Genomic DNA, 144,179 nt, shown 5'->3' on the forward strand with positions numbered 1-144,179 from the left:
GAAGCCTAAGCTGAGTCCAGTCAATGCCAAGTTGCGTGCTTACACTAAGGAACTCATTCCAGTGATTGGCAGTGCAGTAGTCAAGGTGTTATATGACGATGTGGTTCAAGATCTACCATTATGGATTGTCCCAGGTAATGGTCCAATGCTGTTCAGCAGAAATTAGCTCATGAAAATCAAGTGGATCTGGAATGATGTCAAAGCATTGTCCTCAATGGATGACACTTCATATGCTCAAGTGTTGAAGAAGTTTCCTTCTTTGTTTGAACCGGGCATTGATAATTTTACTGGCACAAAGGTGCTGATTCAACTGAATTCTGATGCAAAGCCTGTCTATCATAAAGCTCATAGAAACATAAAAACATAGAAAATAGGTGCAGGAGTAGGTCATTCGGCCCTTTGAGCCTGCACCACCATTCAATAAGATCATGGCTGATCATTCCCTCAGTACCCCTTTCCTGCTTTCTCTCCATACCCATTGATCCCTTTAGCCGTAAGGTCCATATCCAACTCCCTCTTGAATATATCTAACGAACTAACATCAAGAACTCTCTGTGGAAGAGAATTCCACAGTTTGACAACTCTATGAGTGAAGAAGTTTCTCTTCATCTCGGTCCTATCAGCCATCTCTGTCAACGATGCGGTTTATGTACTGAACAATGGTCAAGGTCCAAAGTGGATTGCTGGCACTGTTACAGCCAAGGAGGGTAACAGAGTGTTTATTGTCGTGTTCAAGAATGGGCAAAAATGCTGATCAGGTAAAACTGCGGCACTCGGATGAACTGGAACCGTTTGAGGAAGATGCAGTCAGTGACCAACCAACCAATGTTCATTCATCAGAGGACTCTGCTGTCATTGCTGAACCTGGACCTTCAATCTCTGATGTGGTCATTACCACTCCCATCAGATCGGTTACTCAGCCCTCAGTCACAACTGACTCAGAACGCTCGCCCAGAACTGAGACGATCAACTCATGAGCGGAAAGTCCCAGACCGTCTTAATTTGTAAAGAGTCTGATATTAAGATCTTGAAAGGGGGATGTTGTTATGTATTGATGCTTGGGGTCACCAGAGACCAGAGGGCGCCACTGTCGGAGGTCATCAGGCTGTACATGTGTGTGCGTGGTCACGGGTATATAAGCGCGGGTACCTTGTCATGCGGGTACTTTGAGCGCGAATAAAGTTGGATCAGGTTTACACCTGAGGCCGTTTACAGTTACAAGACTCTTGAGTCATTACCGAAAGCAAGCGCAGGCAGTGGAAGGAGCGTGCGGCAAACCAGACTCCCCACCCACCCTTTCCTTCAACCACTCTGTCCCAACTGTGACAGAGACTGTAATTCCCATATTGGACTGTTCAGTCACCTGAGAACTTATTTTTAGAGTGAAAGCAAGTCTTCCTCGATTTCGAGGGTCTGTCTATGATGACTGTATACAGTTCTGATCTCCTTATCCCAGCTTTAAAACTCCACTCTAATCGAGTAGTCAGAATCATATTCACAAACGTTATCCTAACCCTAACATGCAAGTCACAAAGTCTGATCCTAACCTTGACAGCAAATCCTAATCCTGACTTCAAACCGCAACCCAAAGTGCCCCTTATCCTCACCCACCGAGCCACATGTGGAGATATGAGCAGGGATCCAACAGCCTGGTCAAAGGGGTCGGTTTTAAGGAGCGTCTTAAAGGAGGAAAGAGAGAGAGAGACGGAGAGGTTTAGGGAGGGAGTTCCAGAGCTTAGGGACAGAGTTTTTTCCCGCTTACTGCAGTCGATTTATAATCACTGAAGTAAAGGACTAACTCTCGGAGCGACTGCTTTAAGAATCAGCCCACTCCGCTGGCATCAAATTGTATCTGAATACAGGCAACTCGCGATTATCCGTACACGGATCTAACGGAGAACCCGCTGCAAAGGCATTTGTAAAAACAGTGATTCTGTCCGGTGTACAGCTGCACACCACCCTTAAACCAGTCCTGCGCTGACACACAGCATTATCACTACACACAGAGGAAGGGCTTTATTTTATAATAAAGTTTAATGCTGTCTCGACCTTAAAGGAATCCTTGGAGAGCAATCAAATTAACTCGGACCTGGAGTCTGTCCGCTCAGACTGCGACCCACCCTCACGCTCCCAACCCCGCTCTTTTAGGGCACTGTCCCGATCATCACGCTGGAAGCAAGTTCAGAGGGGCAAAAGATTTATCCAACTCTTTCTCCCTTCCCTCACTGAGGGTGCCGCCCGGCCTCGGGGGAAGTAAAGCCGAGTCTCATTCCACCTCCAGCGGTTGAAGTCTTTAGACTGGCCATTTTAAGAAAAAGTAGCACAGTATAACATGGGTCTCTTCACTTTATATTAAAATGAATAGGTGGCCAATCCCATCCTGGAATGCACATAACAAAAAAGTAGCTAAATATAAATTTGGGACCCAAACATTCTCGGCAAGTACATGCACTCGCCCTAGTGGCAAACCCGCTCCCCGGATAATCGAGAGTTGCCTGTATAATGTTCAAAGCAATCCTGGACAGAAGGGGTGGGGCTTAATATTAGTTCCCAATCCAGCAACATTCTCGGGGAATGCGCAGAGGAAAGGTGTGCCCCTGCCAGGCAGTTAAATGCTGCTCCAGTGATCCTCAGGCCACTGGCTGCTGTCCTGCAAATGGACCGCTTGTTCTTCTGCTCTGTGTTGGTGGTGAAGTTATTGCTCCGAGATTGTGTGGGTAAGCTACACGTTTATTCCACGATCAGTATTCAGCCAGTACAGTAATTCGGGGACGTTTAGTTCAATGATAATCTGTGCGCGACAATCTGTTTGAATTAAATAGGGCAATGCCATTGAATATGATATTTCTTCAAGTGGAATGAGAATAAATGTTGCTGTTCCAGAGACCTCACCTCCCCATTTAGAAATATTACTTACAATTATTATACTCTTGCATAAACTCTTTGCAATGAATATAGCTTTTATATTGTTCAAGTTAGAAAGTTAATATCCTGTAAAATTCTATGTGAGGTATATATATAAAGTGTGTATAAAATTCAGTGAGTTTAATGTGGGGTAAATATAAAAGACAGCAAGACTTGCATTTATATAGCGCCTTTAACGATCACCGCATGTCTCAAAGCGCTTTACAGCCAATGAAGTATTTTTTGGAGTGTAGTCACTGTTGGAATGTAGGAAACTCGGCAGCCAATTTGCGCAGAGCAAGATCCCACAAACAGCAATGTGATAATGACCAGATAATCTGATTTATCATATTGATTGAGGAACAAATATGGGGCTGGGACACCCCTGCTCCCCTACTCTTCTGCAAAATAGTGTCATGGGATCTTTTACTTCCACCTGAGAGAGCAGACGGGACCTCGGTTTAACGTCTCATCCGAAAGACAGCACTTCTGACAGTGCAGCACTCCCTCAGTACTGCCCCTCCGACAGTACGCCACTCCCTCAGCACTGCCCCTCCACCAGTGCGCCGCTCCCTCAGCACTGCCCCTCCGACAGTGCGGCGCTCCCTCAGCACTGCCCCTCCGACAGTGTGGCGCTCCCTCAGTACTACCCCTCCGACATGTGGCGCGCCCTCAGTACTGCCCCTCCGACAGTGCGGCACTCCCTCAGCACTGTCCCTCTGACAGTGCGGCACTTCCTCAGCACTGCCCCTCCGACAGTGCGGCGCTCCCCCAGCACTGCCCCTCTGACAGTGCAGCACTCTCTCAGCACTGCACTGGGAGTGTCAGCCTAGATTTTTGTGCTCAAGTCTCTGGAGTGGGACTTGAACCCACAACCTTCTGACTCAGAGGCGAGAGTGCTACCCACTGAGCCACAGCTGACACTGGTTTGAAATAAAACTATAAGTTCTCTGTAAAACTTATCAAAGGTGATCAGCATTGGAGATGGGCCATGAAAATGATTCAATTCCATTTTCAACTTAACATCAGCTGCCTCTCTGTCCAGGAATGTACAATTGTCAGCAGCTGTGCAATAGATAATACTCGCACCTGCAGAAAATATACATTGAAGCACAATTTCAATATCTCGCCACAGCACCGCTTCTTCAAATTGAAAGGAGATCCAGGCTCTGGAACGGGGGTGGGGGGGCAAGTTGTCCATCATTCCTGTGTTTTAAAGAATAAACAAACTAATTGTGGTGAGGGTTTGGTGCAGATTCAATGAGCTGCCAGTTAGAAAGGAGTTAGAAAGTGGGAGGAATGAGTTGTGTTTAAGTGAGAATGTTCACGGTCCAGAGCATGTAGTCGAATTCTGTGATGCAGCTGAAAAGACAACACATATCTTTCCTCTCCCTTCGTTGGGTCGTAAACGTCCTTCAAAAAGGAATAATATTTTTGCAGTTGGATGGAGACAGTCCTGTAGTTCAAGGCAGACCTTTAGAAAGTGTGTTGGTTGTTAATGCCAGAGAGCCCAGCCAGCGATTGAGAAATGCAGAGTGACTTTGTGAAGGAGAGAGAGCAGCTTGTGACTGCAGCAAGTTAACTTGTGCTTTGCGATTTATACCAAAGGCTGCAAGTTGGGTTTCCTGAACCAAGCCACTGCAGGAAATGAGGGGGTCAGAGACACACTCTGACCCAGCCCACATCACAAGGGAAATCATGTTTAAATATTGTCATCAGGGCCACCTTAATTACCATGGCAACATCCTGCTCCACACCAACATTTACACTGCACCTTAATTATCCAGAGTCACTGTGTTTTGCTCTACACTGTTCCATCAAACACTCCCAGGGCAGGTACAGCACAGGGTTAGATACAGAGGAAAGCTCCCTCTACACTGTCCCATCAAACACTCCCAGGGCAGGTACAGCATGGGTTAGATACAGAGTAAAGCTCCCTCTACACTGTCCCATCAAACACTCCCAGGGCAGGTACAGGGGGTTAGATACAGAGTAAAGCTCCCTCTACACTGTCCCATCAAACACTCCCAGGGCAGGTACAGGGGGTTAGATACAGAGGAAAGCTCCCTCTATACTGTCCCATCAAACACTCCCAGGGCAGGTACAGCACGGGTTAGATACAGAGTAAAGCTCCCTCTACACTGTCCCATCAAACACTCCCAGGGCAGGTACAGCATGGGTTAGATACAGAGTAAAGCTCCCTCTACACTGTCCCATCAAACACTCCCAGGGTAGGTACAGGGGGTTAGATACAGAGTAAAGCTCCCTCTACACTGTCCCATCAAACACTCCCAGGGCAGGTACAGCACGGGTTAGATACAGAGTAAAGCTCCCTCTACACTGTCCCATCAAACACTCCCAGGGCAGGTACAGCACGGGGTCAGGTACAGAGTAAAGCTCCCTCTGCAGAATGGACAAAATTAAACTCCTGCCTCATTAATCCAGATAGCGACACAATTATTGGATGTTTGAGTCCCAATGAGTGGAGTTGAACGCCATGATGTCGGGACAGCACATGGTGGAACCATTCAGTGTAAGGATCACAAGCATTGGGGAAGTAGTGATGATCTGCCTCGTTCTGCTCCAGGTGGAAATAAAGAAGGAAGAGTCTGCAAGTCATTCGCAAAGTCTGAGAACCAAAGTCTTGCCCCCAGTAATAAGACGGTGACGTGTCGAAGTAGCGACTATTGCTTTGGGATCTGGAAACAAGCGAGTGATGGGGCTTTGCATCCTGATAAACAAGGTGAGGCAGCTATTCTCTCGGGCAATAGGCCTGACTGTATCCACAACAACCCTAACGCAAATCCTAACCCCAACCCCAACCCCAACCCAAACCCAAAACCTAACCCCAACCCCAACCCCAACCCCAACACTAACCCCAACCCTAACCCTAACACTAACCACAACCCTAACACCAACCCTAACCCTAACCCCAACCCCAACCCTAACCCTAACCCCAAACCCATCCCCCTGCCATATTAGTTTAACCTCTCCCCAACAGCACTAGCAAACACTCCCGCGAGGACATTGGTTCCGGTCCTGCCCAGGTGCAGACCGTCCGGTTTGTACAGGCCCCACCTCCCCTAGAACCGGTTCCAATGTCCCAGGAATTTGAATCCTTCCCTTCTGCACCACTCCTCAAGCCACGTATTCATAAGAACATAAGAATTAGGAACAGGAGTAGGCCATCTAGCCCCTCGAGCCTGCTCCACCATTCAATAAGATCATGGCTGATCTGGCCGTGGACTCAGCTCCACTTACCCTCCCGCTCCCCGTAACCCTTAATTCCCTTATTGGTTAAAAATCTATCTGTGACTTGAATACATTCAATGAGCTAGCCTCAACTGCTTCCTTGGGCAGAGAATTCCACAGATTCACAACCCTCTGGGAGAAGAAATTCCTTCTCAACTCTGTTTTAAATTGGCTCCCCCGTATTTTGAGGCTGTGCCCCCTAGTTCTAGTCTCCCCGACCAGTGGAAACAACCTCTCTGCCTCTATCTTGTCTATCCCTTTCATTATTTTAAATGTTTCTATAAGATCACTCCTCATCCTTCTGAACTCCATGAGTAAAGACTCAGTCTACTCAATCTATCATCATAAGGTAACCCCCTCATCTCCGGAATCAGCCTAGTGAATCGTCTCTGTAGCCCCTCCAAAGCCAGTATATCCTTCCTTAAGTAAGGTGACCAAAACTGCACGCAGTACTCCAGGTGCGGCCTCACCAATACCCTATACTGTTGCAGCAGAACCTCCCTCCTTTTGTACTCCATCCCTCTCGCAATGAAGGCCAACATTCCATTCGCCTTCCTGATTACATGCTGCATCTACAAACTAACTTTTTGGGATTCATGCACAAGGACCCCCCGGTCCCGCTGCACCTCAGCATGTTGTAATTTCTCCCCATTCAAATAATATTCTCTTTAACTGTTTTTTTTCCCCAAGGTGGATGACCTCAAACTTTCCGACATTGTATTTCATCTGCCAAACCTTAGCCCATTCGTTTAACCTATCCAAATCTCTTTGCAGCCTCTCTGTGTCCTCTACACAACCCGCTTTCCCACTAATCTTAGTGTCATCTGCAAATTTTGTTACACTACACTCTGTCCCCTCTTCCAGGTCATCTATGTATATTGTAAACAGTTGTGGTCCCAGCACCGATCCCTGTGGCACACCACTAACCACCGATTTCCAACCCGAAAAGGACCCATTTATCCCGACTCTCTGCTTTCTGTTCGCCAGCCAATTCTCTATCCATGCTAATACATTTCCTCTGACTCCGCGTACCTCTATCTTCTGCAGTAACCTTTTGTGTGGCACCTTATCGAATGCCTTTTGGAAATCTAAATACACCACATTCATAGGTACACCTCTATCCACCATGCTCGTTATATTCTCAAAGAATTCCACTATATTAGTTAAACATGATTTCCTCTTCATGAATCCATGCTGCGTCTGCTTGATTGCACTATTCCTCTCTAGATGTCCCGCTATTTCTTCCTTAATGATAGTTTCAAGCATTTTCCCCACTACAGATGTCAAACTAACCGGCCTATAGTTACCTGCCTTTTGTCTGCCCCCTTTTTTTTAACAGAGGTGTTACATTAGCTGCTTTCCAATCCGCTGGTACCTCCCCAGAGTCCAGAGAATTTTGGTAGATTATAACGAATGCATCTGCTATAACTTCCGCCATCTCTTTTAATACCCTGGGATGCATTTCATCAGGACCAGGGGACTTGTCTACCTTGAGTCCCATTAGCCTGTCCAGCACTACCCCCCTAGTGATAGTGATTGTCTCAAGGTCCTCCCTTCCCACATTCCTATGACCAGGAATTTTTGGCATGGTTTTTGTGTCTTCAACTGTGAAGATCGAAGCAAAATAATTGTTTAAGGTCTCAGCTATTTCCACATTTCCCATTATTAAATCCCTCTTCTCATCTTCTAAGGAACCAACATTTACTTTAGTCACTCTTTTCCGTTTTATATATTTGTAAAAGCTTTTACTATCTGTTTTTATGTTTTGCGCAAGTTTACCTTCGTAATCTATCTTTCCTTTCTTTATATCTTTTTTAGTCATTCTTTGCTGTTGTTTAAAATTTTCCCAATCTTGTAGTTTCCCACTAACCTTGGCCATCTTATACGCATTAGTCTTTGATTTGATACTCTCATTTATTTCCTTGGTTATCCACGGCTGGTTATCCCTTCTCTTACCACTCTTCTTTTTCACTGGAATATATTTTTGTTGAGCACTATGAAAGAGCTCCTTAAAAGTCCTCCACTGTTCCTCAATTGTGCCACCGTTTAGTCTGTGTTTCCAGTCTACTTGAGCCAACTCTGCCCTCATCCCACTGTAGTCCCCTTTGTTTAAGCATAGTACGCTCGTTTCTGACACAACTTCCTCACCCTCAATCTGTATTACAAATTCAACCATACTGTGATCACTCATTCCAAGAGGATCTTTTACTGGGAGATCATTTATTTTTCGTGTCTCATTACACAGGACCAGATCTAAGATAGCTTGCTCCCTTGTCAGTTCTGTAACATACTGTTCTAAGAAACAATCCCGTATGCATTCTATGAATTCCTCCTCCAGGCTACCCCGTGCGATTTGAGTTGACCAATCGATATGTAGGTTAAAATCCCCCATAACTACTGCCGTTCCTTTTTCACATGCTTCCATTATTGCCTTGATTATTGCCCACCCCACCGTGAAGTTATTATTTGGGGGCCTATAAACTACACCCATCAGTGACTTTTTCCCCTTACTATCTCTAATCTCCACCCACAATGATTCAACATTTTGTTCATTAGAGCCAATATCATCTCTCACAACTGCCCTGAAATCATCCTTCAATAACAGAGCTACCCCACCTCCTTTCCCTTTTTGTCTATCTTTCCGAATCGTCAGATACCCCTGTATGTTTAATTCCCGGTCTTGGCCACCCTGCAACTGTGTTTCTGTAATGGCCACCAAATCATACCCATTTGTAATGATTTGTGCCGTCAACTCATTTACTTTTTTTCGAATGCTGCGTGCGTTTAGGTAGAGTGTTTTAATCCTAGTTTTTAAATCATGATTTCTAGTTTTGACCCCTCCCGCAGCCCCTTTATACTCAGTGGCCCTTTTTGTTTTTTGCCTTGGGTTTCTCTGCCCTCCACTTTTACACATCTCCTTTCTGTCTTTTGCTTTTGTCTCCTTTTTGTTTCCCTCTGTCTCCCTGCATTGGTTCCCATCCCCCTGCCATATTAGTTTAACTCCTCCCCAACAGCACTAGCAAACACTCCCCCGAGGACATTGGTTCCAGTCCTGCCCAGGTACAGACCGTCCGGTTTGTACTCGTCCCACCTCCCCCAGAACCTGTTCCAATGCCCCAGGAATTTGAATCCCTCCCTGCTGCACCATTGCTCAAGCCACATATTCATCTGCGCTATCCTGCGATTCCTATTCTGACTAGCACGTGGCACTGGTAGCAATCCCGAGATTACTACTTTTGAGGTCCTACTTTTTAATTTAGCTCCTAGCTCCTTAAATTCGTTTAGTAGGAACTCATCCCTTTTTTTACCTATGTCGTTGGTACCAATGTGCACCACGACAACTGGCTGTTCTCCCTCCCTTTTTAGAATGTCCTGCACCCGCTCCGAGACATCCTTGACCCTTGCACCAGGGAGGCAACATACCATCCTGGAGTCTTGGTTGCGGCCGCAGAAACGCCTATCTATTCCCCTTACAATTGAATCCCCTATCACTATCGCTCTCCCACTCTTTTTCCTGCCCTCTTGTGCAACAGAGCCAGCCACGGTGCCATGAACTTGGCTGCTGCTGCCCTCCCCTGATGAGTCATTCCCCTCAACAGTACTCAAAGCAGTATATCTGTTTTGCAGGGGGATGACCGCAGGGGACCCCTGCACTACCTTCCTTGCACCACTCTTCCTGCTGGTCTTCCATTCCCTAGCTGGCTGTGGACCCTTCACCTGCGGTACGACCAACTCGCTACACGTTCTACTCACGTCGTTCTCAGCATTGTGGAGGCTCCAAAGTGAATCCACCCTCAGCTCCAAATCCGCAACGCGTTCTGTCAGGAGCTGGAGGCGGATACACTTCCCGCACACGTAGTCGTCAGTGACACCGGAAGTGTCCCTGAGTTCCCACATGGTACAGGAGGAGCATATCACGTGACCGAGCTCTCCTGCCATGATTTAACCCTTAGATTAACTTAAATTGGCAACAATGTTAACAGGTTACTTATTGATATAAAAAAGTAAAAGAAAAGCTACTCACCAATCACCAGCCAATCACTTACCCCCTTGGCTGTGACGTCACCTTTTGATTTCATTCTACTTCTTTTTGCCTTCTCTCCCCGCTGAAGCTGCACAACCTGGGCCTTTATAGGCCGCTCCGACACCACGCACTCCCACCTCTCAGACTGCCGCCGCCTCTCCACGCACCTGGGCCTTTATAGGCCGCTCCGACACCACGCACTCCCGCCTCTCGGACTGCCGCCGCCTCTCCACGGACCTGGGCTATTCATCTGCGCTATCCTGTGATTCCTACTCTGACTAGAATGTGGCACTGGTAGCAATCCTGAGATTACTACTTTTGAGGTCCTACTTTTTAAGTTAGCTCCTAGCTCCCTAAATTCATCTTGTAGGTCCTCATCCCGTTTTTTACCTATATCGTTGGTACCTATACGCATCACGACCACTGGCTGTTCACCCTTCCTTTTCAGAATGTCCTGCATCCGCTCCGAGACATCCTTGACCCTTGCACCAGGGAGGCAACATACCATTCTGGAGTCTCGGTTGCGGCCGCAGAAACATCTATCTATTCCCCTTACAATAGAATCCCCTATCACTTTCGCTCTCCCACTCTTTTTCCTGTCCTCCTGTGCAGCAGAGCCACCCACGGTGCCATGAACTTGGCTGCTGCTGCCCTCCCCTGGTGAGTCATCCCCCTCAACAGTACCCAAAGTGGTGTATCTGTTTTGCAGGGGGATGACCGCAGGAGACCCCTGCACCACCTTCCTTCCACTGCTCTTCCTGTTGGTTATCCATTCCCTATCTGCCTGAGTAACCTTTTCCTGCAGTAAGACCAACTCACTAAACGGGCTATTCACGTCATTCTCAGCATCGTGTATGCTCCAGAGTGAATCCACCCGCAGCTCCAGTGCCGCAATGCGGGGATCCCTTGGACTCCATCAGGTGGGCCCTCTAGTGGTCAGGTGTGATGCAGGTTACAAGGGGTTAAATACATAACATTACTCCCCCGTGAAGTCAACAGTACACTTATTTACAAGGTGAGATGATCTGGGGCTTTACGCTCCCTTGTCGATCGTCTCGGGTGTGGGTGGGATGGTCAGTTCTTCTCTGGCCTTGCCGGGTTGCTGGGGATGATGAGTTCAGCTTCGTGGTCAACCATGATGTCAGTTGCCACTTGTGTGTGTGTTGGAGGGTCAAAGTTGGTGGTGTCTTCTTCGGGTTGTTAGTAGCTGTTGGTGAACCACAATTTGATTTGGTCCAAATGTTTTCAGTGCATTTGTCCATTGGCCAATTTGACCTGAAACACCCTACTCCCCTCTTTGGCTGTGACCGTGCCAGTGAACCATTTGGGACCATGTCCATAACTGAGCACAAACACAGGACCATTGATCTCAATATCGCGTGATAAATTTGCGCGGTCATGATACACACTTTGTTGATGCCGCTTGCCCTCCACGTGATCATGGAGATCAGGATGGACAAGAGAGAGCTTTGTTTTAAGCACCCTTTTCATGAGCAGCTCGGCTGGAGAACCCCGGTGAGTGAGTGGGGTCTGATGAGGTAGCTGAGCAGCACTCGGGACAACCGGGTCTGCAGGGAACCTTCCAACATGCTTGATGGTCTGAACTGCCTGTTCTTTCTACCTGGCCGTTGGATGCGAGCTTGAACGAGGCAGATGTGACGTGTTTGATCCCGTTGCGGGTCATGAATTCCTTGAATTCAGCACTGATGAAGCACGGCGCATTGTCGCTGACTAGGACATCAGGCAAGCTGTACGTGGCAAACATGGCTCGTAGGCTTTCAATAGTGGCCGTGGATGTGCTTACAGACATTATTGCACATTCAATCCATTTTGAGTAAGCGTCCACTACAACCAAAAACATTTTGCCTAGAAATGGGCCTGCATAGTCTATGTGGATCCTCGACCACGGTTTGGAGGGCCACGACCACAAACTTAGCGGTGCCTCTCTGGGTGCATTGCTCAGTTGCGAGCAAGTGTTGCATTGGCGCACGCATGACTCTAAATCCGAGTCAATGCTGGGCCACCACACATGGGATCTGGCTATGGCTTTCATCACTATGATGCCTGGGTGGGTGCTGTGCAGTTCAGATATGAATGTATATCTCTGCCTTTCTTGGGCAAGATCACGTGATTGCCCCACAATAGACATAGAAACATAGAAACATAGAAAATAGGTGCAGGAGTAGGCCATTCGGCCCTTCTAGCCTGCACCGCCATTCAATGAGTTCATGGCTGAACATGCAACTTCAGTACCCCATTCCTGCTTTCTCACCATACCCCTTGATATCCCTATTAGTAAGGACGTCATCTAACTCCTTTTTGAATATATTTAGTGAATTGGCCTCAACAACTTTCTGTGGTAGAGAATTCCACAGGTTCACCACTCTCTGGGTGAAGAAATTCCTCCTCATCTCGGTCCTAAATGGCTTACCCCTTATCCTTAGACTGTGTCCCCTGGTTCTGGACTTCCCCAACATTGGGAACATTCTTCCTGCATCTAACCTGTCTAACCCTGTCAGAATTTTAAATGTTTCTATGAGGTCCCCTCTCATTCTTCTGAACTCCAGTGAATACAAGCCCAGTTGATCCAGTCTTTCTTGATAGGTCAGTCCCGCCATCCCTGGAATCAGTCTGGTGAACCTTCGCTGCACTTCCTCAATAGCAAGAATGTCCTTCCTCAGGTTAGGAGACCAAAATTGTACACAATACTCCAGGTGTGGCCTCACCAAGGCCCTGTACAACTGTAGCAACACCTCCCTGCCCCTGTACTCAAATCCCCTTGCTATGAAGGCCAACATGCCATTTGCTTTCTTAACCGCCTGCTGTACCTGCATGCCAACCTTCAATGACTGATGTACCATGACACCCAGGTCTCGTTGCACCTCCCCTTTTCCTAATCTGTCACCATTCAGATAATAGTCTGTCTCTCTGTTTTTACCACCAAAGTGGATAACCTCACATTTATCCACATTATACTTCATCTGCCATGCATTTGCCCACTCACCTAACCTATCCAAGTCGCTCTGCAGCCTCATAGCATCCTCCTCGCAGCTCACACTGCCACCCAACTTAGTGTCATCCGCAAATTTGGAGATACTACATTTAATCCCCTCGTCTAAATCATTAATATACAGTGTAAACAGCTGGGGCCCCAGCACAGAACCTTGCGGTACCCCACTAGTCACTGCCTGCCATTCTGAAAAGTCCCCATTTACTCCGACTCTTTGCTTCCTGTCTGACAACCAGTTCTCAATCCATGTCAGCACACTACCCCCAATCCCATGTGCTTTAACTTTGCACATTAATCTCTTGTGTGGGACCTTGTCGAAAGCCTTCTGAAAGTCCAAATATACCACATCAACTGGTTCTCCCTTGTCCACTCTACTGGAAACATCCTCAAAAAATTCCAGAAGATTTGTCAAGCATGATTTCCCTTTCACAAATCCATGCTGACTTGGACCTATCATATCACCTCTTTCCAAATGAGCTTCTATGACATCCTTAATAATCGATTCCATCATTTTACCCACTACCGATGTCAGGCTGACCAGTCTATAATTCCCTGTTATCTCTCTCCCTCCTTTTTTAAAAAGTGGGGTTACATTGGCTACCCTCCACTCCATAGGAACTGATCCAGAATCAATGGAATGTTGGAAAATGACTGTCAATGCATCCACTATTTCCAAGTCCACCTCCTTAAGTACTCTGGGATGCAGTCCATCAGGCCCTGGGGATTTATCGGCCTTCAATCCCATCAATTTCCCCAACACAATTTCCCGACTAATAAGGATTTCCCTCAGTTCCTCCTCCTTACTAGACCCTCCGACCCCTTTTATATCCGGAAGGTTGTTTGTGTCCTCCTCAGTGAATACCGAACCAAAGTCCTTGTTCAATTGGTCCGCCATTTCTTTGTTCCCCGTTATGACTTCCCCTGATTCTGACTGCAGGGGACCTACGTTTGTCTTTACTAACCTTTTTCTCTTTACATATCTATAGAAACTTTTGCAATCCGTCTTAATGTTCCTTGCAAGCTTCTTCTCGTACTCTATTTTCCCTGCCCTAATCAAACCCTTTGTCCTCCTCTGCTGAGTTCTAAATTTCTCCCAGTCCCCGGGTTCGCTGCTATTTCTGGCCAATTTGTATGCCACTTCCTTGGCTTTAATACTATCCCTGATTTCCCTTGATAGCCACGGTTGAGCCACCTTTCCTTTTTTATTTTTACGCCAGACAGGAATGTACAATTGTTGTAGTTCATCCATGCGGTCTCTAAATGTCTGCCATTGCCCATCCACTGTCAACCCCTTAAGTATCATTCGCCAATCTATCCTAGCCAATTCACGCCTCATACCTTCAAAGTTACCCTTCTTTAAGTTCTGGACCATGGTCTCTGAATTAACTGTTTCATTCTCCATCCTAATGCAGAATTCCACCATATTATGGTCACTCTTCCCCAAGGGGTCTTGCACAACGAGATTGCTAATTAATCCTCTCTCATTATACAACATCCAGTCTAAGATGGCCTCCCCCCTAGTTGGTTCCCCGACATATTGGTCTAAAAATCCATCCCTTATGCACTCCAGGAAATCCTCCTCCACCGTATTGCTTCCAGTTTGGTTAACCCAATCTATGTGCATATTAAAGTCATCCATTATAACTGCTGCACCTTTATTGCACGCACCCCTAATTTCATGTTTGATGCCCTTCCCAACATCATTACTACTGTTTGGAGGTCTGTACATAACTCCCACTAACATTTTTTGCCCTTTGGTATTCTGCAGCTCTACCCATATAGATTCCACATCATCCAAGCTAATGTCCTTCCGAACTATTGCCTTAATTTCCTCCTTAACCAGCAATGCTACCCCACCTCCTTTTCCTTTTATTCTATTTTTCCTGAATGTTGAATACCCCTGGACATTGAGTTCCCAGCCCTGATCATCCTGGAGCCACGTCTCCGTAATCCCAATCACATCATATTTGTTAACATCTATTTGCACAGTTAATTCATCCACCTTATTGTGGATACTCCTTGCATTAAGACACAAAGCCTTCAGGCTTGTTTTTTTAACACCCTTTGTCCTTTTAGAATTTTGCTGTACAGTGGCCCTTTTTGTTCTTTGCCTTGGGTTTCTCTGCCCTCCACTTTTCCTCATCTCCTTTCTGTCTTTTGCTTTTGCCTCCTTTTTGTTTCCCTCTGTCTCCCTGCATTGGTTCCCATCCCCCTGCCATATTAGTTTAAATCATCCCCAACAGCACTAGCAAACACTCCCCCTAGGACATTGATTCCGGTCCTGCCCAGGTGCAGACCATCCGGTTTGTACTGGTCCCACCTCCCCCAGAACCGGTTCCAATGCCCCAGGAATTTGAATCCCTCCCTGCTGCACCACTGCTCAAGCCACGTATTCATCTGCGCTATCCTGCGATTTCTACTCTGACTATCACGTGGCACTGGTAGCAATCCAGAGATTACTACTTTTGAGGTCCTACTTTTTAATTTAGCTCCTAGCTCCTTAAATTCGTTTAGTAGGACCTCATCCCTTTTTTTACCTATGTCGTTGGTACCAATGTGCACCACAACAACTGGCTGATCTCCCTCCCTTTTTAGAATGTCCTGCACCCGCTCCGAGACATCCTTGACCCTTGCACCAGGGAGGCAACATACAATCCTGGAGTCTCGGTTGCGGCCGCAGAAACACCTATCTATTCCCTTTACAATTGAATCCCCTATCACTATCGCTCTCCCACTCTTTTTCCTGCCCTCCTGTGCAACAGAGCCAGCCACGGTGCCATGAACTTGGCTGCTGCTGCCCTCCCCTGATGAGTCATCCCCCTCAACAGTACCCAAAGCAGTGTATCTGTTTTGCAGGGGGATGACCACAGGGGACTCCTGCACTACCTTCCTTGCACTACTCTTCCTGCTGGTCTTCCATTCCCTAGCTGGCTGTGGACCCTTCTCCTGCGGTAAGACCAACTCGCTACACGTGATACTCACGTCATTCTCAGCATCGTGGATGCTCCAGAGTGAATCCACCCTCAGCTCTAACTCGTCTTTGCATCTGTGGAACGGCTTAATCACCTCCTGCATCTCCGCTGGGACACCAGATCAGCTCCCATGGAGGACACAGTTTTTTACCAAGGACAGTAAAGGATCCTGGCTGGTCCAGGTCCTGATCTGGCGGGCTGTAATGGGGGACTTCTTATTCTCGAATGCCTCCATAACCATGAGCAAGTCCACTGGCTATGCCATTTCCATCCCGATGGTGGGCAATGGCAGCCGACTGAGAACATCAACGCAGTTCTCTGTGCCTGGTCTGTGGCGGATTACATAGTTATAGGCCGACAGCTTGAGCGCCCATCTTTGGATGCGTGCAGAAGCATTGGTATTCATCCCTTTGCTCTCAGAGAATAGCGATATGAGCGGCTTGTGGTCAGTTTCAAGCTCAAACTTGAGGCCAAATAAGTACTGGTGCATTTTTTTCATCCTGTAGACGAACACCAGAGCCTCTTTTCCAACCATGCTGTAGGCCCTTTCGGCCTTGGACAAACTCCTGGACGCATACACGACCGGTTGCAAAATCCTCGATTCAGTAGCCTGTTGTAACCCCGTATGACAACGCATCGCAAGCTAGCACTAATCGTTTACAAGGGTTATATAGGACAAGCAGTTTGTTTGAACACAACAGATTTCTGGCTTTCTTAAAGGCAGCTTCTTGTGAATTCCCCCATACCCAATCATCTCCCTTGCGCAGTAGTGCATGCAGAGGTTCTATCAGGGTGCTTAAGCCAGGTAGGAAATTACCAAAATTGTTAAGGAGTCCTAGGAATGACCGCAGCTCCATCATGTTCTGTGGTCGCGGCGCGTTCTTGATGGCCATGGCAAGATCAGCCATGATCTTGTTGAATGGCAGAGCAGGCTCGAGGGGCTAGATGGCCTACTCCTGTTCCTAATTCTTATGTTCTTATGTTCTTATGCCTCCGTTTTGGCGTTAGTGGGTCTGATATCATCTGCTGCGATTCTTCTTCCCAAGAACTCGACCTCCGGAGCCAGGAAAACACACTTCGAGCGTTTCAATCTGAGCCCCACGCGATCCAACCAACTAAGAACCTCTTTCAGATTTTTCAAATGCTCCATGGTGTCCCGACCTGTAACCAATATGCCATCCTGGAAAACCACGATGCCAGGAACCGACTTTAGCAGGCTCTCCATGTTCCGTCAGAAGATCGCATGGCCGACCGAATCCCGAACGATCACCGGTTGTAGATAAACAGACCTTTGTGCGTGTTGATGCAGGCGAGTCCTTTCGAAGACTCCTCCAGCTCCTGGGTCATGTAGGCCGAGGTCAGGTCCAGCTTGGTGAACGTCTTCCCTCCAGCCAGGCTCACAAATAGGTCGTTTGCCTTGGGTAGCGGGTACTGATCTTGCAGCGAAAAACAGTTAATCGTTACTTTATAGTCCCCACAAATTCTAACCGTACCGTCCTCCTTAAGTACCGGGAAAATCGGACTGGCCCAGTCGTTGAATTCCACCGGCACAATGATGCCTTCTTGTTGCAGCCTGTCCTGCTCAATTTCCACTTTTTCACGCATCATGTACGGTACCGCTGTGCCTTGTGGTGGATGGGTCGCGTACCGGGAACCAAATGGATCTGCACTTTCGCCCCGAGAAGCTTCCAATGCCTGGCTCAAACAGTGATGGGAACTTGCTCAGAACCCTGGTTACATGAGGCGTCGTTGACAGACGAAAGCGCTCGGATGTTGTCCCAGTTCCAGCGGATTTTCCCCAGCCAGCTTCTGCCAAACAGTGTGGGGACATCCCCTGGCACAATCCACAGCGGGATTTTGTGTACTGCTCCATCATTGGAGACTTTGACTTCAGCACTGCCAATTACAGAGATTAGTTTTCCTTGGTGTAACTCCTTAGTTTGGTGTGAATGCGGCTGAGCTTGGGCCTGTGTGCCTTTATGCCCCACAGCCTGTCGAAGACTTTTTTACTCATTATGGCCTGACTTGCCCCCGTGTCCAGCTCCATAGATACTGGAATGCCATTCAGTTCAACTTTCAACATTATTGGTGGACATTTTGTAGTGAATGTGTGTACCCCGTACACTTCTGACTCCTCGGTACGAGTCTCCAATTCAGCCTGATCCACCATGGATCGATCTTCCTCTGCAACATGGTGGTTTGCAGGGCTTGCAAGGTTTGCAGCTTACCTGCACATTCGCTGGAGGTGTCCCTTTGTTCTGCAACCGTTGCAAGCATAGTGCTTAATGGGGCCGATGATCACCACCGCAGCGCCAACAAGTGTTAACTGCCTCACATTAACAGATGATGGTGGACTCTGGGTCAACTGAGGTCGACCTGCAGCAGCCGGCGTTTACGTTCTGCCATGTACACTTCTGCTCAAAACCGACGTTACTTTATGGACAGTACTGGCCGAAGCTTCTTTACTCTGCAAAATCTGCTTGGTGTTGTCGCTGGTGGACATAAATGCCTGGGCTATCGTTATGGCTTTACTTAGATTCGCAGTTTCTACAGTCAACAGTTTGTGAAGGATTGTCTCATGTCCGATGCTCAGTACAAAAAAGTCTCTGAGGATTTGTGCTAGGAATCCTTCAAACTCACAATGTCCTGCGAGGCGCCTTAGTTCAGCGACATAGCTCGCCACTTCCTGGCCCTCTGATCGTTGACACGTGTAGGACCGATATCTCGCCATCAAAATGCTTTCCTTAGGATTTAGGTGCTCCTGGACCAGCGTACACAATTTTTTGTAGGATTTCACTGTTGGTTTTGCCGGGGCCAGGAGATTCTTCATGAGGCCATAGGTTGTTGCCCTGCAGACAGTTAGGAAGATTGCCCTTCGTTTGGTAGCGTTTACGTCCCCTTCCAGCTCATTGGCCACAAAGTATTGGTCGAGTCTCTGCATGAAGGCCTCCCAATCGTCTCCTTCTGAGCACTTCTCCAGGATACCGACTGTCCTTTGCATTTTCAAGTGGTTCTGCATTACTTCATTGCCAATTGGCACACTCATAATAAAGGATGAAACTGAGTACTGTGTACAATAAGCAAGTGTGACCTTAGCTCCTGTAATAAGACTCCAGAGTGCAGGTACCTCGTGGGTGGCCTGCTTATATATTGTGCTCCCAAAGATGCTGGGATCCCTTGGGACTCCAACAGGTGGGCCCTCTAGTGGTCAGGTGTTATGCAGGTTAAATACAAAGGGTTAAATACATAACACCTTAGAGTGCTTGTCCACATATCCCTGAATGTTGCAGGCCAGGTGGATAAGATTGTTAAGAAGGCATACAGAATGCTTGCCTTTATTGGCCGAGGCATAGAATTTAAGAGCAGGGAGGTTATGCTTAGATTGTACAATACTCTGGTTAGGCCACAGCTGGAGTACTGCATGCAGTTCTGGTCGCAGTATTATAGGAAGGACGTGATTGTACTAGAGAGGGTGCAGAGGAGATTTACGAGGATGCTGCCTGGAATGGAGAATCTTAGTTATGAGGACAGATTGGATAGGCTGGGTTTGTTCTCATTGGAACAGAGGAGGTTGAGAGGAGACCTCATTGAGGTGTGCCAAATATTGAGGGGCCTGGACATAGTGGATAGTAAGGGTCTATTTCCATTGGTGGAAGGGTCTATTACGAGGGGGCATAGTTTTAAGGTGGTTGGTGGAAGGTTTAGAGGGGATTTGAGGGGGGGCTTCTTTACGCAGAGGGTTATGGGGATCTGGAACTCGCTGCCTGGAAGTGGTGGACGCAGAAACCCTCACCACTTTTAAGGGATGGTTGGATGAGCATTTAAAGTGCAGTAACCTGCAGGGTTACAGACCTAGAGCTGGTAATTGGGATTAGACTGGTCGGCGCAGGTATAATAGTAAGTACTGCAGTGAATCGAATACAACCAGGGTGATCTCCTGGACTAGTTTTAATCACCTGGATGGGTCGGAGAGGAATTTTCCCAGATTTATTGCCCCGAAATCCCAGGAGACCATGTGGGGTGGAGTGTAGAATGTTTCAGTATAAGGGGTGTTGCAGTTGTGTGAGGCGGACTGGTTGGGCTGGGTGCTCTTTACCTTTCCGTCATTGTTCATAGGTTTATATGTAACCTTCAGGGCTGCTGACCGAGGGCCGTGTGGCTCTTTGTCGGCCGGCGCGGACACGATGGGCCGGAATGCGCTGTAAATTTCTATGTTTCTATGTTTCTATTAACCCTAACCATAACCCTAAATCTAACCCTTACACTAAATGCTGCTGACCTCTGCCTCGGGCAATAGACCTGACTGTATCAACAACAACTGGTATCTATATAGCACCTTTAACGTAATAAAATGTCCCAACGTGATTCACAGGAGCGTGGGGAGGGGGAGCGGGGAGGGGCAAGTGAGGGTTTAAGGGGAAGGGAGGGGTTGGGGGAATGGAGGGGTGAGGGGGAAGGGAGAGGTGAAGAGGAAGGGAGAGGTGAGGGGAAGGGAGGGGTGAGGGGCAGGGAGGGGGAAGGGAGGGGTGAGGGGGAAGGGAGGGTGTAGGGGGAAGGGAGAGGTGAGGGGGAAGGGAGGGGTGAGGGGGAAGGGAGAGGTGAAGAGGAAGGGAGAGGTGAGGGGGAAGAGAGGTGAAGAGGAAGGGAGAGGTGAGGGGGAAGGGAGGGGCGAGGGGGAAGGGAGAGGTGAAGAGGAAGGGAGAGGTGAGGGGGAAGGGAGAGGTGAAGAGGAAGGGAGAGGTGAGGGGGAAGGGAGGGGTGAGGGGGAAGGGAGAGGTGAAGAGGAAGGGAGAGGTGAGGGGGAAGGGAGAGGTGAAGAGGAAGGGAGAGGTGAGGGGGAAGGGAGGGGTGAGGGGTAGGGAGGGGGAAGGGAGGGGTGAGAGGGAAGGGAGGGTGTAGGGGGAAGGGAGAGGTGAGGGGAAATGGAGGGGTGAGGGGGAAGGGAGAGGTGAAGAGAAAGGGAGAGGTGAGGGGGAAGGGAGAGGTGAAGAGGAAGGGAGAGGTGAGGGGGAAGGGAGGGGTGAGGGGTAGGAAGGGGGAAGGGAGGGGTGAGGGGGAAGGGAGGGTGTAGGGGGAAGGGAGAGGTGAGGGGGAAGGGAGGAGTGAGGGGAAAGGGAGGGAGTGAGGGGGAAGGGAGGAGTGTGGGTAGGGAGGGGGAAGGGAGGGGTGAGGGGGAAGGGAGGGTGTAGGGGGACGGGAGGGGTGAGGGGGAAGGGAGGGAGTGAGGGGGAAGGGAGAGGTGAGGGGGAAGGGAGGGGTGAGGGGTAGGGAGGGGGAAGGGAGGGGTGAGGGGGAAGGGAGGGTATCGGGGGAAGGGAGGGGTTGGGGGAGGGGAGGGGGTGAGGGGGAGAAAGAATAAAAGGGTACATCTGTGATACGATGGAAGGGAAGAGTGATGAAAGGACAGCAGGGACTTATTGACGGTGCGAGGTAAAACGGATATTGAGACAAATAATTAAATAAATGATGGGCATCAGAAACCTGATGTCTGAATAAATGGGAGCAGTGGTTATGGTCTGTGCAACATGTGGGGCTGGGGATTATGCTCACGGCAGGGAAACGGAGCTGAGGCCAGGATCGGATCAGCCATGATCCCATTGAATGGCGGAGCAGGCTCGAGGGGCTGAATGGCTGACTCCTGCTCCTGGTTCTTATGTTCTCACAGTGTGACCTTTCCCCTCTCACAGTGTGACCTTTCCCCTCTCACAGTGTGACCTTTCCCCACTCACAGTGTGACCTGTCCCCTCTCGCAGTGTGACCTTTCCTCTCTCACAGTGTGATCTTTCCCCTCTCACAGTGTGACCTTTCCCCACACACAGTGTGATCTTTCCCCTCTCACAGTGTGACCTTTCCCCACTCACAGTGTGACCTGTCCCCTCTCACAGTGTGACCTTTCCTCTCTCACAGTGAGACCTTTTCCCTCTCACAGTGTGATCTTTCCCCTCTCACAGTGTGACCTTTCCCCACTCACAGTGTGACCTTTCCCCTCTCACAGTGTGACCTATCCCCCTCACAGTGTGACCTTTCCCCTCTCACAGTGTGACCTTTCCCCACTCACAGTGTGACCTTTCCCCTCTCACAGTATGATCTTTCCCCCTCACAGTGTGACCTTTCCCCTCTCACAGTGTGACCTTTCCCCATTCACAGTGTGACCTTTCCCCTCTCACAGTATGATCTTTCCCCCTCACAGTGTGACCTTTCCCCTCTCACAGTGTGACCTTTCCCCTCTCACAGTGAGACCTATCCCCCTCACAGTGTGACCTTTCCCCACTCACACATGGTCCGCAGAACAAGATATGTGAGGCTCTGCTGCCTCTTCACCCTCACTGAGTGTCGCCATCTTCTCTCTCCCACACAGGCTGTTGGCCCCCGACCAACGTGCTCTCCTGTAACTCGACGTGTGCAGACACAGCCAGCAAGACCCACCTCTTCTACTCCTGTTGCTGCAACACCGACATGTGTAATGCCCACCCTCCTGATATCTCCGCTGTGCTGTACATCCCGGCCCAGGGTGAGTCTCGAAATCATCGCACAAGTTCACAGCACAGAAGGAGGCCATTTCGGCCCATCGTGTCCGTGCCGGCCGACAAAGACCTATCCAGCCTAATCCCACTTTCCAGCTCTCGGTCCGTAGCCCTGTAGGTTACAGCACTTCAGGTGCACATCCAGCACCTTTTAAATGTGGTGAGGGTTTCTGCCTCTACCACCCTTTCAGACAGTGAGTTCCAGACCCCCACCACCCTCTGGGTGAAAACATTTCCCCTCAAATCCCCTCTAAACCTTCCCCAATTACTTTAAATTTATGCCCCCTGGTTGTTGACCTTCAGTTAAGGGAAATAGATCCTCCCTAACCACTCTATCAAGGCCCCTCTTAATTTTATACACCTCAATCAGGTGTCCCCTCCTCTGTTCCAAAGAAAACAAACGCAGCCTCTCCAATCTTTCCTCATAGCTAAAATTCTCCGCTCCCGGCAACATCCTCATAAATCTCTGTACCCTCTCCAGTGCAATCACATCTTTCCTGTAATCTGGTGACCAGAACTGCACGCAGTACTCCAAATGTGGCCTAACTAGTATTCTATACAGTTCAAGCATAACCCACCTGTTCTTGTATTCTGTGCCTCAGCTAATAAAGGCAAGCATTCAGTATGCCTTCTTAACCATCTTAACTACCTGGCCACATTGTTCGCATGCCTGACACAAGACTCCCAAAGCAAGCGCTCTACTCGGAACTCCTCCTACACAGCAAGCAAGCCCCAGGTGGGCAGAGGAAACGTTTCAAGGACACCCTCAAAGTCTCCTTGATAAAGTGTAACATCCCCACTGACACCTGGGAGTCCCTGGCCAAAGACTGCCCTAAGTGGAGGAAGTGCATTCGGGAGGGCGCTGAGCTCCTCGAGTCTCGTCGCCAAGAGCGTGCAGAAATCAAGCGCAGGCAGCGGAAGGAGCCACCCACCCTTTCCTTCAACCACTGTCCGTCCCACTGTGACAGAGACTGTAATTCCCGCATTGGATTGTTCAGTCACCTGAGAACTCACTTTTGGAGTGGAAGCAAGCCTTCCTCGATTTTGAGGGGCTGCCTATGATGATCAGATAACGGTCATGAGAGATTGGCTCGAAGTAATGTAAACAATTAGAAAGGCAGAAACTATCTTTATTTACAGGGATAAGTGGCTCACATTCAGTTTAACACAATAAATTGTCTTTGCAGCGATCCTTGCTGGATTATTTGCCGGTGAAATAATTGATTTTACTGGGTTTGGTGCTAAATGGCCAGGGATAGAGGGGGAAACTGCTCATCGAAACATAGGATTGCGATTAGTGAGATGGAAATTCCACGGTTAAATATGATAAGGTTGGTGAAGCAATGAGTGCCTGTAAACGGTTTGTAGAGTTTTATATCTGAGCACTGAAAGGGCCGATTGTTCGACTTTATCTGCCCTGTGCTGCCATAGTTTCTGGAACAGATGGCAACTTCCCAAATCCTCACTCTCTTCCTCTTCCAAGTTCAGCTTTTATCAATGGAGGCATTCCAGATGTTCGTGTGGGAGCGATTTCTGAGTCCTTGAAACCCTTTCTATCTAACACACACACACACACCTGCAAAATCAGGCTACAATTAATTCAATTCTGTCTTAACCCATTCGCTACCATAAATAACATAGTCGGTCAGACAAACGACCGTGCCACTATGAATTATAGAATTATAGATTCATATAACCAGAGACATTTACAGCACAGAAGGAGGCCATTTGGCCCATCGTGTCCGCGCCGGCCGACCAAAAGCTACCCAGCCTAACCCCACTTTCCAGCTCTAGGTCCGTACCCTGTAGGTTACGGCACTTCAGGTGCACATCCAGGTATTTTTTAAACGTGGTGAGAGTTTCTGCCTCTACCACCCTTTCAGGCCGAGTTCCAGACCCCCACCATCCTCTGGGTGAAAACATTTCCCCTCAAATCCCCTCTAAACCTTCTACCAATTCATTTAAATTTATGCCCCCTGGTTGTTGACCCCTCTGCTAAGGGAAACAGGTCCTTCCTATCCACTCTATCCAGGCCCCTCATAATTTTATACACCTCAATAAGGTCTCCCCTCAGTCTCCTCTGTTCCAATGAAAACAAACCCAGCCTATCCAATATTTCCTCATAGCCAAAATTCTCCAGTTCAGGTAACATCCTCGTAAATCTCCCCTGTACCCTCTCCAGTGCAATCACATCTTTCCTGTAATGTGGTGACCAGAACTGCACGCAGTACTCCAGCTGTGGCCTAACCAGTGTTTTATACAGTTCAAGCATAACATCCCTGCTCTTATATTCTATGCCTCAGCTAATAAAGGTAAGCATTCCGTATGCCTTGTAACCACCTTATCCACCTGGCCTGCTACCTTCAGGGATCTGTGGACCTGCACTCCAAGGTCCTGCTGTTCCTGTACACTTCTCAGTGTCCTACCATTTAATGTGTATTCCCTTGCCTTGTTAGCCCTCCCCAAATGTATTACCTCACATTTCTCTGGACTAAATTCCATTTGCCACTGTTCTGTTCAGCTGACCAGTTCATTGATATCCTCCTGCAGTCTACATCTTTCTTCTTCATTATCAACCATACACCCGATTTTAGTATCATCTGCAAACTTCTTAATCATGCCCCCTACATTTAAGTCTAGATCATTGATGTGCTGTACAGGCCCCCACTCATCTTTGACGGATTTTCCTAAGGCAGTACACAATAACGGACATACAAGGGGGAGCACTGAGATTGGAAAATGTGCTTTACTGATACCATTGACATACTTCTGGTCAAAGTGCGCAGCAAGTGAGTGGCGGTAGTGAGAGGAGGTTATAGCAATGGAGCTGGGTGAAGAGTTCCCGAATCGATGCATCCATGGATCCAGCCCCCTACTGTCAGATATTACATTTAAAACCCAGGCCGTGTCTATTCTCTGCCTGAAATCCCTTCCTGTCTGCTTCAGCACGTCACCAATACACAAAAAAAAGACAAGCATTTCTAAAGCGCCTTTCACGACCACCGGACATCTCAATGCACTTTACAGCCAATAAAGTATTTTTGGAGTGTAGTCACTGTTGTAATGTGGGAAACGCAGCAGCCAACTTGCGCACAGCAAGCTCCCACTCACAGCAATATGATAATGACCAGATAATCTGTTTTAGTGATGTTGATTGAGGGAAAAATATTGGCCCCAGGACACCAGGGATAACTCCCCTGCTCTTCTTCGAAATAGTGCCATGAGATCTTTTACATCCACCTGAGAGAGCAGACGGGGCCTCGGTTTAACATCTCATCCAAAAGATGGCACCTCCGACAGTGCAGCACTCCCTCAGTACTGCCCCTCCGACTGTCATGTATGTAACCTTCATGCAACTGTAACCTTCATGTAACAACAATGCATACTGTATACACCCAAGAAAAGCACACCTTGACCAGAGGGGGTAAACTTGTGGGAGACACTTCTCACCAGTGCATCCATGGATATAAAGGGAGGTCCCATGCAGGGTCATCACTTCTTGGTCCTGGGAATAAAGGTTCAGGTCACGTAGTGACCTTGTCTGCAGTACATGCCTCATGTGATTCTATAGTAAGGTGTAAGGACATTACACCGACAGTGCAGCGCCCCCTCAGTACTGCCCCTCCGACAGTGCGGCACTCCCTCAGTGCTGCCCCTCCGACAGTGCGGCGCTCCCTCAGTACTGCCCCTCCGACAGTGCAGCGCTCCCTCAGTGCTGCCCCTCCGAGAGTGCGGCGCTCCCTCAGTGCTGCCCCTCCGAGAGTGCGGCGCTCCCTCAGTGCTGCCCCTCCGACAGTGCAGCGCTCCCTCAGTGCTGCCCCTCCGAGAGTGCGGCGCTCCCTCAGTACTGCCCCTCCGAGAGTGCGGCGCTCCCTCAGTACTGCCCCTCCGACAGTGCGGCGCTCCCTCAGTACTGCCCCTCCAACAGTGCGGCGCTCCCTCAGTACTGCCCCTCCGACAGTGCGGGGTTCCCTCAGTGCTGCCCCTCCGACAGTGCGGGGTTCCCTCAGTACTGACCCTCCGACAGTGCGGCGCTCCCTCAGTACTGCGCCTCCGACAGTGCGGTGCTCCCTCAGTTCTGGAGAAACCTTATTGAGGTGCATAAAATTATGAGGGGCCTGGATAGAGTGGATAGGAAGGAGCGATTTCCCTTGGCTGAGAGGTCAACAACCAGGGGGCATAGATTTAAAGTAATTGGTAGAGGGTTTAGAGGGGATTTGAGGGGAAATGTCTTCACCCAGAGGGGGTCTGGAACTCACTGCCTGAAAGGGTGGTAGAGGCAGAAACCCTCACCATTTAAAAAGTACTTGGATGTGCACCTGAAGTGCCGTAACCTACAGGGATACGGACCGAGAGCTGGAAAGTGGGATTAGGCTGGGTAGCTCTTGGACGGCCGGTGCAGACACGATGGGCCGAATGGCCTCCTTCCATGCTGTAATTTTTCTATGATTCTATGACTGCGTTGTACAACATATTTAGAAATGATAAAGGGGGGACAGGAGAGGTGAAATAGCTGTACTTATTAGGGACAGCATAATGGAAGTCGAAAAAAATTATGCAACCATCAGCAAGACAGAAATGTTGTTGTAATTCTATGTAGACAAAAATGTTGTTGTAATTCTATGTAGTTCCAGCAGAGGGTGCTGGTTGTCCACCAGTTCCAGTCGAGGACGCTGGCACACAAGAACACAAGAAATTGGAGCAGGAGTCGGCCATTCGGCCCCTCGAGCCTGCACTACCATTCAATAAGATCATGCTGATCTTTTACCTCAACTCCGCTTTCCGCCCGATCCCCATATCCCTTGTCCAGAACCAGGGGACACAGTCATAGGATAAGGGATAGGCCATTTAGGACTGAGATGAGGAGAAACTTCTTCACTCAGAGAGTTGTTAACCTGTGGAATTCCCTACCGCAGAGAGTTGTTGAGGCCAGTTCATTGGATATATTCAAGAGAGAGTTAGATATGGCCCTTACGGCTAAAGGGATCAAGGGGTATGGAGAGAAAGCAGGAAAGGGGTATTGAGGGAATGATCAGCCATGATCATATTGAATGGCGGTGCAGGCTCGAAGGGCTGAATGACCTACTCCTGCACCTAATTTCTATGTTTCTATTCCCTCAGTGCCCACATATCTATCAATCTCTGCCTTGAATAAACTCAACAACAACAACTTGTATTTATATAGCGCCTTTAACGTAGTGAAACGTTCCAAGGTGCTTAACAGGAGCGTTATAAGACAAGAAATTTGACACTGAGCCGCAAAGGTAGAAATGAGGGCAGGTGACCAAATACTTGGTCAAAGATGTCGGTTTAAGGAGCGTCTTGAAGGAGGAAAGAGAGGTAGAGAGGCGGAGGGGTGTAGGGAGGGAGTTCCAGAGCTTGGGGCCCAGGCAACAGAAGGCACGGCCACCAATGGTGGAGCGATTATAATCAGGGATGCTCAGGAGGGCAGAATTAGAGGAGCGCAGAGATCTCGAAGGGGTTTGTGGAGCTGGAGGAGATTACAGAGATAGGAAGGGGGTGACGAGGGATTTGAAAATAAGGATGAGAATTTTGAAATCGAGGCGTTGCTTAACCGGGAGCCAATGTGGGTCAGTGAGCACAGGGGGTGATGGGTGAGCGGGACTTGGTGCGAGTTAGGACATGGGGGCAGCCGAGTTTTGGATCATTGCTTGTTTACGTAGGGTAGAATGTAGGAGGCCAGCCAGGAGTGCGTTAGTATAGTAAAGTCTGGAGGTAACAAAGGCACGGATGAGGGCAAGGGCGGAGACAGGTGATGTTACGGAGGTGGAAACAGGTGGTCTTACTACGCTGTGGATATGTGGCCGGAAGCTCATTTCAGGGCCAAATATGACACCAAGGTTGCGAACAGTCTGGTTCAGCCTCAGACAGGAGTTGGGGAGAGGGATGGAGTCAGTGCCTAGGGAACGCAGTTTGTGGCGGGAACCGAAAACAATGGCTTCGGTTTTCACAATATTTAACTGGAGAACATTTCTGCTCATCCAGAACTGGATGTCGGACAAGCAATCTGACAATTTAGAGATCGTGGAGGGGTCGAGAGAAGTGGTGGTGAGGGAGAGCTGGGTGTCATCAGCGTACATGTGGAAACTGACGCTGTGTTTCCGGATGATGTCGCCAAGGGGCAACATGTGGATGAGAAATAGGAGGGGGCCAAGGACAGATCCTTGGGGGACACCAGAGGTAACGATGGGGGGTGGGAAGAGAAGCTGTTGCAGGAGATTTTCTGGCTACGATTAGATAGATAAGAATGGAACCAGGCGAATGCAGTCCCACCCAGCTGGGCGATGGTGGAGGTGTTAGAAACATAGAAACACAGAAAATAGGAGCAGTAGTAGGCCATTCGGTACTTCGAGTCTGCACCACCATTCAATATGATCATGGCTGATCCTCTATCTCAACATCATATTCCCGCTTTCTCCCCATACCCCTTGATGCCTTTTGTGTCTAGAAATCTATCTATCTCCCTCTTAAATATATTCAGTGACTTGGTCTCCACAGCCTTCTGTGGTAGAGAATTCCACAGGTTCAACACCCTCTGAGTGAAAACATTTCTCCTCATATCAGTCCTAAATTTCCTACCCCGTATCCTGAGATTGTGATCCCTCGTTCTAGACTTCCCAGCCCGGGGAAACATCCTCCCCGCATCCAGTCTGTCCAACCCAGTCAGAATTTTATATGTTTCAATGAGATCCCCTCTCATTCTTCTAAACTCTAGTGAATACAGGCCTAGTTGACCCAATCTCTCTTCATACGACAGTCCTGCCATTCCAGGAATCAGTCTGGTGAACCTTCGCTGCACTCCCTCTATGGCAAGTATATCCTTTCTTAGGTAAGGAGACCTAAACTGCACACAGTACTCCAGGTGTGGTCTCACCAAGGCCCTGTATAACTGGAGTAAGACATCCTTGCTCCTGGACTGAAATCCTCTTGCAATGAAGGCCAACATACCATTTGCCTTCCTAACTGCTTGCTGCACCATGTTTGCTTTCAATGACTGGTGTACAAGGACACCCAGGTCCCTCTGTACGTCGACACTTCCCAAGCCATCACCATTTAAATAATACTTTGTCTTTATGTTTTTCCTACCAAAGTGGATAACTTCACATTTATCCAGGATACTGCATCTGCCATGTGTTTGCCCACTCACTCAACCTATCTAAATCGCCTTGCAGCGTCTTTTCAAACTCTTCACTACTCACAATCCCACCTAGTTTTGTGTCGTCAGCAAACTTGGAAATATTACATTTGGTTCCCTCATCCAAATCATTTATATATATTGTGAATAGCTGGGGCCCAAGCACTGATCCCCGTGGTACCCCACTAGTCACTGCCTGCCACCCCGAGAAAGACCCATTTATTCCTACTCTCTGTTTCCTGTCAGTTAACCAATTTTCAATCCATACCAATACATTACCCCCAATCCTATGTGCTTTAATTTTGCACACTAACCTCTTATGTGGGACTTTATCAAAGGCCTTCTGAAAATCCAAATACACTACATCCACTGGTTCTCCCTTATCTATTCTACCAGTTACATCCTCAAAAAACTCCAGTAGATTTGTCAAACATGATTTTCCTTTCATAAATCCATGTTGACTTTGTCTAATCCCGTTGATATTATCCAAGTGTCCCGTTATCACATCCTTTAAATAGACTCCAGCATTTTCCCTACTACTGATGTTAGGCTAACCGGTCTGTAGTTCCCCGTTTTCTCTCTCCCTCCTTTTTTAAATAGTGGGGTTACATTTGCCACCCTCCAATCTGCAGGAACTGTTCCATAATCGATAGAATTTTGGAAGATGACAACCAATGCATCCACTATTTCCATGGCTACCTCTTTTAGTACTCTGGGATACAGATCATCAGGCCCTGGGGATTTATCGGCCTGCAGTCCCATTAGTTTCTCCATTACTAATTATAATTTCCTTTAATTCCTCTTGCTCACTAGACCCTTGGTTCCCTAGCATTTCTGGGACATTATCGGTGTCCTCTTCCGTGAAGACAGAACTGAAGTATTTATTTAATTTTTCTGCCATTTCCTTGTTCCCCATTATAAATTCTCCTGTTTCTGACTGTAAAGGACCTACATTTGTCTTCAATAATCTTTTTTCTTTTTACATACTTGTAGAAACTTTGTAGTCAGTTTTTATGTTCCTTGCAAGTTTACTCTCATACTCTATTTTTCCCCTCTTAATCAATCTCTTGGTCCTTTTTTGCTGAATTCTAATTCCTCAGGCTTGCTACTTTTTCTGGAAACTTTGTATAACTCCTCCTTGGATCTAATACTATCCTTAATTTCTTTTGTTAGCCATGGTTGGGCCACTTTTCCTTTTGTGTTTAAATGCCAGAAAGGAATGTATAACTGTTGCAATTCATGCATTCTTTCCTTAAATGTTTGCCATTGCCTATCCACCGTCATGCTTTTTAATGGATCTTCCCAATCTATCATAGCCAATTCATTCCTTATACCTTCGTAGTTTCCTTTGTTTAGATTTAGGACCCTAGATTCGGATTGGACTACTTCACTTTCCATCTTAATAAAGAATTCAATCATGTTATGGTCACTCTTCCCTAAAGAACCCCGCACAACAAGACTGTTAATTAACCCCTTCTCATTACACAATACCCAATCTAGGTTAGCCTGTTCCCTAGTAGGCTCCTCAACATACTGGTCTAAAAAACCATCTCGTACACACTCCACGAATTCATCTTCCACAGTATTATTGCTAATTTGGTTTGGCCAGACTATATGTAGATTAAAGTCACCTACGATTACTGTAGTACCCTTGTTACATGCATCTCTAATTTCCTGTTTGATGCTGCCCCCTACATTACCACTACTGTTTGGAGGCCTATAGACAGCTCCCACCAATGTTTTCTGCCCCTTGGTGCTCCTTAGCTCCACCCAGACCGATTCTACATCTTGATTTTCTGAGCCAATATCCTCTCACTATTGCTCTGATATAATCCTTTAGTAGCAACGCCACACCAACCTCTCTTCCTTTTTGCCTGTCCTTCCTAAATATCGAATATCCTTGGATATTCAGTTCCCAACCCTGGCCACCCTGCAACCATGTCTCCGTAATTACACCTATATCGTATCCGTTTACATCTATTTGCGCTGTTAATTTGTCTACCTTATTACAGATGCTTCATGCATTCAGATACAATGCTTTTAAATTTGTCTTTTTAACATTATTAAACATCTTAACATTATTTTGTACTATAGCCCTATTTGTCTTATCGCTATTTTTTCTTACCTGGACCCTATTTGTTAGTGCACCCTTGTGTTTGTACGCTCAGGCCCTTCCTGACATAATCTGGTTATCCTCAACACAATCACTTTCCTGCATTGCTTCCTTTTCTTTTCTCTTTAGCATTCTAGATTTCTCTCCACTGCGACCCTCCTCCCACTGTGCCCGCCCCCCCCTCTAGTTTAAAGCCCTGTCTACCTCCCTGTGTTGGAGGCGGATGGAGTGGTCAACTGTGTCAAAGGCTGCAGACAGACCGAGAAGGACGAGGAGGGATCGCTTACCTTTGTCACAGTCACAAAGTGCATCATTTGTGACTTTGATCAGTTTCGGTTCTGTGGCAGGCAGATTGGAGGGGTTCAAACACGGGGCTCGGGGAAAGATGGTCACGGATTTGGGAGGTCACAATGTCTGAGCCTCCACAGCCCTCTGGGGCAGAGAATTCCAAAGATTCACCACCCTCTGAGTGAAGAAATTTCTCCTCATCTCAGTCCTAAATGGCCGCTACCCTTATCCTGAGACTGTGACCCCTGGTTCTAGACTCCCCAGCCCGGGGGAAACATCCTCCCTGCATCTACCCTGTCAAGCCCTGTAAGAATATGTGCCCCCCCAGAGGATGATGGTGGTTCTTTAGCTCAGACCTCAGCACCATCTCTCCTGACCCCTCCGCTCTCTCTGATTGGTCGCACTGCATGTCCGACACTCGGCCCTGGATGAACCAGTACTTCGGTCAGAACTGACGTTGGTTGGATCAATGTTATTTGTGTTGAATTGTAGGTCTGCTGACAGGAATACTCTGCCTCATTGTGATCGTTCTTCTGTCCTCGCTCCTGGGAATGCTGATCATGTATCCTGGAGGTAAACAATAGAAAGACTTGCATTTCTATAGCGCCTTTCACAACCACCGGACATCTCAAAACATTTTACAGCCAATGAAGTACTCCTTCTGAAGTGTTGTAATGTAGGAAACTCGGCAGCCATTTTGCACACAGCAAGCTCCCACAAACAGCAATGTGATAATGACCAGATCATGTTTTTTTGTTATGTTGGTTGAGGGATAAATCAGGGCCCCCAGTACACCGGGGAGAACTCACCGCCCCCCCCACTCTTCTTCTAAATAGTGCTGTGAGATCGTCACCTGACAGAGCAGACGGGCCTTGGTTTAACGTCTCACAAGACTACACCTCCGACAGTGCAGCACTCCCTCAGTACTGCCCCTCCGACGGTGCAGCACTCCCTCAGTACTGCCCCTCCGACAGTGCGGCACTCCCTCAGTATTGCCCCTCCGACAGTGCGGCACTCCCTCAGTACTGACCCTCCCACAGTGCAGGGCTCCCTCAGTACTGACCCTCCCACAGTGCGGGGCTCCCTCAGTACTGCGCTTCCGACAGTGCAGCTCTCCCTCAGTACTGCTCTTCCGACAATGCGGTGCCATCGCCCCAGGACCCCTCTCCCACCATCGCCCATTACCCTGCCGCTGCGACCATTGGGTATTTACATCAGAAGACAATAACGTTTCCTTTGCACAATATCAGTCTCTCTGTCTATTTCAGTCCGACACCAGTTCCCGGCCTGTTTCACATCTCGCTCAACAACCCCACTCATGGCGGAGGGAAATCTCATGACCATCGAGCTCACTGAGGTAAGTCTGATAATTATCCACCCTGCCCACCGCTCCCCCTCCCCTTATATTGGGCGTAACAGTCTTGCCCTTCTTTATACTGTGGTCAATAGTCCGCCCCTGCCCCACCCCCGACCAGGACAGGGAACATGAGCGTTCCCCCAGGCTCAACAACGAATCAGAGAATCACAGAAATTTACAGCACAGAAGGAGGCCATTCAGTCCATCATGTCCGCGCCGGCCGACAAAGAGCTACCCAGCCTAATCCCACTTTTCAGCTCTCGGTCCGTAGCCCTGCAGGTTACAGCACTTCAGGTGCACATCCAAGTACTTTTTAAATTTGGTGAGGGTTTCTGTCTCTACCACTTTCAGGCAGTGAGTTCCAGAGCCCCACCACCCTCTGGGTGAAGAAAACTCGCCTCAAATCCCCTCTAAACCTCCCCCAATTACTTTAAATCTATACCCCCTGGTTGTTGACCCCTCTGCTAAAGGAAATAGGTTCATCCTATCCATTCTATCCAGGCCCCTCATAATTTTATACATCTCAAAGTCTCCCTTCAGCCTCCTCTGTTTCAAAGAAAAACAGACCCAGCATCTCCAATCTTTCCTCATCGCCAAAATTATCCAGTCCAGGCAACATCCTGGTAAATCTCCTCTACACCCTCTCCAGTGCAATCACATCCTTCCTGTAATGTGGTGACCAGAACTGCACGCACTCCAAGGTTCCTTTGTTCCTCTGCACTTCTCAGTCTCCTACCATTTAATGTGTATTCACTTTCTTTGTTAGACCTCCCCAAATGCATTACCTCACACTTCTCCAAATTAAATTCTATTTGTCACTGTTCTGCCCACCTGACCAGTACATTGATATCTTCCTACAGTCTACAGCTTTCTTCTTCATTATCAACCACACAGCCGATTTTAGTATCATCTGCAAACTTCTTAATCATGCCCCCTACATTTAAGTCGAAGTCACTGATATATACCACAAAAAGCGAGAGACCCAGTACTGGGCCCTGCGGAACCCCACTGGAAACAGCCTTCCAGTCACAAAAAGGGTCGATCATTACCTTTTGATTCCTGCCTCTGAGCCAATTTTGGATCCAACTAGCCAGTTGCCATGGAAAGCTAACTCAGAAAATATTTGAAAAGTAAAATCACTTGTAGCGACAGACTACGACTGAATAAACCCTGCCATGGTACTGTGAAATCCCTGGAGACGTGTTTATATCAAGAACTATTGCTTGATTAATAGACTATTTTACTTCCAACAGGATCATTTTCCTTTTTGTGCGAAGGTTGCTATCTGTTGTTACAGGGGACATAAGAATATAAGAATTAGGAGCAGGAGTCGGCCATTCGGCTCCTCAAGCCTGCTCCGCCATTCAATAAGATCATGGCTGATCTTCGACCTCAAATCCACTTCCCCGCCCGATCCCCATAACCCTTCACTTTCTTATTGCTAAAAAATCTATATCTCCATCTTAAATAAGAACATAAGAATTAGGAACAGGAGTAGGCCATCTAGCCCCTCAAGCCTGCTCCGCCATTCAACAAGATCATGGCTGATCTGGCCGTGGACTCAGCTCCACTTACCCGCCCGCTCCCCGTAACCCTTAATTCCCTTATTGGTTAAAAATCTATCTATCTGTGACTTGAATACATTCAATGAGCTAGCCTCAACTGCTTCCTTGGGCAGAGAATTCCACAGATTCACAACCCTCTGGGAGAAGAAATTCCTTCTCAACTCGGTTTTAAATTGGCTCCCCCGTATTTTGAGGCTGTGCCCCCTAGTTCTAGTCTCCCCGACCAGTGGAAACAACTTCTCTGCCTCTATCTTGTCTATCCCTTTCATTATTTTAAATGTTTCTATAAGATCACCCCTCATCCTTCTGAACTCCAATGAGTAAAGGCCCACTCTACTCAATCTATCATCATAAGGTAACCCCCTCATCTCCGGAATCAGCCTAGTGAATTGTCTCTGTACCCCCTCCAAAGCTAGTATATCCTTCCTTAAGTAAGGTGACCAAAACTGCATGCAGTACTCCAGGTGCGGCCTCACCAATACCCTATACAGTTGCAGAAGGACCTCCCTGCTTTTGTACTCCATCCCTCTCGCAATGAAGGCCAACATTCCATTCGCCTTCCTGATTACCTGCTGCACCTGCAAAATAACTTTTTGGGATTCATGCCCAAAAAAAAGACCAAAAAAATAAAAAAACGGCCTTGTAAATGTTGGTGTTTCCCCCAGATCGTGGGGCATGTTTTAATGTTTTTTGTTTACTCCTAAAAGAGTTTCATGCACAAGGACCCCCAGGTCCCTCTGCACCGCAGCATGTTGTAATTTCTCCCCATTTAAGTAATATTCCCTTTTACTGTTTTTTTTCCCAAGGTGGATGACCTCACACTTTCCGACATTGTATTCCATTTGCCAAACCTTAGCCCATTCGCTTAACCTATCTAAATCTCTTTGCAGCCTCTCTGTGTCCTCTACACAACCCGCTTTCCCACTAATCTTAGTGTCATCTGCAAATTTTGTTACACTACACTCTGTTCCCTCTTCCAGGTCATCTATGTATATTGTAAACAGTTGTGGTCCCAGCACCGATCCCTGTGGCACACCACTAACCACCGATTTCCAACCCGAAAAGGACCCATTTATTCCGACTCTTTGCTTTCTGTTCGCCAGCCAATTCTCTATCCATGCTAATACATTTCCTCTGACTCCGCGTACCTTTATCTTCTGCAGTAACCTTTTATGTGGCACCTTATCGAATGCCTTTTGAAAATCTAAATACATCACATCCATTGGTACACCTCTATCCACCATGCTCGTTATATCCTCAAAGAATTCCAGTAAATTAGTTAAACATGATTTCCCCTTCATGAATCCATGTTGCGTCTGCTTGATTGCACTATTCCTATCTAGATGTCGCGCTATTTCTTCCTTAATGATAGTTTCAAGCATTTTCCCCACTACAGATGTTAAACTAACCGGCTTATAGTTACCTGCCTTTTGTCTGCCCCCTTTTTAAAACAGAGGCGTTACATTAGCTGCTTTCCAATCCGCTGGTACCTCCCCAGAGTCCAGAGAATTTTGGTAGATTATAACGAATGCATCTGCTATAACTTCCGCCATCTCTTTTAATACCCTGGGATGCATTTCATCAGGACCAGGGGACTTGTCTACCTTGAGTCCCATTAGCCTGTCCAGCACTACCCCGCTCGTGATAGTGATTGTCTCCAGGTCCTCCCTTCCCACATTCCTGTGACCAACAATTTTTGGCATGGTTTTTGTGTCTTTCACTGTGAAGACCGAAGCAAAATAATTGTTTAAGGTCTGAGCCATTTCCACATTTCCCATTATTAAATCCCCCTTCTCATCTTCTAAGGGACCAACATTTACTTTAGTCACTCTTTTCCGTTTTATATATCTGTAAACGCTTTTACTATCCGTTTTTATGTTTTGCGCAAATATATTCACTGACCCAGCCTCCACAGCTCTCTGGAGCAGAGAATTCCACAGATTTACAACCCTCAGAGAGAAGAAATTCTTCCTCATTTCAGTTTTAAATGGGCGACCATTTATTCTGAGACTGTGCCCCCTAGTTCTAGATTCCCCCACGAGGGGAAACATCCTCTCTGCATCTATCCTGTCGAGCCCCCTCAGAATCTTATATGTTTCAATAAGATCACCTCTCATTCTTCTAAACTTCACTTAGTACAGGCCCAACCTACTCAACCTTTCTTCATAAGACAACCCCTTCATCTCAGGAATCAACCTTGTGAGCCTTCTCTGAACAGCCTCCAATGCAAGTATATCCCTCCGTAAATACGGAAACCAAAACTGTACGCAGTACTCCAGGTGTGGCCTCACCAATACCCTGCACAGTTGTAGCAGGACTTCCCTGCTTTTATACTCTATCCCCCTTGCAATAAAGGCCAACATTTCATTTGCCTTCCTGATTACTTGCTGTACCTGCATACTAACTTTTTGTGTGTTTCATGCATAATAACCCCCAGGTCCCTCTGTGCTGCAGTACTTTGCAATCTCTCCTCAATTAAATAATAATTTAGAATGCAGTATATAGACCTGGGACGGAGTACAGAGATCTGGGAGACTTCTTAATCTATGGGGGAGAAATCCGGTCGGGCCTCATTTGGAACGGTAATCCGGACGGAACGGCAATTTTTGCTCCTTGAAAAGGTTTGTGCCCTCCACCCAGACATTCGTCAGAATCGGTCGATGAGCTGACGGGGCGTTAAATCAACCATTGCACACCAGAGCTGTGGGGAGGTGGCGCCGATAACAACGATTTGGCCGGTACATTCTGCGGACCCATTGCGCGGAGCTCAGAATCAGATGCACGGGAAAAGCCGAGTCTTAAAGGCACGGCATAGTAATGCACCCCATTAATGTTATCAAAATCGCTTGTTTCCAACACACACTGGCGTGTCTGTCTGTCTGTCGCTGCAAACTCGGAGGCTCACGCACCGTGCTGTGTGTGTATAAACATCGCACTGACTGTGACCTCCGAGGTAACAGCGTCCTCCTCCTTTAAGTGGCCGTCTTTTAGGCCCTCGACTTTAAGCCCTCATTTTTAGATCATTAACCCTCAATCTTTGTCACAACGTGGGTTAAACAATATCACATATAACTGCATAATTATATCTTCAGAGGTGCAAAATACTGTGTCTTTGTGGCTCAAAGTGTGTATCAAATTCTGTGACAATCTTGAAACATGTAGAAATATCCAAAATAAATTCCCCTGGGGAGTTATGTACGTTGTTCATAGAATCAACACAAAAATAATATCAGGTCTGATCATTGTGAATGTTTACAAAAGGATGAAGTATTTTCATTTATCTCTTGAAAGTGGAAATGTAGATGTGAAGGTCAAATGTCCAAAGTATTTAATAGAGTATGTATGTCCTCATGGATACCCCTAGATATCCCTCATAGATACCCCTCGATATCCCCCATAGATACCCCTCGATATCCCTCATAGATACTCCTCGATGTCCCCCATAGATACCCCTCGATATCCCCCATAGATACCCCTCGATATCCCCCATAGATACCTCTTGATATCCCCCATAGGTACCCCTCGATATCCCCCATAGGTACCCCTCGATATCCCCCATAGATACCCCTCGATATCCCCCATAGGTACCCCTCAATATCCCCCATAGATACCCTTCGATATCCCTCATAGATACCCCTCAATATCCTCCATAGATACCCCTCGATATCCCTCATAGATACCCCTCGATATCCTCCATAGATACCCCTCAATATCCCCCATAGATACCCCTCGATATCCCTCATAGATACCCTTCGATATCCTCCATAGATACCCCTCGATATCCCTCATAGATACCCCTCGATATCCTCCATAGATACCCCTCGATATCCTCCATAGGTACCCCTTGATATCCCTCATAGGTACCCCTCGATATCCTCCATAGATACCCCTCGATATCCCTCATGGATACCAAGAGATATCCCCCATAGATACCCCGAGATATCCCCCATAGATACCCCGAGATATCCCCCATAAATACCGCTTGATATCCCCCATAGATACCCCTAGATATCCCCCATAAATATCCCTCGATATCCCTCATAGAAACCCCTCGATATCCCTCATAGATACCCCTTGATATCCCCCATAGATACCCCTAGATATCCCTCATAGAAACACCTCGATATCCCTCATAGATACCCCTTGATATCCCTCATAGATACCCTGGGATATCCCTCATAGATACCCCTCGATATCCCCCATAGATACCTCACGATATCCCTCATAGATACCCCTCGATATCCCCCATAGATAACCCTCGATAGCCCTCATAGATACCTCTTGATATCCCCCATAGGTACCCCTCGATATCCCCCATAGGTACCCCTCGATATCCCCCATAGATACCCCAAGATATCCCTCATAGATACCCCAAGATATCCCTCATAGATACCCCTCGATATCCCCCATAGATACCCCTCGATATCCCCCATAGATACCCCTTGATATCCCTCATAGTTACCCCTCGATATCTCTCATAGATACCCCTCGATATCCCCCACAGATACCCCTCGATATCCCTCATAGATACCCCTTGATATCCCCCATAGATATCCCTTGATATCCCCCATAGATACCCCTCGATATCCCTCATAGATACCCCTTGATATCCCTCATAGATACCCCTCGATATCCCTCATAGATATCCCTCGATATCCCCCATAGATACCCCTCGATATTCCTTATAGATACCCCTCGATAGCCCTCATAGTTTAAGTTCAGAGAATATTTTATTTGACATCCCAGTTTAAAGCCAGGAAGAAACTATTCTCTGTTTGAATTGCATGCAGTTTTTAAATATACATAGAATTGATTTTTGTTAGTTGTTACCTTTGGATAAATATAAAATGATATTTGTTTGATGATTTTATGAATTGTAGGCAATATTTAGCACATGTATAGACCTTAATCCGGCTCCAGAAAAGGAGGAGATTAACACATACCGTCTCTGTGGAATTGGCAGGTGATTGGTCACGGAAGGTATGGAATAGTCTGGAAGGGACTGCAGACACAGCGACAAGTTGCTGTGAAGATGTTTTCTGCTGTCGACCATCAGCACTACGCGAATGAGCGGACGGTTCATTCTCTCCCACTGATGGAGCACGAAAATATTGTCAAGTTTCTTAACGCCGGAGAGCGACAGCACAACAGCACTGTGGATTATCTCCTCGTCACAGAATACTATCCTGGGGTAAGCAACACTCTCTCAAACACAGGGAAACAGGAGAGGAGGCAGAGGGAACATGCAGCACAGAATCGCAAATCACTAACAGCGCAACACAGGTTAGCAAGGCTATAAAAAGCCAACCCAGCACTAGGGTTCATCTCTAGAATTGGAAAGCAGAGAAGTTATGTTAAACTAATACCGAACCTTGGTTAGATCACATTTGGAGCACCATATTGTAAAAAGGATATAGAGACACTGGAAAAGATTTATTAGAATGATACTAGAATTGAGATGTTATATCTATCAGAAATTGAATGGTTCCTTAAGGCTGTGGTGTAGAAGGTGATTGGCTCCATGAGGCTGTGGGGTAGAATGTGATTGGTTCATTAAAGCTATGGTGTCCTGGAATGCAGCCTCTGTATGTGCACAGACGCAGGCGTCATCTGCGTACTGCAGCTCGATGTCAGAGGTTGGGGTGCTCTTGGATCTGGCCTGAAAACGGCGCACATTGAACAGGTTACCACTGGCTCTGTAGTTTAGTTTCACTCCAGTGGGGAGCTTGTTGACTGTGAGGTGGAGCATGGCAGCAAGAAAGATTGAGAAGAGGGTTGGGGCGATGACGCAGCCCTGTTTGACCCCGGTCCGGACGTGGATTCGGTCTGTGATGGATCCGTTGGTAAGGATCACGGCCTGCATGTCATCTACAAAAATCATGTCCGTTGTGCCCCGTAGGAGACGAAATCCATACTGTGACTCCGGGAGGAGCTCCTCAGCCACAGGGAGAAGATAGTTGAGGAGGACTCTAGCGATGACCTTCCCAGTGGCTGATAGCAGGGGGAGTCCTCTGTAGTTGCCGCAGTTGGACTTGTCCCCCTTTTTTAAAGATGGTCACGATCACTGCATCTCTGAGATCTCCCGGTATGCTCTCCTCCCTCCAGATGAGAGAGATGAGGTCGTGTATTCGCGCCAGCAGTGCCTCTCCACCATACTTCAATGCCTCAGCGGGGATTCCGTCCACACCCATAGCCTTGTTGTTTTTAAGCTGTCTTATGGCTTTTTCTACCACGTGCAGTGTTGGGAGGACAGGCGCACCAACATCAGAGTCGTCATTCAGGCTAACATCCCCAGCATTGAAGCACTGACCACACTCGACCAGCTCCGCTGGGCGGGCCACATAGTCCACTTGCCAGACACGAGACTCCCAAAGCAAGCGCTCTACTCGGAACACCCTCGCGGCAAACGAGCCAAAGGTGGGCAGAGGAAACGTTACAAGGACACCCTCAAGGCCGCCCTGATAAAGTGCAACATCCCCACTGACACCTGGGAGTCCCTGGCCAAAGACCGTCCTCAGTGGAGGAAGTGCATCTGGGAGGGCACTGAGCACCTCGAGTCTCATCGCCGAGAGCATGCAGAAACCAAGCGCAGGCAGCAGAAGGAGCGTGCGGCAAACCAGACTCCCCACCAACCCTTTCCTTCAACCACTGTCTGTCCCACCTGTGACAGAGACTGTAATTCCCGTATTGGACTGTTCAGTCACCTGAGAACTCACTTTCAAAGTGGAAGCAAGTCTTCCTCGATTCCGAGGGACTGCCTATGAGAGGTTCATTTCAGCAAAGTTTACAGTAAAAGCTGCACACGTGCGGGTTAACTGCTCACACATACATTCACTGATTGTAACTGCTGCCCAGGTGGGTCTGTTTACCCCTTCCAGAATGATCCTTTCATATATTTTGTCATTCAACTTTATTGCAAGAGGATTTGAGTGTGAGAGTAAAGACGTCTAACTGCAATTATATAGAACCCTGGTGAGGATAAAAGCAGTATAACAGCAGAGAAGTCCTGCTACAACTGTACAGAGTATTGGTGAGGCCACACCTGGAGTAGTGTGTACAGTTTTGGTCTCCATACCTGAGGAAGGATATACTTGCCATTTGAGAGTGCAACGAAGGTTGACCAGACTGATTCCTGGGATGGGGGGATTGTCCTATGAGGAAAGATTGAGTCGACTAGGCCGATATTCTCTAGAGTTTAGAAGAAATCGTCTTCAATCTGATAAAGATAAAAATATAAAATATCGGTTCTTTTCAACAGGGGTCTCTGCACAGCTACTTAACAAACCACAGCAACGACTGGAGAAGCACGCTGAAATTGGCACACTCCCTCACTGCAGGTCTCAGCTTCCTCCACACAGAGACCTGGTGCAATGGTGAGTCCTCCCATTAACCATCAGTATCACCGGAACAAACTGTGCACAAACCGTTCAGCCCCTCGAGCCTGTTACACAGGAACAGGAGGAGGCCATTCAGTCCCTCGAGCCTGTTACACAGGAACAGGAGGAGGCCATTCAGCCCCTCGAGCCTGTTACACAGGAACAGGAGTAGGCCATTCGGCCCCCCTCGAGCCTGTTACACAGGAACAGGAGGAGACCATTCAGTCCCCCTCGAGCCTGTTACACAGGAACAGGAGGAGACCATTCAGCCCCTCGAGCCTGTTACACAGGAACAGGAAGAGGCCATTCAGCCCCTCGAGTCTGTTACACAGGAACAGGAGGAGACCATTCAGCCCCTCGAGCCTGTTACACAGGAACAGGAGGAGACCATTCAGCCCCTCGAGCCTGTTACACAGGAACAGGAGGAGGCCATTCAGCCCCTCGAGCCTGTTACACAGGAACAGGAGGAGGCCATTCAGCCCCTCGAGCCTGTTACACAGGAACAGGAGGAGACCATTCAGCCCCTCGAGCCTGTTACACAGGAACAGGAGGAGGCCCATTCAGCCCCTCGAGCCTGTTACACAGGAACAGGAGGAGACCATTCAGCCCCTCGAGCCTGTTACACAGGAACAGGAGGAGACCATTCAGCCCCTCGAGCCTGTTACACAGGAACAGGAGGAGACCATTCAGCCCCTCGAGCCTGTTACACAGGAACAGGAGGAGGCCATTCAGCCCATCGAGCCTGTTACACAGGAACAGGAGGAGGCCATTCAGCCCCTCGAAGCCTGTTACACAGGAACATGAGGAGACCATTCAGCCCCTCGAGCCTGTTACACAGGAACAGGAGGAGGCCCATTCAGCCCCTCGAGTCTGTTACACAGGAACAGGAGGAGGCCATTCAGCCCCTCGAGCCTGTTACATTAGGAACATGAGGAGGCCATTCAGCCTTAGCTGCAGTACTGCCCGGGAATGTAGGGCTAAGTGTGGGCTCATGTCCTGGTATCCACAACCTTCTGACTCAGAGGGTTGAAGGGTTTCCACTGAGTCTGGTTGACACTTAGAATGAGTGAGTTTTGGAATTTTTTTAACCTATCCCTATTTAGGCAGAACCAAAACCACCTTTTTCCACCTGTGTAACATTGGAACGGGAAGGTCTTCACCAGCCTCAGCTCATCCGCTGCTGAAACCCTCATCCGTGCCTTGGTTATCCCTCCGACAGTGCGGCACTCCCTCAGCACTACCCCTCCGACAGTGCGGCGCTACCTCAGTACTGCCCCTCCGACAGTGCAGCACTCCCTCAGTACTGCCCCTCCGACAGTGCAGCACTCCCTCAGAACTGCCCCTCCGACAGTGCAGCACTCCCTCAGTACTGCAGCGGGAGTATCAGCCTAGATATTTTTGTGCTCAAGTTCCTGGAGAGGGACTTGAACCCATGGCTTTCTGACTCGGAGGAGAGAGTGCTACCCACTGAGCCACAGCAGACACTAACTGAATAACGGAAGTGATTGTCTTTGACCAGGTTTTCACAAACCGGTGGTTGTCCATCGAGATCTGACCAGTCACAACGTTCTGGTGAAGGAGGATGGAACTTGTGTCATCAGCGACTTCGGTGTGGCCACGGCCGTGAGCAGCCACAACATGGGAACCCACCGAACCGCCCGTGTCTACACGGTAAATTAACCAGCAGATCACCATTCCGCTCTGCGGGAATACACAGACACTATCGGGCAGGTAAAGAACATCTGGTCTATCCATCCTGGCCCACACCATCGTCATACTTTGGGACGCAGGGTAGCACGGCCATTAAAATGCAAACCAAGCACTCGGGTTTATTTCGAGAGGTATAGAATTGTAATGTAGGGAAGTTATGTTAAACCTATATCAAACCTTGGTTAGACCGCACTTGGAGCACTGCACACAGTTCTGGTCGCCATTTTATAAAAAGGATATAAAGGCACTGGAGAGGGTGCAGAGAAGATTTACAAGGATGATACCAGAAATGCGAGGGTATACATATCAGGAAACGATGAACGGGCTGGGTCTCTTTTCTCTTGAAAAAAGGCTGAGCGGTGACCAAATTGAGGCTTATGACACTAAACTGGGTGACGGTGTGAGCTGTGAGGAGGACACTAAGAGGCTGCAGGGTGACTTGGACAGGTTAGGTGAGTGGGCAAACGCATGGCAGATGCAGTATATTGTGGATAAATGTGAAGTTTTCCACTTTGGCGGCAAAAACACAAAGGCAGAATATTATTTGAATGGCGGCAGATTAGGAAAAATGGAGGTGCAACGAGACCTGTGTGTCATGGTACATCAGTCATTGAAAGTTGGCATGCAGATACAGCAGACAGTGAAGAAGGCAAATGATATGTTGGCCTTCATAGCTAGGGGATTTAAGTATAGGAGCAGGGAGGTCTTACTGTAGTTGCACAGGGCCTTAGTGAGGCCTCACCTGGAATATTGTGTTCAGTTTTGGTCTCCTAATCTGAGGAAGGACGTTCTTGCTATTGAGGGAGTGCAGCGAAGGTTCACCAGACTGATTTCCGGGATGGCAGGACTGACATATGAGGAGAGACTGGATCGACTGGGCCTGTATTCACTGGCGTTTAGAAGGATGAGAGGGGATCTCATAGAAACATATAAAATACTGACGGGACTGGACAGGTTAGATGCAGGAAGAATGTTCCCAATGTTGGGGAAGTCCAGAACCAGGGGTCACAGTCTAAGGATAAGGGGTAAGCCATTTAGGACTGAGATGAGGATAAACTTCTTCACTCAGAGAGTTGTTAACCTGTGGAATTCCCTGCCGCAGAGAGTTGTTGATGCCAGTTCATTGGATATATTCAAGAGAGAGTTAGATATGGCCCTTACGGCTAAAGAGATCAAAGGGTATGGAGAGAAAGCAGGAAAGGGGTACTGAGGGAATGATCAGCCATGATCTTATTGAATGGCGGTGCAGGCTCGAAGGGCCGAATGACCTACTCCTGCACCTATTTTCTATGTTTCTATGTTTCTATGTTTAAAATTATGAAAGGCTTTGATAGGGTGGATACAGAGAGAATGTTTCTACTTGTGGGGAAGAGCATAACTAGAGGCCATCAATATAAGATAGTCACCAAGAAATCCAATGGGGAATTCAGGAGTAACTTCTTTACCCAGAGAGTGGTGAGAATGTGGAACTCGCTGCCACAGGGAGGGGTTGAGGCGAATAGTATCGATGTATTTAAGGGGAGGCTGGATAAACACATGAGGGAGAAGGGAATAGAGGGTTATGCTGATAGATTTAGATGTGGAAAGACGGGAGGAGGCTCGAGTGGAGCATAAACGCCGGTGTGGACTGGTTGGGCCCAGTGGCTTCTTTCTGTGCCGTATATCCCGTGTGACAACAGATACACTCCCCACCCCAAACCATGTGATCTCCCGAGAGAGGCAAAAAAACAGATCCAAAACCCAGGTCAATTTGGGGAAACAAATCTGGGAAATTCCTCTCCGGCCCATCTAGGCGAGGAATACTAGCCCAGGTGATCCCTCTGGCGCTGAATCCCCTGCAGTACCTCCTTCTGTAAGAGATGATCTCCGCCGCAGCCAGAAACAGATCCAGCTTTAGCCTGAAGGAATTCAGTGATTCACCGTCCACCACATGAAACGACAGCTTGTTCCAGGGGTCTTCTGTTCTCAGGGAAAAGACCCACCTCCTGACATCTAACCTCGATCTAACCCGATATAAATTAAATTTGTGCCCCTGGTCCTGCCTATCTCGTTTAACTGAAATAAATTGTCAGCTGGACCACTGTCTATTCACTTCCTTTATACCCTCCGTAATCTAGAGGTGATCCAAAACTTGGCTGCCCTTGTCTTAGCTCGCACCGAATCCCGCTCACCCATCACCCCTGTGCTCGCTGACCTACATTGGCTCCCGGTTAAGCAACGCCTCAATTTCAAAATTCTCATCCTTGTTTTCAAATCCCTCCATGGCCTCGCCCCTCCCTATCTCTGTAATCCCCTCCAGCCCCACAACCCCGCCCCCCCCTGTCCCCCCCCTGTCCCCCGAGATGTCTGTGCTCCTCTAATTCTGCCCTCCTGAGCATCTCTGATTATAATCACTCCACCATTGGTGGCCGCGCCTTCTGTTGCCTGGGCCCCAAGCTCTGGAGCTCCCTCCCTAAACCACTCCACGCCACCCCCCACCCCCACCCCCACCCCGCCCAACCTCTTTCCTCCTTCAAGATGCTCCTTAATACCATCACAAAACTAATTCCCAATTTAAAGCATTGAAAGCAAACACGCAGGTGCAGCAAGCAGTTCGGAAGGCAAATGGTATGTTGGCTTTCATTGCAAGAGGATTTGAGTACAGGAGCAAGAATGTTATACAGGGCCTTGGTGAGACCACACCTGGAGTATTGTATGCAGGTTTGGTCTCCTTACCTAAGGAAGGATATACTTGCCATAGAGGGAGTGCAGCGAAGGTTCACCAGACTGATTCCTGGGGTGGCAGGACTGTCATATGAGGAGAGATTGAGTCGACTAGGCCTGTATTCACTAGAGTTTAGAAGAATGAGAGGGGATTTCATTGAAATGTATAAAATTCTGATGGGGTTGGATAGACTGGATGCGGGGAGGATGTTTCCCCGGGCTGGGAAGTCTAGAACAAGGAGTCACAGTCTCAGGATACGGGGTAGGAAATTTCGGACCGAGATGAGGAGAAATGTTTTCACTCAGATGGAGGTGAACCTGTGGAATTCTCTACCACAGAAGGCTGTGGAGGCCAAGTCACTGAATATATTTAAGAGGGAGATAGATAGATTTCTAGACACAAAAGGCATCAAGGGGTATGGGGAGAAAGCGGGTATATGGTGATGGGATAGAGGATCAGCCATGATCATATTGAATAGTGGTGCAGTCTCGAGGGGCCGAATGGCCTTCTACTGCTCCTATTTTCTGTGTTTCTATGGGCCAGATTTTCCCTAAAGGCCCTCAATGCCCGATTGCCCACTGAGAAACATCGCTAGCGTTTGGCGAGAAAAGCTGGCGAGAATTTCCATTTTTATGTGTAAAGTAAGTAAAACTAATCGCCCAGCGAGAAAACGGGCATCGCTCACTCATTGTTGGCAGTCTCTCGGCGGTAAGTGGGAAATTAGCAACATGGGCGGTCGTTACCGGAGTGGCCGGTAAGTACAAAAATGTAGTCCTGGGTTGCGGATGGGCCTAAGGAGCGGGAGAAACGTATAAAGCGTTCCCAAGACAGTTTTAAATCTAATCGCCCTTTTAAAATTAAAAAAATAAATAAATAAAGTCCCTTTCTCTGACCTTTCTCTGCAGGGTTCCCCTTACCGCCTGGTTTAAGCAGCTTATACCGGGCGGGTCTCTCGCCGATCTGGACGCCGGTGGTTGAGGCCAAACTTACACCCTGGCAATTGTTCTCGGCATTGCACGCGGGCGGTCTGGTCCTGGCGGGCGACTTCAGATGTGGGCGATACCAAGCTCTCGCCGGGCGGAAAACCAGCTGTACCGCCGAGAAAATCGCCGACAATGAGCCGAAAGTCTGGTCCTATGTTTCTAAAGCATCTTAGTCATCAAGATAGGCTAAAATAGTTCAGACTCTGGGCTTTTGAGAAGCGTAGACTGCGGGGGGGGATCTGATTAATATCATGATGAACAATGACTACCTGTTTATATAGCGCCTTTAACGTAGTGAAACTTCCCAAGGAGTGTTATGAGATAAAAATTTGATGCCGAGCCACATAAGGAGAAATTAGCGCAGGTGACCAAAAGCTTGGTCAAAGAGGTCGGTTTTAAGGAGCGTCTTGAAGAAGGAAAGAGAGGTAGAGAGGGATTTCCAGAGCTTGGGGCCCAGGCAGCTGAAGGCCGCCAATGGTTGAGTGATTATAATCAGGGATGCTGATCATTAGGGATGGGTGAGGAGGCCATGGAGGGATTTGAAATCAAGGATGAGACTTTTGAAATCGAGGCATTGCTCAACTGGGAGCCAATGTAGGTCAGCGAGCACAGGGGGTGATGGGTGAGCGGGACTCAGTGCGAGCCACTACAAGGGGCAGCCGAGTTTTTGATCACCTGAAGTTTACGTAGGGTAGAATGTGGGAGGCCGGCCAGGAGTGCATTGGAATGATCGAATCTGGAGGTAACAAAGGCATGGATGAGGGTTTCAGCAGCGGAGGAGCTGAGGCAGGGGCGGAGATGGGCGATGTTATGGAGGGTGGAAATAGGCGGTCTTAGTTATGCTGCACATATGTGATTGGAAGCTCATTTCAGGGTCAAATGTGAGACCAAGGTTGCGAACAGTTTGGTTGAGCCTTGGACAGGATTTGGGGAGAGGGATGGAGTCAGTGGCTGGGGAGCTTACACACACGAGGTAGTTGGTGGCCTTGGTTGAGTGTCTGCTAGCACAGAGCACTTCAGCCATTAAATAGACCCCCACATGCAAGCAATAAAGGATTATTGATTGGGAAAAAAGTCTGGTGACTGGCTGCACCTTTCTCTAGGTCGGGACCCATCGCTACATGGCCCCCGAAATACTGGACGGCTCGATAAACCTGCATGACTGTGAGACCACCCTGAAGCAGGCCGATGTCTACTCACTGGCCCTCGTCCTGTGGGAGATCTTCATGAAATGTGCCGATCTGTTCCCCGGTAAGTGAACAAACGGAGAGGCTATCGAAGGGATGACCTTGCCTGCCCACTGCCTTCTGGGAAACCCCGTCCGATGATTAATCTCTCAACATTCCTCGAGCAGTTTCCATTGACACTATCCAATATATCGTCTGATCCCTCTGTGACCTCTATCCTCTCTCTCTTTCATAAAAACATAAGAACTAGGAGCAGGAGTCGGCCATTCAGCCCCTCGAGCCTGCTCTGCCATTCAATAAGATCACGGCTGATCTTCGACCTCAACTCCACTTTCCCGTCCGATCCCCAGTTTCCTTGATTCCCCTGGACCCCAAAAATCTATCGATCTCAGCCTTGAATATATTCAGAAACAACATCCACAGCCCTCTGGGGTCGAGAATTCCAAAGATTCACCGCCCTCTGAGTGAAGAAGTTTCTCCTCATCTCAGTCTAAATGGGCGACCCCTTATCCTGAGACTGTGACCCCTGGTTCTAGACTGCCCAGCCCGGGGCGGGGGGTGGGGGGGAACACCCTCCCTGCATCTACCCTGTCAATCCCCCTCTGAATGTTGTATGTTTCAATGGGATCACTTCTTGTTCTTCTAAACTCCAGAGAGTATCGGCCCATTCTACACAATCTCTCATCATAGGACAACCCTCTCACCCCAGGAATCAATCTGGTGAACCTTCGATGCACCGCCTCCAAGGCAAGTGTATCCTTCCTTAGATAATGAGACCCAAACTGTACACAGTACTCCAGGTGTGGTCTCACAATTGTAGCAAACTTCCTTACTCTTATACAGCAATGATTTGGACTTGAATGTAGGGGATATGATTAAGAAGTTTGCAGATGATACTAAAATAGGCTGTGTGCTTGATAATGAAAAAGAAAGCTGTGAACTGCAGGAAGATATCAATGTACTGAGGTTATCTACTTCGGCAGAAATAATAAAAAAGCAAATTATAATTTAAATGGCAAAAAATTACAAAGTGCTGCAGTACAGCGGGACCTGGGGGTCCTTGTGCATGAAACACAGTTAGTATGCAGGTACAGCAAGTGATCAGGAAGGCAAATGGAATGTTGGCCTTTATTGCAAGGGAGATGGAGTATAAAAGCAGAAAAGTCCTGCTACATCTGTACAGGGTATTGGTGAGGCCGCACCTGGAGTACTGCATGCAGTTTTGGTCTCCGTATTTAAGGAAGGATATACTTGCATTGGAGACTGTTCAGAGAAGGTTCAATCGGTTGATTCCGGAGATGAGGGGGTTGTCTTATGAGGAAAGGTTGAGTAGGTTGGGCCTCTACACATTGGAGTTTAGAAGAATGAGAGGTGATCTTATTGAAACGTATAAGATCCTGAGGGGGCTCGACAGGGTAGATGCAGAGAGGATGTTTCCACCAATGAGGGAAACTAAAAGTAGGGGGCATAGTCTCAGAATAAGGGGCTGCCCATTTAAAACTGAGATAAGGAGGAATTTCTTCTCTCAGAGGGTTGTAAATCTGTGGAACTCTCTGCCCCAGAGAGCTGTGGAGTCTGGGTCATTGAATATATTTAAGGTGGAGATAGACAGATTTTTGAGCGATAAGGGAGTGAAGGGTTATGGGGAGCGGGCGGGGAAGTGGAGCTGAGTCCATGATCAGATCAGCCGTGATCTTACTGAATGGCGGAGCAGGCTCAAGGGGCCGTATAGCCAACTCCTGCTCCTATTTCTTATGTTGTTATCTACCCCCTCCCCGAGCTCCCCCCACCCGATCTCCCTCACCCCGATCTCCTCCCTGATCTCACCTCCCCCCGATCTCCCACCCCTATCTCCCACCCGATCGCCCACCCCAAGCTCCCTCTCCGATCTCTCACCCCCAATCTCCCCCGCACGATCTCCCCCCCCGATCTTCTCCCCCCCGATCTCCCCCCCGATCTCCCCCCCACTCCGATCTCCCCCCCGATCACCCCCACCGATCTCCCCCCGATCACCCCCCCGATCTCTCACCCTCAATCTCTCCCCCACGATCTGCCCCCCCGATCTTCTCTGCGATCTCCCCCCCCCGATCTCCCCCCCGATCTCCCCCCCCGATCTCCCCCCCAATCACCCCCCCGATCACCCCCCCACCCTGAGCTCCCCCCCCGATCTCCCCCCCGCAAACACCCCGCCCCGATCTCCCCCCGATCTCCCCCATGATCTCCCCTCATGATCTCTCCCACGATCTCCCCCCAGATCTGCCCCGGATCTCCCCCCCCACGAGCTCCCCCCCCCGATCTACCCCCCCCCACGATCTCCCCTCTCGATCTCTCACCCCCTGATCAACCCCCCCCCCCTGATCTCCCCCCACCCCGATCTCCCCCCCTCGATCTCCCCCTCCGATCACCCACCCTATCTCCCCCGGATCTCCCCCCCCCCAAGCTACCCCCCGATCTCTCCCTCCCCGATCTCCCCCCCCCGATCTCCCCCCTGATCACCCACTCCCCCGATCTCCCCCCGATCTTCCCCCGATCTCTCACCCCCAATCTCCCCCCACGATCTCCCCCCCCGATCTTCTCTGCGATCTCCCCCCCGATCTCCCCCCCCGATCTTCTCCGTGATCTCCCCCCCGATCTACCCCCGATCACCCCCCCCGATCTCTCACCCACAATCTCCCCCCCACGATCTCCCCCCCTCCGATCACCCCCCCGATCTCCCCTCGATCTTCCCCCCGATCTCCCCCCCAATCACCCCCCCGATCTCCCACCAATCCCCCCCCCACCCCGATCTCCTCCCTGATCTCCCCCCCCCCGATTTCCCACCCCGATCTCCCACCCAATCGCCCACCCCAAGCTCCCACTCCAATCTCTCACCCCCAACCTCCCCCGCACGATGTCCCCCCCGATCTTCTCCGTGATCTCCCCCCCGATCTCCCCCCAGATCTCCCCCCCACCCCGATCTCCCCCCCGATCTACCCCCGATCACCCCCCCGATCTCTCACCCACAATCTCCCCCCCACGATCTCCCCCCCTCCGATCACCCCCCGATCTCCCCTCGATCTTCCCCCCGATCTCCCCCCCAATCACCCCCCCGATCTCCCACCAATCCCCCCCCCCACCCCGAGCTCCCCCCCCGATGTTCCCCTCCCCAATCACCCGCCCGATTTCCCCCCCGATCACCCCCCCCCGATCTCCCCCGGATCAACCCCCCCCCCCCCGAGCTCATCCCCGATCTCTCCCCCTCCCGATCCCCTCTCCCGATCTCTCACCCCCCGATCTCTCCCCCCCCGATCTCCCCTCCCGATCTCTCACCCTCCGATCTCCCCCTCCGATCTCCCCGCCCGATCTCCCCCCGATCTCCCCCCCCGAGCTCCCCCACCCCCGTTCTCCCCACGATCTCCCCCACCTGATCTCCCCCCCGATCTCCCCCCGCCGATCTCCCACCCCGATCTCCCCGCCGATACTCCCCCCCCGATCTCCCCTCCCCCCCGATCTCCCCCCGATCTCTCACCCCCAATCTCCACCACACGATCTCCCCCCCGATCTTCTCCGCGATCTCCCCCCCCGATCTCTCACCCGATCTCCCCCCCACCCCGATCTCCCCTCCCGATCTCCCACCGATCGCCCCCCAACCCTGAGCTCCCCCCTGATCTCCCCCCCAAGCACCCCCCGATCTCCCCCACGATCTCCCCCCCCCAGATCTCCCCCGTGATCTCCCCCCCGATCTCCCTGCCCCTATCACTCCCCCCCCGATCTCCCCCCGATCTCCCCCATGATCTCCCCCCACGATCTCCCCCGCGATCTCCCCCCCCGATCTCCCCCGGATCTCCCCCCTTCCGATCTCTCACCCCCCCGATCTCCCCCCCAATCTCCCCCCCCCGATCTCCCCGCCTGATCTCCCCCCGATCTCCCCGCGATCTCCCCCCTGAACTCCCCCCCGATATTCCCCCCCAATCTCCCCTCCCCCGCGATCTCCCCCCGATCTCCCCCAACGATCTCCCCCCCTGATCTCCCACCCCGATCTCCCCGCCGATATTCCCCCCCGATCTCCCCTCCCCCCCGATCTCCCCCCGATCTCTCACCCCAAATCTCCACCCCACGATCTCCCCCCCGATCTTCTCCGCGATCTCCCCCCCCGATCTCTCACCCGATCTCCCCCCCCACCCCGATCTCCCCTCCCGATCTCCCACCGATCTCCCCCCGACCCTGAGCTCCCCCCTGATCTCCCCCCCCCCAAGCACCCCCCCGATCTCCCCCACGGTCTCCCCCCCCCAGATCTCCCCCGTGATCTCCCCCCCGATCTCCCCGCCCCTATCACTCCCCCCCCGATCTCCCCCCGATCTCCCCCATGATCTCCCCCCACGATCTCCCCCGCGATCTCCCCCCCCCCCGATCTCCCCCGGATCTCCCCCCTTCCGATCTCTCAGCCCCCCGATCTCCCCCCCAATCTCCCCCCCCCGATCTCCCCGCCTGATCTCCCCCCGATCTCCCCCCGATCACCCCCCCGAGCTCTCCCCCGATATTCCCCCCCCAATCTCCCCTCCCCCGCGATCTCCCCCCCGATCTCCCCCAATGATCTCCCCCCCTGATCTCCCACCCCGATCTCCCCCCCGATATTCCCCACCCCCAATCTCCCCTTCCCCCCGATCTCACCTCCAATCTCCTCTCACCCCCGATCTCCCCCCACCACCGATCTCCCCCCCGATCTCACCCCCAATCTCCCCTCCTGATCTCCCCTCCCCCCCGATCTCCCCCCCGATCTCCCCTCCCCCCCGATCTCACTCCCAATCTCCCCCCCCCGATGTCCCCTCACCCCAATCTCCCCCCCCCAATCTACCCCCCGATCTCCCCCCCGGATCTCCCCTCCCCCCGAACTCCCCCCCCGATCTCCCCTCCCCCCCAATCTCCCCCCTGATCTCCCCTCCCCCCGATCTCCCCTCCGATCTCCCCCCGATCTCCCCTCCCCCCCCGATCTCCCCCCGATCTCCCCCCCGATCTCCTCCCCGATCTCCCACCCGATCTCCCCCCCGATCTTCTCTCCCCCCCCCCCGATCTCCCCCCGATCTCCCCACCGATCTCCCCTCCCCCCCGATCTCCCCCCACAATCGCCCCCCCCCAATCTCCCCCCCGAACTTCCCCCCTGATCTCCCCTCCCCTCCCGGAACTCACACCCCGATCTCCCCCCCTGATCTCCCCCGTGATCTTCCCGCCGATCACCCCCCCCAATCTCCCCCCCCAATCTCTCCCCCGAACTTCCCCCCGATCTCCCCTCCCCCTCGATCTCCCCCCCGATCTCCCCCCCGATCTTCCCCCCAATCTCCCCCCCCCAATCTCCCCCCGAACTTCCCCCCGATTTCCCCTCCCCCCTGATCTCCCCCCCGTTCTCCCCCCCAATCTCCCCCCCCGATTTCTCCCACGATCTCCCCCCACGATCTCCCCCCACGATCTCTCCCCCCGAGCTCCCACCTCTCTGCTGCCAGATCCCTCGTTAATGGCACAGCGTGTTTGGTGTTTTCCAGGTGGTGCCACGCCGGATTTTCAGGCTGCATTTGAAGCCGAAATTGGCCGCAATCCGACGTTTCAACAGATGGTGACCATGGTGTCAAAACGGCGACAAAGACCCACATTCCCGCCAAAATGGAAGGAATCCAACATGGTTTGTGAATAGCCTCCACTAAATCTATCACCCTGCAACATATTTAAGGGGTTATGGGGAGGGGGCAGGAAGTAGAGCTGAGCCCAAGATCAGATCAGCCATGATCGTATTAAATGGCGGAGAAGGCTCGAGGGGCTGAATGGCCGACTCCTGCTTCTATTTCTTATGTTCTTATGTTGACAATTATCTTGTCCAGACCAGTATCTGTAACCCAGAATTTGTCTACCCCTCTCCCCCCCGCCCAAAATAACTAACTCTCAACAAACGCCGGGCTTAATCCTCATTAGCTATAATATTCGTTCCTGGGATGTGGGCATCACTGGCAAGGCCGGCATTTATTGCCCATCCCTAATTGCCCCTTGAGAAGGTGGTGGTGAGCCGCCTTCTTGAACCGCTGCAGTCCGTGTGGTGAAGGTGCTCCCACAGTGCTGTTAGGGAGGGAGTTCCAGGATTGTGACCCAGCGACGATGAAGGAACGGCCGATATATTTCCAAGTCAGGATGGTGTGTGACTGGGAGGGGAACGTGGAGGTGGTGGTGTTCCCATGCTCCTGCTGCCCTTGTCCTTCTAGGTGGTAGAGGTCGGGGGTTTGGGAGGTGCTACCAAAGAAGCCTTGGTGAGTTGCTGCAGTGCATCTTGTAGACGGTGCACACTGCAGCCAGGGGGCGCCGGTGGTGGAGGGAGTGAATGTTGAAGGTGGTGGATGGGGGGCTAATCAAGTGGCTGCTTTGTCCTGGATGATGTTGAGCTTCTTGAGTGTTGTTGGAGCTGCACTCATCCAGGCAAGTGGAGAGTATTCCATCACACTCCTGACTTGTGTCTTGTAGATGGTAGAAAGGCTTTGGGGAGTCAGGAGGTGAGACACTTGCCACAGAATACCCAGCCTCTGACCTGCTCTTGTAGCCACAGTATTTATGTGGCTGGTTCAGTTAAGTTTCTGGTCAATTGTGGACCCGGGTATTAACAGTGCGGGGCGAGTATTCATAGTGTGGGGGGAGTATTCATAGTGTGGGGGGAGTATTCGCAGTGCGGGGCGTGTATTCATAGTGTGGGGGGAGTATTCACAGTGCGGGGGGAGTATTCATAGTGTGGGGGGAGTATTCATAGTGTGGAGGAGTATTTGCAGTGCGTGGGGAGTATTCGCAGTGCAGAGCGAGTATTCATAGTGTGGGGGGAGTATTCACAGTGTGGGGGGAGTATTCACAGTGCGGGGGGAGTATTCATAGTGTGGGGGGAGTATTCACAGTGTGGGGGAGTATTCGCAGTGCGGGGGGAGTACTGACAGTGCAGGGGAGTATTCGCAGTGCGGGAGGAGTACTGACAGTGCGGGGGGAGTATTTGCAGTGCGGGGGGAGTATTTGCAGTGCGGGGGGAGTATTTGCAGTGCGGGGGGAGTATTCGCAGTACAGGGGGAGTATTTGCAGTGCGGGGGGAGTATTTGCAGTGCGGGGGAGTATTCTCAGTACAGGGGGAGTATTCACAGTGTTGCGGACCTGAGTATTCACAGAATGTTCACACTGGATGTTGGACAAGCAGTCTGACAATTTAGAGACCATGGAGGGGTTGAGAGAAGTGGTAGTGAGATAGAGCTGGATGTTATCAGCGTACATGTGCAAACTGACGCCGTTTTGGGATGATGTCACCAAGGGGCAGCAAGTAGATGAGAAATAGGAGGGAACCATTCGTCCCCTCGAGCCTGCTCTGTCATTCAATGAGATCACGGCTGATCTCAACCTCGACCTCAACTCCACTTTCCCGCCCGATCTCCATATCCCTTGATTCCCATAGAGTCCAAAAATCTATCGATCTGAGCCTTGAATATACTCAACAACCGAGCCTCCACAGCCCTCTGGGGCAGAGAATTCCAAAGATTCACCACCCACTGAGTGAAGAAATTCCTCCTCATCTCAGTCCTAAATGGCCGACCCCTTATCCTGAGACTGTGACCCCTAGTTCTAGACTCCCCAGCCCAGGTGGAAACATCCTCCCTGCATCTACCCTGTCAATCCCCCTCAGAATGTTGTACGTTTCAATGAGATCACCTCATTCTTCTCCAGAGAGTATCGGCCCATTCTACACAATCTCTCATTATAGGACATCCCTCTCACCCCAGAAATCAATCTAGTGAACCTCCGTTGTGCCACCTCCAAGGCAAGTATATCCTTCCTTCGATAAGGAGACCCAAACTGTGCACAGTACTCCAGGTGTGGTCACACCAGGGCCCTGTACAATTGTAACAAGGCTTCCTTACTCTTATACTCCAACCCCCTTGCAATAAAGGACTACATGCCATTTGCCTTCCTTATTGCTTGCTGTACCTGCACACTCACTTTCTGTGTTTACTGTACAAGGACCCGCAAATCTCTCTGAGCACCAACAGTTAATAGTTCCTCACCATTTTAGTTCCATTCCACGAATCGAGTGAACCTTCGCTGCAGCCTCTCTGAGACAAAGTTTATCCTTTCTCAGATAAAGACATTTCTCAGATATCTTTGCCTTTTGAGTGTAATCTGGTCAGTTAATTGTTCATAGAATCATAGACTCACAGATATTTACAGCACGGAAGGAGGCCATTCGGCCCATCGTGTCCGCGCCGGCCGAAAAAGAGCCACCTAGCCTAATCCCACTTTCGAGCTCTTGGTCCGTAGCCCTGTATATTATGGCACTTCAAGAACATAAGAATATAAGAACATAAGAAATCGGAGCAGGAGTAGAACCTATGGCCCCTCGAGCCTGTTCTGCCATTCAATAAGATCATGGCTGATCTGATCATGGACTCAGCTCCACTTCCCCGCCCGCTCCCCATAACCCCTTACCCCCTTATCAGTTAAGAAACTGTTTATCTCTGTCTTAAATTTATTCAATGGCCCAGCTGCCACAGCTCTCTGAGGCAGCGAATTCCACAGATTTACAACCCTCTGAGAGAAGAAATTTCTCCTCATCTCTGTTTTAAACGGGTGGCCCCTTATTCTAAGATCATGCCCCCTAGTTCTAGTCTCCCCCATCAGTGGAAACATCCTCTCTGCATCCACCTTGCCAAACCCCCTCATAATCTTATACGTTTCGATAAGATCATATCTCATTCTTCTGAATTCCAATGAGTAGAGGTCCAACCTCCTCAACCTTTCCTCATAAGTCAATCCCCTCATCCCCGGAATCAACCCAGTGAACCTTCTCTGAACTGCCTCCAAAGCGAGTATATCCTTTTGTAAATATGGAAACCAAAACTGTAGCAGTATTCCAGGTGTGGCCTCACCAATACCCTGTATAGCTGTAGCAAGACTTCCCTGCTTTTATACTCCATCCCCTTTGCAATAAAGGCCGAGATTCCATTGGCTTTCCTGATCACTTGCTGTACCTGCATACTAACCTTTTGTGTTTCATGCGCAAGTACCCCCAGGTCCCGCTGTACTGCAGCACTTTGCAATCTTTCTCCATTTAAATAATAACTTACTCTTTGATTTTTTTTCTGCCAAAGTGCATAACCTCACACTTTCCAACATTATACTCCATCTGCGAAATTTTTGCCCACTCACTTAGTCTGTCTATGTCCTTTTGCAGATTTTTTGTGTCCTCATCACACATTGCTTTTCCTCCCACCTTTGTATCATCAGCAAACTTGGCTACGTTACACTCAGTCCCTTCTTCCAAGTCGTTAATATAGATTGTAAATAGTTGGGGCCCCAGCATTGATCCCTGCGGCACCCAACTAGTTACTGGTTGCCAACCCGAGAATGAGCCATTTATCTCGAATCTCTATTTTCTGTTCGTTAGCCAATCCTCTATCCATGCTAATATATTACCCCCAACCCCGTGAACTTTTACATTGTCAAATGCCTCTGGAAGTCTAAATACACCACATCCACTGGTTCCCCTTTATCCACCCTGTTCGTTACATCCTCAAAGAATTCCAGCAAATTTGTCAAACATGACTTCCCCTTCATAAATCCATGCTGACTCTGCATGACCGAATTTTGCTTTTCCAAATGTCCTGCTACTTCTTCTTTAATAATGGACTCCAACATTTTCCCAACCACAGATGTTAGGCTAACTGGTCTATAGTTTCCTGCTTTTTGTCTGCCTCCTTTTTTAAATAGGGGCATTATATTTGCAGTTTTCCAATCTGCTGGGACCTCCTCAGAATCCAGGGAATTTTGGTAAATTACAACCAATGCATCCACAATCCCTGTCGCTACTTCTCTTAAGACACTAGGATGCAAGCCATCAGGTGCACATCCAAGTACTTTTTAAATGTGGTGGGGGTTTCTGCCTCTACCACCCTTTCAGGCAGTGAGTTCCAGACCCCCACCAACCTCTGGGTGAAGACATTTCCACTCAAATCCCCTCTAAACCTCCCCCCAATTACTTTAAATCTATGTCCCCTGGTTGTTGACCACTCTGCTCAGGGAAATAGGTCCTTCCTATCCACTCTATCCAGGCCCCTCATAATTTTATACACCTCAAAGTCTCCCTTCAGCCTCCTCTGTTTCAAAGAAAAACAGACCCAGCATCTCCAATCTTTCCTCACAGTTAAAATTCTCCAGTCCTGGCAACATCCTGGTAAATCTCCTCTGTACCCTCTCCAGTGCAATCACATCTTTCCTGTAATGTGGTGACCAGAATTGCACACAGTACTCCAGCTGTGGCCTAACTAGTGTTTTATATAGTTTAAGCATAACGTCCCTGCTCTTGTATTCCATGCCTCAACTAATAAAGGCAAATATACCGAACGCCTTCTTAACCACCTTATCTACCTGGTCTGCTACCTTCAGGGATCTGTGGACATGCACTCCAAGGTCCCGCTGTTCCCCTACACTTCTCAGTGTCCTACCATTTAATGTATTCCTGGAGTGTTTGACTTGTGGCCTGCTGTGAATGAACTGTCAGTGACTGGGCTCTGGGCTTTGATTCACAGTGCGTCTTGGAAACCATCAGGGATTGCTGGGACCACGATTCTGATGCCCGCCTGACGGCACAATGTGTAGAGCAGAGGTTCGTCAATCTCGCAGCACTGTTGGCTCAGGAACAGTCTTATTGAGGATAACCTGCAAGCACAGGTGCTGTCTCGACCAACAGACACTGCATTCTGTAACTGCTCACTCTGGTCTTTCCCCTCTGCCTTGCCATCTCCCTTCGCTCTCAAATACCTCCCCAGCACCATTCCCTTTGCCCATGTCTCTCATCCACCGCCACGCTAATGTTCCACGCGTTTCATAGAACGGGCACAGCACGGAAGAAGGTCATTCAGCCCGTCGAGAACGTGCTGACCCTCAGCCAGTCCCACAACCCCCCCCCCCCCTGCCTCCCACCCCACCATTTCCCGATAGCCTTGCAAATATTTCCTTCAGCTACTTATCCAACTCCCTTTTGAAAGCCACGATTGAGTCTGCCTCCACCAACCTTTCAGGCAGCACATAAGATCATAAGAACATAAGAAATAAGAGCAGGAGTCGGCCATTCGGCCCCTCGAGCCTGCTCCACCATTTAATAAGATCATGGCTGATCCGATCATGGACTCAGCTCCACTTCCCTGCCCGCTCCCCATAACCCTTTATTCCCTTATTGCTCAAAAATCTGTCTATCTCCGCCTTAAATATATTCAATGACCCAGCCTCCACAGCTCTCTGCAGCAGCGAATTCCACAGATTTACAACCCTCTGAGAGAAGAAATTCCTCCTCATCTCAGTTTTAAATGGGCAGCCCCTTATTCTGAGACTATGTCCCCTAGTTTTAGTTTCCCCTATAAGTGGAAATATCCTCTCTGCATCCACCTTGTCGAGCCCCCTCATTATCTTATATGTTTCAATAAGATCACCTCTCATTTTTCTGAACTCCAATGTGTATAGACCCAACCTACTCAACCTATCTTCATAAGTCAACCCCCTCATCTCCCAAATCAACCTAGTGAACCTTCTCTGAACAGCCTCCAATGCAAGTATATTCAATCTTACAAAGGCCTTTGACACTGTCGACCATGAGGGTCTATGGAGCGTCCTCTTCCATTTCGTGTGCCCCCAAAAGTTTGTCAATATCCTGCGCCTGCTTCACGATGACATGCAGGCCGTGATCCTTAACAGCAGATCCATCACAGACCCAATCCATGTCTGGACCGGGGTCAAACAGGGCTGTGTCATTGCTCCAACCCTCTTCTCAATCTTCCTCGCTGCAATGCTCCACCTCACAGTCAACAAGCTCCCCGCTGGAGTGGAACTAAACTACAGAACCAGTGGGAAGCTGTTCAACCTTCGCCGTCTCCAGGCCAGGTCCAAGATCACCCCAACCTCTGTCGTTGAGCTGCAGTACGCGGACGACGCCTGCGTCTGTGCACATTCTGAGGTTGAACTCCAGGATATAGTCGATGTATTTACTGAGGCAGATGAAAGCATGGGCCTTACACTAAACATCCGTAAGACAAAGGTCCTCCACCAGCCTGTCCTCGCCGCACAGCACTGCCCCCCAGTCATCAAGATCCACGGCACAGCCATCCATAACGTGGACCACTTCCCATACCTCGGGAGCCTCTTGTCAACAACGGCAGACATTGATGCGGAGACTCAACATCACCTCCAGTGCGCCAGTGCAGCCTTCGGCCACCTGAGGAAAAGAGTGTTCGAAGACCAGGCCCTCAAATCTACCACCAAACTCATGGTCTACAGGGCTGTAGTAGTACCTGCCCTCCTGTAAGGCTCAGGGGCATGGATCATGTACAGTAGACACCTCAAGTCGTTGGAGGTATATTACCAACGATGTCTCCGCAAGATCCTACAAATCCCCTGGGAGGACAGGCGCACCAACATCAGCATCCGCGCCCAGGCTAACATCCCCAGCATTGAAGCACTAACCACACTCGATCAGCTTCGCTGAGCGGGCCACATTGTTCGCATGCCAGATATGAGACTTCCTAAGCAATTGCTCTATGCGGAGCTCCTTCATTGGAACTGAGCCAAAGGTGGGCAGTAGAAACATTGCAAGGACACCCTTAAAGCCTCCCTGATAAAGTGCGACATCCCCACTGACACCTGGGAGACCCTGGCCAAAGACCGCACTAAGTGGAGGAAGTGCATCCCGGAGGGCGTTGAGCTCTTCGAATCTCAATGCTGTGAGCGTGAAGAGGTCAGGCACAGGCAGCGGAAAGAGCGTGTGGTAAATCAGTCCCACCCACCCCTTCCCCCGACGAATATCTGTCCCACTTGTGACAGGGTCTGTGGCTCTCATGTTGGACTCACCAAAGAACTCACTTTAGGAGTGGAAGAAAGTCTTCCTCGATTCCAAGGGACTGCCTATGATGATCCTTCCTTAAATACGGAGATCAAAACTGTACGCAGTACTCCAGGTGTGGCCTTACCAATGCCCTGTACAGATGTAGCAGGACTTCTCTGCTTTTATATTCCATCCCCCTTTCAATAAAGACCAACATACCATTTGCCTTCCTGATCACTTGCTGTACCTGCATACTAACTTTTGTGTTTCATGCACAAGGACCCCCAGGTCCCTCTGTACTGCAGCACTTTGCAATTTTTCTCCATTTAAATTATAATTTGCTTTTCTATTTTTTCTGCCAAAGTGGATAACTTTACATTTTCTCACATTATACTCCATCTGCCAAATTTTTGCCCACTCACTTAGCCTGTCTCTGTCCCTTTGTAGATTTTTTGTGTCCTCCTCACACATTGCTTTCCCTCCCATCTTTGTATCGTCAGCAAACTTGGCTACATTACACTCGGTCCCTTCTTCCAATCATTAATATATATATTGTAAAAAGTTGAGGCCCCAGCCTCAATCCCTGCAGCACTGTTTGCCAACCGGGAAATTACCCATTTATCCTGACTCTCTGTTTTCTGTTAGTTAACCAATCCTCTATCCATGCTAATATATTACCCCCAACCCCGTGAACTTTTATCTTGTGCAGTAACTTTTTATGTGGCACCTTGTCAAATGCCTTCTGGAAATCCAAATACACCACATCCACTGGTTCCCCTTTATCCACCCTGTTCGTTACATCCTCAAAGAACTCCAGAAAATTTGTTAAACCTGATTTCCCTTTCATAAAACCATGCTGACTCTGCTTGATTGAATCATGCTTTTCCAAATGTCCCAATACACCACACCACATCTGCATTCCCGATCCGAACCACTCGCTGCGTAAAAAAGTTTTTCCTCATGTCGCCTTTGGTTCTTTTGCCAATCGCCTTAAATCTGTGTCCTCTGGTTCCCGACCCTTCCACCAATGGGAACAGTTTCTCTCTACCTACTCTGTCCAGACCCATGATTTTGAACAACTCGATCAAATCTCCACTCAACCTTCTCTGCTCCAAGGAGAACAACCCCAGCTTCTCCAGTCTATCCACGTCACTGAAGACCCTCATCCCTGGAACCATTCTCGGAAATCTTTTCTGTTCCCTCTCTAAGGCCTTCACATCCTTCCTAAAGTACGGTGCCCAGAACTGGACACGGTGCTCGAGTTGGGGCCGAACCAGTGTTTTATACAGGATCATCATAACTTCCTTGATTTTGTACTCTATACTTCCTTTGTGCTTGGCACCCATTGGCTTGCTTTCCTTAATAAGAGGAGGTTCGAGATATGTCGCTGCTTCTGCGGATTGTTGTTCCTGTCCGGATCTTATTAAAGGCCCCACTATGTGCATACATCTCAAATAAAGCACATTATCTGCTCATTCATCTTGTTTACTCCCAGTCTCTAGTCACGCTTGAGACAACATTTTTCTTCGATTACCATGCTGCTCTTCTTTAAATCGTGGCCGTGGGATCCTTAACATTCACCCGAGAGGACAGACAGGGCCTCGGTTTAATGTCTCAGCCAAAAGCCACCACCTCTGATAGTGCGGCGTTCCCTCAGTGCTGCCCCTCCGACAGTGCGGCGCTCCCTCAGTACTGCCCCTCCGACAGTGCGGCGCTCCCTCAGTACTGCCCCTCCAACAGTGCGTCACTCCCTCAGTACTGCCCCTCCGACAGTGCGGAGCTCCCTCAGTACTCCCCCTCCGACAGTGCGGCGCTCCCTCAGTACTGCCCCTCCGACAGTGCGGCCCTCCCTCAGTACTGCCCCTCCGACAATGCGGCGCTCCCTCAGTACTGCCCCTCTGACAGTGCAGCACTCCCTCAGTGCTGCCCCTCCGACAGTGCATCACTCCCTCAGTACTGCCTCTCCGACAGTGCGGCACTCCCTCAGTACTGCCCCTCCAACAGTGCGTCACTCCCTCAGTACTGCCCCTCCGACAGTGCGGAGCTCCCTCAGTACTGCCCCTCCGACAGTGCGTCACTCCCTCAGTACTGCCTCTCCGACAGTGCGGCACTCCCTCAGTACTGCCCCTCCGATAGTGCGTCACTCCCTCAGTACTGCCTCTCCGACAGTGCAGCACTCCCTCAGTACTGCCCCTCCGATAGTGCGGAGCTCCCTCAGCACTGCCCCTCTGACAGTGCGGAGCTCCCTCAGTACTGCCCCTCCGACAGTGTGGCGCTCCATCAGTACTGCCCCTCCGACAGTGCGGCGCTCCCTCAGTACTGCCCCTCCGACAGTGCGGCGCTCCATCAGTACTGCCCCTCCTACAGTGCGGCGCTCCCTCAGTACTGCCCCTCCAACAGTGCGGCGCTCCCTCAGTACTGCCCCTCCGAAAGTGCATCACTCCCTCAGCACTGCCTCTCCGACAGTGCGGCACTCCCTCAGTACTGCCCCTCCGATAGTGCGGAGCTCCCTCAGCACTGCCCCTCTGACAGTGCGGAGCTCCCTCAGTACTGCCCCTCCGACAGTGCGGCGCTCCCTCAGCACTGCCCTCCGACAGTGCGGCGTTCCCTCAGTACTGCCCCTCCGACAGTGCGGCGCTCCCTCAGTACTGCCCCTCCGACAATGCGGCCCTCCCTCAGTACTGCCCCTCCGACAATGCGGCGCTCCCTCAGTACTGCCCCTCTGACAGTGCAGCACTCCCTCAGTGCTGCCCCTCCGACAGTGCATCACTCCCTCAGTACTGCCTCTCCGACAGTGCGGCACTCCCTCAGTACTGCCCCTCCAACAGTGCGTCACTCCCTCAGTACTGCCCCTCCGACAGTGCGGAGCTCCCTCAGTACTGCCCCTCCGACAGTGCGTCACTCCCTCAGTACTGCCTCTCCGACAGTGCGGCACTCCCTCAGTACTGCCCCTCCGATAGTGCGTCACTCCCTCAGTACTGCCTCTCCGACAGTGCAGCACTCCCTCAGTACTGCCCCTCCGATAGTGCGGAGCTCCCTCAGCACTGCCCCTCTGACAGTGCGGAGCTCCCTCAGTACTGCCCCTCCGACAGTGTGGCGCTCCATCAGTACTGCCCCTCCGACAGTGCGGCGCTCCCTCAGTACTGCCCCTCCGACAGTGCGGCGCTCCATCAGTACTGCCCCTCCTACAGTGCGGCGCTCCCTCAGTACTGCCCCTCCAACAGTGCGGCGCTCCCTCAGTACTGCCCCTCCGAAAATGCATCACTCCCTCAGCACTGCCTCTCCGACAGTGCGGCACTCCCTCAGTACTGCCCCTCCGATAGTGCGGAGCTCCCTCAGCACTGCCCCTCTGACAGTGCGGAGCTCCCTCAGTACTGCCCCTCCGACAGTGCGGCGCTCCCTCAGCACTGCCCTCCGACAGTGCGGCGTTCCCTCAGTACTGCCCCTCCGACAGTGCGGCGCTCCCTCAGTACTGCCCCTCCGACAATGCGGCGCTCCCTCAGTACTGCCCCTCTGACAGTGCAGCACTCCCTCAGTGCTGCCCCTCCGACAGTGCATCACTCCCTCAGTACTGCCTCTCCGACAGTGCGGCACTCCCTCAGTACTGCCCCTCCAACAGTGCGTCACTCCCTCAGTACTGCCCCTCCGACATTGCGGAGCTCCCTCAGTACTGCCCCTCCGACAGTGCGGCACTCCCTCAGTACTGCCCCTCCGATAGTGCGTCACTCCCTCAGTACTGCCTCTCCGACAGTGCAGCACTCCCTCAGTACTGCCCCTCCGAAAGTGCGGAGCTCCCTCAGCACTGCCCCTCTGACAGTGCGGAGCTCTCTCAGTACTGCCCCTCCGACAGTGCGGCGCTCCATCAGTACTGCCCCTCCGACAGTGCGGCGCTCCCTCAGTACTGCCCCTCCGACAGTGCGACGCTCCATCAGTACTGCCCCTCCTACAGTGCGGCGCTCCCTCAGTACTGCCCCTCCAACAGTGCGGCGCTCCCTCAGTACTGCCCCTCCGACAATGCATCACTCCCTCAGCACTGCCTCTCCGACAGTGCGGCACTCCCTCAGTACTGCCCCTCCGATAGTGCGGAGCTCCCTCAGCACTGCCCCTCTGACAGTGCGGAGCTCCCTCAGTACTGCCCCTCCGACAGTGCGGCACTCCCTCAGCACTGCCCTCCGACAGTGCGGCGTTCCCTCAGTACTGCCCCTCCGACAGTGCGGCGTTCCCTCAGTATTGCCCCTCCGATAGTGCGGAGCTCCCTCAGCACTGCCCCTCTGACAGTGCGGCGCTCCGTCAGTACTGCCCCTCCGACAGTGCGGCGCTCCCTCAGTATTGCCCCTCCGACAGTGCGGCGCTCCCTCAGTATTGCCCCTCCGATAGTGCGGAGCTCCCTCAGTACTGCCCCTCCGATAGTGCGGAGCTCCCTCAGTACTGCCCCTCCGACAGTGCGGCACTCCCTCAGTACTGCCCCTCCGACAGTGCGGAGCTCCCTCAGTACTGCCCCTCCGACAGTGCGGAGCTCCCTCAGCACTGCCCCTCCGACAGTGCGGCGCTCCCTCAGTACTGCCCCTCCGACAGTGCGGCGCTCCCTCAGTACTGACTCCGGGGAGTGTCGGCCTGGATTATGGGCTTGGGTCTCTTCAGCGGGGATGAAATCCACGACGAGAGGGAGAGAAAGACCCAGTGGCCGACGCGCAATCTCTGAAATTAATTGTCATTATGTTGTATTGGCACTCAACGATCCTGTGCTGCAGTAAATTATTGCTGTGCTTATGACTGAGACTCTTTAGTTGCACTGTTACCAATACTTCACGCTTGTGACTGATTATTCCCAGGATTATTGTGGATTTAAATAAATAAACGAGGTTTAGCTTTTGCAACTCTGTGTCGCTCTGTGTGATTGTTGGCAGCCGTGGGAAACTCCAGTGTTGAGGAGACTTGGGGCATTGCTTCCCAAGGAGCAGAGAGGCCGACAGAAGATCTAGAAACTTAACACGACAGAGTTTTGGAGGCTAATAGAGACACATCAGGGGTGGTGGCACAGTGTTCGACAACAACCTGTATTTATATAGCGCCTTTAACGTAATGAAATGTCCCACGGTGCTTCACAGGAATGTTATGCGATCTGACACCAAGCCGCGTAAGAACATTGATATGTTCATAAGAACATAAGAAATAGGAGCAGGAGTCGGCCATTCGGCCCCTCGAGCCTGCTCCGCCATTCAATAAGACCATGGCTGATCTGAACTTGGCCTCAGCTCCACTTCCCCGCCCGCTCCCCATAACCCTTCACTCCCTTATCGCTCAAAAATCTGTCTATCTCCGCCTTAAATATATTCAATGACCCAGCCTCCACAGCTCTCTGGGGCAGAGAATTCCACAGATTTACAACCCTCTGAGAGAAGAAATTCCTCCTTAACTTAGTTTTAATTGGGAGGCCCCTTATTCTGAGACTATGGGGCTAGATTTTCTATTATTTTTGCATGCATACCACCCACTTAACGTCCGTTTTAACACTGAAATGAGGTGTAACGCCCAGATATCACCCATTTAGCCACAAAATGGAAACACACCCATTTCTCGGTCACATCGCCGGGCGTTACTTTCAGCATGTACGTAACGCCTTTAAAAACTAATACCGCTTGCCCACTTATTTGGGGCGTAATCATCAGAATGGGCGAACACAACACCCATAATATCGACCAGCGTTACTTTCAGCACGTAATTAACGCCGAGATTCAATAATACCGACTGCCCTCTTTTTTTATGTCGTAAACATCACATTTGCCAAAACTGGGCGTTACACCTCATTTTGAGCGATAAGGGAGTGAAGGGTTATGGGGAGCGGGCAGGGAAATGGAGCTGAGGCCAAGATCGGCCAGTATATCGCCCAGCTTCACTTTCAGCACCTCGCACACATATCGCCCACAATCTCGCTCGTTGAAAAAACCGCTGTGAAAAAGTTGAACTGATCTGAACTGATCACAGCAGTGTGGACGCCATTTTGTAAATCGCAGGTCGCTTCATTGAAAAGGCTGCTTCAACTTCGGGGAGTTTGGATGTACTCTGGAGGTCTTTTAAGGTGATGTGACCATCTGAACAGACATCTCATCATAATGTGGTTGATTGGATTTTACTGTAGGTGTCTTAGTGAGGAAATTTATTGCATGTGAACAATCGGCATTATACTTTTATTGGAATGGGGCCATTTCTCAGCCTGCATCGATTACAATGCAGATGCTGCAGAGTGCAAATGGCACAACATCGAATCATTATGTGCCCAATCTAAGACATGCCAGACTGATGAGGAGGATCAGACCATACATCCACGCACTTACAGGGAGAAGCGGTCTTACCGTGACTTATCTGAAAACACCTGCCTTCGGAGACTGCGCTTCCACAAAGTGGTTATCAGTGAGATATGCCAGCTCATCGGGGGAGATCTGCAGCCTGCCAGCACCTTCAGGACCTCACTGTCCGTCGAGGTCAAGGTCACCGCGGCACTGTCGTTCTACTGCCATAATTATCTGGTTATGGTCGACATTTGCGCTATATCTCAGCATGCCACACATTGCTGCATTAGACAGGTCGCTGAAGCCCTGTACGCATGTAGGATGGACTTTATCAGCTTCCCTATGACGGTGGAGGCTCAGACTGACAGGGCTCTAGGATTCTACCAAATTGCTAACTTCCCCAAGGTGCAGGGAGCATTACACTGTACGCACATCGCCATGTGGGCACCTTCTCAGGACGCAGAGGTTTTTCGCAACCAAAAAGGATTTCACTCCCTGATGGTCCAGCTCGTTGTCGACCACGACCAGATAATTATGGCAGTGAATGCCAAATTTCCGGGCATCATCGATGAGGTTCACATCCTGCGTGAAAGCGATGTATCTGACATGTTTACCAGTCAGCCACAAGGTCAATGCTGGAAGCTTGGTGACAAACGATATGGCCTTGCCACCTGGCTGATGACCCCCTCACCTTCCCTGCATTACACCCACACCGAAGCTAAGAAGCGATACAATGAGAGCCACAGAGCCACACACAATGTGGTCCAGAAAACAATTAGTGTGCTTAAGCAGCACTTGAGATGCCTGGAGCACTCAGGAGGGGAGCTACAATACAACCCTGATCAGGTAGCTCAATTCGTGGTCGTGTGCTCCATGCTGCACAACCTGGCTATCAGGAGGGAGCAAGAATTGCTAGAAGGGACTGATGGTCCACCTCAGGAGAGAGAGGAAGAGGACGATGAGGGGCTGGACGCTGAGCTAGGGCCAGACAATCAGGCTGACCATGGCCCCCTCCAGACCGCAGGAAAGGACCCATGGTGGCTACATAGCTGCAAGACTCTTACATCAGCAGCTCAGAAATGAGCGCTTTGCCTGAAAGAATGTTGCTATTATTGACAAAGTTGACACACTGCTGTGTGTGCAGCTCAGACATCAATGGTGGGCATCACCTTGGTGCCACTTAAAGTTTAAGTTGATTGAAGTTAAGTTTAATTATACCCTTTCATATTAAAGAATCATCAGTGTGAAACAGTCCAGCTATCTGAGACAATGCGCAATAATGTTATGTTAAATAAAAAACATTTAATCCGACCATTGATCTGAAATCATAAGTATAACGGTCAAAAACACCCCACCCCCACCTCACCCCACCACACATTTTAGAACATTGACATCAAACAAATGGTCAACATGTCCAGCAACACAGAATACAAATGCAAACCAACAGGGTGGCCCCCTCCCCCCATACCTTACAACAAATTGCATACAATCAGATGGAAATATAACAAAGCCATCACCTGCGGACATGCACCTCACTTTCCTTCCCCCTTCCCCTTCTTCTCCCCACCTCTACCCCTTCCCCTCCTCACTCCATGCCGCCTGGCCAAAGAGCTCCTCAGGCGGTGCCTCATTGAGGGGGATGAAGGCAGAGCCAGTGGTTGCACAGATCCGGAAGCGGTGGGTACCGAGATGGAAACATTCTTCGATCCAGAAGCAAGATCTTGTTCCTGGCTCTCATCTGTCATTGGTACTGGGGATGCGGTACGAAGGGGTTCAGTGCCGTGCTCCAGGACCAGTGGGAGGCCTGTGCCACCAGTGTTCCTGGCTATCGCCTCCAGGGCCTCCACCATCCGTGGAACGTACTCCATCATAGTGCCGGAGATGCTGGCCAGCTGTCGGGATATGCCCCCAATGCCTGTAGGATCTGGTCACCTATGTCAACAATCATCCTGGACAACTCTACCTTGTCGCCCCTCTCATCTGGCGCTTGTGGAGCAGACCTGCCTCGTCCACGAAACCTCCGCGGGGTCGGCGCCGTCCTGGGGACAAATGGGGTGCCCTGTGACGAGGTGCTTGGGCACAGTACCTCCAGAGTAGAGGTGGGAATGGCCACAGGAGGATTAGGTGGTCTTGGGATCGAATGTCTTCTGGAACATAGGGATGCAGGTTCTTCGAAGTCTGCACTCTCATCTGTGGAGAACAGACCCAGCAAATTGAAGGGCGAGAATTGGAGCTCCTCAGTACCAGATGTAGAATCCTCCGGCGAGTCTGGCCCCGGGCCCCCACCTTCCGGCCTCTGTGGTCTTGCCTGGGGCCGTACTGCTGGCTGAGCAGCAAAACATAAATGAGGTTATTAGAGGAGAAGGGGGTGCTAGGGTGACAAGGTGAGTCCAGTGCTACACACAGCATATGCACGACAAAAGCACCACCCCTATCAAAATAATCACAGACATCACATTTCATGACCATCAACACATTCTGCATTGCAATGATTCTCATGAGGCCAGCATTATTTAGAGGACACTTTTAGCAATCATCTATCATATATTATTGTTCGGATATGAGTGGGTGTGGCATCTATTGACTTTACATCACGTAATGGTGTAACTTTACTCACGTGGCATCACTTCAGGTTCTGCCGCTGCCTGCATAACCGACCAGGGTTGGGTCCCCACGAGTGCGAGCACCCACTCCTCGATGTTGATGAGATCGATGATGACTGGTGGCTCCCATCTGTTCGCCTCTGCTCGGCCCTATTCCTTGATAGCTTCTTCTGTAAAAGGTAACAACAGGGCGACATGGCATGAGATCATTGCGTGATATCATTGCTAGGTACTGTCACAGAGACTGATAGAACACATAACCGACAGATGTAATCATGATTATTATGAAAATTATCATTCTTTACCGAAAGACGTACACCGTGACCGCAGGCTTTCAGAACAACATTCCCGGTAAAAGTGAAAGACCTCACATTTGATTTTAATCACTCATGACACTTACAAATCAAATTATATAAATATATAAGTACATGTAAATAAATGTAAGATTTACTCTGGCGGATCCGACAAGGTCATTCCATCGCTTGCGGCACTGGTTGCCCTCACGCACCTCGTTGATTGCCGACGAGACCACCTCGGCTATCTTGGCCCATATCCTCTGGTAGGCCTTTTGGGGTGGGCTTCCCATGCCCTCCCTGGTTCAATTGACCCCAGCGTGACTCGACCTCCTGCAAGAGGGAGGTATTTGCCTCGTCCGAGAACCTCCTCGCTCTCTTTCGCCCTCCCATTTGATCCTCTCCCAGCTCACTGCTCTCACCAGCGTGCTGTGTCACCTCCTCCTCTCCCTCCATTATAGGCACCAAATTCATGACAATATCTGGCCGGTAACAGCTAACTTTTTTCTCACAATTTTGTATTAAGCTCGAAACTTTTCCTCTTTCCTCCCAAATCAGCCACACCACACCCACACATGCCTTCACCCCCTCTCTGCTCCCTCTCTCTCTGTCTCCTCTTACACGCATGTAATGATGACCCTTGATCTCCTGGATCACGGGAAACATGCGTTGCCATGCCGTTGCTAAGGACGGCGACACTTTACGGCAGAAGGTCAGAGAGATTTAACGCTAACGCCCATTTCAGATCGCTCGTGGTAATGCCCATTTTATAAAATGGAAACTAGGGCGTTTGAAAATGGGCGAGAATCTGGCGATCTGAAAACCCATATTTACCGCCCACGCTGAATATAACACCCACTTTTGGGCGATCTGCCCAAAAGTGGAAAATTTAGTCCAATGTCCCCTAGTTTTAGTTTCCTTTATGTGTGGAAACATCCTCTCTGCATGCACCTTGTCGAACCCCCTCATTATCTTATATGTTTCGATAAGATCACCTCTCATTCTTCTGAACTCCAATGTGTATAGGCCCAACCTACTCAACCTTTCCTCATAAGTCAACCCCCTCATCCCCGGAATCAACCCAGTGAACCTTCTCTGAACTGCCTCCAAAGTAAATATATCCTTTCGTAAATATGGAAACCAAAACTGTACGCAGTATTCCAGGTGTGGCCTCACCAATATCCTGTATAACTGTAGCAAGACTTCCCTGCTTTTAAACTCCATCCCCTTTGCAATAAAGGCCGAGATACCATTGGCCTTCCTGATCACTTGCTGTACCTGCATACTATCCTTTTGTGTTTCATGAACAAGTACCCCCAGGTCTGCTGTACTGCAGCACTTTGCAATCTTTCTCCATTTAAATAATAACTGCTCTTTGATTTTTTTTCTGCCAAAGTGCAAGACCTCACACTTTCCAACATTATACTCCATCTGCCAAATTTTTGCCCACTCACTTAGCCTGTCTATGTCCTTTTGCAGGTTTTTTGTGTCCTTCTCACACTTTGCTTTTCCTCCCATCTTTGTATCGTCAGCAAACTTGGCTACGTTACACTCAGTCCCTTCCTCCAAGTCGTTAAAATAGATTGTAAATAGTTGAGGTCCCAGCACTGATCCCTGCAGCACCCCACTAGTTACTGATTGCAAACCCAAGAATTAACCATTTATCCTGACTCTATGTTTTCTGTTGGTTAGCCGATCCTCGAACCATGAAGAATAAAGTCCCCCATGATTACTGTATCTTGCTCCATGCACCTCTGATTTAAGAACATAAGAATTAGGAGCAGGAGTCGGCCATTCGGCTCCTCGAGCCTGCTCTGCCAATAAGATCATGGCTGATCATCTACCACAACTCCACTTTCCTGCACTATCCCAATATCCCTTGATTCCCTTAATATCTAAAATCTATCGATCTCTGTCTTGAATATACTCAAAGACTGAGCCTCCACAGCCCTCTGCGGCAGAGAATTCCAAAGATTCACCACCCTCTGAGTGAAGAAATTCCTCCTCATCTCAGTCCTAAATGGCCAATCCCTTATTCTGAGACTGTGACCCTTGGTTCTAGACTCCCCAACCCGGGGGAAACATCCTTCCTGCATCTACCCTGACTTCCTGATTTATACTCTACCTGACATAACAGTTACTGTTCGGGGCCTATAAACTATTCTCACCGGCACGTTCTTCCCCTCGCTGTTTCTCCCAAACTGATTCTCCTTCAAGATTTTCAGAGCCATGATTCTTTCTCTCTTCTGTCTTTATCCCATCCTTTACTACTTTATTATCAGGGCCAGCGCCCCCCCCCCCTCCCCCCGCTCACCCCAACTCCCCCCGCCCCCGACTCCCCCCGCCCCTTCCCCCCACCTTTTCCATTTCGACGATCTCTTCTCAATGTCAAGCATCCTGGAATATTTAGTTTCCAACCTTGGTCACTCTGTAACCACATCTCTGCAATGGCTATTAGATCAAACTCATTTATTTCTATCCGTGCTATTAATCCATCCATTTTGTAAACTAGGTGTGATCCAAAACTCTGCTGCCCCGTGTCCTAACTCGCACCCAGTCCCACTCACCCATCACCCCCTGTGCCCCGTGTCCTAACTCGCACCCAGTCCCACTCACTGACTTACATTTACTCCCGGTTAAGCAACGCCTCCATTTTAAAATTCTCATCCTTGTTTTTAAATCTACCTATGGCCCGTCGCTCCCCACCCCCCCACCCCCACTCCCTATCTCTGAAAACCTCCTCCACCCCCACAACTATTTTAGTTTAACCTATAAATCAAGTGGCCCCTTATTAAATGAGTACCAAAACTGACAAATAAACAAATTAAACTTTAGACATTAAATGGTTCAAATTAAAATTTGGTTGCCGGGGTGATGAGGCACTCCAGTCCCTCCGGCGCCAACCTCTCGCGGAAGGCCGCGAGCGTACCAGTGGACACCGCATGATCCATCTCCAGGGACACCCTGGCTCGGATGTAACCGTGGAAGAGAGACAAGCAGTCGGGCTGAATGACCCCCTCGACCGGCCGCTGCCTGGACCAGCTGATGGCCCCTTGGCCAGGCCCAGGAGCAGTCCTACGAGGAGGCCCTCGGACCTATCCGCTCCCCTCCGCACAGGGTGCCCAAAGATCAGGAGTGTGGGACTGAACTGCAACCAGAAATTGAGGAGCAGCTCCTTCAAATAATGGAATAGGGAGCTGCAACCTCGCACATTCAGTAAAAACGTGGAACACGGACTCTTCCAGACCGCAGAAATTGCAGGCGGCCTGGGAGCCCATGAACCGACTTAAAAACTTATCTCCCGGGATTGCTCCGTGCACCACCCTCCAGGCCAAGTCCCCAATAAATAGTGGGAGGACTCCCGCATAGAGTGCGCTCCATTGGGGACCCCCGCCTCCTCCGGACAGCAAGATGGTACGCCATGGCGTGTCCGGACGGCAGACGAGGATGGCAAGGTGGAGAGTGTGCAGGAGCAGCCCGTACAGGAAACCCCTCCGCTCAGAACTGAAAGGCATGGAGGGGATTTCCTCGAGGCGGCTCAAGTTGTGAGGCGCCAGCTCCCGAGGGAGGTTTCGGGGCTTGGCGCCGATGAGGAATTCCGTCCGGACTGGTGTCAGTTCGGACGGGATCTCCCCATGTGCTTGAGCCTCCTCGACACACTTAACGGAGTCAGGTCCCAGCCCTGTTTTTAACGACTCGATGGCATCAGCCGCGCGCCAGACGTCGGCTCAGGATAGGCGCTGTGCCAACTCCTCTGGTGTCATACAGTCCGCTCCTCCGCCATCGAGCAGGTCCCTGACCCTGGTCCTCTTGCCAAACACAGCCCTCTCGTCTGCCTGCTACCTAAAACCGCAGTCGTGGAGGTACGGATTCCTGAGCAGCAGCTCCCGAAGGACAGCCGCTTCTCCAGACGGGGGAGAATTGCACTTGGTGCCGACTTTGTTCCAGATCTTGATGAGTTCCTGGTAAAAGACAGGCAGCCCCTGGACGGCGGTCTGGACGCCCCCCAGGTTTACAAACAGGAGCTGCGTGTCACAATTGAGGCAGTACTGCTGGCGGAAGAAATACGTCGCCAGCGCATGCCACCCAGGAGGGCGCTCAACGTACAGCTATCTCTGCAGGGTCTGAAGATGGAAAATTGCAGCCTCGGTGCTCACGCACACCAACGTCTCCTCCAGTCCCACAACCACCCGAGATGTCTGCGCTCCTCTAATTCTGGTCTCTTGAGCATCCCTGATTATAATCGCTCCACCATTGATGGCTGTGACCTCAGCTGCCTGGGCCCCAAGCTCTGGAACTCCCTCTTTCAACCTTGCTGCCTCTCTAGCTCTCTTTCCACCTTTAAGATGCTCCTTAAAACCTACCCTTTCCTGCCCTAATATCTCCTTACATGGCCTGGAGTCAAATTTTGTTTGATAAACACTCCTGTGAAGCGCCTTAGAATGGTTTATTACTTTAAAGGGGTTATATAAATGCAAAATGTTGTTGTTGTTGTGAATGCTTCATGAATTCAGATAAAGTGCCTTTAGTTGTAGCCTTTCTCTATTTTCCCCGATGTCGCCCGAGTCACTGATGCCTTATAATACCACCAACGATGTCTCCGCACGATCCTGCAAATCCCCTGGGAGGACAGATGCACCAACGTTAGCGTCCTCAGCCAGGCCAACATCCCCAGCATTGAAGCACTGACCATACTCGAGCAGCTCCGCATGATCGACACGAGTCTCCCAAAGCAAGCGCTCTACTTGGAACTCCTACACGGCAAGCGAGCCCCAGGTGGGCAGAGGAAACGTTTCAAGGTCACCCTCGAAGCCTCCCTAATAAAGTGCAACATCCCCACTGACACCTGAGAGTCCCTGGCCAAAGTCTGCCCTAAGTAGAGGAAGAGCATCCAGAAGGGCGCTGAGCAACTCGAGTCTCGTCGCCGAGACTGTTATGTATGCAACCCTATGTAACCTGTATCATACAGCCACCAGAGGGCATACCTGTTGGAGTCCCAAGGGATCCCGGCATCTCTTGGGAGCACTGTATATAATCAGACCTCCCATGCCGTACCAACACTCTGGAGTATCAATAAAGGAGCTAAGGTCACATTTGCTCATGTCTACAGTACTCAGCTACATTACTTTATTATGAACTTAACAACTGGCGACAAGATAATGAACAATCACACGAAAATGCAGAGAATTTTTGGTATCCTGGAGAAATTCTCAGAAGGGGACAATTGGGAGGCCTTCGTGGAGAGACTCGACCAATACTTCGTGGCCAATGAGCCGGAAGGGGACGAGAACGCTGCCAAATGAAGGGCGATCCTCCTCACCGTCTGTGGGGCAACAACCTATGGCCTCATGAAGAATCTTCTAGCTCCAGCGAAACTAACAACCAAATCGTATGAAGAACTGTGTACGCTGGTCTGGCAGCAACTAAATCCAAAGGAAAGCGTTTTGATGGCAAGGTATCGATTTTACACACATCAACGGTCTGAAGGCCAGGAAGTGGCGAGCTACGTCGCTGAACTAAGGCGCTTTGCGGGACATTGCAAATTCGATGGATTCCTGGAGCAAATGCTAACAGACTTTTTTGTGTTTGGCATTGGCCATGAGGTTATCCTTCGCAAACTGTTGACTGTTGAAACACCGAACCTGAGCAAAGCTATAACGATAGCCCAGGCATTTATGTCCACCAGCGATAACACCAAACAAATTTCGCAGCATAAAGATGTTTCGGCAAGTACTGTGCACAAAGTAACGTCGTTTTCAGGCAGGAATGGATATGGCAGAACGTACACGCCTGCAGCTGCACGACCTCAGATGACCCAGAGTCCATCGCTGCGGAGGTGATCATCGAGCCAATCAATGCCGCTTCAAACACTATGCGTGCAAAGACTGTGGAACAATGGGACACCTCCAGCGAATGTGCAGACGAGCTGAAAACCCTGCAAACCACCACATTGCAAAGGAGGATCGATTCATGGCGGATCAGGCTGAACGAGAGACTCAAACCGAGGCGGCAGAAGTGTACGGGGTGCACACCTTCACCACGAAATATCCACCGATCATGCTAAAAGTCGAACTGAACGGTATCCATGGAACTGGACACGGATGCGAGTCAGTCTATCATGAGCAAAAAGGCCTTCGACAGGCTGTGGTGCAACAAGGCACATAGGCCCAAGCTTAGCCCCATTCATACCAAGCTAAGGACTTACACTAAAGAGCTGATCCCTGTAATTGGCAGCGCAACAGTAAAAGTCTCTTATGATAGAAACATGGAAACATAGAAAATAAATGCAGGAGTAGGCCATTCAGCCCTTCGAGCCTGTACCGCCATTCAATAAGATCATGGCTGATCATTCACCTCAGTACCACTTTCCTGCTTTCTTTCCATACCCCTTGATCCCTTTAGCCGTAAGGGCCATATCTAACTCCCTCTTGACTATATCCAATGAACTGGCATCAACAACTCTCTGTGGCAGGAAATTCCACAGGCTAACAACTCTCTGAGTGAAGAAGTTTCTCCTCATCTCAGTCCTAAATGGCTTACCCTTTATCCTTAGACTGTGACCCCGGTTCTGGACTTCCCCAACATCGGGAACATTCTACCTGCATAAACCTGTCCAATCCCGTCAGAATTTTATATGTTTCTATGAGATCCCCTCTCATCCTTCTAAACTCCAGCGAATACAAGCCCAGTCGATCCAGTCTCTCCTCATATGTCAGTCCAGCCATCCCGGGAATCAGTCTGGTGAACCTACGCTGCACTCCCTGGAGCAGTACACAAACTCCCACTATGGATTGTACCAGGAGATGGCCCCACACTGTTCGGAAAAATCTGCTGGAACTGGGTCGACATCCGAGCACTTTCGTCCGTCGACAACACCTTATGTGCCCAGGTTCTGAACAAGTTCCCATCGTTGTTTGAGCCAGGCATTGGAAGTTTCTCGGGGGCGAAGGTGCAGATCCACTTGGTTCCCGGTACATGACCCATCCACCACAAGGCACGGGTGGTGCCATATATGATGTGAGAGAAAGTGGAAATTGAGCTGAACAGGCTGCAGCGAGAAAGCATCATCGCGCCGGTGGAGTTCAACGAGTGGGCCAGTCTGATTTTCTGGTTCCCAAAGGTCAGAATTTGTGGGGACTATAAAGTAACGATTAACCGTTTTTCGCTACAGGACCAGTACCCACTACCCAAGACAGACGACTTATTCGCGACCCTGGCTGGAGGAAAGACGTTCACCAAGTTGGACCTGACCTCGGCCTACATGAAGCAGGAGCTGGCGGAAACTTCGAAAGGCCTCACCTGCATCAACACACACAAAGGTCTGTTCATCTACAATAGATGCCCGTTTGGGATCCGATCGGCCGCGGCAATTTTTCAATGAACATGGAAAGCCTGCTAAAGTCGGTTCCGCACACCGTGGTTTTCCGGGACGACATACTGGTCACAGGTCGAGACACCATCGAACACTTGAAGAACCTGGAAGACGTTCTAAGTCGACTAGATCGCATGGGACTCAGGTTGAAACGCTCGAAGTGTGTTTTCCTGGCACCAGAGGTCGAGTTCTTAGGGAGAAGAATCGCGGCAGATGACATCAGACGCCAAGACGGAGGCCATCAAGAACGCACCAAGACCACAGAATGTGACGGAGCTGCGGTCGTTCCTGAACTATTTTAGTAATTTCCTACCCGGGTTAAGCACCTTGCTAGAACCCCTACATGTGTTGCTACACAAGGGAGATGACTGGGAATGGGGGAAATCACAAGAGGCTGCTTTTGAGAAAGCCAGAAATCTGTTATGTTCCAACAAACTGCTTGTTCTGTACAACCCATGTAACAGTTTAGTGCTAGCTTGCGATGCCTCTTCGTACGGGGTCGGGTGTGTGTTACAACAAGCAAACGAATCAGGAATATTGCAACCGGTCGCCTATGTGTTCAGGAGTTTGTCCAAGGCTGAAAGGGCCTACAGCATGATTGAAAAATAAGCTCTGGCATGCGTTTACAGGGTGAAAAAAATGCACCAGTATCTGTTTGGTCTCAAGTTTGTGTTAGAAACTGACCATAAGCCGTTCATATCGCTAATCTCAGAGAGCAAAGGGATTAATACCAATGCCTCTGCTTACGCTGTCTGTAATCCGCCACAGACCAGACACAGAGAACTGCGCTGATGCTCTCAGTCGGCTACCATTGCCCACCACTGGGGTGGAAATGGCACAGCCTGCAGACTTGCTCTTGGTGATGGATGCATTTGAAAATGAAAAGTCACCCGTTACGGCCTGCCAGATCAGGACCTGGACCAGCCAGGATCCTTTATTGTTCCTTGTAAAAAACTGTGTCCTCCATGGGAACTGGTCCAGCGTCCCAGCGGAGATGCATGAAGAGATCAAGCCATTCCAGCGGCGCAAAGATGAAATGTCCATACAGGCGGACTGTCTTTTGTGGGGCAATCGCGTGGTTTTGACTAAGAAAGGCAGGGAAACGTTCATACGCGACCTACACAGCACCCACCCAGGCATAGTAATGATGAAAGCTATAGCCAGACCCCATGTGTGGTGGCCCGGCATCGACTCAGATTTGGAGTCATGCGTGCGCCAGTGCAACACTTGCTCTCAACTGAGCAATGCACCCAGGGAGGCACCGCTAAGTTTGTGGTCATGGCCCTCCAAACCGTGGTGTAGGATCCACATTGACTTCGCTGGCCCGTTTCTAGGCAAAATGTTTTTGGTTGTTGTGGATGCTTTTTCAAAATGGATTGAGTGTGTAATAATGTCTGTAAGCATGTCCACTGTCACCATCGAAAACCTACGAGCCATGTTTGCCACGCACGGCCTGCCTGATGTCCTTGTCAGCGACAATGGGCCGTGCTTCACCAGCTGAATTCAAGGAATTCATGACCCACAATGGGATCAAGCACGTCACATCTGCCCCGTTCAAGCCCGCATCCAACGGCCAGGCAGAACGGGCAGTCCAAACCATCAAGCAAAGCTTGAAACGTGTGTTGGAAGGATCCCTGCAGACCCGCCTGTCCCAAGTCCTGCTCAGCTACCGCACCAGACCCCACTAGCTCAATGGGGTTACCCCAGACGAGCTGCTCATGAAAAGGGTGCTCAAAACAAGGCTCGCTCTTGTCCACCCTGGTCTCCATGATCACGGTGAGGGCAGGCGGCATCAACAAAGCGTGTGCCATGATCGCGCAAACTTGTCACGCGAGATTGAGGTCAATGATCCAGTATTTGTACTCAACTATGGACATGGTCCCAAATGGCTTGCTGGCATTGTCATAGCCAAAGAAGGGAGTAGGGTGTTTCAGATCAAACTTGCTAATGGAATAACTTGCAGAAAGCATTTGATTCACAGACAGCCACGAGCAACCCGAAGAGGACACCACCAACTTCGACCCTCCAATATACACACAAGTGGCAACTGACATCACGGTTGACCACGAAGCTGAACTCATCATCCCCAGCAGCCTAGCAAGGCCAGCTGCCCAGCAGCCCAGTGAAGAACCAACCAACTCACCCACACCCGCATTTGTACCGAGATGATCGACAAGGGAGCGAAAAGCCCTAGATCGTCTTACCCTGTAAATAAGTGGACTATTGGCTTTGGGAGGGAGTGATGTTATATATGCAACACTATGTAACCTGTATCATACCGCCACCAGAGGGCATACCTGTTGGAGTCCCAAGGGATCCCAGCATCCTTTGGGAGCAATGCATATGATCAGACCTCCCATGCTGTACCAACACTCTGGAGTTTGAATAAAGGAGCTAAGGCCACACTTACTCATGTCTACAGTACTCAGCTACATTACTTTATTATAAACTTAACAGAGACCATGCGGAGGACAAGTGCAGACAGCGGAAGGAACGTGTGGCAAACCAGACTCCCCACCCACCCTTTCCTCAACGACTATCTGTCCCACCTGTGACAGAGACTGTAATTCCCGTATTGGACAGTTCAGTCACCTGAGAACTCACTTTTAGAGTGGAAGCAAGTCTTACATAGAAAAATAGAAACATAGAAAATAGGTGTAGGAGTAGGCCATTCTGCCCTTCGAGCCTGCACCGCCATTCAATGAGTTCATGGCTGAACATGCAACTTCAGTACCCCATTCCTGCTTTCTCGCCATACACCTTGATCCCCCTAGTAGTAAGGACTACATCTAACTCCTTTTTGAATATATTTGAGTACAGGGGCAGGAAGTGTTATTACAGTTGTACAGGGCCTCACCAAGGCCCTGTACAACTGTAATAACACTTCCTGCCCCTGTACTCAAATCCCCTCGCTATGAAGGACAACATATCATTTGCTTTCTTAACCGCCTGCTGTACCTGCATGCCAACCTTCAATGACTGATGTACCATGACACCCAGGTCTCGTTGCACCTCCCCTTTTCCTAACCTGTCACCATTCAGATAATAGTCTGTCTCTCTGTTTTTACCACCGAAGTGGATAACCTCACATTTATCCACATTATACTTCATCTGCCATGCATTTGCCCACTCACCTAACCTATCCAAGTCACTCTGCAGCCTCATAGCATCCTCCTCGCAGCTCACACTGCCACCCAACTTAGTGTCATCCGCAAATTTGGAGATACTACATTTAATCCCCTCATCTAAATCATTAATGTACAGTGCAAACAGCTGGGGCCCCAGCACAGAACCTTGCGGTACCCCACGAGTCACTGCCTGCCATTCTGAAAAGTACCCATTTACTCCTACTCTTTGCTTCCTGTCTGCCAACCAGTTCTCAATCCACGTCAGCACACTACCCCTAATTCCATGTGCTTTAACTTTGCACACTAATCTCTTGTGTGGGACCTTGTTGAAAGCCTTCTGAAAGTCCAAATACACCACATCAACTGGTTCTCCCTTGTCCACTCTACTGGAAACATCCTCAAAAAATTCTAGAAGATTTGTCAAGCATGATTTCCCTTTCATAAATCCATGCTGACTTGGACATATCATGTCACCTCTTTCCAAATGCGCTGCTATGACATCCTTAATAATTGATTCCATCATTTTACCCACTACCGATGTCAGGATGACCGGTCTATAATTCCCTGTTTTCTCTCTCCCTCCTTTTTTTAAAAGTGGGGTTACATTGGCTACCCTCCACTCCATAGGAACTGATCCAGAGTCTATGGAATGTTGGAAAATGACTGTCAATGCATGCGCTATTTCCAAGGCCACCTCCTTAAGTACTCTGGGATGCAGTCCATCAGGCCCTGGTGATTTATCGGCCTTCAATCCCATCAATTTCCCCAACACAATTTCCCGACTAATAAGGATTTCCCTCAGTTCCTCCTCCTTACTAGACCCTCTGACCCCTTTTATACCTGGAAGGTTGTTTCTGTCCTCCTTAGTGAATACCAAACCAAAGTACTTGTTCAATTGGTCTGCATTTCTTTGTTCCCCGTTATGACTTCCCCTGATTCTGACTGCAGGGGACCTACGTTTGTCTTTACTAACCTTTTTCTCTTTACATATTTATAGAAGCTTTTGCAGTCCGTCTTAATGTTCCCTGCTAGCTTCCTCTCGTACTCTATTTTCCCTGCCCAAATCAAACCCTTTGTCCTCCTCTGCTGAGTTCTAAATTTCTCCCAGTCCCCGCGTTCGCTGCTATTTCTGGCCAATTTGTATGCCACTTCCTTGGCTTTAATACTATCCCTGATTTCCCTTGATAGCCACAGTTGAGCCACCTTCCCTTTTTTATTTTTACGCCAGACAGGGATGTACAATTATTGTAGTTCATCCATGCAGTCTCTAAATGTCTGCCATTGCCCATCCACTGTCAACCCCTTAAGTATCATTCGCCAATCTATCCTAGCCAATTCACGCCTCGTACCTTCAAAGTTACCCTTCTTTAAGTTCTGGACTATGGTCTCTGAATTAACTTTTTCATTCTCTATCCTAATGCAGAATTTCACCATATTATGGTCACTCTTCCCCAAGGGGCCTCGCACAACGAGATTGCTAATTAATCCTCTCTCATTACACAACACCCAGTCTAAGATGGCCTCCCTCCCAGTTGGTTCCTCAACATATTGGTCTAGAAAACCATCCCTTATGCACTCCAGGAAATCCTCCTCCACCGTATTGCTTCCAGGGACATCTATTCCGAGGGACTGCCTATGATGCTGATGATGATATTCGATTCGCCAGGACCTGTTTAAGTGGCGCCCGTCCTAACGGAACAGTGCACACGCTGCATACTGTTTGTGACTCAGTGCATCCTGTACATTGTTTATAGCTCTGGGCACTCTTGTTTAAAACTTGCATTATTAGGCCGGAGAAACTAAACCATGTGAAAAATCGTGCTAATGCATTGCACTAGGCAGATTGTTTAAAACTCAGTGCACATCGTTTAAAACCTGCACATCGTTTAAAACCTTTCAGCATATTGTATAAAACTGCATATGGTATAAATAGAATATGTGATAAATCCATATATGTGCTATATGGAAACTTTAGACCAGTTAGCTTAACATCTGTGGTTGGGAAAATGCTGGAGTCCATTATTAAAGAAGCAGTAGCAGGACATTTGGAAAAGCAAAATTCAATCAAGCAGAGTCAGCATGGTTTTATGAAATGGAAATCATGTTTGACAAATTTGCTGGAGTTCTTTGAGGATGTTACGAGCAGGGTGGGTAAAGGGAACCAGTGGATTTCCAGAAGGCATTCGATAAGGTGCCACATAAAAGGTTACTGTACAAGATAAAAGTTCACGGGGTTGGGGATAATATATTAGAATGGATAGAGGATTGACTAAATCATTATCATTATCATCATCATAAGCAGTCCCTCGAAATCGAGGAAGACTTGCTTCCACTCGAAAAGTGAGTTCTTCGATGATTGAATAATTCAATACGGGAATTACAGTCTCTGTCACAGGTGGGACAGACAGGGACTGGTTTGCTGCACGCTCCTTCCGCTGCCTGCGCTTGGTTTCTGCATGCTCTCGGCGATGAGACTCGAGGTGCTCAGCGCCCTCCCGGATGCTCTTCCTCCACTGAGAGCGATCTTTGACCAGGGACTCCCAAGTGTCGGTGGGGATGTTGCATTTTATCAAGGAGGCTTTGAGGGTGTCCTTGTAACGTTTCCTCTGCCCACCTGGGGCTCGCTTGCCGTGTAGGAGTTTTGAGTAGAGCGCTTGCTTTGGGAGTCTTGTGTCAGGCATGTGACCAATGTGGCCCTGCCCAGCGGAGCTGATCGAGTGTGGTCAGTGCTTTGATGCTGGGGATGTTGGCCTGATTGAGGACGCTAATGTTGGTGTGTCTGTCCTTACAGGGGATTTGCAGGATCTTGCGGAGACATCGTTGGTGGTATTTCTCCAGCGGTTTGATGTGTCTACTTTATATGGTCCACGTCTCTGAGCTATACAGGAGATGAGTATCACTATAGCCCTGTAGACCATGAGCTTGGTGCCAGTTTCGAGGGCCTGGTCTTCGAACACTCTCTTCCTCAGGCGGCCAAAGGCTGCGCTGGCACACTGGAGACGGTGTTGGATCTTGTCCTCGATGTCTGCCCTTGCTGATAATAGGCTCCTGAGGTATGGGGAATGGTCCACGTTGTCCAGGGCCGCGCCGTGGATCTTGATGACTGGGGGACAGTGCTGTGAGGCGGGGTCAGGTTGGTGGAGGACCTTTGTCTTACGGATGTTTAGTGTAAGGCCCATGCTTTCGTACGCCTCGGTGAAGATGTTGACTATGACTTGGAGTTCAGCCTCTGAATGTACGCAGACGCAAGCGTCATCCGTGTACTGTAGTTCGACGACAGAGGTTGGGACAGTCTTGGATCTGATCTGGAGACGACGAAGGTTGAACAGGTTCCGACTAGTTCTATAGTTTGGCAGGTTTTGCTGTCTGTACACACTCAGTAACATGAGAGCTCAGCCGCCCTTGAAGGGGAGAGGGCACTGCTGCAGCCGCCATTTTAATTTTTTTGATCAGCCAACTGCCAGGTCGTCCTGACAATTATGCCCCTGGGTTTGGCCGGGCCGCGTCGTGCTGATGACTGGTCGGGGCAGTGGACCCACTGCCAGGGCACTTCTGCCCCTCAACCGCCATGACATCCGCCCTGAGCAAAACAAAACCTTCCAAGTCCTGAATATCGACTGAATCTCGGCACCGCATGAGTTGTGGTGGAAAAAAACTTTAAACAACGGAGGGTGCGCCACGTTTTGGGCAGAAGTCAATTCCTACCCCATTGTGTAAACAAGTTTTTCCTCACCTTCATCATCATCATCATAGACAGTCCCTAAGAATCGAGGAAGACTTGCTTCCACTCCTGAAGTGAGTTCTTTGGTGGCTGAACAGTCCAATACGAGAGCCACAGACTCTGTCTCAGGTGGGACAGACAGTTATTGAGGGAAGGGGTGGGGAGTCTGGTTTGCCGCACGGTCTTTCCGCTGTCTGCGCTTGATTTCTGCATGCTCTCAGCGATGAGACTCGAGGTGCTCAGTGCCCTCCCGGATGCACTATCTCCACTTAGAATGGTTTTTGGCCAGGGACTCCCAGGTGTCAGTGGGGATGTCGCACTTTTTCAGGGAGGCTTTGAGGGTGTCCTTGTAACATTTCCGCTGCCCACCTTTGGCTCATTTGCCATGAAGGAGCTCCAAGTAGAACGCTTGCTTTGAGAATCTCGTGTCTGGCATGCGGACTTTGTGGCCTGCCCAGCGAAGCTGATCGAGTGTGGTCAATGCTTCAATGCTGGGGATGTTAACCTGGTCGAGGACACTGATGTTGGTGCACCTGTCCTCCCAGGGGATTTGTAGGATCTTGCGGAGACATCGTTGGTGATATATCTCCAGCGACTTGTGGTATCTACTGTACATGGTACATGTCTCTGAGTCATACAGGAGGGCGGTATTACTATAGCCCTGTTGACCATGAGCTTGGTGGTAGATTTGAGGGTCTGGTCTTCAAACACTCTTTTCCTCAAGGCTGCACTGGTGCACTGGAGGCAGTGTTGAATCTCATCATCAATTCCTGCTCTTGTTGACAAGATGCTCCCGATGTATGGGAAGTGGTCCACGTTGGCCGTGCCATGGATCTTGATGACTGGAGGGCAGTGCTGTGCGGCGAGGACAGGCTGGTGGAGGACCTTTGTCTTAAGGATGTTTAGTGTTAGGCCCATGCTTTCGTACGCCTCAGTAAACACGTCGACTATATCCTGGAGTGCAACCTCTGTATGTGCGCAGACGCAGGCGTCGTCCGCGTACTGTAGCTCGACGACAGAGGTTGGAGTGACCTTGGACCTGGTCTGGAGACGGCGAAGGTTGAACAGGCTCCCACTGGTTCTGTAGTTTAGTTCCACTCCAGCGGGGAGCTTGTTGACAGTGAGGCAGATTGAGAAGAGGGATGGGGCGATGACACAGACCTGTTTGACCCCGGTCTGGATGTGGATTGGGTCTGTAATGGATCCGTTGGTAAGGATCACGGCCTGCATGTCGTCGTGGAGCAGGCGGAGGATGGCGACAGTCGCTTCCTCCCCGGGAACTTGCTGAGCGGAACAGTCGAATCAATCGGCGAACCCCATCGACACTGAATTTTCTACATTGCGCAATATTTTGGATGGAAAGGAACGGAACTTGTTCTAAGAACTCTGAGGAAAAGAATTATATTTTCTTCAGAATGGAGACAAATTTGCAATAATACCGAACCCAGTCACGATAAGCTTTCTTTCAGAGTCTGCCCGAGGAGCAGACACACTCTCCCGAAATAACTGAACCAATCACCTTAAAACTGTGTTCTCTGGTTATCAACCCCTCAGCCATTGGAATCAGCTTCTCTTACCCAGACTGGGTAAGGGCGGCAGATTTCCCTCCCTAAAGGGTATCAGTGAACCAGATAGGTTTTTGCGAAGGTGATACAATAAACCCAGGAACAGGAAAGTTGCTCCCTGAATTTTGTTACATTTTGTTTTTAACTCTCCAAACCGTTGCAGAGAATTACCGTTAACTTCTTCCTTTTATTTTTCAATATTTTTCCATGAAAGTAATGAGAGCTGGTGATCAGCAGCAATTCCCACATGACCCGTACAGGGGAGGTGAATTATCCACAAAATAGTCGAGCCAGGGCTGCAATACCAATAATGCCTTTTCAAGCACATGGGCTCCGTGATATGATATTCTGTGATCAGTCACAGCTGAATGTCCTTGCTTTGTTTCAAAGGCACACGCGATGGCAGTTACAGCAGAGTATGATGGTGTAAAGGAACACGTTAATCTGGCCCATAGACTCACGGTATGATTTGCATCCCACTGAATACAGGCCAGCTTCTTCTATGGAGAGAAAGCAGGAATGGGGTACTGAAGTTGCATGATCAGCCATGATCATATTGAATGGTGGTGCAGGCTCGAAGGGCCGAATGGCCTACTCCTGCACCCATTTTCTATGTTTCTATGTTTCTATGTTCTGCTGGGATCTGGGAAACTGCACAATTGATGCTTACTGCACCTCAACTGCACACCACACAGCTTTAATGTACCCTAAAAAAAAGTACTGGTGTCTAACATTATTGTTATACTAGAACGTGTTAACATCTAAGAATGATATTTCCTCATTTTCCATTTCAGGCAGAAAATGTGGTTGTATGCTTGGAAAGCAATGTCCTTATTCAAAGACGAGTGTATTGCAAAATATCGAACACTTCTTCACAGAGCGGATGGCTGGATGAAGTGAGTTGTCTTTTTTTTAAATTTAATTTAAAATTTGCTGAGTTTTTGCCAACTTTGGGATCAACGACAAGATTTATAATCCCGAGCCTGTTGACGGATTTTTAACTAATGAGCACCAACAGTTTGCTGTCATCATTGGCAGTCCATTTCGCAGCGGAGTTACAAACACCAACATACGACATTTATGGAGTTTGAAAAGACCAACTGGTCTTTAATGTCTGTAGCTCCACACTGTGGACACCTGTGTTAATGCAGCTAGTGCTGTTTAATAAAGAGCAGGTCACCTGACCAGCAGGTCAGAACATTCCGGAACCTGCAGCTATCTTACAGGTTGTGTGTTGTGCGCTCTCCGAAGATATAACATGGTCCATCAAGTCTGCCCCACACCTTGCTGGCTGGAGCATCATAACTAAACATTCTTCCCTCCCCTGCAGTCATCTCATCTCCTGGGAGAGACCAACAAACTGGAAAATAAAGCCCAGGGCCAATAAGGGAATAAAATACTCTTGAAAATTCCTCTCCGACCCCCCATATGATCGAAACCAGTCCAGGAGATCTCACGCACCAAGTGTTACCTGTAAAAACACTTACCTTCTGCATGATATGATCTCTGCCCCAGTCGAGAACCGTTCAAGCTCCCTCTCGAAGTTGTGTGCATTTATCTTCGGTATCTGAACAGTGTGCTTTCAATTCTGAAACTATAGGACAGTAGAACAGCTTGTCTATGTAGCGCATTCATCTCGGCGGACACTGTAGTGCACTACTGAGCGAGTGCTATGCTGTCGGGGTTGCTACCTGTGGAACTCCCCTCCCCCCACTAAACCTGTTTCACTTTTCACCTCTCGTTGCCTTTTAAGAGTCTCCTTTCTGTTCCACTACCTCTCAGTTCAGTGTCCACAAACTTGTAAGTGCCGATTTATTACTGTGTATAAATGCAGGCAGTCCTTGAATTGTGGTACCTTTCATGAAAGGAGCAAAAATATCTCCTGGAGATGATATTTATAATGTGTAAGAAAACAAATATTTCTGTAGGTTGTTTTTGCATGTAACTGGAATTCTATACCTTAGGTTTTGTAACCTCCTACAGTCCTCCGAGATCTCTGCGCTCCTCCAATTCTGGCCTCTTACGCATCCTCGATTTTCATCGCTCCACCATTGGCGGCCGTGCTTTCAGCTGCCTGGGCCCAAAGCTCTGGAACTCCTTCCCTAAACCTCTCCCGCCTCTCTCTCCTCCTTTTAAATTGCTCCTTAAAACCTACTTCTTTGACCAAGCATTGTCCTAATCAATGTTCCTTTGGTTTTTATGATGCGCGGTCCTTTAAGTGGAGTTTCATGCAGTTTCTCCCATATAACACTGGTGAGCGGCCTGTATGGGACTTCCAGATCACTCAACTTAGCAGGAGCTTTGGTCCTAATATCTCATCACTTTGTTCGGTGTCAAATTTTGTCTTGTAATGCTCCAATGAAGCCCTTGGGATGTTTTATTACATTGAAGGCACTATATAAATGCAAGTTGGGGTTGCATGTTCTGATCGTTGTAGCTTTCTCCATTTAGTTGCAGAAGTTTAATCCTTTTGGTAATGTAACAGGAATGTTGCTGTAGGCCAATGATCGTGTAACAGGAATGTTGCTGTAGGCCAGTGACTGTGTAGCCTGAGTCGGCTGTAATGGGGTCTGCTTCTTCCACAGTGTGGTGTATGTAGCACACAAATCACTGACTCCACACGGTCTGGTGTACATCTAACTGCTGTGACCTTCGTCTTTTATTGTTCAGCTCCAGAGTGCCTCTCAGGTGTGGTGGTCAGCCTTATATAGCCCTTGTTGCAGGCACTACCAGGTTTCCCACCACAGCGCCCTCTGTGGCATGGCATAGTGCTTACATTACATTTACGGTACTGGGACGATACACACATCATTACATAACACACAGGAAGATGTATTTTCTGAGAAAGCAGATGCTGAATGTTGCGACTTAGTTTGTAAACATCGAGCAGGAAGTATTGACATATCAAGAGCACATTAAAAAGGTACAGCTATTTGGTCTCTGGAGAGATGACCGACAATTTTTCTACATTTGTTTCGGGACATGGGTGACTCTAACGAGGCCGATATTTATTGCCTTGATAAGTTGGTGATGTCCCTTCTTGCGTCATGCCTGATTGACTTGCTTGGCTGAGTGGATTGCTGAGCCACTTCGGTGGTCATTAAGAGACAGCCATGTGAGGAGCTGGAGTCACACTTGGGTTGCTAACCCTCCTGGTTCAATAATGTCCTTTCAAGAAGGAAATCTGCCATCCTTACCCGGCCAGACCGATACGTGACTCCAGTCCCACAGCAATGTGGTTGACTCTTAACTGCCCTCTGAAATGGCTTATCAGTTATCACCATCTTCTCAAGGAAAATTAGGGACGGGCAATAAATGCCGACCTTGCCAGCGAAGCACACATCCCGAGAATGAGCTATGCAACTGTGATGGAGTCCCCAGGAATTGAAGACTAACCTCCGGCTGTGAGGGAACCCGGGAGAAACATCACAAGGGATAGTAAAAAAATGGTATGTTTTTTTTCAGTTTCCTGGAACACTTTTGTTTATTAGTTGTAAAAATATTGGAGATAGGAGATGAGGCTGTTTGACTGACAGTCAAGAACCATCCAATTGGGTGATGAGTCTGTTCGCTTTTTGGTTGGCGTGGGAAGGCGGGGGCTGAGAGGGTGGGCATATCGGGAGACCAGTGGTGGCAGTTAAAGGCGGGAGGTCATGTGATGAATACGTCCAACTAGAACTGGCACCCTTAATTCGCTCATCGGCCAAGCCAGGTAGTGGTGATGGACAATGTTCCCTTTCATTTTTTTGGAGGGTGTGCAGCCCCTTTAATGGGCTGCATGGCCCATTCCAATTTCCACTCATGCAGTTTTTCCATTCCAAAGCCGGCGAGCCAGCCGCATAGGACCTCCAGATTGCTGTGTGGTCGGTCAGCTTGACAGGGATATTGGTGACTTGTTACTTTCTCAGGCCGTTTCCAGCTGTCATTTTCTTTCTGCTGCCAGCCCACAAATGACCAGGTTTTTTGCCATGGCGGGACTTAGCGCTCACACCCTCTGGGTTGTTGGCCCAGGACGATAACCATTTGCTAGCGTACTCCAATTTCATTTTTTTTTAATTCATTCCTGGGCTGTGGGCGTTGTAAGGGGTAGTTTTCAGAGGGTCAGCTTTCCCTTCTGACCTTATATGAGTGGTTCCGAATCGCTCCCACACCGTTAGTTCTAGACACTGGAATTATGAAGGGACTGTGACAGACTTGGACAGACAATCGGTTTCAAGGTAGGAAGCAGGTATGGCTTTATTGTGTTTAAAAAGAAGTAAAAGGCACACCTTTAATAACACACTCAGAATAGTAATACCAATACACACTGAGGGATACAACACATTAAATTAAATGTCAAAATACAGCCTGTGGGGAAAAGAATACAGCTTAAACTTTAAATGGGGTAAAGAGGAGAATGCAGATGCATTTACACAAGTTATCCCAGCCTCCCCCCTCCCAATTCCCCTAACTAATGAAGTTATAGCTCTGGGGGGTTCAGGGGCTATGCTCACCAATCCCTTTTGGCAGTTGCCGGTGAATCGCGGTTTTGGGGTTCGCTGCACTTGGCCTTCTAGGTGAGCCGTACCCCGGTCGGAGGAGAGGACTTCGGACTGCGTAGTCTTCGGTTGGGGTGCGCCCGTTGATGCGGTAAGTTGCGTTTTGGATGTATGGGGTAAGTACCCACTTTCTTTGGTTAGGAATAGTTTCAGTTAGTCCTTTTTGGTAATTTCTCCCCCGTTGGGTCGTTCAGAAGTAGATTGTAGAGTGGTTGTCAATTTGGTTGCTGACAACCTTCCGTTTCGTGGGCCTCGTGCTCGGTCAGTTCTTGATGAGTTCAAGTAGTTTCCTTCACTACTCCATTTCTTCACTCCCCAGCTCCGGCTGCTTGTGTCTGTGTCTGTGTTCGAGTCTGTGTCTTTTCCTGGTAAAACTGGGAATAGATATACCCCGAAAAGGCATCATTCCTCTCACCAAATCTGGCCCAGCTCTTTGTTTCGATTTTGCAGCCCAGCTAATTGAAACTTGATTAAGTGGTTTTAATCTGGCGTTAATAGGCTTTTCGAAGTTGATGAGCTCTCGTCCTGGAATATTTGGGTTCTCTGGGTGGGGTGATAATGTTTCTTCCATGGTCCATTGTTTAGATGCTAATGTTTTCTCGGGGCAAGTTTCGAGGGTATACAGTTCCCAGACAATTTGATTAGCTCCAATGTCCAAACTGGCCCTTTAGAGATTGACCCCACCCCTTTTCTTGCAGACCCAACATTCACCTTTTAAAAATCCCAAATTCGATTAAAGTTCGTAGTTTCTTCCATGTGCACTTTAGGATTTCAAACTTTCTGGTAGATAGTTCCAAAATAAATTCCCTTTCCTATGAGTCCAAACACTGGAAGTGGGGGGGGGGGGTCTCCATGAATGCATCCCCTTTTATCCCCTGCATGCCTCATCTGCCCCTTTAAACTCATTTGTGTCCCGAAGTTTTTCCTTCCATTTTAAAAGTCCAGAAAGGGATTCTTCTCCTCTGCAGGGGAAAGGTACCAGGAATCTTTGTGAAATATTGGTATATTCTTCACTGTCCCTGGCCAGGCTGGCATTTATTGCCCATCCCTAATTGCCCCTTGAGAAGATGGTGGTGAGCCGCCTTCTTGAACCGCTGCAGTCCGTGTGGTGAAGGTGCTCCCACAGTGCTGTTGGGGAGGGAGTTCCAGGATTGTGACCCAGCGACGATGAAGGAACGGTAATATACTTCTAAGTCAGGATGGTGTGTGACTGGGAGGGGAACGTGGAGGTGATGGTGTTCCCATGCACCTGCTGCCCTTGTCCTTCTAGGTGGAAGAAGTCATGGGTTTGGGAGGTGCTGTCGAACAAGCCTTGGTGAGTTGCTACAGTGCATCTTGTAGATGGTACACACTGCAGCCAGGGGGCGCCGGTGGTGGAGGGAGTGAATGTTGAAGGTGGTGGGTGGGGGGCCAATCAAGCGGCTGCTTGGTCTTGGATGGTGTTGAGCTTCTTGAGTTGGTTGAGCTTCAATTTGTTGGTTGGTTATGGTGGGTTTGAGTTATACAAAAACATTTGTGTTGAATTATTACTGAAGCCTTCTCTCTTCCTCTCCCTCTCTCTCTTTCCCTCTTGTTCCCATTTTGCTGCCACAGCGGCAGGAGCTGCCACAAAAGGTGCTTATGGTAACGTCTAGTGACTGGAAGCCCGCTGTGTCCCAAGTCAGAACACTTTGATGAAAATGACCATTGGGTAAATACTCCAAGTTGATATCAAGCGGAATATGTAAAATAAAGAAATAAAAAATGGAAATGCTGGAAGGACTCAGCGGGTCAGCAGTGTCTGTGGAGAGAGACGTGTTAATGTTTCGGTCTGCAATGTATTTGTTTCATGGGATCTTTCCTCAAGAATCCATAGCAACACATTGCTATTAAGAACGAGTTGGTTTATTAGCAAAACTTTAACAATCACACGACACATTACCGGTTTATCCCCCAGGCTCACAACCACCTGCCTCATTGTGGATCCCCCGAACCCAACTGGCTGGGGTTTTATTGAGTCTTGTGAACATCATGTGACTGGCTAAGCCACTCCCACTCAACAGCTCTACAAACCTGTGCGCATACTCACCGGGGCAAACATTACAAGGTCGATGACCCTTCGTCAGAGCTGGGAAAAGTTAGCGATGTAACCAGTTTTAAGTGAGTGCAGAGGCAGGGGAGAGGGGGGAAGGTCTGTGAAAGCTGGAAGGCAGGAGAGATTAAATGGCGAATTCGATGATGGTGCAAGGCAAAAGGGGATGGCGATGTGATGAGTAAAGAAACAACAGATGGGTTTAGAGGAGGTCTGAATGGGAATAGCAGAATCACCACAAACAGCGGACATCAGATGAAATGGGAGCAGTGGTTATGAAATTGTTGAACTCAACATTGAGTCCAGAAGGACTGCTCTGTGTTTCCAGCATTTTCTGTTTTTATTTCGGATTTCCAGCGTCCGCGGTATGTAAAATAAAGAGTTTTCAGTGCTGTGATAGAACTTAACTGCCAATTACCAACCGTAGCTCTATCGCTATTTGGTTTATAATCACATGTACGGCCTCCTCTCACAGACTCTCCCAACTTGGCAGAGAAAAGTTGGTCTTCACCGGGATGTGATCTTCATTGAACTCCCATAGGTTTTGATTGCCGCGAGGAAACTTGTATTATTTATATTGATTTATGTTTACACAGATTTAATTTACAACTAGTTCACCTAGTTTAATTAACACAGGGACATTGATTTACCAGATTGTCAAGTGCTGCATGCCATTAATAAAGTGATTGGCAGAGCAGTAAATCACGAGGATGCCTCTCTCTAGATTTAAGACCATAAGAACAAGTATTATGAACATAAGAATTAGAAACAGGAGTCAACCATTCGGCCCCTCGAGCCTGCTCTGCCATTCAATGAGATCATGGCTGATCTTCGACCTCAACTCCACTTTCCGCCCAATCCCCATATCCCTTGATTGCCCTAGAGTCCAAAAATCTATTGATCTCAGCCTTGAATATACTCAACGAGTAAGTCTCCACAGCCCTCTGGGGCAGAGAATTCCAAAGATTCACTGCCCTCTAAGTGAAGAAATTTCTCCTCATCTCAGTCCTAAATGGCCGACCCCTTATTCTGAGACTGTGACCCCTGGTTCTAGACTCCCCAGCCCGGGGAAACATCCTCCCTGCATCGACCCTGTCAACCCACTTCAGAATCTTGTGTTTTAATGAGATCACCTTTCATTCTTCTAAACTCCAGAGATTGTTGGCCCAATAACCAAACTATTCATCTGACACATTAGACCTGCTCTTCCAATGGATGGTGTACAATTTGTGTGGTCATAGATGTCATGTATGTAGACCATGTATACTAACTGTATAGTCACATAAGATGTGCCACCAGAGGGCACTGGGGTGGGAGACCTGAGGGTCACCTGCATAGGTGTACAGGGCCCAGTATAAAAGGCTGCCCACCATGCTTGTGCCTCACTCTGGAGTTACAATAAATGGGACTAAGGCCACAACAGCTCAAGTACAATACTAGACCTCATGGAGTCATTCATAAGAGTATTAAAGACATAACAATAGACACCTTCTGTCTCAGGATTAACGGTCGGCCATTTAGGACTGAGATGAGGAGAAATTTCTTCACTCAGAAGGTGGTGAATCTTTGGAATTCTCTGCCCCGGAGGGCAGTAGAGGCTCAGTCTTTGAGTATATTCAAGACAGAGATCGATAGATTATTGAATAAAAAGGGAATCAAGTGATATGGGGACAGTGCAGGAAATTGGAGTTGAGGTCGAAGATCAGCCGTGATCTCATTGAATGGTGGAGCAGACTCGAGGGGCTGAATGGCCGACTCCTGCTCCTATTCTTATGTTCCCACTTGTTTGACTCCCCAAGGCAGCTGAATAATCAAAAGGTGTAAAACTTCCAAGGAAACTCTGTATATCCCCCAACACTGGCACCAGTTGCGAGATCTTCCCTGTAATCCAGGTTTGCACAAGCAATTGTTTTCACCAGGGTAGGCGTCTGCAGAAAGCCTGCTTTACTGAGCCCATGTGTGACCTGCAATCAAGGATGGATCAGTGGAAGGACTGGGATCTGTGATGGGAACGTTATCCAAAAGCAAGATTTGACACCAAGCCATATAAGGAGATATTGGAGCAGCTTGGTCAAAGAGGTCGGTTTTAAGGAGCGTCTTAATGGAGGAAAGAGAGGCGGAGAGATTTAGGGAGAGAATTCCAGAGCTTGGGGCCTAGGCAGCTGAAGGCATGGCCACCAATGGTGGGGCAATTACAATCGGCCATGTTCAAGAGGACAGAATTGACAGAGTGCAGATATCTCGGAGGATTGTGGGGCTGGAAAAGGTTACAGAGATAGGGAGGGATGAGGCCATGGAGGAATTTGAAAACAAGGATGAGAATTTTAGAATTGAAGTGTTGCTTAATTGGGAGCCAATGTAGGTCAGTGAGCACAGGGGGTGATAGGTGAGCGGGACTTGGTGTGAGTTAGGTCAGTGAGCACAGGGCGTGATGGGGAGCGGGACTTGGTGCGAGTTAGGACACGGGGCAGCGAGCACAGGGGGTGATGGGTGAGCGGGACTTGGTGTGAGTTAGGTCAGTGAGCACAGGGGGTGATGGGTGAGCGGGACTTGGTGCGAGTTAGGACACGGGGCAGCGAGCACAGGGGGTGATGGCTGAGCGGGACTTGGTGCGAGTTAAGACACGGGGCAGCGAGCACAGGGGTTGATGGGTGAGCGGGGCTTGGTGTGAGTTAGGTCAGTGAGCACAGGGGGTGATGGGTGAACGGGACTCGGTGCGAGTTAAGACATGGGGCAGCGAGCACAGGGGGTGATGGGTGAGCGGGGCTTGGTGCGAGTTAGGACACGGGCTGCCGAGTTTTGGATCACCTCGAGTTTATGTAGGGTAGAATGTGGGAGGCCAGCCAGGAGTGCGTTGGAATAAAATAAACCACAAGTGATCTGTTTCACTGTGATCCATCAGTAATCATAATCCAGTTTGAGTCCAGTCTATCGACACCAGTATATCTGTACCAGGACCACTGTACCTGAGCATCGAGGGGACAATTTTACCTCTACCTCTTAGTAAAGTATTCCTCAATTCTGGCTTCTTGAGCAGCATCGATTTTCATCGCTGCACCACTGACGGCCCTCAGCTCTGGAATTCCTTCCCTGATCCTCTCCGTGTCTTTACCTCACTTTCCTCCTTCAAGACACTCCTTAAACCTACCGCTTCGACCGAGCTTTTGGCCATGTGTCCGAATAGCTCCTTATGTGGCTCTGATTCAAATTTTGTAAAGTGCCTTGGGTCGGTTTACTCTATTAAAGGCGCTATATAAATGCACTAACACAAAAGCAAAATACTGCGGATGCTGGAAATAAAAACAGAAAATGCTAGAAATGCTCAGCATCTGTGGAGAGAGAAAGAGAGTTGCGTTTTTTCTGTTTTTATATGATATACTATATAAATACAAGTTGTTGGTATACAGTGGGATGTTTTAATAATCCAGAACGTGATTGAGTAGAATTTATTGTTTAGAATAGGATCTGGTGAAAGAATTGAAATGGGAGAGAGGTTTCCTGATTAAAGAACACTGACCATATAACACAAGAAGGTAACCAATTAGGAAAGAGATAAACACAAACTTGGCGTAAGTGACCGGTGCAAGAAATTACATTTTGTCTCGTGAAGAATGTGTCTCAAGGGAGAAGTGCACCTTTTAAAATGTAATCAACGTGGTCATAAATAACAGAAGTTAAACAATATTAATTGAACGCTGGGGAAGGCAGATAGTGCAAGACATAAATCTCTTAAAGAGAATTATATCCCTTACAACTTCCTCTCTTGGGACTCTTTCCCATCCAATAGGATTTGAAAGTCGGCTTAATTGAAAGAATGAGCAGCATTGTATCCTGAGAGATGACTGCTCCTTTATAAAAGAACATAGTCTCAGGTTTTTGAAGCTGAAAGGTATCTTGCTACATCGAAATAATCATACTGTTGATATTTTACATTGCAGAGTTACAGAAATTGTTTTAAGTTTCGGTGTTGCGAGGGGGGGGTTGCGGGGGGCATGCGGTGGGGTTAGGAACATAGAAACATAGAAACTAGGTGCAGGAGTAGGCCATTCGGCCCTTCGAGCCTGCACCGCCATTCAATGAATTCATGGCTGAACATACAACTTCAGTACCCCATTCCTGCTTTCTCACTATACCCCTTGATCCCCCTAGTAGTAAGGACTACATCTAACTCCTTTTTGAATATATTTAGTGAATTGGCCTCAACAACTTTCTGTGGTAGAGAATTCCACAGGTTCACCACTCTCTGGGTGAAGAAGTTTCTCCTCATCTCGGTCCTAAATGGCTTACCCCTTATCCTTAGACTGTGACCCCTGGTTCTGGACTTCCCCAACATTGGGAACATTCTACCTGCAGCTAACCTGTCTAAACCCGTCAGAATTTTAAACATTTCTATGAGATCCCCTCTCATTCTTCTGAACTCCAGTGAATACAAGCCCAGTTGATCCAGTCTTTCTTGATATGTCAGTCCCGCCATCCCAGGAATCAGTCTGGTGAACCTTCACTGCACTCCCTCAATAGTAAGAACGCCCTTCAACTTAGGAGATCAAAACTGTACACAATACTCCAGGTGTGGCCTCACCAAGGCCCTGTACAACTGTAGTAACACCTCCCTGTCCCTGTCCTCAAATCCCCTCGCTATGAAGGCCAACATGCCATTTGCTTTCTTAACCACCTGCTGTACCTGCATGCCAACCTTCAATGACTGATGTATCATGACTCCCAGGTCTCGTTGCACCTCCCCTTTTCCTAATCTGTCACCATTCAGATAATAGTCTGTCTCTCTGCTTTTACCACCAAAGTGGATAATCTCAAATTATACTTCATCTGCCATGCATTTGCCCACTCACCTAACCTATCCAAGTCACTCTGCAGCCTCATAGCATCCTCTTCGCAGCTCACACTGCCACCCAACTTAGTGTCATCCGCAAATTTGGAGATACTACATATAATCCCCTCGCCTAAATCATTAATATACAATGTAAACAGCTGGGGCCCCAGCACAGAACCTTGCGGTACCCCACTAGTCACTGCCTGCCATTCTGAAAAGTACCCATTTACTCCTACTCTTTGCTTCCTGTCTGCCAACCAGTTCTCAATCCACGTCAGCACACTACCCCTAATTCCATGTGCTTTAACTTTGCACACTAATCTCTTGTGTGGGACCTTGTTGAAAGCCTTCTGAAAGTCCAAATACACCACATCAACTGGTTCTCCCTTGTCCACTCGACTGGAAACATCCTCAAAAAATTCTAGAAGATTTGTCAAGCATGATTTCCCTTTCACAAATCCATGCTGGCTTGGGCCTATCATGTCACCTCTTTCCAAATGCGCTGCTATGACATCATTAATAATTGATTCCATCATTTTATCCACTACCGATGTCAGGCTGACCGGTCTATAATTCCCTGTTTTCTCTCTCCCTCCCTTTTTTAAAAGTGGGGTTACATTGGCTATCCTCCACTCCATAGGAACTGATCCAGAGTCTATGGAATGTTGGAAAATGACTGTCAATGCATGCGCTATTTCCAAGGCCACCTCCTTAAGTACTCTGGGATACAGTCCATCAGGCCCTGGGGATTTATCGGCCTTCAATCCCATCAATTTCCCCAACACAATTTCCCGACTAATAAGGATTTCTCTTATTTCCTTCTTCTTACTAGACCCTCTGACCCCTTTTATATCCGGAAGATTGTTTGTGTCCTCCTTAGTGAATAACGAACCAAAGTACTTGTTCAATTGGTCTGCCATTTCTTTGTTCCCCGTTATGACTTCCCCTGATTCTGACTGCAGGGGACCTACGTTTGTCTTTACTAACCTTTTTCTCTTTACATATCTATAGAAGCTTTTGCAGTCTATTTTAAAGTTCCCTGCAAGCTTCCTCTCGTACTCTATTTTCCCTGCCCTAATCAAACCCTTTTTCCTCATCTGCTGAGTTCTAAATTTCTCCCAGTCCCCGTGTTCGCTGCTATTTCTGGCCAATTTGTATGCCACTTCCTTGGCTTTAATACTATCCCTGATTTCCCTTGATAGCCACGGTTGAGCCACCTTCCCTTTTTTATTTTTACGCCAGACAGGGATGTACAATTGTTGTAGTTCATCCATACCGTCTCTAAATGTCTGCCGTTGTCCATCCACTGTCAACCCCTTAAGTATCATTCGCCAATCTATCCTAGCCAATTCACGCCTCATACCTTCAAAGTTACCCTTCTTTAAGTTCTGGACCATGGTCTCTGAATTAACTGTTTCATTCTCCATCCTAATGTAGAATTCCACCATATTATGGTCACTCTTCCCCAAGGGGCCTTGAACAACGAGATTGCTAATTAATCCTCTCTCATTACGCAACACCCAGTCTAAGATGGCCTCCCCCCCAGTTGGTTCCTCGACATATTGGTCTAGAAAACCATCCCTTATGCACTCCAGGAAATCCACCTCCACCGTATTGCTTCCAGTTTGGTTAGCCCAATCTATATGCATATTAAAGTCACCCATGATAACTGCTGCACCTTTATTGCATGCACCCCTAATTTCCTGTTTGATGCCCTCCCCAACATCACTACTACTGTTTGGAGGTCTGTTCACAACTCCCACTAATGTTTTTTGCCCTTTGGTGTTCTGCAGCTCTACCCATATAGATTCCACATCATCCAAGCTAATGTCCTTCCGAACTATTGCATTAATCTCCTCTTTAACCAGCAATGCTACCCCACCTCCTTTTCCTTTTATTCTATCCTTCCTGAATGCTGACTTCCAAATGCGCTGCTATGACATCCTTAATAATTGATTCCATCATTTTACTCACTACCGATGTCAGGCTGACCGCTCTATAATTCCCTGTTTTCTCTCTCCCTCCTTTTTTAAAAAGTGGGGTTACATTGGCTACCCTCCCCTCCATAGGAACTGATCCAGATTCTATGGAATGTTGGAAAATGACTGTCAATGCATCTGCTATTTCCAAGGCCACCTCCTGAAGTACTCTGGGATGCAGACCATCAGGCCCTGGGGATTTATCGGCCTTCTTCAATCCCATCAATTTCCCCAACACAAGTTCCCAACTAATAAGGATTTCCCTTGTCATGTATCTCACATTACTGTATACAACTGTATCTTACCATGCTACACATGATTGTAACCAAATATGACCTGTAACCACAAGCTTACCTTACCACCAGGGGTGCACTTGCAGGAGACACTGGATCTACCTGTTCCACACAGGTATATATAGACAGGTCTCAGGCAAGTGTGCCATTCGAGAGCTGTGTAATAAAGGTGCATGTCCAGAGTGACCTTGACTTCAGCATATGCCTCGTGTGAGTCTGTACTGCAGGGACAGGACTTTACAGTGGCGACGAGTTACGGGATTACAGAATCCACAGAATGGCGAACAACGGCTCAGATGAAAAATACAATGCTGGAGATAATTGGGAGGACTTTATAGAAAGGCTCCAGCAAAGACGGATTAGGCGATGATAAGGCAGACAAGTGAAAAGCCCATCTCTTGACCAGCTGTGGCTCTAAAACATAAGCCTTAATGAAGGACCTGCTGGCACCCGAGAAACCAGCAAGCAAGTCGTTCGAAGAGTTGAGCACACTGGCAAGAGACCACCTGAAGCCAGTCAGCAGCCTACACATGGCCAGACACAGGCTCTACAACTACAGACTCTGTGTGGGCCAGAGCATACCCGACTTCGTGGCGGAACTTCGGAGGTTGGCTAGCTTATGTGAGATCTCCGATGAACTAAGGAGAGAAGTACTGAGAGACTTTTTTATTGAAGGAATAGGCCGCGCAGGCATATTCCGAAGCTCATAGAAACCAAGAACTTGACCCGAGAGGCAGCAGCACTGGTTGCACAGACATTCTTGGCAGAAGAAGAAGAAACGAGGTTGATCTACACTGCGGGTATGACAGCTAATGAAACATCGGAACAAGGGGTTCACTGCGTGAAACAAGCTGCCACCCCAACACACAGACAAAGGCAGGAGAGCAGGCCCTCAACAGCAGACAGTGGCACCAGAAGCCATCAAGGTCCACATGAACGGCCGTTCACACCTCATCAACCCACAATGCGAGCAATCAACTACAAACTAAGAGAAGCTCAAGAGAGATCAATCAGATGCAGCTCATCCTTTGGAAACAATGGAAGCGGTCTGTGCTGGAGATGTGGGAGAAGGCACTCATCAATTTCAGCATGCCGTTTGCAGAAACTGCAACTATACAGGACATCTGGCCCGCATGTGCAGAAAAATGGCAGCTTGGCTGGCATACGAATCGGAGGGGTCGGAAAACGGACCAGAAGACGATGGGGACAGTATCCAGGACACCGAGGTACAGCGGGTCAACACGATCAATGGCCACTGCTCTTACAACAAGACGCCTCCAATAATGATGAGGGCCCTACTCAACGGGATACCCGTCAACGTGGAGCTGGATACGGGAGCGAGTCAATCTCTCATGAGCGCTCAGCAATTTGAACAGCTGTGGCCGCACAAAAGTGACAGACCAAAACTCACAAGGGTCGACACCAAACTAAGGACCTATACCAAAGAAATCATCCCAGTCCTTGGCAGCGCTATGCTCTCAGTCACACACAAAGGGACGGTGAACCGACTTCCCCTGTGGATTGTCCCGAGAGATCTCCCAGCACTGCTGGGGAGAAGCTGGCTGGCAAAACTAAATTGGAAATGGGATGGTGTCCATGCCATGTCGTCAGAGGAACGGACCTCCTGCTCAACAGTTCTAAGTCGATTTGAACATCTCTTTCAGCCAGGTGTGGGCACCTTCAAAGAGGCTAAAGTCAAAATCTACATCACACAGGATGCTAGACCGGTCCATCACAAGGCTAGAGCTGTGCCCTATGTGATGAGGGAAAAGATTGAACATGAACTGGACAGGCTTCTGCGGGAAGGCATAATTTCTCCCGTGGAATTTAGCAACTGGGCAAGTCCCATCGTCCCAGTCATGAAGCCTGATGGATCCGTACGAATCTGTGGGGATTACAAATCTACCATAAACAGAGTCTCCCTACAGGACCAATACCCGCTTCCCAGAACGGAGGACCTATTTGCCACATTGGCTGGAGGAAAACTTTTCTCAAAACTAGATCTCACATCTGCGTATATGACGCAAGAACTGACCGAAGAATCTAAGCTACTCACCACCATCAACACACATCGAGGTCTTTTCATGTACAATCGATGCCCATTCGACATCAGGTCAGCTGCTGCTATATTCCAGCGCAACATGGAGAGTCTGCTCAAGTCCATCCCGGGGACCGTTGTATTTCAAGACGACATACTTATCACGGGCAGGGACACTGACTCCCATCTCCGCAATCTGGAGGAAGTACCAAAATGATTGGATCGGGTAGGCCTAAGAGTTAAGAAATCCAAATGTCTGTTTCTCTCGCCTGAGGTTGAATTTTTGGGCAGAAGGATTGCCGCTGATGGAATCCGCCCAACAGAGTCCAAAACCGAAGCAATTCGCCTGGCACCCAGGCCCCGGAATGTCTCAGAACTGCGCGCCTTTCTCGGGCTACTCAATTACTTTGGGAACTTTATGCAGAACTTAAGCACGCTGCTGGAGCCTATCCACGTGCTACTCAGGAAGGGGTGCAATTGGTTTTGGGGGGACACCCAGGAACACGCCTTCGATAAGGCACGCAACCTTCTGTGTTCCAACAGTGTTTTGGTTTTCTTTGATACAGGTAAAAAGCTAGTTCTTACATGTGATGCATCAGCGTATGGGGTCGGGTGCGTTTTAAAACATGTCAATGATGCGGGTAAATTACAACCCATTGCTTATGCCTCCAGGTCACTTTCGCGGGCGGAGTGCGGGTACGGAATGGTGGAGAAGGAGGCGCTCGCGTGCGTGTACGGTGTCAAAAAGATGCACCAATACCTTTTCGGGGTCAAGTTCGCGTTAGAAACCGACCACAAGCCCCTCACGTCCCTACTATCCGCGAGCAAAGCAATAAACGCCAACGCCTCGGCGCCCATTCAACGTTGGGCACTCATGCTGGCGTCCTACGACTATACCATAAGGCACAGACCAGGCACAGACAACTGTGCCAACGCGCTTAGCAGGCTACCCCTGGCGACCACGGAAGGGTCTGACAAACAGGACTGTGAGATAGTCATGGCAATCAATGCCTTTGAATCCACAGGTTCGCCCATGACGGCTCGCCAAATCACACCCTGGACGACCAGCGACTCCATGTTATCCTTAGTAAAAAGATGTGTCTTAACCGGTGACTGGGCAGAGGCTCGCGATGCCTGCCCCGTGGAGATCAAACCTTTCCATAGGCGCATGTATGAGCTGTCCCTACAAGCAGACTGCCTGATGTGGGGCAGCCGAGTAGTCATGCCTCTGCGAGGCAGAGAAGTGTTTGTCCGGGAGCTCCACCGCGAGCACCCGGGGATCGTTCTCATGAAGGCCATAACCAGATCCCACGTCTGGTGGCCTGGCATTGACGCAGACTTGGAGCTCTGCGTCCGATGGTGCACCATTTGTGCCCAACTCTGTAATGCCCCAGGGAGGCCCCCCTGAGCCCCTGGCCCTGGCCCACCAAACCGTGGTCGCGGGTGCACGTAGACTTTGCGGGCACATTCATGGGAAAAATGCACCTCGTAGTTGTAGATGCATTTTCAAAGTGGATCGAATGCACCATTTTAAACTCAGGCACCTCCTCCACCACTGTGGAGAGCCTTGGAACCATGTTTGCAAAGCACGGAATCCCTGATATATTGGTCAGTGACAATGGTCTGTGCTTCACCAGTGCAGAATTCCAAGATTTCATAAGCGACCACGGCATAAATCATGTTAGGACGGCACCATTCAAGCCGGCCTCCAACGGCCAGGTGGAGCGAGCAGTGCAAATCATTAAACAAGGCATGCTCAAAATCCAAGGTCCCACGCTGCAGGGCCGCCTGTCGCGACTGCTGCTGGCATACAGATCTCGTCCACATTCATTGACTGGAGTTCCCCCCGCGCAACTATTGATGAAATGGACCTTAAAGACAAGGCTCTCATTAATCCTCCCAGACATGCATTAAATCATTGAGGCAAAGCGCCGTAAGCTAACTGAGTGCCATGACCGAAATTCGAGGGGGAGGTGGAATGAGATCGGGGACAAAGTGTTTGTGCTAAACTATGGCAGGGGTCCCAAATGGCTTGCAAGGACAGTAACAGAAAAGGAAGGAAACAGGCTACTGGTGGTACAAATAGACAATGGCCAAACCTGCGGAGGCATGTAGACCAAGTAAAAAGTAGATTCACCAACAACACTGCTGAACCAGAAGCAGACTACAATGTGGAACTCACACCACACCTGGTGGACAGACAGAGGGAACAACCTGAGGAAAGGGCAATCCCAACAGACAACCCAGGCGAGACACCAACAATCATACTGAATGAAACAGACAGCCCAGGCGAGATACCAGCAATCACACCGAAAGAAAAACAGGCACCAAGGCAAACAACTGAGCCACAACTAAAACGCTCCACGCGAGAGCATAGACCACCTGAGAGACTGAACCTATAAAGACAATGAGACCTTGGGGGAGGGTGATGTCATGTATCTCATTACTGTACACAACTGTATCTTACCATGCTATACATGACTGTAACCAAATATGACCTGTAACCACAAGCTTACCTTACCACCAGGGGTGCACTTGCAGGAGACACTGGATATACCTGTTCCACACATGTATATAAAGACAGGTCTCAGGCAAGTGTGCCATTCGAGAGCTGTGTAACAAAGGTGCAGGTCCTGAGTGACCTTGACTTCAGCATGTGTCTCGTGTGAGTCTGTACTGCAGGGACAGGACTTTACATCCCTCAGTTCCTCGTTCTTACTCGACCCTCTGACCCCTTTTATATCCGGAAGGTTGTTTGTGTCCTCCTTAGTGAATACTGAACCAAAGTACTTGTTCAATTTGTCTGCCATTTCTTTGTTCCCAGTTATGGCTTCCCCTGATTCTGACTGCAGGGGACCTACGTTTGTCTTTACTAACCTTTTTCTTTTTACATATCTATAGAAGCTTTTGCAGTCCGTTTTAATGTTCCCTGCTAGCTTCCTCTCGTACTCTATTTTCCCTGCCCTAATCAAACCCTTTGTCCTCCTTTGCTGAGCTCTAAATTTCTCCCAGGGGGACTGCGGGGGGTTGCGGGGTGGGTGCGGGGGGTGCGGGGGGTTTTGTAAAGAAATAAAGAGGAAGGTGAAAAAATATCTGGGCAGAGGTTACGGTGTGAAATTGTTGAACTCGATGTTGAGTCGAGAAGGCTGTAAAGTGCCTAAACAAAATGAGGTGCTATACTTATTTCAAGTGTTGTAATGTAGAGTAAGGGTTAGCATTAGGGTTAGGGTTAGGGTTAGGGTTAGGGTTAGGGTTAGGGTTAGGGTTAGGGTTAGGGTTAGGGTTAGGGTTAGGGTTAGGGTTAGGGTTAGGGTTATGGTTAGGGTTAGGGTTAGGGTTAGGGTTAGGGTTAGGGTTAGCGTTAGGGTTACGGTTAGAGTTAGGGTTAGTGTTAGGGTTAGGGTTAGGGTTATGGTTAGGGTGAATGTTAGGGTTAGGGTTAGTGTTAGGGTTAGCGTTCGGGTTAGCGTTAGGGTTAGGGTTCGGGTTAGGGTTAGAGTTAGGGCAGCCCATTTGCACAGAGCAAGCTCCCACGAGCAGCAATGAGATAATGACCAGATGATCTGTTTCAGTGGTGTTAGTTGAGGGATAAATATTGGTCATGACACACCCTTTTCTTCGAAGAATCTCTTGGGCTCTTTTAAGTCCACCTGAGAGGGCAGACTGTTTTACATTTCATCTGAAAAATGACACCTCCAGCAGTGCAGCACTCCCTCAGTACTGCACTGTGTCAGCCTAGATTTCTGCGCTTAAGTCCTGGAGTGAGACTTGAACCCACAACCTTCTAACTCAGAGGCAAGAGTGTTCCCTTCTCAGTCACGGGTAACATCTAAATACTGAAAATCTGTAAAGAAAATCAGAGAATGATAGAAGTTTACAGTGCGGAAGAAGGCCATTTCGGCCCATCGTGTCCGTGCCGGCCAACAAGAGGCTATCCAGCTTGAGCACAAAATCTAGGCTGGAACTTCAGTACTGCCATAGATTGGCTAAGATGTTAACTCAAGGCCTTGTCTATTCTCTCAGGTGCACATAAACATTGTAAGGTACTGGGAAAAAGGGCAAGGAAGTTCATTGGCAAACATTTATTTCTCAACCAGAATCACTAAAAAGTGATTGCCTGGTCATTTATCTTATCGCGTCCACACTGCGATATATGTGCATACAGTGGGTCCGTGCAACAGAGCAAGTCTCCAGTCGTCCTGGTTAACCCTTGCCAAGTGCTGGCTGGTGTTAAAAAATTCTACGCACAGGCATCTTCCACCCTTCAGGATGTAGTTCAGGACCGGGAATATTAGGTCCTTCATTGGAACACCTGTGAACTCATCCTTTTTTGGCGTGGAAGCAAGTCATCCTCGCTTCGAGGGACTGCCTATGATGATATGATGATCCAACCTAATCCCACTTTCCAGCTCTCGGTCCATAGCCTGCAGGTTACGGCACTTCAGGTGCACATCCAAGTACTTTTTAAATGTGGTGAGGGTTTCTGCCTCTACCATCCTTTCAGGCAGTGAGTTCCAGACCCCCACCACCCTCTGGGTGAAAAAAATTCCCCCCAAATCCCCTCTAAACCGTCTACTAATTACTTTAAATCCATGCCCCCTGATTATTGACCTCTCTGCTAAGAGAAACAGGTCCTTCCCATCCAATATATCCAGGCCCCTCATAATTTTATACACCTCAATGAGGTTCCCCCTCAGCCTCCTCTGTTCCAAGGAAAATAAACCCAGCTATCAAATCTGTCCTCATAGCTTAGATTCTCCAGTCCAGGCAACATCCTCGTAAACTTCCTCTGCACCCTCTCCAGTACAATCACATCCTTCCTGTAATGTGGTGACCAGAACTGTACACAGTTTTCCAGCTGTGGCCTAACCAGTGTTTTATATAGTTCAAGCATAACCTCCCTGCTCTTATATTCTATGCCTCGGCTAATAAAGGCAAGCATTCCGTATGCCTTCTTAATGTTGGAAATAACTTGAGATTTTTGTCATTTGAACCTTGATAATTAAGGGGATGGAATTTTGTTAAAATGAGTAGTTTTAAGGCTTACGGATTATTCTGTCAGCAGTTGAAAAGAGTACAGATTAGGTAAGTTTTGGGTGAAGATCTTTTATTCAATGCACACACACCCTGCCCGTTTTCAGATGGTGAAGGACCTGTTGTATATTTCCAGCATTTTAATAACATAAACACAGATAATTGTACTTGGAAACATACAACATTCTGAGGGGGATTGACAGGGTTGATGCGGGGAAGATGTTTCCCCCGGGTTAGGGAGTCTGGAACCAGGGGTCACAGTCTCAGGATAAGGGGTCGGCCATTTAGGACTGAGATGAGGTGAAATTTCCACTCAAAGAGGGTGGTGAATCTTTGGAATTCTGTGCCCCAGAGGGCTGTGGAATCTGAATCTTTGAATGTGTTCAAGGCTCAGGTCGATAGACTTTCGGACTCTCAGGGAATCAAGGGATATGTTGATCGGGTGGGAAAGTGGAGTTGGGGTCGATGATCAGCCATGAAGTGACTGAATGGCGGAGCAGGCTCGAGGGGCCGAATGGCCGACTCCTGATCCTATTTCGTATGAAATAGATTTCTCCTCTCATTCCTGGTTACTTTCTAAACTAAAAGTGTGCAAATCCATCGATATGTACACCCTCAAACAGTGAGCACGTTGTGGTCTATTCACACATGCCTGTCTGTTATTTTCACAGCTTATATCTGATTAGTTCTCTTTTTTGGGGGACCTGCATTCTATCCCAATCTCCCAGCGCATTGAACTGAAAATCCTCACCTTCAAATACCTCCACTGCCAAGCCATGCCTTCGGACTGCAGTGAGGAGGAGGTTTCAGAGATAGAGAAGGGCGAGTCCATGGAGGGATTTGAACACGAGGATGAGATTTTTAAAATCGAGGCCTTGCTGGACCAGGAGCCAGTGTAGGTCAGCGAGCACTGTGGTGGTGAATGAGTGAGACACTGGTGCACAGCCGCCCTTAAAGCCGCCAGCGACACCATGTTATTTTTTTTTGTTGGCTGACTGTTAGGTCGGGCCAACAATTATGCCCTCAGGTTCGGCCGGGCTGCCAACAGGCAGCTTGGCACCCTGTCTTGGGCGCCAGGCCGCTGAGCGGCCGAAAACCCTCCCTGGTGGCCCAGTGTTGGCCACTGAAGTGGCTGCAGAGTTCGCAGCAGCTCTTCCCTTTAACTGAAGAGGAGAGGCGTTGTGACATCACCAGCGAGCGCCGCACTGCTGACCGGTCGGGCGGCAGACCCGCTGCAGGGGCACTTCCGTCCTGAGCCCCCAAAAATTCAAAGTACTGGATTTCTCCGGTATCTCCGCCCCATTTGGGGCAGGGCTCAATCTCGGCTCCAAAAATCTATCTATCTCAATCGTGAATATACTAAATGACTGAATATCTTCAGCCCTCTGGGGCAGAGAATTCCAAAGATTCACAACCCTCGGAGTGAAGAAATTCCTCCTCATCTCTGTCTTAAATTCCCAACCCCTTATTTGTTCAAGTCTCCATCCCCTGGGTTTAAGGGAGCGAAGATGAGGGTTGTACCGGGGGAACGGCCAGGGTGAGAGAGAGTAATGGTTTTAACAGGGACTAAGGCACCAAAGGTGGTGCGGGTGAGGGTGTGATTGAGCAGATCGGTGGCTGCAGAAACGTCACGGTGAATGGAGGGCCAAAGGCTGGACACTTGGGAGTTGATCAGTCCAGTTGTAAGAGTCGGGAGTGAGTTTTCTGTGAACCTAAATTCCGTACTCTGTCAAAATAATTTCTTCCCACAAAGAGGGTTTGTCTCTATTCCTGGTGTTGTTAATTTCGTGTTGGTCTCCCAACAGGTTTGGAGTTTTGACTGTGGATGGAGGAATTCAAAATACCGATCGGCTCTAAATGGATGTGAACAGCCCCATGTTGTTCAACAGGAACCCCTGTCCTGTAATGATTTGCCCCAGTTTAACCCATGCAGTTTAACCCGTGCAGCTTAACCAGTGCAGGTTAACACGTGCAGTTTAATTCGTGCAGCTTAACCCGTGCTGTTTAACCCGTGCAGCTTAACCCGTGCAGGTTAACCCGTGCAGTTTAACCTGTGCAGTTCAACCCGTGCAGCTTAACCTGCGCAGCTTAACCCGTGCAGCTTAACCCGTGCTGTTTAACCCATGCAGTTTAACCCGTGCAGCTTAACCCATGCAGTTTAACCCGTGCAGCTTAACCTGTGCAGCTTAACCCGAGCAGTTTAACCCATGCAGTTTAACCCGTGCAGCTGAACCGGTACAGTTTAACCCGTGCAGCTTATGATTGAGAAAACGCCCCAAACACCCAAAACACAAATAAAAAATAGAAAAAATACACCACATATTTAACATTAATTTTAATTAAAGTTATCTAATTAAAAAATATATATTTTTACGATTAAAAAAAAAATGTTAATTATTGTTTGAAATAAACCTACTGTAGTGGGCAGGTTTTTAACAATAAAATGTGTTTTTAAAATTTAATTTTATTATGTTTTAAGTGTGTTTTATAACTCTTACGCCTGTAAAAGTAGGCTATGTGCTTGCTTTTATCAGGCGCAAGAGTTTTCAGGACATCCGCTGGGCAAGATACGGGTAAATATCGCAATCTCGCCCGTGCGAATGTCCTCGCTCCCAACATGCCTTGGATCTGTCAAGCTGGAGCGGAAAAGCTGGTTTTCAGTGCATGAGCATTGTGCGCTGAAAACCGGCTTTTGCGATGACTCCCCGGGTCCACACACCCGGTACACACTCCGTACACATTCCGTACACACTCCGTACACACCCCCTACACACTCCGTACACACCCCATACACCCCGTACACACCCCGTACACACTCCGTACACACTCCGTACACACCCCCTACATACTCCGTACACACCCCATACACACTCCGTACACATTCCGTACACATTCCATACACACTCCGCACACACCCCGTACACACCCCGTACACACTCCGTAAACACTCTGCACACTCCCCGTATACACACCCCGTACACACTCCGTACACACTCCGCACACACCCCCTACACACTCCGCACACACCCCGTACACTCTCCGCACACACCCCGAGAAACCAACTAGGGGGGAGGCCATCTTAGACTGGGTGTTGTGTAATAAGAGAGGATTAATTAGTAATCTCATTTTGCGAGGCCCCTTGGGGAAGAGTGACCATAATATGGTGGAGTTCTACATTAGGATGAAGAATGAAACAGTTAATTCAGAGACCATGGTCCAGAACTTAAAGAAGGGTAACTTTAAAGGTATGAGGCTTGAATTGGCTAGGATAGATTGGCGAATGATACTGAAGGGGTTGACTATGGATGGGCAATGGCAGACATTTAGAGACCGCATGGATGAACTACAACAATTGTACATCCCTGTCTGGCATAAAAATAAAAAAGGGAAGATGGCTCAACCGTGGTTATCAAGGGAAATCAGGGATAGTATTAAAGCCAAGGAAGTGGCATACAAATTGGCCAGAAATAGCAGTGAACCCGGGGACTGGGAGAAATTTAGAACTCAGCAGAGGAGGACAAAGGGTTTGATTAGGGCAGGGAAAATAAAGTACGAGAGGAAGCTTACAGGGAACATTAAGATGGACTGCAAAAGCTTCGATAGATATGTAAAGAGAAAAAGGCTAGTAAAGGCAAACGTAGGTCCCCTGCAGTCAGAATCAGGGGAAGGCATAACGGGGAATAAAGAAATGGCAGACCAATTGAACAAGTACTTTGGTTCGGTATTCACTAAGGAGGACACAAACAACCTTCCGGATATAAAAGGGGTCAGAGGGTCTAGCAAGAAGGAGGAACTGAGGGAAATCCTTATTAGTCGGGAAATTATGTTGGGGAAATTGATAGGATTGAAGGCCGATAAATCCCCAGAGCCTGATGGACTGCATCCCAGAGTACTTAAGGAGGTGGCCTTGGAAATAGTGGATGCATTGACAGTCATTTTCCAACAATCCATAGACTGTGGATCAGTTCCTATGGAGTGGAGGATAGCCAATGTAACCCCACTTTTAAAAAAAGGAGGGAGAGAGAAAACAGGGAATTATAGACCGGTCATCCTGACATCGGTAGTGGGTAAAATGATGGAATCAATTATTAAGGATGTCACAGCAGCGCATTTGGAAAGAGGTGACATGATAGGTCCAAGTCAGCATGGATTTGTGAAAAGGAAATCATGCTTAACAAATCTTCTGGAATTTTTTGAGGGTGTTTCCAGTAGAGTGGACAAGAGAGAACCAGTTGATGTGGTGTATTTGGACTTTCAGAAGGCTTTCGACAAGGTCCCACACAAGAGATTAATGTGCAAGGTTAAAGCACATGGGATTGGGGGTAGTGTGCTGACATGGATTGAGAACTGGTTGGCAGACAGGAAGCAAAGAGTAGGAGTAAATGGGTACTTTTTAGAATGGCAGGCAGTGACTAGTGGGTTACCGCAAGGTTCTGTGCTGGGGCCCCAGCTGTTTACATTATACATTAATGATTTAGACGAGGGGATTAAATGTAGTATCTCCAAATTTGCGGATGACACTAAGTTGGGTGGCAGTGTGAGCTGTGAGTAGGATGCTATGAGGCTGCAGAGTGACTTGGATAGGTTAGGTGAGTGGGCAAATGCATGGCAGATGAAGTATAATGTGGATAAATGTGAGGTTATCCACTTTGGTGGCAAAAAGAGAGAGACAGACCATTATCTGAATGGTGACAGATTAGGAAAAGGAAAGGTGCAACGAGACCTGGGAGTCATGGTACATCAGTCATTGAAGGTTGGCATGCAGGTACAGCAGGCGGTTAAGAAAGCAAATGGCATGTTGGCCTTCATAGCGAGGGGATTTGAGTACAGGGACAGGGAGGTGTTACTACAGTTGTACAGGGCCTTGGTGAGGCCACACCTGGAATATTGTGTACAGTTTTGGTCTCCTAACTTGAGGAAGGACATTCTTGCTATTGAGGGAGTGCAGCGAAGGTTCACCAGACTGATTCCCGGGATGGCGGGACTGACATATCAAGAAAGACTGGATCGACTGGGCTTGTATTCACTGGAGTTCAGAAGAATGAGAGGGAATCTCATAGAAACGTTTAAAATTCTGACGGGTTTAGACAGGTTAGATGCAGGAAGAATGTTCCCAATGTTGGGGAAGTCCAGAACCAGGGGTCACAGTCTAAGGATAAGGGGTAAGCCATTTAGGACTGAGATGAGGAGAAACTTCTTCACCCAGAGAGTGGTGAACCTGTGGAATTCTCTACCACAGAAAGTTCACTAAATATATTCAAAAAGGAGTTAGATGTCGTCCTTACTACTAGGGGGATCAAGGGGTATGGCGAGAAAGCAGGAATGGGGTACTGAAGTTACATGTTCAGCCATGAACTCATTGAATGGCGGTGCAGGCTCGAAGGGCCGAATGGCCTACTCCTGCACCTATTTTCTATGTTTCTTTGTTTCTATATACATACTCTGCACACACCCCGTACACACTCCGTACACATCCTGTACACACTCCGTTCACACTCCGTACACACTGTACACATCCCATACAAACTCCGTACACACTGTACACATCCCGTACACACTCCGCACACACCCCGTACACATCCCTTACACGCTCCGCACAAGCCCCGTACACACCCCGTACACAGCCCGTACACATCCCGTACACACTCCGTATACACCCCGTACACACTCCGTACACACCCCGTACACACCCCGTACACACCCTGTACACACCCCCTACACAACCCGTACACACCCCGTACATGCCCCTTACACACTCCGTACATGCCCCGTACATGCCCTGTACACACCCTGCCCGTACACACCCCATACACACTCCGTACACACCCCGTACACAACCTGTACACACCCCGTACATGCCCCTTACACACTCCATACACGCCCCGTACACACCCCGTACACACTCCGTACACACTCCGTACACATCTCTTACACACCCTGTACACACCCCTTACACACTCCGTATACACCCCGTACACACTCGGTACACACCCCGTACACACTCTGTACACACACCGTACATGCCCCTTACACACTCCGTACACACTCCGTACACACCCTGTACACACTCCGTACACACTCCGTATGGACCTGGGGAGGCTAGGATTTCCAGGCTAATAGTGTCGTTTACTTAAAGTTATCAACCGCTACTTGTGTTTATTTAGGACCCGCTGTGGCTAAGTGGGGGTGTCAGAGCCAAACAGAAGGAGGAGTGGGAATTGGGGAAACTGGCGGAAAGCACGGCAGAGGGCAGCTTTGGGACTTTAGGTGGTGAGGGGGCGATGGGGCGGTATGGAGATACAGCAGGACTGTCTGCAATGCTTCACAGCCGGCCCTCCCAGTTACAAATATCTGCTGGTTACCACTTGTCACGGAGGAATTCGCAGGGCCCTTTAGTATGGCTGAGGCCTTGGCTAAATACATTGTCGGCGTCTACTTTCCAAATTTGAACTTCAGGATGAGTCCCACGTTGAAGCTGACAGAATCAGTTCTTACATTTATTACTTTATATACATGGAACCGAAATAATCGGATTAAATCAATGGGACTTGAAGGCTGGAAGTGCCTTTGTAAAGAATGTGAATACAACCCCTTTTATCTGCATTTGTGTTTGAGCGTGTTGTATATATTGTATATATTTGTATGCATAACTTAACTTTTAAACCTTCTATTGAATAGCGTTGTGTAAATGGAAGCTATGTACAATTTGTTTTAAAGAAGGTCGGGAGATTGATGTTCCAGCCATGTCCTTTACAACGACATAAACAAATTCTCACTGATTCCACAGTGGTCTAACCCTCCCATATAATCAATTCTCACTCTTACTTGACACAGACAATGAAAATAAGGCACTATTTCTTGTATTTTCTGTAAATGTCTGAAAAAAAATGTATATTTTCAAACCCTTTATGATCAACAATACAGTCGATAATTTAGTTTGTGGAACAGTTGGTTTCAAAATGCAGCATGCATAAATTGACATAATGCTGACGGGACTAAGTACTACAGACAATATTAAATATTTTTGATCCGGAAATTTGTAAATCTCTTCTAATACAGTGTAGAACTGCACAATGGGTCTAGACTCTGCTTTCAGTAAAGTAATGTGCACTTCTATTTAGCAACCTGTTATATCTACCTGCATGCTGATTAGAAACCATCTATAATATATTACAAATCTTACATCTACGTGCACTGCCTGTGTACTAAATCGTGCTTGCTGTTGTCGCACTATTGTGTCATGTTTTTTGAATGATACATTCCGCTGTCTGCATTAATGACGGACTTGTCTTTGTGTCACGTTATTGATTACAACATGTGACCAGGGCATTCTACCCAGCCTTTATCCTCCACATGTGCAGTAGCCCTAATTCTCGGTGCCTGCCTTGTTGGCGTAACAGTTTATCCACCTCTCCTTCAACCACCTCTATGGTCTCTGTTTCAGTGACTAACTCCAGTCGTGCGTCGCACAGCCCCATAACCGATGTTTTCCCACGAATTCTTTTTGGGCAGCTCGGCCCATTCAAACTTGCGCACGTATGCGGTTGTATTACATAGAAACATAGAAAATAGGTGCAGGAGTAGGTCATTTGGCCCTTCGATCGTGCACCACCATTCAATAAGATCATAGCTGATCATTCACCTCAGTACCCCTTTCCTGCTTTCTCTCCATACCCCTTGATCCCTTTAGCCGTAAGGGCCATATCTAACTCCCTCTTGAATATATCGAAAGAACTGACATCAACAACTCTCTGCGGTAGGGAATTCCACAGGTTAACAACTCTCTGAGTGAAGAAGTTTCTCCTTATATCAGTCCTAAATGGCTTATCCCTTATCCTTAGACTGTGTCCCCTGTTTCTGGACTTCCCCAACATCGGGAAAATTCTTCCTGTATCTAACCTGTCCAGTCCCGTCAGAATTTTATAAGTTTCTATGAGATCCCCTCTCATCCTTCTAAACTCCAGTGAATACAGGCCCAGTCGATCCAGTCACTCCTCATATGCCAGTCCGGGAATCAGTCTGGTGAACCTTCGCTGCACTCCCCCAATAACAAGAACGTCCTTTCTCAGATTAGGAGACCAAAACTGAACACAATATTCCAGGTGAGGCCTCACCAAGGCCTGTACAACTGCAGTGAGACCTCCCTGTTCCTATACTCAAAATCCCCTAGCTATGAAGGCCAACATACCATTTGCTTTCTTGACCACCTGCTGTACCTGCATGCCAACTTTCAATGACTGATGAACCATGACACCCAGGTCTCGTTGCACCTCCCCTTTTCCTAATCTGCCGCCATTCAGATAATACTCTGCCTTCGTGTTTTTGCCCCCAAAGTGAATAACCTCACATTTATCCACATTATACTGCATCTGCCATGCATTTTCCCACTCACCTAACCTGTCCAAGTCACCATGCAGCCTCCTAGCATCCCCCTCACAGCTCACGCCGCCACCCAGTTTAGTGTCATCTGCAAACTTGGAGATATTACACTCAATTCCTTCATCTAAATCATTGATGTATATTGTAAAGAGCTGGGGTCCCAGCACTGAGCCCTGCGGCACTCCACTAGTCACTGCCTGTCATCCTGAAAAGGACCCATTTATCCTGACTCTCTACTTCCTGTCTGCCAACCAGTTCTCTATCCACGTCAGTACATTTACCCCCAATACCATGTGCTTTAATTTTGCACACCAATCTCTTGTGTGGGACCTTGTCAAAAGCCTTTTGAAAGTCCAAATACACCACATCCACTGATTCTCCCTTGTCCACTCTACTAGTTACATCCTCAAAAAATTCCAGAAGATTTGTCAAGCATGATTTGCCCTTCATAAATCCATGCTGACTTGGACCGATCCTGTCACTGCTTTCCAACTGCTATTTCATCTTTAATAATTGATTTCAACATTTTCCCCACTACTGATGTCAGGTTAGCCAGTCTATAATTACCCATTTTCTCTCTCCCTCCCTTTTTAAAAAGTGGTGTTACATTAGCTACCCTCCAGTGATCACTGATTCAGAGTCGATAGACTGTTGGAAAATGATCACAAGTGCATCCACTATTTCGATGGCCACTTCCTTAAGTACTCTGGGATGCAGACTATCAGGCCCCGGGGATTTATTGGCCTTCAATCCTATCAAGTTCCCTAACACAATTTCCCCACTAATAAGGATTTCCGCCAGTTCCTCCTTCTCACTAGACCCTCGGTCCCCTAGTATTTCCGGAAGGTTATTTGTGTCTTCCTTCCTGAAGACAGAACCAAAATATTTGTTCAACTGGTCTGCCATTTCTTTGTTCCCCATTATAAATTCATCTGATTCTGACTGCAAGAATCCTACGTTTGTCTTCACTAATCTTTTTCCCTTCACATATCTATAGAAGCTTTTGCAGTCAGTTTTCATGTTCCCAGCAAGCTTCCTCTCATACTCTATCTTCCCCCTCCTAATTAAACCTTTTGTCCTCCTCTGCTGAATTCTAAATTTCTCCTAGTCCTCGGGTTTACTGCTTTTTCTGGCCAATTTATATGTCTCTTCCTTGGATTTAACACTATCCTTAATTTCCCTTGTTAGCCACGGTTGAGCCACCTTCCTCTTTTTATTTTTACTCCAGACAAGGATGTACAATTGTTGAAGTTCATCCATGTGATCTTTAAATGTTTGCTATTGCCTATCCACCGTCAACCCTTTCAGTATCCTTTGCCAGTCTATTCTAGCCAATTCACGCCTCGTACCATCAAAGTTACCTTTCCCCAAGTTCAGGACCCTCGTCTCTGAATTAACTGCGTCACTCTCCATCTTAATAAAGAATTCTACCATGTTATGGTCACTCTTCCCCAGGGACCTCGCACAACAAGATTGCTAATTAGTCCCTTCTCATTACACATCACCCAGTCTAGGATGACCAGCTCTCTAGTTGATTCCTCGACATATTGGTCTAGAAAACCATCCCTAATACACTCCAGGAAATCCTCCTTCACCGCATTGCTACCAGTTTGGTTAGCCCAGTCAATATGTAGATTAAAGTCGCCCATGATAATTGCTGTACCTTTATTGCACACATCCCTAATTTCTTGTTTGATGCTGTTCCCAACCTCACTACCACTGTTTGGTGATCTGTATTACGTTGTAAAACTGGCTCACTGGCTACGCGGGACCTCGAGACCACCGGGCCGCTGTGCAGCTTAAAGGGAATGTTGGTCGTAACCTTCTTGTGAAAAAGATTTTCTCCTGCTCTTTGTCCTAAATCATTTACGTTTAATCGTGTATCTACGACCCCTCATTCTGTGAGCCTTCAACCACTGGAAACATGGTGGGGGTGGGTGGAGAGATTTTGAGGCCTTCCATATGGCAGAAACAAGCTGCTGGCAGCCTGAAACTAGCGGGAGATCCAAAACTCAGCTGCCCCGTGTCCTAACTCGTACCGAGTCCCACTCACCCATCATCCCCTGTGCTCATTGCCCTGTGTCCTAACTCGCACTGAGTCCCGCTCACCCATCACCCCCTGTGCTCACTGACCCGTGTCCTAACTCGCACCAAGTCCCACTCACCCATCACCCCCTGTGCTCACTGCCCCGTGTCCTAACTCGCACCAAGTCCCACTCACCCATCACCCCCTGTGCTCACTGCCCTGTGTCCTAACTCACACCGAGACCCGCTCACCCATCACCCCCTGTGTTCACTGCCCCGTGTCCTAACTCACACCGAGCCCCGCTCTCCCATCACCCCCTGTGTTCACTGCCCCGTGTCCTAACTCACACCGAGTCCCGCTCACCCATCACCCCCTCAGCCCCGTGTCCTAACTCGCACCAAGTCCCGCTCACCCATCACCCCCTGTGCTCATTGATCCGTGTCCTAACTCACACCGAGTCCCGCTCACCCATCACCCCCTCAGCCCCGTGTCCTAACTCGCACCAAGTCCCGCTCACCCATCACCCCCTGTGCTCATTGATCCGTGTCCTAACTCACACCGAGTCCCGCTCACCCATCACCCACTGTGCTCGCTGACCTACATTGGCTCCCGGTTAAGCGATGCCTCGATTTCAAAATTCTCATCCTTATTTTCGAATCCCTCCATGGCCCTCGCCCCTCCCTAAATCTGTAATCTCCTCATGTACAGGGCGTTGGCAAGACCATGCCTGGAGTACTGCATATAGTTTTGGTCTGGACTTATCTCCACTCCCGTGCCGAGAGGATTGCTGCACCAGACAGGAGGGGCAACATTTGGGGACACGGATTCCCCACCAATTCCCATTCCCCTTCTTTCTGGTGGATAATGGAGGGGCCACTGTGTGTAATGTGCAAGTCAGTAAGAATTGTCGGCAAGCTCTTTCCAATTGGAAATTTTATTCAGTGGAAACTGTGACACTATTGTAGATTTGTACCAAAAGATCAATTTAGGATTCAAGTAAAAGTTCATAATTTTTTTGCAAACTAAATTTCTGTTGTGAGTTGCTGAATTAAAGGGAAAGATAACACACAGCGTTTCTTAAAGGGACACTGCAACCCCTCGAACACAATCAGCAATATATCCAGAATATTAAAGTCCAGCCCAGTTATAGGGTTATTAACATCAGCAGAAACAAACCCCAACTGTCAGAATGAATATGGTTCAGTCGGGATGTGATTAACAGCAATAACAGCAGATTCCAACCGCTGCAGTCACTTGTGAACTCGCTGGTGTCTCAGCAGGGTGGATGACCCAGTGAATCGCTTCCCATACTCAGAGCGGGTGAACGGTCTCTCCCCAGTGTGAACTCGCTGATGTTTCAGCAGGTTGGATGAACAAGTGAATGAACAAGTTGGATGGACTGTTGGATGAACTGTACAGTTGTAGCAGGACTTCCCGACTTTTATACTCTATCCCCCTTGCAATAAAGGCCAACATTCCATTTGCCTTCCTGATTACTTGCTGTATCTGCATAATGAGTGGCGTGCGACCCAGGGAGCAGCGTGGAGGCATGACACTACAAGGTCCAGCGCGAGCTGGTGCAGGAGGGCGACAGCAGCGAAGAGTGACGTCAGCAAGGTCCAGGTCGGTGATTGGAGCTTGGGCAGATACAGCAGGAGCGGCGAGAGACTGTGGAGGGATGTGATCGGTGTTAAGTCCTGACTCTAATGTACTGACTCACACAAGACACATGCTGAAGTCAAGGTCACTTAGGACCTGCACCTTTAATTCCAGCTCTCCAGTGCTGCACTTGCCCGAGACCTCCCTTTATATACCACAGTGGGACAGGTATGGAGTGTCTCCTGCAAGTGCACCCCTGGTGGTAAGGTATGCTTATTGTTACAGGTCATATCCAGTTACAGTCATGTATAGCATGGTAAGATACAGTTATCTACAGTAATGTGAGATACATGACATCACCCTCCCCCAAGGTCTTATTGCCTTTATAGATTCAGTCTCTCTTGGTGGAGCATCTTAGTTGTGGTTCAGTTGTTTGCTTTGGTGCCTGTTTTTCTTTCGGTGTGATTGCTGGTATCTCGCCTGGGCTGTCTGTTTCGTTCGGTGTGATTGCTGGTATCTCGCCTGGGCTGTCTGTTGAGACTGCCCTTTCCTCAGGTTGTTCCACCTGTCTGTCCACCAGGTGTGGTGTGAGTTCCACATTGTACTCTGGTTCTTCAGTGTTATCAGTGAATCTACTTTTTACTTGGTCTACATGCCTCCGGCAGGTTTGGCCATTGTCCATTTGTAAAACCAGTAGCCTGTTTCCCTCTTTGTCTGTTACTGTCCCTGCAAGCCATTTGGGACCCCGGCCATAGTTTAGCACAAACACTTTGTCCCCTATCTCATTCCACCTCCCCCTTGAATTTCGGTCATGGTACTCAGTTAGCTTTTGACGCTTAGCCTCAACAATTTCATGCATGTCTGGGAGGATTAACGAGAGCCTGGTCTTTAAAATTCATTTCATCAATAGTTGCGTGGGGGGAACCCCAGTCAACGAATGCGGACGAGATCTGTATGCCAGCAGCAGTCGCGGCAGGCGGCTCTGCAGCATGGGACCTTGGATTCTGAGCATGCCTTGTTTAATGATCTGCACTGCTCGCTCCGCCTGGCCATTGGAGGCCGGCTTGAAAGGTGCCGTTTAACGTGATTTATACCGTGGTCAACTATAAAATCGTGAAATTCTGCGCTGGTGAAGCACGGACCATTATCACTGACCAATATGTCAGGAATGCCGTGTGTTGCAAACATGGTTCTAAGGTTCTCCACAGTGGTGGAGGTGGTGCTCGAGTTTAAAATGGTGCACTCGATCCATTTTGAAAATGCATCAACGACTACGAGGAACATTTTGCCCATGAATAGGCCCGCATAGTCTACATGCACCCGTGACCATGGTTTGGTGAGCCAGGGCCAGGGGCTTAGGGGGGCCTCCCTGGGGGCATTATTGAGTTGGGCACAAATGGTGCACCGACGGACGCAGAGCTCCAAGTCCACGGAAATGCCAAGCCACCAGACATGAGATCTGGCTATGGCCTTCATAAGGACGATCCCCGGGTGCTCGCGATGGAGCTCCCGGACAAACACCTGCCTGTCTCGTAAGGGCATAACTACTTGGCTGCCCCACATCAGGCAGTTTGCCTGTAGTGAGAGTTCATGCATGCGCCTAGGGAAGGGTTTGACCTCCTCGGGGCAGGCATTGCGAGCCTCTGCCCAGACACCAGTTAAAACACATCTTTTAACTAGAGATAACGTGGGGTCGCTGGTCGTCCAGGCTCTGACTTTGGCAAGCTGTCATGGGCGAACCTGTGGATTCAAAGGCATTGATTGCCATGACCATTTCACAGTCCTGTTCGTTGGACCCTTCTGTGGTCACCAGGGGTAGTCTGCTAAGCGCGTCGGCACAGTTGTCTGTGCCTGGTCTGTGCCTTATCGTGTAGTCGTAAGCCGCCAGCATGAGTGCCCACCACTGAATGCTCGCCGAGGCGTTGGCGTTGATTGCCTTGCACTCGGATAGTAGGGACGTGAGGGGTTTGTGGTCAGTTTCTAACGCAAACTTGGCCCCGAAAAGGTATTGGTGCATCTTTTTGACACTGTACACGCACGCGAGCGCCTCCTTCTCAACCATACCGTACCCGCGCTCCGCCCGCAAAAGTGACCTGGAGGCATAAGCAACGGGCTGCAATTTACCCGCATCATTGACATGCTGTAAAATGCACCCGACCCCGTACGCTGACGCATCACACGTAAGGACTAACTTTTTACCTGGGTCAAAAAAGGCTAAAACACTTTTGGTACATAGAAGGTTGTGTGCCTTATTGAAGGTGCGTTCTTGGGCGTCCCCCCAAAACCAATCGCACCCCTTTCTGAGTAGCATGTGGAGAGGCTCCAGCAGCGTGCTCAAGTTCTGCATAAAGTTCCCAAAGTAATTGAGTAGCCCGAGAAAGGCACGCAGTTCCGAGACATTCCGGAGCCTGGGTGCCAGGCGAATTGCTTCGGTTTTGGATTTAGTTGGGCGGATTCCATCAGCGGCGAGAAACAGACACTTGGATTTCTTAACTCTTAGGCCTACCCAATCCAATCGACTTAGTACTTCCTCAAGATTGCGGAGATGAGAGTCGGTGTCCCTGCCCGTGATGAGTATGTCATCTTGAAACACAACCGTCCCCGGGATGGACTTGAGCAGACGTTCCATGTTGCGCTGGAATATAGCAGCTGCTGACCTGATGCCGAATGGGCATCGATTGCACACAAAGAGGCCTCGATGTGTGTTGATGGTGGTGAGTAGCTTAGACTCTTCGGTCAGTTCTTGCGTCATATACGCAGATGTGAGGTCAAGTTTCGAGAAAAGTTTTCCTCCAGCCAACGTGGCAAATAGGTCCTCCGCTCTGGGCAGCGGGTATTGGTCCTGTAGGGAGACTCTGTTTATGGTAGACTTGTAATCCCCACAGATTCGCACAGATCCATCAGGCTTCATGACGGGGACGATGGGGCTTGCCCAGTCGCTGAATTCCATGGGAGAAATTATGCCTTCCCGCAGAAGCCGGTCCAGTTCGTTTTCAATCTTTTCCCTCATCACATAAGGCACAGCTCTAGTCTTGTGATGGCATTCTGTGTGATGTAGATTCTAACTTTAGCCCCTTTGAAGGTGCCCACACCTGGCTGAAAGAGATGTTCAAAACTGCTTAGAACTGTTGAGCAGGAGGTCCGTTCCTCTGACGACATGGCGTGAACATCATCCCATTTCCAATTACGTTCTGCTAGCCAGCTTCTCCCTAACAGGGCTGGGAGATCCCCGGGGACAATCCACAGGGAAAGTTGGTTCACCATCCCTTTGTGTGTGTGACTGAGAGCATGGCGCTGCCGAGGACTGGGATGATTTCTTTAGTATAGGTCCTTAGTTTGGTGTCGATCTTTGTGAGTTTTGGTCTGTTGCTTTGGTGCGGCCACAGCTGTTCAAATTGTTGAACGCTCATTCGGGATTGACTGGCCCCCGTATCCAGTTCCATGTTGACGGGTATCCCATTGAGTAGAACCCTTATCATAATTGGAAGCGTCTTGGTGTAAGAACAGTGGACGTTGATCGTGTTAACTCGCTGTACCTCGGCGTCCCGTGCACTGTTCCAACCGTCTTCTGGTCCGCTTTCCGACCCTTCCGATTCGTATACCAGCCGAGCGGCTGTTTTTCTGCACATGCTAGCCAGATGCCCTGTGTAGTTGCAGTTTCTGCAAACAGCATGCTGAAATCGACACACCCTGGTTGAGTGCCTTCCCCCACATCGCCAACACAGACTGTTTCCATTGTTTCCGAAGGATGAGCTGTGTCTGGCTGATCTCCCTTGAGCTTCTCTCAATCTGTTGTTGATTGCTCGTATTGTGGGTTGATGAGGTTGTGATTGGCCATTCATGTGGCCCTCGATTTTGATGGCTTCTGGCGCCATTGCCTGTTGTTGAAGGCCTGCTCTCCTGCCTTTGTCTGTGTGTGGGGGTAGCGGTTTGTTTCACAATGTGAACCCCTTGTTCCGATGCCTCATTGGTTGTCGTACCCGAAGTATAGATCAGCCTCGTTTCTTCTTCGCCTGCCAAGAACATCTGTGTGACCAGTGCTGCTGCCTCTAGAGTCAAGTTCTTAGTCTCTATAAGCTTTTGGAATATGCCTGCGTGGCCTATTCCTTCAATAAAAAAGTCTCTCGGTACTTCTCTCCTTAGTTCATCGGGGAACTCACATGAACTAGCCAGCCTCCGAAGTTCCGCCACGAAGTCGGATATGCTTTGGCTCACACAGCATCTGTAGTTGTAGAACCTGTGTCTGGCCATGTGTAGGCTGCTCGCTGACTTCAGGTGGTCTCTCACCAGTGTGCTCAACTCCTCAAACAACTTGCTTGCTGGTTTCTCGGGTGCCAGCAGGTCTTTCATTAAAGCGTATGTTTTCGAACCACAGCTGGTCAAGAGATGGGCTCTTCTCTTGTCTGCCTTATCGTCGCCCAGCCAGTCTTTGGTCACAAAGCTTTGTTGGAGCCTTTCTATAAAGTCATCCCAATTGTCTCCAGCATTGTATTTCTCATCTGAGCTGTTGGTAGTCATTCTGTGGATTCTGTGATCCCGTAACTCGTCGCCACTGTTAAGTCCTGACTCTAATGTACTGACTTACACAAGACACATGCTGAAGTAAAGGTGCACTCAGGACCTGCACCTTTAATTCCAGCTTTCCAGTGCTGCACTTGCCTGAGACCTCCCTTTATATACCTCAGTGGGACAGGTGTGGAGTGTCTCCTGCAAGTGCACCCCTGGTGGTAAGGTATGCCTATTGTTACTGGTCCTATCCAGTTACAGTCATGTATAACATGGTAAGATACAGTTATATACAGTATTGTGAGATACATGACAATCGGGGTGCGGGGTGGGGGGGGCGTGAGTTCATGGCCAGGGACCCAGGGGCAGCACGGGCCAGCCCACACTGTGATATGTGTGTGCAGCAGAGCTGGTCTCCAGTTGTCTTGGGTAATCCTTGCCACTGGACCAAGACCTAGCTCTGTCCAGCCCGTGTGGTGGCTGGTGTGCAACGGCCACCCCGCGTTAAAAAAATCCACGCACAGGTATCTTCCACCCTTCAGGATGTAGCTCGGGTTCTTCATTCGAAACATCTGTGAACTCATCCTTTTTTTTGGCGTGGAAACAAGTCATCCTCGTTTCGAGGGACTGCCGATGAATCTCCTCATCAGAATCCCTCATATTGTAATAACCCGCCAGGCTGCAACCCTGATTCTCCTGACCCGGCACAGTCCTGCATGGGTACGAATACCTTACAAACGTCCTCTCCCAGCACCCAGAGTGTGGGCCAAAGCCGCCATGTGCTAAACATTGAAATGAAATGCAGGCGGCTTTTAAAGAAAGTTTTTTTAATGCTTTTTTTCTTTTATTCCTGCTTTTGTACAGAATAGCCTTACCGCTCTGGTATCTGCCAGTAACATTTATACCTAATATGTTGGAATGTGTACATTCATGGGAGCGGGCGGGAGATAGCAGTTCACAGAGTGATTTCGTTCCCGTTTTGCACTATACAGTCACCTGAGAACTCACTTTTAGAGTGGAAGCAAGTCTTCCTCGATTTCGAGGGACCGCCTATGATGATGATGGTTAATTACCCAATCCAGGGTGAAACAGTCTGTCCCAAAGTAAAGGTTTTTCCACAGTGCTTTAATTGGCAGGGATATCAAAGGCTTCTTTCAAAGTAACTTAACTGCTCAAGACTCGCACAAAGGTACTAGCATTTTATGACGTGTGGAGACATGTCCTTGTATAGTGCCAGAGATCTTTTCTCGGAACACGCTGTTAACTAACCAAAGTCCTCCTCCTCCTCCCCCACCCCAAGACCAAATGATAATGTTCTTGGGTCATCAACACCTTTCACAATGTAGCCCCTAATTAGTAACAAACCAGATTGCAATAAAGCTGTTTCTGAAGCAATATTCTGATGAAAGGGGCAGTTGTTTCAAAGGAGTACTCTGGAAGGAGCCTCTTCAAGGACTCAAAGTACTCATGGACAGATAACCCACTTATTTGTCTAAAGTAAACATCTTTGTCTTATTTCCAGAAAATGATCTTTGTCTTTGAGAAAATGATGCTCAGTAAAAATATTATAATTCCAACCCTGCACTGTGAATATGGCTCCCCAGCAGAGAGGCAGTCACTGAAAACAGGACTGTCACCATCTTTATAAATGTTAGATTTTTTTGGAATGCAGTATTTTGATATTTTCCCAAAAATGCTTGAAGATAAGGCCACTGTCTGAAAAGGTCAAGGAACCAGCACTGAGAGTCTGTGATTATAGCTGCTGATTTTTTGGAAGGGGGTTGGCAGAGTGAGTATTTCTCCAAGATAGAAAGTATAAAACAACCCGAGTCCAATTTCTACTATGAAGTAGGGCCTTTGATACTAAATCATAGAAATGACGGCAGAGAAGGTGATTGGGCCCATCGAGGCTATCTAATCTCATTCCATCACATTTATGGGTGACACAATGGGCCCAAGTTTCCACAAGAAAAAAAACGGGCGCCCCTCCGAGCTGGGCGCCCGTTTTTCGCGCCTAAAACGGCGCCTAAAAAAATCCTTGGTATTCTCCACCTACTTACAGGTCCTCTGGCCCTCGGCGCAACCAGCACGAGCTGTGGGGGGGGCGGAGCCAGGTCCCTGCGCTGAAAACAGTGCCGGGACCTCTGCACATGCGCGCTACAGTCGGCACGCAAGTGCAGTAGCTCCAGGCGCCGAACTGTGTGGGAGGGGCCCGAAGCACGCAGCCCCTAGCCCTGGCCCAATGGCCTCACTGGGGCTGCGTGAATAAGGCTGCCTCCCACGGCCAGCTCCTGCTCCCCGCCCCCGACAAGACCCGACACCTGCTCCCCGCCCCCGCCCCGACCCGACCCGAGACCTGCTCCCCCCCCCCGACTGACCCGACCCGACCCGCGTTCCTGTTCCCCGACCCGACCCACCCCCCCCTCTCTCCCCCCCCGCTCTCTCTCTCTCCCTCCCTCCCCTCTCTCTCCCTCCCTCCCCTCTCTCTCTCTCCCTCCCTCCCTCTCTCCCTCCCTCCCTCTCCCTCCTTCCCTCTCTCTCTCTCCCTCCCTCCCTCTCTCTCTCTCCCTCCCTCCCTCTCTCTCTCTCTCCCTCCCTCTCTCTCTCTCTCCCTCCCTCCCTCTCTCTCTCTCCCTCCCTCCCCTCTCTCTCTCTCTCTCTCTCCCCCTCCCGCTCAGCGACGCGAACGGCTCTCTCCCCCCCCCCCCCTCCCGCTCAGCGGCACGAACGGCTGCAGAATTCTCCCTGGCTGAAGCACTTTCACACAGGTAGGAAGATGGTTTATTTAATCTTTTCTTGGCTTATAAATGTTTATTCAGGTTGGATTTATTTGTATAATATTTGTAGACGTATAAATAAGGATTTATTGTAGAATTTAATGAGTTCCCTTTCCCCCCCCTCCCCCCCCACCTCGTTCTGGACGCCTAATTTGTAACCTGCGCCTGATTTTTTAATGTGTAGAACAGGTTTTTTCAGTTCTCCAAAAATCTTCACTGGCTCCATTCTACTTTAGTTTGGAGTACATTTTCACTGTGGAAACTTTCAAATCAGGCGTCAGTGGCCGGACACGCCCCCTTTTGAAGAAAAAATTCTGTTCTAAACTAGAACTGTTCTACCTGACTAGAACTGCAGAAAAAAAAATGTGGAGAATTGCGATTTCTAAAATAGTCCGTTCTCCACCAGTTGCTCCTAAAAATCAGGCGCGAATCATGTGGAAACTTGGGCCCAATGATGCTATGAAAATAAATGTTCCAATGTTCTGTAACACACAATTATGGCCTAGGATCTTCTGCAGCCAGAACCAACTCAAATAGATGCAGGGTTAACATATATTGTTTATTTCCTCCCCTTCCCTCCCACTGGCACTGCGGGCAGCCCCATGGGCATCTTTGCCCAAGATATTGGCCGGAAATTCATCCAGATGAATGGGGTGTGCGCGAGGTGGAAAAAAAAAGAAAGGCTTTAGATTCCTGAGGCATTGGTACCGCTTCTGGGGGAGGTGGGATCTGTACAAGCCAGATGGGTTGCACCTCAACAGAGCCGGGACCAATATCCTCACGGTGGGGTTTGCTAGTATTGTTGGGGAGGGTTTAAACGAGCTTTGCAGGGGGATCATAGCATGGTTGAATTTCAAATTCAGACGGAGGGTGAAAAAGTTGGATCACAAACCAGCGTACTAAGCTTAAATAAAGGAAACTATGAAGGTATGGAGGCAGAGTTGGCTAAAGTGGATTGGGAACATAGATTAAAGTGTAGGACAGTTGATGAACAGTGGCGTACATTTAAGGAGATAGTTCACAACTCTCAAGAAAAATATATTCCAGTGAGGAGGAAAGGGTGCAAGAGAAAAGATAGCCATCCGTGGCTAACTAAAGAAATAAAAGACAGTATCCAATTAAAAACAAGGGCATACAAAGTGGCCAAAACTAGTGGGAGGACAGAAGTTTGTGAAGCTTTTAAAAGCCAGCAAAGAATGACTAAAAAAATGATGAAGAAAGGGAAGAATGCAAAAATATAAAAACAGATAGCAAGAGTTTCTATAGGTATATAAAAAGGAAAAGAGTGGCTAAAGTAAATGTTGGTCCCTTAGAGGACGAGACCAGGGAATTAGTAATGGGGAATATGGAGATGGCAGAAACTCTGAACAAATATTTTGTATCAGTCTTTATGGCAGAGGACACTAACAATATCCCAACAGTGGATAGTCAAGGGGCTATAGTGGGGAGGAACAATCACAATCACTAAGGAGGTGGTACTCAGTAAGATAATGGGACTAAAGGCAGATAAATCCCCTGGACCTGATGGCTTGCATCCTAGCGTCTTAAGAGAAGTAGCGGCAGGGATTGTGGATGCATTGGTTGTAATTTACCAAAATTCCCTGGATTCTGGGGAGGTCCCAGCAGATTGGAAAATTGAAAATGTAATACCCCTATTTAAAAAAGGAGGCAGACAACAAGCAGGAAACTATAGACCAGTTAGCCTAACATCTGTGGTTGGGAAAATGTTGGAGTCCATTATTAAAGAAGCAATAGCAGGACATTTGGAAAAGCATAATTCGGTCAGGCAGAGTCAGCATGGATTTATGAAGGGGAAGTCATGTTTGATAAATTTGCTGGAATTTTTTGAGGATGTAACAAACAGGGTGGATAAAGGGGAACCAGTGGATGTGGTGTATTTGGACTTCGAGAAGGCATTTGACAAGGTGCCACATAAAAGGTTACTACACAAGATAAAAGTTCACGGGGTTGGGGGTAATATATTAGCATGGATAGAGGATTGGCTAACTAACAGAGAACAGAGAGTCAGGATAAATGGTTCATTCTCTGGTTGGCAACCAGTAACTAGTGGGGTGCCGCAGGGATCAGTGCTGGGACCCCAACTATTTACAATCTATATTAACGACTTGGAATAAAGGACCAAGAGTAACGTAGCCAAGTTTGCTGATGATACAAAGATGGGAGGAAGAGCGATGTGTGAGGAGGACACAAAAATTCTGCAAAAGGATATAGACAGGCTAAGTAAGTGGGCAAAATTTGGCAGATGGAGTATAATGTTGGAAAGTGTGAGGTCATGCATTTTGGCAGAAAAAATCAAAGAGCAGTTATTATTTAAATGGAGAACGATTGCAAAGTGCCGCAGTACAGCGGGAGCAGGGGGTACTTGTGCATGAAACACAAAAGGTTAGTATGCAGGTACAGCAAGTGATCAGGAAGGCCAATGGTACCTTGGCCTTTATTGCAAAGGGAATGGAGTATAAAAGCAGGGAAGTCGTGCTACAATTATACAGGGTATTGGTGAGGTCACACCTGGAATACTGCGTGCAGTTTTGGTTTCCATATTTACAAAAGGATATACTTGCTTTGGAGCCAGTTCAGAGAAGGTTCACTAGGTTGATTTTGAAGTTGAGGGGGTTGACTTATGAGGAAAGGTTGAGTAGGTTGGGCCTCTACTCATTGGAATTCAGAAGAATGAGAGGTGATCTTCTTGAAACATATAAAATTATGAGGGGGCTTGACAAGGTGGATGTAGAGAGGATGTTTCCACTGATGGGGGAGACTAGAACTAGGGGGCATGATCATAGGATAAGGGGCTGGCCATTTAAAACTGAGATGAGGAGGAATTTCTTCTTTCAGAGGGTTGTAAATCTGTGGAATTCGCTGCTGTGGAAGCTGGGCCATTGAATAAATTTAAGACAGAGATAGACAGTTTCTTAACCGATAAGCGGATAAGGGGTTATGGGGAGCAGGCGGGGAAGTGGACCGGAGTCCATGATCAGATCAGCCATGATTGTATTAAATGGCGGAGCAGGCTCGAGGGGCCGTATGGCCGACTCCTGTCCCTATTTCTTATGTTCTTGCACGACGACCAAACTTCTCAAAGCACTTTATAGCCAATAAAATACTTTTGGAGTGTAGTCTCTTCTTCGAAATAGCACCATGGGATCTTTTACGTCACCTGAGAGGGCAGACGGGACCTCGGTTTAATATCTCATCCAAAAGGCACCTTCGACAGTGCAACACTCCCTCAGTACTGCACTGGGAGTGTCAGCCTAGATTTCTGTGCTCAAGTCCCCGGAGTGGGACTTGATCCCACAACCTTCTGACACAGAGGCAAGAGTGCTGCCCACTGAGCCACGGCTGTCACTGTGAGGAGGCGAGAGTGCTGCCCACTGAGCCACGGCTGTCACTGTGAGGAGGCGAGAGTGCTGCCCACCGAGACACGGCTGTCACTGTGAGGAGAGGGAAGGGAAGTAGTGCTTAGTCATGCTGCGCCGACCATTGTAGTGTCGGGACCGGCCGGTCATCTCCTGCCCTAGCTCTGGGCTGCTGGGGTCAACTGTAGTGTCTTAACTCAGGCCCCAACTGAGATTAGTTAATACAATAACAACAACTTGTATTTATATAGCGCCTTTAATATAGTGAAACATCCCAAGGTGCTTCACAGGAATATTATAAGATAAAAATTTGACACTGAGCCGCATAAGTAAAATTAATGCAGGTGACCAAAAGCTTGATCAAAGAGTTATCTTTTAAGGAGCATCTTGAAGGAGGAAAGAGAGGTAGAGAGGTTTAATGCAGGGAGTTCCAGAGCTTGGGGCCCAGGCAGCTGAAGGCATGGCCACCAATGGTTGAGCGATTATAATCAGGGATGCTCAAGTGTGTATGAGATGGCTTTTTAGACCAGTATGTTGAGGAGCCTACTAGGTAACAAGCTATCCTAGATTGAGTATTGTGTAATTAGAAGGGGTTAATAACAGTCTTGTTGTGCGGGGTCCTTTAGGGAAGAGTGATCATAACATGATTGAATTCTTTATTAAGATGGAAAGTGAAGTAGTCCAATCCGAAACTAGGGTTCTAAATATAAACAAAGGAAACTACGAAGGTATGAGGAATAGATTGGCTATGATAGATTGGGAAGATTCATTAAAAGGCATGATGGTGGATAGGCAATGGTTAATATTTAAGGAACGAATGCATGAATTGCAACAGTTATACATTCCTTTCTGGCATAAAAACACAAAAGGAAAAGTGGCCCAACCATGGCTAACAAAAGAAATTAAGGATAGTAAAGAGGAGTTATACAAAGTTTCCAGAAAAAGTAGCAAGCCTGAGGAGTTAGAATTCAGCAAAAAAGGACCAAGAGATTGATTAATAGGGGAAAAATAGAGTATGAGAGTAAACATGCAAGGAACATAAAAATCGACTGCTAAAGTTTCTACAAGTATGTAAAAAGAAAAAGATTATTGAAGACAAATGTAGGTCCTTTACAGACAGAAATGGGAGAAATTGTAATGGGGAACAAGGAAATGTCAGAACAATTAAATAAATACTTCAGTTCTGTCTTCACGGAAGAGGACACCGATAACGTCCCAGAAATGCTAGGGAACCAAGGGTCTAGTGAGCAAGAGGAATTAAAGGAAATTATAATTAGTAATGGAGAAACTAATGGGACTGAAGGCCAATAAATCCCCAGGGCCTGATGATCTGTATCCCAGAGTACTAAAAGAGGTAGCCATGGAAATAGTGGATGCATTGGTTGTCATCTTTCAAAATTCCATAGATAATGGAACAGTTCCTGCAGATTGGAGCGTGGCAAATGTAACCCCACTATTTAAAAAAGGAGGGAGAGAGAAAACAGGGAACTACGACCGGTGAGCCTGATATCAGTAGTAGGGAAAATGCTGGAGTCTATTTAAAGGATGTGATAACAGGACACTTGGATAATATCAACGGGATTAGACAAAGTCAACATGGATTTATGAAAGGAAAATCGTGTTTGACAAACCTACTGGAGCTTTTTGAGGATGTAACTGGTAGAATAGATAAGGGAGAACCAGTGGATGTAGTGTATTTGGATTTTCAGAAGGCCTTTGATAAAGTCCCACATAAGAGGTTAGTGTGCAAAATTAAAGCACATAGGATTGGGGGTAATGTATTGGTATGGATTGAAAATTGGTTAACTGACAGGAAACAGAGATTAGGAATAAATGAGTCTTTTTCAGGGTGGCGGGCAGTGACTAGTGGGGTACCACAAGGATCAGTGCTTGGGCCCCAGTTATTCACAATATATATAAATTATTTGGATGAGGGAACCAAACATAATTTTTCCAAGTTTGCTGATGACACAAAATTAGGTGGGATTGTGAGTTGTGAGGAGTTTGCAAAGACACTGCAAGGCGATTTAGATAGGTTGAGTGAGTGGGCAAACACATGGCAGATGCAGTATAACCTGGATAAATGTGAAGTTATCCACTTTGGTAGGAAAAACATAACGACAAAGGACTAGAACCTTCACTTTTTTTGCATGCTTAATGCCCACTTAACGCCCATTTTATCGCTGAAATGACATATAACGCCCATATATCGCCCATTCTGGCACAAAATGGAAACTGATGGGCTTTTTTAGGAGACTTATCGGCAAGCGTTATTTTCCCAATGGACTTAACGGCAAGAAAAAATATCACCGCCCGTCCACTTTTTGAGGGCAGAATCAGCAGAATGGGTGAATTCAATGCCCATAATATCGCCCAGAGTTACTTTCTGCACGGAATTAACGCTGAGATTCAATATTAATGCCCGCCCACTGTTTTTTGTCGTAAAGAGCATATTTACTCAAACAAGCGGCCATGGAGATCGCCCATCTTCAATTTCACCACCTCGCACACATATCGTCCACAATATCGCTCCCTCAAAAAAACGCTCACAAAAAGCAGAACTAACTGGAATGAACGCCAGCGGTGTGGCTGGCATTTGTTAAATTCCACTCTTATGTGAGGAGCTGATATCGGAAAGATTTGACTGAAAGAGTGCTGATGTGAGTGACAACGCTGACAAACTGCTGTGTGTGTGAAGCTCAGCCATCAATGGTGCCCATCACCTTGGTGCCAGTTAAAGTTTATGTTGATTGAGGTTAAGTTGTATTTAACTCTTTCATGGTAAGGAATCACCAGTGTGTAACGGTCTGAGACAATGCACAACAAGGTTATGTTCAATTACAAAAGTTTAATACCAACATTGGTCTGAAATCGTAAGTATCACAGCCAATAACACCCAACCCCCACCCACACCCTTACTTTTTCCAACCATTGACATAAATCACATGTTCAACATGTCCACCCACACAGAATACAAAGGCAAAGCAGGAGCGTGGTCCCCAGCCCCCATACGTTGCAACAAATTGTATACACCCAGATGGAGATATAACACAGCCATCACCTGCACACATGCACTTCACTTTCCTTCCACCCTCTCCTTCTCCCCATCTCTACCCCTTCCCCTCCTCGTTCCACGGCACCTGGCCAAGGAGCTCCTCAGGTGGTGCTTCACTGGGGGGGGGGATGAAGACAGATGCGTTGGTTGGACGGATATGGGAGCGGGGGGTGCCAAGGGGGCAACATTCTCTGATGCAGAAGCAGGATCTTGGTCCTAGCTCACATCTATCATTCGCAGTGGTGGTACAGAACCTAGGGGTGGAGTGCCACACTCGGGGACCAATGGGAGGCGTGTGGCAGCAGTGTTTCTGACTTTTGCATCCAGGGACTCCGCCATGCATGGAATGTACTCGGACATGGTGGCCAGGTGTTGGGATATGCCCCCCAATGCATCAAGGATCTGGTCACCAATGTCTACAGTCCTCCCGGACAACTGTGACATCTCTCCGCTGTCATGTCGCGCTCGTGGAACAGACCTGCCGCGTCCACAAGGCCTCCGCAGGTTCGGCGCCATACTGGGGACAAATGGGGTGTCCTGTGGCGAGGTGCTTGGGGCCGGTACCTCCAGAGTGGAGACGGGAATGACCGGAGGACCACGAGATGGCCTTGGGGTGGAATGGCTTCTATAGCGTGGCAGTGCAGGTTCCTCGAAGTCCGCGCTCTCATCCGTTGAGAACAGTCCCGGCGGATCGACAGGCGACAATCAGAGCTCCTCAGCACCAGATGCAGTAGGATCATCTGCCGACTCCTGCCCCGCGCCCCCACCTTCTGGCCTCTGTGGCCTTGCCTGGGGCCGCGCTGCTGGCTGAGCTGCAAGACACAAATGAGGTTATTAGAGGAGAAGGGGGCGCTAGGGTGACAAGGTGAGTCCAGCGCTACACACAGCATATGCACGACAAAAGCACCACCGCTCTCAAAATCATCGCAGACATCACATTTCATGACCATCAACACATTCTGCATTGCAATGATTTTCATTAGGTCAGCATTATTTCTATGACACTTTTAGAAATCATCTATCATATATGATTATTCGGATATGAGTGGGTGTGGCATCTATTGACTTTACATAACACAATGGTGTAAGCTTTACTCATGTGGCATCACTTCAGGGTCTGCAAAGATGCATCGGTGGCTGTCCGGGGGTGCTTCCCCACGAGTGCGAGCACTTGCTCCTCCATGTCAGTGATGTCGCTGGTGACTGGTGAACCCCACCCGTTCGCCTCTGCACGGACCTCATCGTCGATAGCTTCTTCTGTAAAGGGTGACAGGACGACATGACATGAGATCACTGCGTGATATCTTTGCTAGGTACTGTCACAGAGACTGATACAACATATAACCGACAGATGTAATCATGATTATTATGATTATCATTCTTTACCTAAAGACGTACACCGTGACCACAGGCCTTGAGTAAAACATTCCTGATAAAAGTGCAAGAGCTCACATCTGCTGATAGTCACTCATGACTGTTACAAATCAAATTATATAAATACATAAGTATATGTAAATCAATGTAATACTTACTCTTGTGGATCCCACAAGACAAACGTAGGTCCCCTGCAGTCAGAATCAGGGGAAGTCATAATGGGGAACAAAGAAATGGCGGACCAATTGAACAAGTACTTTGGTTCGGTATTCACGAAGGGGGACACGAACAACCTTCCGGTTATAAAAGGGGTCGGGGGGTCTAGTAAGGAGGAGGAACTGAGGGAAATCCTTATTAGCCGGGAAATTGTGTTGGGGAAATTGATGGGATTGAAGGCCGATAAATCCCCAGGGCCTGATGGACTGCATCCCAGAGTACGTAAGGAGGTGGCCTTGGAAATAGTGGATGCGTTGACAGTCATTTTCCAACATTCCATTGACTCTGGATCAGTTCCTATGGAGTGGAGGGTAGCCAATGTAACCCCACTTTTTAAAAAAGGAGGGAGAGAGAAAACAGGGAATTATAGACCGGTCAGCCTGACATCGGTAGTGGGTAAAATGATGGAATCAATTATTAAGGATGTCATAGCAGTGCATTTGGAAAGAGGTGACATGATAGGTCCAAGTCAGCATGGATTTGTGAAAGGAAAATCATGCTTGACAAATCTTCTGGAATTTTTTGAGGATGTTTCCAGTAGAGTGGATAAGGGAGAACCAGTTGATGTGGTATATTTGGACTTTCAGAAGGCGTTCGACAAGGTCCCACACAAGAGATTGATGTGCAAAGTTAGAGCACATGGGATTGGGGGTAGTGTACTGACATGGATTGAGAACTGGTTGTCAGACAGGAAGCAAAGAGTAGGAGTAAATGGGTACTTTTCAGAATGGCAGGCAGTGACTAGTGGGGTACCGCAAGGTTCTGTGCTGGGGCCCCAGCTGTTTACACTGTACATTAATGATTTAGATGAGGGGATTAAATGTAGTATCTCCAAATTTGCGGATGACACTAAGTTGGGTGGCAGTGTGAGCTGCGAGGAGGATGCTGTGAGGCTGCAGAGCGACTTGGATAGGTTAGCTGAGTGGGCAAATGCATGGCAGATGAAGTATAATGTGGATAAATGTGAGGTTATCCACTTTGGTGGTAAAAACAGAGAGACAGACTATTATCTGAATGGTGACAGATTAGGAAAAGGGGAGGTGCAAAGAGACCTGGGTGTCATGGTACATCAGTCATTGAAGGTTGGCATGCAGGTGCAGCAGGCGGTTAAGAAAGCAAATGGCATGTTGGCCTTCATAGCAAGGGGATTTGAGTACAGGGGCAGGGAGGTGTTGCTACAGTTGTTACAGGGCATTGGTGAGGCCACACCTGGAGTATTGTGTACAGTTTTGGTCTGCTAACCTGAGGAAGGACATTCTTGCTATTGAGGGAGTGCAGCGAAGGTTCACCAGACTGATTCCCGGGATGGCGGGACTGACCTATCAAGAAAGACTGGATCAACTGGGCTTGTATTCACTGGAGTTCAGAAGAATGAGAGGGGACCTCATAGAAACATTTAAAATTCTGACGGGGTTAGACAGGTTAGATGCAGGAAGAATGTTCCCAATGTTGGGGAAGTCCAGAACCAGAGGTCACAGTCTAAGGATAAGGGGTAAGCCATTTAGGACCGAGATGCGGAGGAACTTCTTCACCCAGAGAGTGGTGAACCTGTGGAATTCTCTACCACAGAAAGTTGTTGAGGCCAATTCACTAAATATATTCAAAAAGGAGTTAGATGAGGTCCTTACTACTAGCGGGATCAAGGGGTATGGCGAGAAAGCAGGAATGGGGTACTGAAGTTGAATGTTCAGCCATGAACTCATTGAATGGCGGTGCAGGCTAGAGGGGCCGAATGGCCTACTCCTGCACCTATTTTCTATGTTTCTATGTTTCTATGTTCCATCGTTTGCGGTATTGGTTGCCCTCACGCACCTCGTTGGTCGCCGACGAGACCACCTCTGCTATCTCTGTCCATATCCTCTGGTAGGCCTTTGGGGTGGGCTTCCCACGCCCTCCCTGTGTCAAATCACCCCAGCGTGACTCGACCTCCTGCAGGAGGGAGGCACTTGCCTCGTCCGAGAACCTCCTGGCTCTTTTCTGGCCTCCAATGTGCTCCTCTCCCACCTCACTGCTCTCTCCAGCGTCAGACCCCACAGCGTGCTTGATGCCTCCTCCTCTCCCTCCATTATAGGGCAAATTCGGTCAAATATGTGACTGGTAACAGCTACTTTTTGTTTGACTACTTCCTCTAAAGTCTGCCTCCTTCCTCCCAAAGCAGCCACACCACACCCAGACACGCCTTCAGTCCCGCTGAGCTCCCTCTCTCTCTGTCTCCCCTTCTGCGCATGTCATGGTGATCCTTGACCTCCTGAATCGCAGGAATCGAGCATTGCCATGCCGTTGTTAAGGACAGCCACACTTTACGGCAGAAAGTCAAAAAAATTTAACGCTACCGCCCATTTGATATCGCTCACGGTAACGCCCATTTTCAAAAATGTAAACTAGGTGTTTTGAGAATGGGCGAGAAGCTGGCGATCTGAAAACCCTGTCTTACCCACGCCGCAAATAACGGCCATTTTTGGATGATAAGCTCAAAAGTGGAGGTTCTAGCCCAAAGTATTATTTAAATGGTAATAGTTTGGGAAGTGGGACCTGGGTGTCCTTGTACACCAGTCATTGAAAGCAAACATGCAGGTGCAGCAAGCAGTTAGGAAGGCAAATGGTATGTTGGCCTTCATTGCAAAAGGATTTGAGTACAGGAGCGAGGATGTCTTACTACAGTTATACAGGGCCTTGGTGAGACCACACCTGGAGTACTGTGTGCAGTTTTGGTCTCCTTACCTAAGAGAGAATATACTTGCCATAGAGGGAGTGCAGCGAAGGTTCACCAGACTGATTCCTGGGGTGGCAGGACTGTCGTATGAGAGAGATTGGGATGACTAGGCCTGTATTCACTAGAGTTTAGAAGAATGAGAGGGGATCTCATTGAAATATATAAAATTCTGACTGGGTTGGACAGACTGGATGTGGGGAGGATGTTTCCCCGGGCTGGGAAGTCCAGAACAAGGGGTCACAGTCTCAGGATACGGGGTAGGAAATTTGGGACCGAGATGAGGAGAAATGTTTTCACTCAGAGGGTGGTGAACCTGTGGAATTCTCTACCACAGAAGGCTGTGGAGGCCAAGTCACTGAATATATTTAAGAGGGAGATAGATTTCTCGACACAAAAGGCATCAAGGGGTTTGGGGAAAAAGCGGGAATATGGTGTTGAGGTAGAGGATCAGCCATGATCATATTGAATGGTGGAGCAGACTCGAGGGGCCGAATGGCCTACTCCTGCTCCTATTTTCTATGTTTCTATGTTTCTAAGAGGGCAGAATTAGAGGAGCACAGAAACATAGAAACATAGAAACATAGAAAATAGGTGCAGGAGTAGGCCATTCGGCCCTTCGAGCCTGCACCACCATTCAATGAGTTCATGGCTGAACATGCAACATTAGTACCCCATTCCTGCTTTCTCGCCATACCCCTTGATCCCCCTAGTAGTAAGGACTACATCTGACACCTTTCTGAATATATTTAGTGAATTGGCCTCAACAACTTTCTGTGGTAGAGAATTCCACAGGTTCACCACTCTCTGGGTGAAGAAGTTTCTCCTCATCTCGGTCCTAAATGGCTTACCCCTTATCCTTAGACTGTGACCCCTGGTTCTGGACTTCCCCAACATTGGGAACATTCTTCCTGGATCTAACCTGTCTAAACCCGTCAGAATTTTAAACGTTTCTATGAGGTCTCCTCTCATTCTTCTGAACTCCAGTGAATACAAGCCCAGTTGATCCAGTCTTTCTTGATATGTCAGTCCCGCTATCCCGGGAATCAGTCTGGTGAACCTTCGCTGCACTCCCTCAATAGCAAGAATATCCTTCCTCAAGTTAGGAGACCAAAACTGTACACAATACTCCAGGTGTGGCCTCACCAAGGCCCTGTACAACTGTAGTAACACCTCCCTGCCCCTGTACTCAAATCCCCTCGCTATGAAGGCCAACATGCCATTTGCTTTCTTAACCGCCTGCTGTACCTGCATGCCAACCTTCAATGACTGATGTCCCATGACACCCAGGTCTCGTTGCACCTCCCCTTTTCCTAATCTGTCACCATTCAGATAATAGTCTGTCTCTCTCTTTTTACCACCAAAGTGGATAACCTCACATTTATCCACATTATACTTCATCTGCCATGCATTTGCCCACTCGTTTATTCCCACTCTTTGCTTCCTGTCTGCCAACCAGTTCTCTATCCACGTCAATACATGTGCCTTAATTTTGCACACTAATCTCTTGTGTGGGACCTTGTCAAAAGCCTTTTGAAAGTCCAAATACACCACATTCACTGGTTCTCCCTTATCCACTCTACTAGTTATACCCTCAAAAAACTCTAGAAGCATGATTTCCCTTTCATAAATTTATGCTGACTTTGTCCGATCCTGTCACTGCTTTCCAAATGTGCTGCTATTATATCTTTAATAATTGATTAGAACATTTTCCTCACCACCGATGTCAGGCTAACCGGTCTATAATTCCGTGTTTTCTCTCTCCCTCCTTTTTTTAAAAAGTGGGGTTACATTAGCTACCCTCCAATCGATAGGAACAGAACAAGAGTCCATGGAATGTTGGAAAATGAACATCAATGCATCTACTATTTCTAAGGACATTTCCTTAAGTACTCTGGGATGCAGAGTATCAGGCCCTGGGGATTTATCGGCCTTCAATTCCCCTAACACCATTTCCTGACTAATAAGGATTTCCCTCAGTTCCCCCTTCTCGCTAGACCCTCGGTCCCCTAGTATTTGAGGGGTTATTTGTGTCTTCCTTAGTGAAAACTGAACCAAAGTATTTGTACAATTGATCTGCCATTTCCTTGTTCCCCATTATGAATTCCCCTGATTCTGACTGCAAGGGACCTACATTAGTCTTCACTAATCTTTTTCTCTTCACATATCTGTAGAAGTTTTTACAGTCAGTTTTTATGTTACTCTCATATTCTATTTTCCCCCTCCTAATTAAACCCTGCTGAATTCTAAATTTCTCCCAGTCCTCAGGTTTGCTGCTTTTTCTGGCCAATTTATATGCCTCTTCCTTGGATTTAACACTTTCCCTAATTTCCCATGTTAGCCATGGTTGAGCCACCTTCCCTTTTTATTCTTACACCACACAGGGATGTACAATTGTTGTATTCATCCACGTTATATTTAAATGTCTGCCACTGCCTATGCACCTTCAACCCTTTAAGTATCATTCTCCATTCTATCCTAGCCAGTTCACATCTCATAACGTCGAAGTTTCCTTTCTTTAAGTTCAGGACCCTAGTCTCTGAATTAACGGTGTCACTCTCCATCTTAATGAAGAATTGTACCATCTCATGGTCACTCTTTCCCAAGGGGCCCTGTACGACGAGATTGCTAATTAATCCTCTCTCATTACACAAGATCCAGTCTAGGATGGCCTGCTCTCTAGTTGGTTCCTCGACATATTGGTCTAGAAAATCATCCCTTATACACTCCAGGAAATCCTCCTCCACAGTATTGCTACCAGTTTGGTTAGCCCAATCAATATGCAGATTAAAGTCACCCATGATAACTGCTATACCCTTATTATACTCTTTAAAGGATACCTACTTGGTAAGCTGACAATCTCTTTTTGCAAGTCATTTAGACGCAGAAGACTGCTCTCAGCACTCCAGCCAATGGAAGAGAAATTTTGTTTTTAAACTAAATCCATCATAAAAAGGTCAAGTTAATCCATCCCATTCTTAAACAGTACAGTAGCCAATGCCAGAGCAGCACTGGAAGAGCTTTGGGAACAGTTTGCCTGTCTGCTATACTAGCACCTAGGGCATGATGCTTGCAGGATACAAGGCGGGTAGGAAGCTCGGAGGACATCTTGAGAATTGGGAGCAGGGTTGTGGGGCTGGAGGAGATTACAGAGATAGGGAGGGGAGAGGCCATGGAGGGATTTGAAAACAAGGATGTGAATTTTGAACCCGAGGCATTGCTTAACCAGGAGCCAATGATGGTCAGCGAGCACAGGGGGGTGCTCAACTCGGAACTCCGACATGGCAAGCGAGCCCCAGGTGGGCAGAGGAAATGCTTGGAGCTGCAAAGCAGACTCCCCACCCACCCTTTCCTCCAACCACTGTCTATCCCACCTGTGACAGAGACTGGAATTCCCGTATTGGACTGTAGTCACCTGAGAACCCACTTTTAGAGTGGAAGCAAGTCTTCCTCGATTGCGAGGGACTGTCTGTGATGATGATGCAGTACAGAACAGGCTTCGAACCTGGGGCTCTACATGGCCGAGGGTTTCACTCAGCCAGCAGGACAGTAATAGGGCTGGTTTTCAGTCGGAGATCAAACAACATGTAATTATGCATTGCTGTTAACTCGGCAAGGCACGCCACAGACAAACCCAAGTGAGAATAGGTCGGGCCAGGAAGAGAGCAATAACCAAGAGAATATTCCGCTACATTACACATAAATCTATTAATAAGTTTATTAACCATAAAAGTCAAATTTATCTGTTTGTCTGTAACTCTGCTTCGGACGTTTTACTACATTAAAGGCGCTATATAAATACAAGTTGTTATTATTATTATAAATGTTGAAACCAATGTTATACATTTTGACCTAAGCTCAAAGGCTGGTGAGTCTTACCAACATATTATTCTTTAAATGTAACTGGCGCAAACTAATTTTGCCAATGGCTTAATCGTGGTTGGACAATTTAAAAAAAACATTTGAGAGTGGAATTTGATGGCATTGCCCAGGGTGGAAAAGGAAAAAGGAAAGAAAGACTTGCATTTATATAGCGCCTTTCTCAACCACCGGACGTGCCAAAGCACTTCACAGCCAATGAAGTACTTTTGGAGTGTAGTCCCTGTTGTAATGTGGGAAATGCAGCAGCCAATTTGCGCACAGCAAGCTCATACACACAGCATAGAAACATAGAAACATAGAAAATAGGTGCAGGAGTAGGCCATTCGGCCCTTCTAGCCTGCACCGCCATTCAATGAGTTCATGGCTGAACATTCAACTTCAGTACCCCATTCCTGCTTTCTCGCCATACCCCTTGATCCCCCTAGTAGTAAGGACCTCATCTAACTCCTTTTTGAATATATTTAGTGAATTGGCCTCAACAACTTTCTGTGGTAGAGAATTCCACAGGTTCACCACTCTCTGGGTGAAGAAGTTCCTCCGCATCTCGGTCCTAAATGGCTTACCCCTTATTCTTAGACTGTGACCTCTGGTTCTGGACTTCCCCAATATTGGGAACATTCTTCCTGCATCTAACCTGTCTAACCCCGTCAGAATTTTAAATGTTTCTATGAGGTTCCCTCTCATTCTTCTGAACTCCAGTGAATACAAGCCCAGTTGATCCAGTCTTTCTTGATAGGTCAGTCCCGCCATCCCGGGAATCAGTCTGGTGAACCTTCGCTGCACTCCCTCAATAGCAAGAATGTCCTTCCTCAGGTTAGGAGACCAAAACTGTACACAATACTCCAGGTGTGGCCTCACCAATGCCCTGTACAACTGTAGCAACACCTCCCTGCCCCTGTACTCAAATCCCCTTGCTATGAAGGCCAACATGCCATTTGCTTTCTTAACCGCCTGCTGCACCTGCATGCCAACCTTCAATGACTGATGTACCATGACACCCAGGTCTCTTTGCACCTCCCCTTTTCCTAATCTGTCACCATTCAGATAATAGTCTGTCTCTCTGTTTTTACCACCAAAGTGGATAACCTCACATTTATCCACATTATACTTCATCTGCCATGCATTTGCCCACTCACCTAACCTATCCAAGTCGCTCTGTAGCCTCACAGCATCCTCCTCGCAGCTCACACTGCCACCCAACTTAGTGTCATCCGCAAATTTGGAGATACTACATTTAATCCCCTCATCTAAATCATTAATGTACAGTGTAAACAGCTGGGGCCCCAGCACAGAACCTTGCGGTACCCCACTAGTCACTGCCTGCCATTCTGAAAAGTACCCATTTACTCCTACACTTTGCTTCCTGTCTGACAACCAGTTCTCAATCCATGTCAGTACACTACCCCCAATCCCATGTGCTCTAACTTTGCACATCAATCTCTTGTGTGGGACCTTGTCGAACGCCTTCTGAAAGTCCAAATATACCACATCAACTGGTTCTCCCTTATCCACTCTACTGGAAACATCCTCAAAAAATTCCAGAAGATTTGTCAAGCATGATTTCCCTTTCACAAATCCATGCTGACTTGGACCTATCATGTCACCTCTTTCCAAATGCACTGCTATGACATCCTTAATAATTGATTCCATTATTTTACCCACTACCGATGTCAGGCTGACCGGTCTATAATTCCCTGTTTTCTCTCTCCCTCCTTTTTTAAAAAGTGGGGTTACATTGGCTACCCTCCACTCCATAGGAACTGATCCAGAGTCAATGGAATGTTGGAAAATGACTGTCAACGCATTCACTATTTCCAAGGCCACCTCCTTAAGTACTCTGGGATGCAGTCCATCAGGCCCTGGGGATTTATCAGCAATGTGATAATGACCAGATAATCCGTTTTAGTGATGTTGATTGAGGGATAAATATTGGCCCCAGGACACCGGGGTGACTCCCCTGCTCTTCTTCAAAATAATGCCATGGGATCTTTTACATTCACCTGAGAGAGCAGACGGGGCCTCGGTTTAACGTCTCATCCAAAAGACGGCACCACCGACAGTGCAGCGCTCCCTCAGCACTGCACTGGGAGTGTCAGCCTAGATTTCAGTGCCCAATTCCCTGGAGCAGGACTTGAACCCATGACCTTCTGACTCAGAGGCGAGAGTGCTGCCCACTGAGCCACAGGTGACACACTGTCAGGTGTGAGGTACCTAGCCCACTGTCACCCCAGCTCAGAAGCCAATGGATGGAAAATCGTGGGCAAGTCCAGCATGATCTTTGATCTAGGTACCTCACTGCAGACAAAAGACCCGGAAAATCTTCCTTTTGAACTGCACATGGGTTCATTTGAGTATTGTTCACAACAAATGCCTTAAATTTCAGCTGTTTTGTTTAGTTGAGTGTTATGTCTCGAGCCAACATCCATTTTGGATAAATACCAGATCCCCAGTGCTAATAAATTTTTTTCAATTGACAGGAAATTTGAAATACCACAAATATTGCCAGCTAACACTGCTTGTGCTTTTCAACCCAGTTTTCTGCCTCTT

The 144,179-nt window shown here is 48.6% G+C and overlaps 1 protein-coding gene across 2 annotated transcripts; it reads left to right on the forward strand.

Annotated features, from left to right (window-relative positions):
• The first annotated feature begins 2,642 nt into the window (after positions 1-2,642).
• On the forward strand, positions 2,643-63,777 carry LOC139281365 (bone morphogenetic protein receptor type-2-like). 2 transcript variants are annotated; one of them, XM_070901517.1, is made up of 11 exons: positions 2,643-2,717; positions 5,492-5,647; positions 22,521-22,673; positions 32,736-32,816; positions 33,512-33,600; positions 40,129-40,356; positions 42,424-42,538; positions 44,061-44,212; positions 49,042-49,189; positions 54,642-54,778; positions 59,694-63,777. In XM_070901517.1, exons 1-11 carry the CDS (start codon positions 2,657-2,659, stop codon positions 59,814-59,816), a joined length of 1,443 nt encoding a protein of 480 aa, XP_070757618.1. In that variant the 5' UTR covers positions 2,643-2,656; the 3' UTR covers positions 59,817-63,777. The 2 variants fall into 2 exon arrangements, with proteins under 2 accessions (XP_070757618.1, XP_070757619.1); XM_070901518.1 differs by lacking the exon at positions 22,521-22,673.
• The last annotated feature ends 80,402 nt before the right edge of the window (positions 63,778-144,179 follow it).

Source organism: Pristiophorus japonicus, chromosome 15 (genome assembly GCF_044704955.1).
Source record: "Pristiophorus japonicus isolate sPriJap1 chromosome 15, sPriJap1.hap1, whole genome shotgun sequence".
In the NCBI taxonomy this organism is placed as follows: Eukaryota; Metazoa; Chordata; class Chondrichthyes; family Pristiophoridae; genus Pristiophorus; species Pristiophorus japonicus.

Excerpts from the sequence above, each read along its gene's own strand:
- LOC139281365 (XM_070901517.1), top strand. The coding sequence starts at position 2,657 with ATGGACCGCTTGTTCTTCTGCTCTGTGTTGGTGGTGAAGTTATTGCTC. Across the intron at positions 42,539-44,060 it reads CACAGAGACCTGGTGCAATG|GTTTTCACAAACCGGTGGTT; the intron begins GTGAGTCCTCCC and ends GTCTTTGACCAG. Across the intron at positions 44,213-49,041 it reads GAACCGCCCGTGTCTACACG|GTCGGGACCCATCGCTACAT; the intron begins GTAAATTAACCA and ends ACCTTTCTCTAG.